Source organism: Helianthus annuus, chromosome 13 (genome assembly GCF_002127325.2).
Source record: "Helianthus annuus cultivar XRQ/B chromosome 13, HanXRQr2.0-SUNRISE, whole genome shotgun sequence".
NCBI classification, from domain to species: Eukaryota; Viridiplantae; Streptophyta; class Magnoliopsida; order Asterales; family Asteraceae; genus Helianthus; species Helianthus annuus.
In genome coordinates, this window is record NC_035445.2 from 154,132,294 (window position 1) to 154,276,472 (window position 144,179).

Below are 144,179 nucleotides of genomic sequence, written 5' to 3' on the forward strand. Positions count from 1 at the left end.
CGCGAAGCCAGAAGTCACATTTCGTAAACTTAGCATACAACTGCTCTTTTCGAAGAAGTTCCAGAATAAGCCTCAGGTGTTGCTCGTGTTCCTTCTGACTCTTAGAATAGATCAGGATGTCGTCGATGAAGACTATGACAAATTTATCCAGGTAAGGTTTGCACACTCGGTTCATGAGATCCATTAAGACCGCAGGTGCATTCGTTAATCCAAAAGGCATAACCAGAAACTCATAATGGCCGTAACGAGTTCTGAATGCTGTTTTGGGGATGTCCTCATCTCGGACTCTCAGCTGATGATAGCCCGATCTTAAGTCAATCTTAGAGTAGAAGCTCGACCCTTGCAACTGGTCGAATAAGTCATCTATGCGTGGAAGAGGATAACGATTCTTCACGGTCACCTTGTTGAGTTCGCGGTAGTCAATACACATCCTGAAGGTACCGTCATTCTTCTTTACGAATAACACTGGAGCTCCACGAGGCGAAGAGCTAGGACGTATGAAACCCTTTTCCAAGAGTTCTTGTAGTTGCGTGGACAGTTCTTCAAGTTCTGATGGAGCTAGACGATAAGGTGCATGAGCTATTGGCGCTGCTCCAGGAGCTAGCTCGATTTGAAACTCGACTTGACAATGAGCCGGAAGACCATGTAATTCCTCAGGAAATACCTTAGGAATATCACGTACAATAGGTATGTCTTCTATCTTCCTCTCTTCCGAGGATGTATCAGAAACGAGGGCTAGGATAGTAGTGTGGCCCTTTCGTAAATACTTCTGGGCCTTAAGGAAAGAGATGATGCCCACAACAGCACCACTCTTGTCGCCACGAATTACGAGAGGTTCTTTACCAGAATGAGGGATGCGGACAATCTTCTCGTTGCAAAGAATTTCCGCTTGCTGATGAGATAACCAATCCATCCCAATAACAACGTCGAAACTACCCAGAACGATAGGAATAAGATCGATAGAGAAGGTCTGACCAGCTAGGACGAGGTTACAGCCCTTAACTACGTGTGTGGCTTCAAGACTTTTTACCGTTTGCTATTTCTACCGTGTGTTTGGTGTTCAGAAGTGTTGGAGTGCGCTTAAGCATTTGGCTAACTTTTAAGGACACGTAACTAGTATCGGCACCCGAATCAAATAAAACAGTAACAAAGAAGTCGTCCAGAAGAAACTTACCCATCACAACGTTGGGATCGTTCCTTGCATCTCCCTGACCAATCACGAAGGCACGACCTCGGGTGCCATTGCCGTTATTATTACCTCCGTTGTTGCCTCCATTGTTGTTTCCGTTTCCTGGGTTGTTGTTGTTCTGATTCTGGTTCAGCTGAGGGCAGTTCTTTTTAAAGTGGCCTTCAGCGCCACACTGAAAGCATCCTTTGTTGCCCTGCTGTTGCTGCTGCTGCTGGTGGTTCTGTGGAGCTTGTTGTTGTTGTTGGCGGTTCTGATTCGCAGGACGTGGGCTCCTGCAATCCTTGGCTTCATGACCCAACTTGTGACATCTCTAACAACGACCCTTGTTGCACTTCCTGCTGTGGTGTAAATTACATCGATTGCACTTAGGGTGATTTCCCTTGTATCCACGCTGACCTTGATTCCCAGAAGACTGCTGACTGGGGCTCCTGTACTCATCTGTCTTTAGCTGCTAGGACTGAGCTGACGTAGAACCCTTTCCCGAATTTCCATCCCACTGGCGCTTGTTATCATTGGGGGCATCAGAAGTAGTAGCGCTAATACGCTTGGGCAGCCTGTTCTGCTCAACTGCCTGATCAGTGAGACGATGAGCCAACCGAATGACTTGCTGAATGGTGCCAAGATTAGCTGAGGTCACGTGGCTTTGAATTTATGGCACCAAACCCTTAAGGTACAGCTCGATACGCTTGATAGGAGGATCCGGCGTAGTGGGACACAAGATAGCGAGTTCGTTCGACCTCTTTGTGTATGCCTCGATCTCAGATCCCGTCATCTTCAAATTGAAAAATTCCACCTCTAGCTTGTGGATGTCGTCATGATTGCAGTACTCCTCTTTGATCAATTCTTTGAAGTCGTTCCATGGGGTGGCATTAGCAACAGCCAGCCCTAGCAATTGAACCTGTGCTTTCCACCAGGTTAACGCAGCACCTTCAAGCGTTCCAGTAGCAAATTTCACCCTACGATCCTCAAGGCATTCACACATCTCAAAAACAGACTCAAGCTTCTCGAACCAGTGAAGAAGACCTACAGCTCCTTCTGTGCTGCTGAAAGTACTAGGTCGACAATCCATGAAGGTTTTGAACGTGCACACAAGAGGCTGTGCAGGTTGACCTCCTGCTGGAGCTGCTGCGAGTGCCTCAGCCACTCGTTCGTTGATCAGAGCCGTCAGCTGGGCTTGAGTTAGGTTGATACGTCCTCCGCGTCCGTTCATGATCTTCGCAACGAAGCAACGTATGTGAGAAAAGTATCGGGAAAATGCGTAAGGGTGGGACGACAGTAGAGAGTAAGCACACAAGGTTCAAATAGCAATTATCACGTTACTTAATGCACAGTGTGAACTATCTAACCGACAATATAACATAAATCATACCACCTATTGTGTCGAGTCTTGCACGTGGAGCGAAGCGTCGTTGTGGATCGTTGAGCACTGTATAGGTTATAGTCTAGTTTTGTCAAAAAGCTTTTCCCTTTTTAAAACCAAGTTCACTATACCAATGGCTCTGATACCAATCTGTCACACCCCCAAAATCCACCATGCGGAGTATCACCGCTTGGAGGCGTGACGTGACCAGGATCGAGCCACCAATCATATTGAACAACGTAATTAAGTAATTAAACCAACCACAATATAATTGGTGACCTAAAAGTAACCAACATAAGTTAACAGTGGAAGTATAATACGTGAAACATAAGTTCGTAGTTCATAAGTTTAAAGACCCAAAACATAAGTTCCCTAAGTTTATAGAGTTTAATTATTAAGTACGGGACATAACAGTCCGCATCCCACAACGACCTCCTCCTCGTGCAAGCTCCATAAGCATCTAGCGACCTGTAAGGCATGTAACAACGAGTCAACAACAAAGTTGAGTGAGTTCACGTTTAGTTGTTTAGTTTTAAGTTGTTTCTGAAAACGTGGTTTGACTTTCGTTGGCTTAATTTCCATGGGGGTTACCCCATAGTTGAAAGTATGTTTAACCAGTTCCTTCTATATTACCCAAACCATATCCGAGATCAGTGGGGGCTTCCCCATGTAAACCACTAGACCGTACCATATCGACTACTAACGCAAATAAGTTGTGCCCTACATCAGTGTCTATCATCACTGACAGTTTGCCATAGTCCATTAGTACACGCCCGTCCGACTGGCACGATGTGAGGTTTGTTAAACCTAATAGCGCTATTAACTAATGACCCGCTCGCTATTGGCCTCGGTGATTAAGTCGATATAAATTGAGGGACTTCATGATAGAGTTTTGTCTACTAAGTTTTAAGGTTGTTGTCCTACCCAAGGAGGACGAACGTACGTATTCTACCCAAGGAGAATACGCTGGATTAATATTGGCATCCTACCTATGGAGGATGGCCGTACATATCCTACCCAAGGAGGATATGTAGATTCCGTTTTAAATTGTTTAACCCATTCCCAACCACCGGGAATCCCATGCCTTAGAAAGTGTGTTAACTCACCTTGGTTTGCTCGGTTAGATTAGTTACTCTAATAATCATAAATCAAGCACGTCCTAATAAAGTACAGATAACAATCAATTTCTCATGCATAACACGTATCCCATGTACGGTTTATCTACTCATTATCTCTATCACATACCACACAATTCAAATGCCAAGTTATATCGTTAAGTTACATCATTTTGCCCTAAATAATATAACTAGTTCACAACGTAAGCAAATAATCACACAAGCGTTTTAGTACTAAAATATATTCTAAATATATTTTCCCATTTTTATTTAAGAAAATCAACCTCCGACACTCGTATCTTGTTACAAAAATTATGGTGAAGTTTATATTCAAAACACAAGTTATAAAGTATACTTGTAACACTTGTTTGGAAAAATATTTTCTAAGTGTTGGAATTTTTAGAAAATTTCGCCAGAGTTTCCTTTGTAAATGGAGGTGTCCATGCTTACTAGCATATCATTTTCTTTTTAAAAAATTCATTCAACAATCATCAACAATCAATCTTTACATTACCAAGAGCAAAATATATGTGTTACACACTAATCATGAACTTGATACATTTCGAAAACGCGTAGTAACTTGGTAATGCTTTTATTGGACTTAGTTACCTTCCGAAGCGTGTTTATTTTTTTGAAAATCATTTTCTTGAAAGTATTTAGTGTTTACGACTTGTAAATAATTTTTACAAAAAATAACCCTTTTGAACTCTTCTTGTAAATAAAACATTCTTATACTTGTCTTATTTCTAAAAATAGTGTAAGTGTTTGGAATAGTCATGATTTTCCAAAAACCGCTTCTCTAACTTGGTTTCTTTACAAAAACCTTTTGTAACTCTTGGATTTACAAAATCATCAACTCTCTAGTTTAGTTAGATTTCATGGAAGAATCATTTTTATCAAGTTCATCTTTAGCTAGAAGGTGGTTATTTTATGTAGCACATAACCACTTTCTAATCTTGTTAAATCATACTACTAAATACTATTTAACAAGATTCATATGGTGCTTAACATCACACAACCAAGGATCATCATAAAATTAACATGTTCACTACAACATCATACTAGTAGCATTTTATCCTCATGTAAACTTTCATGTAATGTTTCATGTAAAGGTTTATGTTCAAGCTTCTTGTCTAAACTCTTTTAGTGTTCTTATGAATCTCAACATAATATAACTTTTAACTACTCAAAGTAGGAATAAACAAGAGTAGATCAAGACTTACTACTAGCTTATAGCTAGGGAGGAATCTCTAGTGAAAAGGATGATGAAAAGGGTGTGAGAAAGCAAGAAATGAAGTTCCTTCAAGTTCCTCAAGCTTTCACCTTCACAAGGCACCTTTTACCACTTGAATGGAGCTTGGAATGGATGAATATGGTGGTGATAGAGTGGTGGTGGTGGCGGTTCTAGTGAGGGCCGAGAGAGGGAGAGAGAGATGAGGGAGTTGGAGTGAGGTGGTGAATGAAATGATATGGTGATCTTGGTGCCCATACTTATAATCTTTTCATATAATATTTTGTCTAACATATCAAGTAACAATCTAATATAAAAATGGAAACAAATCCAAGAAGTGTGTTGGTGAAATTTTGTGGGTCCCTTGTGGTGACCGAATTCGGGTATGGGGGGGGTTGGTTGTAAATTTTGTAACTAGGTTGGTAAATATAAGTTGAAATCCAAGTATGTACTTACATAAGTTAGTTACTTGATATTTAGTGGGTGTTAGGGTGTTCGGGGATCATGACTAGCCAAGAAATAATTAAACAATGTGTTTGGCAAAATTTGGTGTCCCGGGTAATGTCCGGTTGTCCGGTTGGATACCGTTCCGTTAAAGTGTTTAATTATTTCGTAAGGTGTCTTTTATATACATTTTTGTAACACAATTAATTCTCAACACTCAGGAAAGCATACCGTACTATTTAGTAACTTTTCTGCACACTACTAGCATGTTAACAAGCACATGTAAGTATAACACAGTAATCAGAAAGCAGTTAAGTAATTCAGCACAGTCATCAAGCACTTTAATTATCATTAATAAATTGTACGGATACATGGAATTATGAGGGTTGTCACAGCTGGTATGGGAAGTTCATTTCCTGGGTTAGGTTCTATCTCCATTGGTTGGGTTGAGAATAATGGCAATGGTTGTGGTGCAATGATTTGATCAAGGTTTGGATCTGCTGTAGTGGTGGCTAGTATATGGAAGTTTACCAAACGTCTATTAACTAAGTCTTGTGTCTGGGAATTGACTTCCCTGTTGGCTGCTGCTAACGCTCGTTATTGTTGCAATTTTCTCATTTGCTTTCTCCTCTCGTGTGCTCCCCGACTAAACCATCCTCTCTTTTTCGAAGGGAATGGTTCCTCGGATTGTGCCTTAAATGTGAAAATTCCCACTTCGGTATTAGCAGAACACCCCGAAGGAGTAGGCTATGAGGAAGTTCCTTCACTTTTGGGAGAACTAGCTAGGTACCGATAGGCGTCAGACGTACCTTGCTCACTCATACTGTAAACTAACAGATTGTCAAATAACACAAAACGATAATATACATTTATACACATAGTCACATAGATTATTTCCTAACATAAATAAAATTTTGGTGTCAGCAGAACACTTTTGTGGCTTAAATTAGGGGCTGTAGCTCTGATACCACCTTCTGTCGCAACCCCCGACCCCTGCCCCGAGAGGCGGGCGGCCGCGAGCTCGCAGAGCTGGAGGTATCGGTGTTTACATCAGGACCGTAGTTAGGAAATAGTTTATCAGAGTAAAACATCTCATTTTATAAATAATAAATATATGGGAAAAACCCAAGTTTTCATTATAACATGTTTATAGGGATAAACCCGATTTTATTGAAATAAAACTTCTTTCTTGTTTAGGTAACTTTTGAAGCCACTTTTCCAAGCCTTCAGTGCTCTCCAGCTGGCTTCTATTTGTCTTTCACATTTTGTTACCTGAAATGCGTTTAAAAAAGTTTTAATAGCAAGAAATAATAGCGAGTGCATCCCAGTTTAATCAAAACAACTTTTATCACATTACAATATTGAGGGCATCTGCAATTACATTTGTTTGTATCTATCCAATTACCACCCATGGTACTGTCAATCCTGACTTGTGGTCATGCTACTACTCACAATGTAGTAACAAGTAATGTATACAAAACCCCAACATACTGACAGTAATTGTAGAATCACAAATACTCAATCACTGTTATTATAATTTAAAACAATTGAGGTTTGTATAAAAAGGTTTACAAAAATAGATGTACTCACTTTGCTATTTTAGATAATACTACTGTTGTCTGATGACTTCCTGGTTATAATCTAGTAAAATTCAACAATGTACACATGTTAGTAAGATAACCCAATCTACATTAACTATACCCCCGAGACAGAACTCCAACGACTGAATCAGGCAGAGCCTTGACATGCGTTACAGAGCTCTAGATCAATCGGGCAGAGTAACTAACACGTAACCGGGGGTTATAATACTTACAGCGTGGCAGAGCTTCGCTATTTAGGGGTATAATACCTGAGCAATATTACACTATATGTGTCGAGAGAGAAAAGAAGTTGAGCGACTGTGAACTGTGCCACCCCTGCCCTATTTATATGAATTTTCAAAGTCTGTCGCGCCCGCGACGCCCTTGGGCTTAGCCCTTCGCGGGCCGCGAGGACCCTAGGCTAGGGCCTAGGCTTGGCGAATCAGCATGTAGTCTCGACACGGAGGGGGACACGTGGCAGCCTGAGAAGTCGCCTGGTGTCACTTCGTCGCACCCCGTAACAGACCTAGGCCTCCTCTGTCGCGGGCCGCGAGGCACTATAATTATTTGTTTTGTTTGATTTTTGTAAATATAAAGGTATATTGGGTCTGTTTTTTGTATACAGGTGTATTATAGGACATATATGACATGTTTAAGGGTTTTGTGAGAGTTATTATATATAACACACGAAACCACATAAACTCGAAGGACTGGTTTCGTGCATACACTTAAAGTTAATTTATTAACTTTCTACACAAGTTTCAAGGGTTTTGAAACATGAAGGACTAATTGTAAATTAACAAAATTAAAATTAAAACTTGTTTTATAATATCCTAAACCCTAACCCTCCCCCGTCTCCCATGATCGTAGACACTATCTCGGATCTATCTCTCTCCCGATCTCTCATCTCATTCTGCTCACCACTTGCCGGAGAAACATGGATCTAAAATAAAGGTGAGGATTTATGAACTTACCTGCTTCGGACTCAAGAATCACGGCTGCCTGAGACTAAGCTTCCTTCGTCATTGCTCAAATGGCTAAACGGGGGTCGGAAACATGTTCAGGAGACTCAATTTTGTGGGGGCACGTGTCGTCACGCACCAGAAAAAGTCGTCGGAGCACTGGCACCGTCGGTGGCGCCTCCGTTCCACCGCCACGGCTCCGCCATGCCTGCTGTGGTGAAATGAATGGTAGGGAGAGAGACAACAATTGTGTTTTGTGTGTTTGAGGATAAGGGAATGAAAGAAGTGATAAGGTATGGTCCCTTATATTGTTAGGGTTTCAAGTTGGATTGGACCCAAGGCCCATAAGCCCACTTCTTGTGTTTTAAGTGGCCCGATACGTCAACGGGGCCCGTTTTTCGTACCCGAACTTCGTGTAAGGTCATGGAACATTATTTTAGGGTCAAATACGTAAAATGATGTCGGTAAGACATGTTTAATGCGTTCGTTCGTCGGTTACGTTAAAATTGCGTAAAATGCTTCAGTGGTCGTTTCTAATCCGTTTTCCGATCCAATTTCGACTGTGGAAATTAAAATTCGATGACAAAGCTAAATATATCATAATATTTCAGTTTTGAAAGTAATACATGAGTCTGATGTCTACGTTTCGTTGTCGGTGCGTTCATGCTGTCCTGTTTTTCGTTCACGTATGCGTTTTGGGACGTTTGAAAGCAGAATAATTTCGCAAAATCAAATTCATATGTATAAAATATACGTATAAAACTCGTATTTGTCGACATTGTCTGTATTTTGTCCGGTGTCAGTTCGTTACCATTTAACATTCGGTAGATTTCTCGCAAATCACCATTTGCGCACTGTAAAGCCGGATAGACGTTCTTAGGCACTCCAAAGGAAATTTCGTCTTAACATTGGTTATTTACGTAATCAGGAGCTGTAAATTACCGGTTGTCATATTCTCCCCCTGTTAAAGAAATTTCGTCTTCGAAATTTAGACTATGTTATCTCCTTAGTGTTGTGTCGTGCGTAGGCAAGTATGAGTATTATCGAAGTGAATGATCAAGTAATTGAATCAAGATTTATTCGAATTATGTGAATACAAGGACTTACTAAAACAATGAGAACCCAATGGTTCAACGGAATGTGTTTCAGAGATTGATGCCAAGTGAACAAGGTCTAGTGATACAATCACCAATGTGATTAAGTCTACAAGGATCCAGCAAAAGAGGAATTTCAACCAATAAATGTCCAAATGAGCGTTCACAATCCGCAATTGAATTTTGAAATAATCGAATTTACTACCAACAAAAACTAGTGTTGGTTGTTGTATAAATGAAACTTAGAATCAACAGGCTCGACTGAGATACAAGCACGAAAATGATTTGCCAAATTGTCGAACCATGACATGAGGAAAAATCAGTGTGTTGACACTATTGAATTGCGAAGATACACTGAAATACAACTGACCCTGGTGTATCATTGTCTTAATACATAGTTGCATTTAGATCATTTAAATGACGAATCAAAAGAAAAACATACGTGGTCTGCGTGAAACGTATGATCATGATTAGCCCAGGCTACAAGTTTATACCGACGCAACAAGGTGTCGTAGTGATCGAAATAATTCAATAATAGCGGTGATTGAACGAATTCACCGTGTTTGAAATCAGATGAAGTCTCAACGAAGGAAATCTGAATATTTGTTCCAAACAAATCTCATAGGATTTTCAATTGATAATGAAACAACAAACAAATAATGTTTTTCATCGAAGATGAAAGATCAATGAATATCGCAGAATGTTCGATCAATGGTGAAAAAACCCTTAGGAGGTACACCGGAATGTATCATGAATTTTGTGTACCATTATCTTAACATACGATTGTATTAAGACTGCTTTAGTATGATAAACCAATAAAATGGATTTAATATAAATAAACAATAAATAAATAATTAAAACTATACATAATGTGTGCAAACGAGATTAACGTAAGCTTCAAATTTGTGAATACGCCACCACAAGGTTTCGTAACCAACAAACGATATAATGGAGTTGAAGACAAAACAAGTCTACTATGGTTTGAAACAAATGAAGTGCTTGTTGAGATTTTTTTCGAATATGATGCCCTCAACCCATAATGTGGGACCTTGAATTTGAATATATATTGGGAGCAAGTTCAAACAATTGAACTTGGTTCAGACACATTCCAACAAGGAATACATGTATCGACAAAATAAATTTTGACATGGTTACAACGAAAAACCATGTATGTAACTCAAAAAAGAAAAAGAGTTTTTCACGAAATCTATTGACTCGATATCAAGGAGTCAACACTTTGAAATAATGCTGGACATCTAGATCACAATGCAAAGACTGAGTATAGAGAAATAATATTTGAACTATCGATAAAATAACCACTCAAAGTGAAACCACATGCCTATCTGTAACATCTCGTAAAATCGTGTCCAATAATGTACTAACATGTGTCCCTAATCCTAATGATGCTTAAAGTTGGCTAGGAGGGACTATTTTGCCAAAATCAAAACCTGTGAATGTAGAGGGACTAAAAGTGTCAACATGCTGAAACTATGCCTCTGAGTGACCTTACACAGTGTCCATATTCTCAAATAAACCACTTATTGGACGAGAGGAGTCGTTTACGTATTTGTTTGAAAGTTTGTACATCGAAGGGTTGAAAGCATCAACATGTTAATTCTTACCTCTGAATGACCTTTTAACAAACCGGGAGCTTCATGATGTTCGATCATACTCTCGGGAATGCCTAACATTGGCCATTTAGGGCTTTACACCATTAAACGATAATACGCGCAAGTTTGCGAGTTAAAGGGGTTAAAAGTGTCAACATGTTAATTCTTACCTCTGAGTGACCTTTTAATGAACCAGGAACATTTAATGCTCGGTCATACCCCGGGTATACCTAATATCTTGTATTTTATTGATAAGAATGCAAAAATATCATTCGTTGCGCAATTTGGGCCGTTTTCGCATTCGTTAAAGCATTCGTCGCAATTAAGCGAAAACGCGACCGTACGACCGAACGAACCGACATCCACGACACTTTCAGGCATAAACCAAGTTACTTATGTCTTAACGCGTGTACTCAACCTAGAAAGTGGGTTAAAAGCGTCAAAACTCAACAAATCTTGTGAAGGGACTAAAGCTGCCAGCATTGTTTTTTTGGCTTGGTGGCCACTCCAAGCAACTTTAAACCATTGAAACAAATCTATGGGCTTGTAAGTTGTATTGTACATGTTTAGGGACACTTGTAATCATCTCCAAGAGCCCAATAACACCTGGAAATCATCCATAATTCATTCAAACACTATAAATAGGTGTGGGTTTCAGTGTTTACACTTGCACCTTTTCTCATAAATCCTCCTACACTCATATCTGGAAGTTCTTGAGCAATTGGGAGCATCCCTCTGAGTTTTAATCAGTCCCTAGGACCACTTGTAAGTGCTCCTTTCGTGGCTTATTCATTTATTAGACTTTTAAAGCCGAAACTCAAGCGTTTTCGATAAACGCTTTGACTTTCAGTTTAGACCTTAATGGTCCAGCTGTTGTTTGCAACTAACATGGCTATGTGATCGTAATTAGGTAGGTATTAATCCCTCAAAAGGGCACCTCCTAAGAATCACGTTTGCTTGGTCAATTGACGAGTCAACATATTAATGCTTTAAAAAGTCAACAGGTCAGATTTTGAAATAATTGCGATATGAGTTTAAAGGTGTTCTAAAATATGTTTTAACACATAAACAACTTGGTAATAATTATTAGAACATGTGTAAACATGTTCGGCTTGTCAATTCCAGTTTTAGGGTCAGTTCGCAACCGAAAGTCGCGAAGTTAGACTTCTGCTTCGACTTTCGATTATGACCCGAATTAGAACTAGTTCTCTACTGATTTAGGATTCCATTATGATCGTAATAGGATGTAGCATAACCCTCTTAGGTTATATTACACGATCATAATAGTAATCTGAGTTTTATGCAAGTTTCGATAATTGTGCCATACTTTGACCACTATGCCCTTTTTAGCAAAAATAAGGTTTTAGACACTAATGAGCTTGCAAATGATTTAGGTACTGATATGTTAACATGTTCAACATATTTTGATGTTACAAATCTAATCATAAACTGAGTTTGCGTATAATGTCGTAAATTATGCTTTAAAGTGACCAAAATGCCCTTTAGGCGCATAGATCGGTTTTAAGCATAATTCCTCATACCAAACTCATTAACTACTGATGTAATATCATAATTAGGATATTTTGTGATATCAAATTAGTTTATAAACTGAGTTTACATACAAGTTCTTGTATTACGTTCTTAAATGACGATAATGCCCTTTTGGCGCATAAAATGGTTTTAAAGCATGATTTTCATACAAAACCTTTTACCTAATGACATGTTATATCAAATAGCATATCTTGACCATATAAACCTGTTCAAACATTAGTTTTCATAAAACATCGCAAATATCGTCATTTAACGACTTTAACGCCATTTAGGCGCGTAGTATGGTTTTAAACCATATTTATCAACCAAGACTTGTTACCTACTGATTTTATAACTTATTTAAAATTTTTTAACAGTAGGTACATGTTATAAACTCATAATCCCAAATAAGCTTTTGAAACTATGTGTGAAATGACCAAAATGCCCCTACGGTGCATAGTTTGGTCTTAAACTATAAAACACACACATGTTTGATGTCCTACTGATATTATATCATAAATAAAGACAGAATGCTTGTGGTCGTAACATCAGATTATACGCAAGTTAAATTCTAAAATGTTAATAGTTTACCCATATTATACAAGTGTTAGTACTTGTTGGGTTTAAACTACATTCTATTCCGGTCATCGCTTAATCAAGCGTATCGTACCGTTTTTGATACTTTAAGCTAGCTGGTCTAAGTCTATGACTTTAATAAGACCCGTTAGCATTCTAATTCATTATTTATACCATCATTCCAGGCTAGAGCCTTCCGGTAAATTCTTACCTACGCTTACTAAATTGAATACGACTGAGTTATTATAAACCTTGCAATTATTCAAGTCTTAGCTCAGTTAAATATTCTTAACCTATTTTCCCTAAACGGGCTTGGGATACGGTAAAATATTACCGCATGGTCGGGTATGGGATTCAAAGACCAATGTGTTGGGAAATTCAAATAACCCGTTTTAATTCGTATTGCTTGACTTAAACATTGGGGGTTAACGCGACCGTGTCCTGGATATCCTCGGCTCATTTAAATTTACTAATGGCCACGACCTAAGCGCGGGGCGTAGGCATACACCTGACAGATGCTAATGCTTATTAAAATGTTTTTATAACCCTATACGAGTTTTCCCAATATGGGTATTCCCAATAAGGGAATAAGTGGTGTGTCGGTTAATCATGAACCGGCATAGTTTTCGGGCCCTATATGTATTGTCAAGTTATCTAAAACTGATAACATGAGATATAGTTTATCCCAAGTAATAAAAGATTTTTCATGCCATGTGCTCCTAAATCAATTTCAAAAATGATTTCAAAATGTGTCGGTTGATTGTATTTACCAGTGAAAACGGACGTATTTTCCAAAGACTAATTGATAGGTGCAAATATGTAAATAGGCTGGAAGCTGCTCAGTAATGCTAAATGAGGAGTTTGCAACTCCTTTGCATAAGCCTATTAGTCCGATGTTCTCCCTTTTGTACCTTTTGATCCGCATGTGGATTTAATATTACAAGCTCGTCTGTAGTTATTGCTTTGGTATTTTCAGACAATTGAGTTTGTAATAATATTTTATATTCCAATACTTCTACTGTGCTATTCTGTGTATGTTTGAATATGAGGATACCAATCTTAGGTCACGATACTCCCCACCCGGCTGAGCTGTAAATATCGGGGTGTGACAATATCGAACAATGCATGTATAAAATATGAATTTATAAAGAAACGGAGTAAATGAGTGTTCGCTATCATGAAAGAAATCCTCGTGATTCAATAACCATTAGGAAGAGTAGAGATGTGAAAATCTACTCACAATATGCAAAACTAAGAATTTCAATAAAGGAAATTTGAGGACATTACCTGGAATTTCGTGTGATGACCAATTCTTAGGTGACATTACCATGGAATGTCGAACATAGCGTAGTCACCATTAATGAAGTAGGGGGGATGCGAAGACATGTGACTTCTTTTGCAGCGCCATTAATGATGAGTCTCATCAGACTAAGTATCGATCATTGTGAAATCCTGTTTAATCGTACCTCAGCGTGATTCATGTCGTTTGTAGGATCATGTGGCGAAGTGTTGCATTTCAATCAGTAGTTCTCCTGCTACCGGGATTAGCCTTGTTGTTATCGTGCTCATTTGTGTTTTCCTGCCTCGTAAGTCGTATGTGATGTGCTTCGACACCCATTGATGTATAGATTGAGTCTCGTGCATGTTTGCACGCTAGTACTTTGTTTTGCGTAGGTTACCTGCTTGGGTAAATAAAATAGCGTGGACGATATACATAATGGCGTTTACTCGAGTTAATAGTCGCATCTTCTACTTAATGACCTTTAATGGATTTTGACATAAGTTTTCCAAAGGTCTAAAATGCATGTTACCAAAACTCTCACAGTTTTGCTTACTGTATGTATGTAACTGTTTCGTGTACCATGTATAAAACACAACACTAGCGTATGTTTAAAACCAAAATGTTGACTCATTGTTTTGGCAACGGTTGGAACCCCATATTCGAGTCCTAGGTATTTTGTATGTATTTAAAGTCTTAATAATCTATGTCCCCAGCGAAAGTGAGGTTAGAGCCTATGTATCTCCACAGAAACCTAGTTCCCTAAAACCTATAGCTCTGATACCAATATGTCACACCCGCTAAAATCCGAGTAGGTGTGATCTGACTGGTATCTTCATTGCACATCGGAAGTATTCAATGCTAAGACTTCTAGAAAGTAAACGCCCGCTATGTACTCGAATCCCCATGGGTTCTCCTATTCCAATCGTGCCACAATTTGAAAGGGTAACCTGAGAAAGAACATATGAAAAATAACATAAAGTTGGCAGGTTCATAGTTTGTTCAAAAAGATTTAAAATAAATATTTTTGGTAACCGATTTAAATGATGTTGAGATAACGTAATAAAACCATTTTTCCTTGGCATGTTTAACTAAAAATTGTGTACTCGTAATCTTGTATAACTGTCAATGTTCATGTCACGTTCATAGTTTGTTATGTAATTATGGTATGTAAAGCGTCAATGAGATCGTTGATCATTATTGTTTTTCAAGGACATTAATATGTGTGACGACATAGGAAGCAATCTAAACCTAGATGATTTTGCGTCGATACCCTTGACTGTGACACAAATGCACTCTTTCGTGTGGATCCTTGACCAAGAGTGGGGCTCGCCAAAACCCGATAGATCTATCCCTTTGTTCCTTGGTCTAAACAAGATTAATAGTGCTTAAGTACAACCATATTTGCACATGATCTAAGTTGTTTCATTCCCTAGCTTATCATACCATTGTACATGTATTTCCCCCGATAGTTGTAAAACTGAAAAGGGTTTAAAATGAAAAGGGGACAAGGACTCACGGTGTCTTTGTACCTTGCACAATTAAGAATGGCCTAACCCATTTGAGTTTGTAAGCAGGACCAACCCGTCTCCTTATTTGTATACAGGACATAACAGTCTCGTTGTAACTAGCACAATCCTGTCACTAGTCATGAAACTTATGCATGTTTCAAAAATACGAGTGTGTTTTGTAAACCAGTATGTTGAGCATAAACCTTTTGTAAACCATTCGAGTTTGTTGAAATTCATTTGCAACATGGTTTAGAAATAAGAATTTTCGTTCATCAAAATATTGTGTACTTTTGTAAAACTTGCATGTCTTTCCAATCCCTAAAACATTTATAAAAATGTAAAACTGTAAAAAGTAGGGGGGGTTATGAACTCACCTCGATATCCAGTGCAAAGCTAGCATAAAATGTCTAGCTCAAATTCCAGTTTATCAATATCATTCTCAAAAACTTTTGGTTCAGATTTTAGCTCACTTTCCATCTTCTTTACTTCAACTGACTGTTTTGGTTTTACCACCCATGATTGGTTTTCAAAAATTTTCATCTTTGGATAAATCTTTGAAGTCTTTTGTGTCTTCGAAGATTCACCAATCTCAAAGATTGATTTCGGCTTTTCTTCGGACTTCAAAGATTCACCTCTTTTCAAAATTCGAACGGGGAAACCATTGGTTTTTTACCCTTAACATCAGTTTGAGTTTTACGTTTGGATTTTTGCAAAACCGGTTTCTCAAGCTTTTTCACACACTGCTTTGCCATATGACCAATTTCATTGCAGTGGTAACAATTTCTTTTGTCATACTTGACAAAAGTTGATTTGTATGTCTCTTCTCTCAACTTCTTTGTTGCATTGAAATCGTTAACGACTTTTTGACTGAAAATATAATCCTTTTCATCAACCGTGTTCTTACCGGCAACAAAAACCTCACACAACTTTTCTTTTGGCTTGACATTCTTCTTAGCCATTTTCTTTTCAAAACCAACCCCTTTGTTTTTGAAATTGTTACCATTTCTTTTGTTATTACCACCATTGCCCACCCACTCTTTCTTTCCTGAGTTGTTTGATTGTGGTTTCACAAAAGACTTTTTAGGTTTTGAAAGAAACTCGTTGTTGTTAACTTCAGAAATGTCAATCTCCACAAGCTTAAACACTTTTTCCACATTTTGCATGTTCGCATTTTGGATTGGATACTCAAAATCAGAATAAAGCTTGTCAGTTCCAGTCATTGTGTAAACCATAATGATCGAATATCATTCGTAACTTTATCTGATTTTGGTATAAATTTGTCCAAAAAGTTACCATCTTCTTCAGAATCACAAATGGAGTTTTCATCACAGTATCAAACTCCGAGTTATCACTTTCTTCGTCTAACACTTGGTCAACAACGGTTTTGATCACCTGTGACTCATTATCAGTGTCGGACGGAGAAAATGTAACATCAATATTCTTAGGCAACTCATTCTCAACGGTTCTCAATTTGAGATTTAAAGCAGATTCCACCCCATCTGGATACTTTTGAGTGTAATGATTCCACATTGGGGATGGAACACTTTTGAAGACAGGTTTTGCATCAGATTGTTTTGGAACAATTTGATCAATAACATATGATGAAGCAGTATAACTCATCAGTTTCTTATCAATTTTTTCAGTTTCAATTTTCATTAACTCAAGTTCTTTTTTCAACGAAGCAATTGTGTCTAGATGGATGTTAATCTCCATCTGTTTATCCATGACAGTCGATTTTAGCAACTTTGTGGCTTTATCATTTTCAAAACTTTCTTTTTTAATCATTTTGATTGATCTTGCCAAAGTGTCATATGCTTATTTTATCTCACTGAGATCATATTTTACTTCATCAGTAAATTTCTTCAATTCTTGAAATTTGTTGTCTTTTTCAAGACAGTCCATGAAGGGTTTTGAACAATTTTTGCATGGAATTTCATGAATTGAATCAACCTTCTCAGAAACCTTCTCTTCTTGGTCAATTTTAATATCAGTTTTACCACACCCATCAGACTCTGACTGACTCCTCTCCTGATTTGATCTCCTCATTTTCTGTTTTCTCGTCAGACTCCCTTTGAACTGACTCTGTTTTGACAGACACATTTTCAACTGACTCGGTGTCGACAGACTCCGCTTTGACATATTCTGTTTCTACCTCTTTCAGCTTTCCCATCAATACTTTGTCAGCAATCTCCTTTAGAGTCTCTTCATTCATTTCTTTGGAGACATCTATTATCTCTTCAACAGGAGCTTTCTCAACGTCGTACTGTGGGCAGAATCCGGTAGTTGGCTTGCCAAAGAAACCTGCAAAAGATTCAAACATATTAGGAGGCATTATTTGTGACAAACGGCAAAATTCCGGTAATTCCGTACAACTTGAACAACTATTTCGACTATTATTTTCGCGTATTTGACTTAATTTTAATTAATTAAAGTCTTGAGAGTCTAGGAATTACTAAAATCATAGTGAAGTATGATACCGAATCCGTTGCGATTAGAAACAATATCCTAGACTAACAATAGGAACGCGAATAAACGATACTTGTTAGTACTAGTCGCGGTACAGTCTGACACAATGAAAACAAGACATACAGTTATGTCTACACAAATATTCTATAAAAAGCTTTGTCCAAAAAAAAAAATAATATGTGCTTTATCATTTACAAAATTCCAATTAAAAACCAATTTGTCCAAGTCCGCAGAAAAAAAAAAATACAGCAATCGTGCGGAATATACAGCAGTCCGTAGAACGAAACAGTAACTTTCCGAAAAACCCAAAAATAAATATTATTTGACATAAATAATATAATGGGTATTAAAAACGACACAAAATCCGCAATCAAATCTTATTGCGTTAAACTACACGGCTAGTTCAGTAACTGCCAGTCAGCAAAGCCGGTACCGGAACCGTGTCAAAAATAATAAAATTTTTAGTCCAAAAAGTTGGATTAATTATTTGAATAATAAATCAAGTGCAAAAATAATTTTTGTTATGTATTTATCCAAACGAAACACAGTGTCAGTATTTAACCCGGTACAGGACCCGAACCGACTTTTTCACCCGAGTTACAAAATAAAAATTTTGGTGAACTAGTTTTACCTAGTGTCACATTACTTTAAAATATTAGAGCTTAAAACCTTGTAGATATTTTTATATAAAATATCAAAGTTCTAAAAATACTTAAAGTTTACTACTTGAACAATACTTTTATAAAAAAAAATCAGCAATTAACCCCATATTTAGCTGATTTTCGTTCATTGTGGGACCCCCATCTAAGCTCAATCATCAAATTGCTTTGTTGGAACAAGGACATGCTTGATTAGTGGCATTTTCCAAGATATAGTTAATTCTTACACTCCACCTTCTACCATAATCTCAAAACCATCAAAAAAAATTTACTACTCTTCCACTCTCTCTCCTAAAATTCGTTCAAGACCAAACCACCCTCACACCAACTTCATTTCAAATCACAAACTCAAGATTTCTTGCAAATATGAAAGTTTATGGATGAAACAAGATACTAGGGAGTTAGTAAAGCTATTTGGAGCATTTTTGGTGGAACTAGAAGCCCTAGATCATCAAGATTTTTCTTATCTTCATCCCTATTTTCTAGCAAAAATTGTAAGAACATTACACTAGTCTTACTTTTATTCTTGATTTCTTTTTACAAGTTCATCTAAACCCACTTGAAAAATAACAAGAAACAACTAAAAATCATTATTTTTAAACATGATTTTTCTATGATTATGAGATGAACTTGGAGAAATCTAGGCTAATAAACTTGAATCTTGGTTATTCTTATTCAAAAAGATGATCTACATACATGCATGTAGGATCAACCAAGATTCATCAACAAAGTGATGAACATGAGTTTTTGATGAACATGCATGCTAGTAAAATGTGGAAAACCATTTAAAAACAAGAAAATAAATTTTTGAAAAATTTGTTGAATAAAGTTTCCATTTCTGGAAAGAATCAAAAGCAAGAAATATGTTAGTAGTAAATATTTTGAATACATGTTTATGCTTCAAATGACTTTGTAAGACATCTAAAACAAGAGTTTTTCATAAAATCCCGTTTTACAAATTTTTGGCAAAAATAAGGAATAAAGTATCCTTTTTAGGAAAGTTAAGAACAATATCATGTTCATGCTACTTTTGTTGACAAATTTTGATAGATATTGATACTTGATGATGTTTTGTATTGAAATAATTTGAAAAGAAGTTTTGTATAAACTTGGGGAAAAATCCATATTTCAAACAAAACTATGGCAAAATTTTTATAAATTTTGTGATGTGTTAAAAGTTGTTAAACAAAGAAGTTTGTTACTAAAACAATTACTTGGAGTCTTTAAACATGGTTAAACAAATTTTGGACAAAGTCATAAATCCATGTTTTATAAAAAGATTTCTAAATAAAAATGAAAGTATATATTTTTGGATAAAATGTGTACTTACAAAAATATTCATCAAGTATCATAAGTTTATATATTTTGATGTGTACATCATATGTTAGTTCTAGTAGGAACAAATGCAAAATTGTTACACATCCATAAAAATTACAAAATATGTATATAAACTTGAAAACGAAATAAAATGTCCATCCTTGGACATGAAAACACAAATGGACAAATTCGGACACTATTGGACTATATGGACTTTTGGACAAACAAAAATGGCACAAACAAAGCAAATGGTAAAACGTGACGGACAACACAAACGGAATAAATGATACGGATAAATAAAACCGACAAGTAGTAAATGACTAGAATAAAATACGAACCGTCACACAAGTTTATGCACTAAAATGTTCAACAATGGCATAAGTAACAATTTTTATAAAAATTAGATTTTTATAAAAATACAAGTATTACTATTATTATTATTATTTTTTTTATTTTATTTACTAGCCCAAAAATTATGTAGTTTAAAAAGTGGTCCGTAAATTAAAATTGGGCTAATGCCCATTTCTCATAAACAAAATTTGGGCTAGGTCCACTTTTACAAAACAATGGACTAAAATGTATTTTTAGTCAAAATTGGGCTAAAGCCCACTTTACAAAATACTTGGGCTAAAAACCCAATATTTATAAATTATTATGGACTAGATATATTTTAGAAAACAATTTGGGCTAGGCCCATTCTTACACAAGTTATTTGGGCTAAGTCCACAACTATAAACTAAATTGGGCTAGGCCTACCTTTATTAAATGTTTTGGGCTAAGGCCCACTCCTATAAATTAATTTTGGTTTGACCCATATTTTTAAACAAAGTTATTTAGGCTAGGCCCATAAGCACCAAATACCCAAAATGGACTTAAATTCTAAAACATAAACTAAGCCCATTCAAACACAAATAAAATAAAATAAATGTATATATACAAGGAAGTTATATATATATGAAAACACAAAAACAAAATACAAGATAGAATATTTGTATGATACACAAAAACAAACCTAAGTGTCTAACTAGATTAGAACACTTGTAGGTCGAGAAACGAACCGCGAACAAGGAATCGAATAGAGATTTGCACGGAACGCAAATCTGTGAGTTCATGTTTTCCCCTTTTACTTTGAATGTTTATAGTTTTAAACTTTCGGGGATGTATACATGTTAAAAATAGTATGATAATACAATGAAACTATTTTGATCACATGCGGATAGGTGTTAAAATAAAGGGGCGATTAATGAATAAACAAGTACCGAGGAACAAACGGATAGATCTATTTGGGTTTTGGCAAGCCCCACTCTTAACGACAACGATAACCACGATCGTCAAGAGTGCCTTTGTGTCCAAACTAGTGTCGTTGACACACACGATAAATTGTCAAGGTTTGGTTGCCTCCTATTCGACATACATATTAGTGTCTTTGCAACACACTAATGATCATACAATTTTTTTTTATCATACTATACAAAAACGAATTTTATTACTTCAAATGTTTTGGAGACTCATTTGATGCAAAAACAAAATAACATGAATTCACTCATCTTTTGTTGACGTTTTCAAAATTAACATGTATTACAGGAGATTAGTGGACGGCTTTGGGAAAATATGTTCAAGTGGTTATCAAGAACGCAAGCTTTTGTGATGCCATCCGTTTTTAGTGTTATGTTTTGAACTTTGAATAATGTAGTTAAAGTTGTTGTTATTTCAAGTTTCAAACAAGACATATGTAATGTAAATTATGGTTTTGAATCAAATGTATGGATGAACATCTTTTATGTTTCAAATATGTTGTTTACTCGATTGATTGTAACGATTGCCGCTCTCGTCACACCTCGCCATACGCTTCCGCACAAACCAAAAATCGGGGTGTGACAGACCTGGTATCAGAGCATCAATTGTAGTGAACTAAGATTCTTTTGAGTCTAGTCTACAATTTCAAAACGATGTTCTTTACAACAAGCGTTCTACATTATATTTTTACAAAGCGTCCACTAATACAAAACAAAAATGCAAGGATACTATGTAGTAGTATTGAATGATAGTTCGAAACGATAATACCAAAGACTAGTTTATTTGGTATAAGTCTATGGGGTTTAGACACCATAACAATAAGTCGAACTTGAAATAATAAACGATATAAACAATGAACACAAAAGTACAATTGCCCAAAAATCTATTATTTATAAGTTGTTCACATGTATACGTTGTACGGATTATTTTGCCAGGACCATGTCATCCAGTTCAGACACAGATTCAGCGGGTCATGCCTCTTATGCCGACTACATACCATTAGACGATCCTGCCCCACCCGTTATACTCGTTTCCGATGATGAGATTTCTGATGACGAGTGGATGGACATTGATTTCCAGCCATTCGCCCTTCCTGATCCCGATCCAGCCGACATCCCACCGGTGGATGACGTGCTTGCTATCCCCCACTTTCATGACATGATTATATATGGTCACCCCGAGGGTGAGCATGTTGTTGCGTTTCTTCCGATTCCACTCGATGTTGTAGGCCCCGAGGGCGGCGATGACATCCCTCCTGTTGTTGATCCTATACCAGATGACGATGTCGAGGACATGGTTATCCCTGTTGTTCCTGTCCAGCACCTTCATGATGATCTAGGCATCGGTGTTGATTTTGATATTGTTATTCTTGAGGTTGCTCATCCCGATGCTACCACCATTGATATTTCATCTTCATCCCCTGCTACACCTTTGACTCCATCTCCACTTCACTCCCCTGACACAGTGTTACCCCCGCCTACGGAGGCGTTACCATTACATGTTGATCCTGTTTTGCCCACTACATTCCTAGATATCCATCCGATCATCCCTCCTGTTACTGGACCAGCTCACTACTCGTTGAGTGGTGCGACTATGCCAGATGAGCATTTACCTCCTTATCCGCCGTTCGGACCTTTTGCTACTCCTGTCACATCCACGGTCAGTTCTCATTTCAACCCGTACGCTGCCGGGCCGTCCTACACTACTCCTAGCTACCCTATGACGGGGTATCCTTTGCATACTTCAGTTCCTTTGTTTGGAGATCCATATCATTTTCCTACTTCCATGCACAGTACTGTCACTTACCCGTCTCCATACTTTGCAGATCTTCCTGCATATCCTCCACTGAGCATGAGTCCCCATGACCCATACTATCCGAGTCACATGCCTTCGTCCACTGATCAGTTCAGGCTCACATCTGTCGAGATTCAGCTCGGCATCGTTTTCCGTCGCCTTGATGACCTTAGTACTCCACAGTCTGCACCTCGAGCACCTGCGAGTGCCGCACCATCATCATCCCCATTGCCCCCACTACCGACATCATCCCCTCCTCCTCCACCACCGTTACCGACATCACCTCCACCACCATCTCCATCAGCACCGTTGTTTCCTTCACACCATGCCCCACCTCCGTCTATTGAGGGGCGCGTTAGCGCTTTAGAGGAGGATATGGCTTATGTTCGAGGGGTCATTGATGCATCTACACCCCCACCCCCACCCCCACTCTAGTCTTGGTATGTGGTCGCATTAGGAGGTAGATCCCCTTAGCAGGTTAGAAGACTAATAGAAGAGACTTTTGAAGATATATATAAAATCAACTTGAAGACGATGAAGAACCATGTGAAGAAAAATCTATTTTGTAGTTGTATTTTGTTTATGACATGAATTTTGGAGTAATGTAACTCCTAACTATATTTTGTTTCTTCACAAACATTTTGTAACAAGTTGACGTCTATATATATGTATGTGGTATCTCTTCTTTTATACTTTGTTATTGTTGGAATTGTTTTTATGTTGGTTATGATTTTTGTACGGATGTTTTTGCACGAGATATGATCGATCTATCCCATTTTAATGTATGTATGTGTTGTGGTGATGTGTTACATTCTATTTTTGAGCCCATGGATGACAATATTTATTTTAAATATTGGTCTAAAATTCTTTATATGATTTTCATATGAAGATTCATGGCGCCAAGAAGGAGGAATTTACGTGATGTTCAAAATCCTTTACCCACGACTCAAGCTGAGCTTGATGCCTTACTAAACCAGCGCATCGCGGATGCGATTGCACAGCATGAGGCAAACCGTGGTAATCGAAATGATGGGCCGAGAGTTCAACCTCCACCAGTACCCCAAAATCCTGCTAACGGTTGGTTACTCTTAACCTTTCAAAGGACTTCTCATTAATATTTATTGCAAAATATATATTTTTGACAATTTGAGAACCAAACATTTCAGGATGCATGTATAAACAATTCGTTGATTGCAAACCCTTGAATTTTGATGGCACGGGTGGTGCCGTAGCTTTCGTCCGTTGGACTGAGAAAATGGATTCCGTCATTCGCATGAGCAACTGTACCCCTAATCAGACTGTGTTATATGTCTCGGGTATGTTCATGGCTGAAGCTTTATCTTGGTGGAATCTACAAGTACAAATTTTGGGAGATGCAGCCGCGTATGCCATCACGTGGGACAGACTGCAGGAGATGATGAGGGAGAAATATTGTTCGAGGGCGGAGTTACAAATGTTAGAAACGGAGTTTTGGCATCTAACAATGGACGGACCAGATATTTACGGGTATACACAACGATTCCATGATCTTTCACGAGTAGTTCCGTACATGGTAACTCCAGAGTTTAAACGAGTTGAAAGATATATTTGGGGATTGGCACCCCAGATCCGGAGTTTGGTCACGTCTTCACATCCTACCACGGTCACTGAGGCCATCACGATTTCTGTAAGTTTAACCGAAGAAGCGAAGAGGATGAATAAGTTTGACAAGGAGAGTACTGAGAAAGCGAAGGAAAAACAAGGAGAATCCGCTTCACATGACAATAAGCGGAAGTTCTCACGATTTAAGAAAGGATCTCATTCGGGTAATAAGAAAAAGGAGAACCCTCCAAAGAAATCAGGGAAGGCATTCGTCGCAGCAGCAGAAACAGAATCAAAAGGATATGCGGGGAATGCACCTAAGTGCAACAGATGTGGGTTTCATCACACGGGTAGTTGCCGAAATATCAAGTGTGACAAATGTGGAAAGATGGGGCACCGCACAGAAAAATGTTGGGGTAACAACAAGGTAGTTAAGAAAGAAGGAGGCAACAGAAACGATAATGAACGAGGACAAAACCAAGGCTGTTTCAATTGCGGTGATATGGGACACTTCAAGAAAGACTGTCCGAAAGAAATCAAAGGCCGTGGACGAGCCTTTGTGGTTGGAGCCAAAGAAGCGCGACAGGATCCCAACGTAATCACCGGTACGTTTCCTGTCAACGATCATTTCGCTTCTATTTTATTTGATACCGGTGCAGATTTTAGTTTTATATCTTTAGAATTTAAAGATATGCTTGGACTAAAGTCAACTAAACTAGATGTTCCATTCACTATCGAATTAGCGAATGGAAAGGTGATTGAATCCAATAACATTATTAAAGGATGCTCCTTAGAGTTAGGAGGACGAAAATTCTAAATTGACCTAATGCCCGTTCAACTAGGTAGTTTTGATATCGTAGTTGGAACGGATTGGCTATCCACCAACCAAGCCGAAGTCGTGTGTTACGACAAGATCATTCGAATCCCTCTTCCTAATAACGAAACACTTCTTGTTCACGGTGAGAAAAACGAAATGCCGTTACGAATCATTTCCTGTATGAAAACCCGAAAGTGCCTACGAAAAGGATGTACAGCATTTTTAGCGCACATTATTGACAAGAAGGCCAAGGAGCTAAAAATTGAGGAAATCCCGGTTGTGAAGGAATTCCCTGAAGTCTTTCCAGAAGACTTGCCGGGAATACCTCCACAACGACAAGTCGAATTTCGAATAGACTTAATTCCAGGTGCCGCACCTGTGGCAAAGTCTCCATACCGATTAGCTCCTTCGGAAATGCAAGAATTATCCACACAACTTCAAGAGTTGTTGGATAAGGGTTTCATCAGACCAAGCCACTCGCCTTGGGGAGCTCCAGTGCTGTTCGTGAAGAAGAAGGATGGAAGTTTTAGGATGTGCATAGACTATCGGGAGTTGAATAAACTCACAATCAAGAATCGGTATCCACTACCGAGGATTGATGATCTATTCGACCAACTTCAAGGATCGAGCTATTATTCGAAGATCGATTTGAGATCAGGATACCATCAACTCAGAGTTCAAGAAGAAAGTGTTCCAAAAACGGCATTCCGAACTCGCTACGGACATTACGAGTTCCTTGTTATGCCTTTTGGCTTAACAAATGCACCAGCGGTGTTCATGGACTTAATGAACCGAGTGTGCAAGCCTTACCTTGACAAATTCGTGATAGTGTTTATCGATGATATATTGATATATTCACGAAACAAGAATGAACACGAGCACCATCTTAGAATTATTCTTGAGTTGTTGAAAAAGGAGAAACTGTATGCGAAATTTTCCAAATGCGAATTTTGGCTTCGCGAAGTTCAATTTCTCGGACACGTAGTCAACGAGAAAGGCATACACGTTGATCCATCGAAAATTGAGGCCATAAAGAATTGGAGTGCACCTAAGACACCGACTGAAATACATCAATTCCTAGGATTGGCCGGTTATTATCGAAGGTTCATTGAGAACTTTTCTAAGATTGCACAATCCCTCACTTCTCTCACTCAAAAAGATAAGAAATTTGAATGGGGAGAGAAACAAGAAGCAGCTTTTCAACTGCTTAAAGAAAAACTCTGTAATGCACCAATTCTGTCACTCCCAGACGGTATGGATGATTTCGTAGTCTATTGTGACGCCTCACGGCAAGGGTTAGGATGCGTGTTGATGCAAAGGGAGAAAGTTATTGCATACGCATCACGCCAGCTAAAGATTCACGAAAGGAACTATACCACACACGACTTAGAGTTAGGTGCAGTGGTATTTGCACTAAAAAATTGGCGTCATTACCTTTATGGTACCAAATGCACGATATTCACGGATCACAAGAGTCTACAACATATATTTAACCAGAAAGAGTTAAATATGCGCCAAAGACGATGGGTCGAATTGTTGAATGACTACGATTGTGAGATCAAATATCATCCGGGCAAAGCGAACGTTGTCGCGGATGCTCTAAGTCGAAAAGAACGAGTTAAACCTTTGCGTGTGCGATCTTTAAGGCTTACAATTCATAACGACCTTACCTCTCGAATTCTTGATGCTCAGCAAGAAGCATTAAAGCCAGAAAATATCAAAGCAGAAATGCTTAGAGGTATGGAAGAACAATTTGAGTCGAAAGAGAACAGAGCCTTATATTTCATGAATAGAATTTGGATTCCTCATTTTGGTGGTCTTCGAGGACTAATACTTGACGAGGCTCATAAATCCAAGTATTCGATACATCCTGGAACAGATAAGATGTATCACGATCTCAAGGAATTTTATTGGTGGCCTAATATCAAAGGTGATATTGCGACATATGTTGGAAAATGTCTAACATGTGCTAAAGTTAAGGCAGAGTACCGAAAACCTTCTGGATTGCTACAACAACCCGAAATCCCTAATTGGAAATGGGAACATATTTCTATGGATTTCGTAACTAAATTACCCAGGACTTCTCGTGGTCACGACATGATTTGGGTAATCGTCGACCGATTAACCAAGTCAGCTCACTTCTTGCCTATCCGGGAAAAAGATAGTACTGAAAAGTTAGCTAAAATCTATCTCAGAGAAATTGTAGCAAGACATGGTGTACCTTTGTCGATAATCTCTGACCGAGACGGTCGTTTTATATCAAGGATTTGGCAGTCTTTTCAAAAGGCCTTTGGATCCCAATTAAATTTGAGCACGGCCTTTCATCCCCAAACAGACGGCCAAAGTGAACGCACAATTCAAACTCTAGAAGATATGTTGCGTGCTTGTGTGATGGACTTAGGTGGAAATTGGGATACTCACTTGCCTCTAGTGGAGTTCTCATACAATAACAGTTATCACACGAGTATTAAAGCCGCACCATTTGAAGCATTATATGGCCGAAAGTGTCGATCTCCTGTATGCTGGGCAGAACTAGGCGACAAACAACGGTTAGGTCCTGAGTTAGTTCAAGAAACTACTGATAAAATATTTAAAATTCGAGACCGTATCAAGGCGGCTCGAGACAGACAGAAAAGCTACGCGGACAGACGCCGCAAACCGTTGTCCTTTGAGGTTGGAGACAAGGTGTTGCTAAAAGTCTCGCCGTGGAAAGGCGTAGCTAGATTCGGTAAGCATGGGAAGCTTAGCCCGAGATACATAGGACCTTATGAGATTTTGGAAAAGATTGGAAACGTCGCCTACAAGTTAAAACTGCCAGAAACACTCAGTAACGTTCACGACACTTTTCATGTGTCAAATTTGAAAAAGTGTCTTTCGGATGAATCACTTATTATTCCCCCGGACGAAATCCGTGTAGACAACAAACTCCATTTCATCGAAGAACCTGTTGAGGTTCTAGATTCAAAGATTCACAAAACAAGGAGAAGTCGAATCAAACTAATCAAAGTCCGATGGAACTCGAAACGAGGACCCGAGTTCACATGGGAACGAAAAGATGAAATCAAAAAGAAGTACCCTCATTTGTTTAAGAAAGTCTCAACTAAGAAGGGACGCAGATTAAAAATTTCGGGACGAAATTTCCGTTAACAGGGGGAGAATGTGACAAACGGCAAAATTCCGGTAATTCCGTACAACTTGAACAACTATTTCGACTATTATTTTCGCGTATTTGACTTAATTTTAATTAATTAAAGTCTTGAGAGTCTAGGAATTACTGAAATCATAGTGAAGTATGATACCGAATCCGTTGCGATTAGAAACAACATCCTAGACTAACAATAGGAACGCGAAGAAACGATACTTGTTAGTACTAGTCGCGGTACAGTCTGACACAATGAAAACAAGACATACAGTTATGTCTACACAAATATTCTATAAAAAGCTTTGTCCAAAAAAAAAAATAATATGTGTTTTATCATTTACAAAATTCCAATTAAAAACCAATTTGTCCAAGTCCGCAGAAAAAAAAAATACAGCAATCGTGCGGAATATACAGCAGTCCGTAGAACGAAACAGTAACTGTCCGAAAAACCCAAAAATAAATATTATTTGACATAAATAATATAATGGGTATTAAAAACGACACAAAATCCGCAATCAAATCTTATTGCGTTAAGCTACACGGCTAGTTCAGTAACTGGCAGTCAGCAAAGCCGGTACCGGAACCGTGTCAAAAATAATAAAATTTTTAGTCCAAAAAGTTGGATTAATTATTTGAATAATAAATCAAGTGCAAAAATAATTTTTTTTATGTATTTATCCAAACGAAACACGGTGTCAGTATTTAACCCGGTACAGGACCCGAACCGACTTTTTCACCCGAATTACAAAATAAAAATTTTGGTGAATTAGTTTTACCTAGTGTCACATTACTTTAAAATATTAGAGCTTAAAACCTTGTAGATATTTTTATATAAAATATCAAAATTCTAAAAATACTTAAAGTTTACTACTTGAACAATACTTTAATAAAAAAAATCAGCAATTAACCCCATATTTAGCTGATTTTCGTTCATTGTGGGACCCCCATCTAAGCTCAATCATCAAATTGCTTTGTTGGAACAAGGACATGCTTGATTAGTGGCATTTTCCAAGATATAGTTAATTCTTACACTCCACCTTCTACCATAATCTCAAAACCATCAAAAAAAATTTACTACTCTTCCACTCTCTCTCCTAAAATTCGTTCAAGACCAAACTACCCTCACACCAACTTCATTTCAAATCACAAACTCAAGATTTCTTGCAAATATGGAAGTTTATGGATGAAACAAGATACTAGGGAGTTAGTAAAGCTATTTGGAGCATTTTTGGTGGAACTAGAAGCCCTAGATCATCAAGATTTTTCTTATCTTCATCCCTATTTTCTAGCAAAAATTGTAAGAACATTACACTAGTCTTACTTTTATTCTTGATTTCTTTTTACAAGTTCATCTAAACCCACTTGAAAAATAACAAGAAACAACTAAAAATCATTATTTTTAAACATGATTTTTCTATGATTATGAGATGAACTTGGAGAAATCTAGGCTAATAAACTTGAATCTTGGTTATTCTTATTCAAAAAGATGATCTACATACATGCATGTAGGATCAACCAAGATTCATCAACAAAGTGATGAACATGAGTTTTTGATGAACATGCATGCTAGTAAAATGTGGAAAACCATTTAAAAACAAGAAAATAAATTTTTGAAAAATTTGTTGAATAAAGTTTCCATTTCTGGAAAGAATCAAAAGCAAGAAATATGTTAGTAGTAAATATTTTGAATACATGTTTATGCTTCAAATGACTTTGTAAGACATCTAAAACAAGAGTTTTTCATAAAATCCCATTTTACAAATTTTTGGCAAAAATAAGGAATAAAGTTTCCTTTTTAGGAAAGTTAAGAACAATATCATGTTCATGCTACTTTTGTTGACAAATTTTGATAGATATTGATACTTGATGATGATTTGTATTGAAATAATTTGAAAAGAAGTTTTGTATAAACTTGGGGAAAAATCCATATTTCAAACAAAACTATGGCAAAATTTTTATAAATTTTGTGATGTGTTAAAAGTTGTTAAACAAAGAAGTTTGTTACTAAAACAATTACTTGGAGTCTTTAAACATGGTTAAACAAATTTTGGACAAAGTCATAAATCCATGTTTTATAAAAAGATTTCTAAATAAAAATGAAAGTATATATTTTTGGATAAAATGTGTACTTACAAAAATATTCATCAAGTATCATAAGTTTATATATTTTGATGTGTACATCATATGTTAGTTCTAGTAGGAACAAATGCAAAATTGTTACACATCCATAAAAATTACAAAATATGTATATAAACTTGAAAACGAAATAAAATGTCCATCCTTGGACACGAAAACACAAATGGACAAATTCGGACACTATTGGACTATATGGACTTTTGGACAAACAAAAATGGCACAAACAAAGCAAATGGTAAAACGTGACGGACAACACAAACGGAATAAATGATACGGATAAATAAAACCGACAAGTAGTAAATGACTAGAATAAAATACGAACCGTCACACAAGTTTATGCACTAAAATGTTCAACAATGGCATAAGTAACAATTTTTATAAAAATTAGATTTTTATAAAAATACAAGTATTACTATTATTATTATTTTTTTTATTTTATTTACTAGCCCAAAAATTATGTAGTTTAAAAAGTGGTCCATAAATTAAAATTGGGCTAATGCCCATTTCTCATAAACAAAATTTGGGCTAGGTCCACTTTTACAAAACAATGGACTAAAATGTATTTTTAGTCAAAATTGGGCTAAAGCCCACTTTACAAAATACTTGGGCTAAAAACCCAATATTTATAAATTATTATGGACTAGATATATTTTAGAAAACAATTTGGGCTAGGCCCATTCTTACACAAGTTATTTGGGCTAAGTCCACAACTATAAACTAAATTGGGCTAGGCCTACCTTTATTAAATGTTTTGGGCTAAGGCCCACTCCTATAAATTAATTTTGGTTTGACCCATATTTTAAACAAAGTTATTTAGGCTAGGCCCATAAGCACCAAATACCCAAAATGGACTTAAATTCTAAAACATAAACTAAGCCCATTCAAACACAAATAAAATAAAATAAATGTATATATACAAGGAAGTTATATATATATGAAAACACAAAAACAAAATACAAGATAGAATATTTGTATGATACACAAAAACAAACCTAAGTGTCTAACTAGATTAGAACACTTGTAGGTCGAGAAACGAACCGCGAACAAGGAATCGAATAGAGATTTGCACGGAACGCAAATCTGTGAGTTCATGTTTTCCCCTTTTACTTTGAATGTTTATAGTTTTAAACTTTCGGGGATGTATACATGTTAAAAATAGTATGATAATACAATGAAACTATTTTGATCACATGCGGATAGGTGTTAAAATAAAGGGGCCATTAATGAATAAACAAGTACCGAGGAACAAACGGATAGATCTATTTGGGTTTTGGCAAGCCCCACTCTTAACGACAACGATAACCACGATCGTCAAGAGTGCCTTTGTGTCCAAACTAGTGTCGTTGACACACACGATAAATTGTCAAGGTTTGGTTGCCTCCTATTCGGCATACATATTAGTGTCCTTGCAACACACTAATGATCATACAATTTTTTTTATCATACTATACAAAAACGAATATTATTACTTCAAATGTTTTGGAGACTCATTTGATGCAAAAACAAAATAACATGAATTCACTCATCTTTTGTTGACGTTTTCAAAATTAACATGTATTACAGGAGATTAGTGGACGACTTCGGGAAAATATGTTCAAGTGGTTATCAAGAACGCAAGCTTTTGTGATGTCATCCGTTTTTAGTGTTATGTTTTGAACTTTGAATAATGTAGTTAAAGTTGTTGTTGTTTCAAGTTTCAAACAAGACATATGTAATGTAAATTATGGTTTTGAATCAAATGTATGGATGAACATCTTTTATGTTTCAAATATGTTGTTTACTCGATTGATTGTAACGATTGCCGCTCTCGTCACACCTCGCCATACGCTTCCGCACAAACCAAAAATCGGGGTGTGACATTATTGATTTGAAAGAACTAGCAATAATCTCCTGTTCAGATTGATAGTAGTAAACTTCTGCAACCACTTCTTCAAGATCAGCCAAACTTTCTTCAGACACTACTTCACTGACAACTTCAGTTTCAACCACATTTTCTGGTTCTTCCACAATTTCTGCCATCATTGCCATACCCTCACTACTAGGGATGTACTTATCCCAGCTAAAACCTTCAGCAACCTTTTCATCATCTTGATTGACTAGAAGAGCTTTTTCAGGCTTGTTTTCGATCTGAGTTCTTTGTGTGAATGGTTGTTGACTTGTCTTGTGATAAATTGCCTGTCTGTAGTAGTCGTCGTTCGTGAACGGGTTTTGATGATTGTTGACCTCTCTGTTTGGACATTCCCGCTTGAAATGTCCTTTCTCTTTTCATTTGAAACATGTGACTTTTGATTTATCAAACCCAAGCTTTTGATCTGGTCCTGAAAGACTGTTCTGACCAGTTATCTCCATAAATCGTTGAGCTCTCCTCACCAAGCTTGCCATTCCCCATTTGATATCGATCAACTCCAGCTCTTCTGGATCGATCTGATCATAATCTTCCTTTGTCATATCATGGTTCCCAATTCTACCTGCAACCAAACTCTCATAAGATTCAAGCACCGAAGCAAGTAGTCCTATGTGTTGTTTCGCGGATGATTCAGTAAAGTCTTGAGCATTTTTTATGTTCACCATTATGTTGCACAGAATTCCTGGACCTTGACTTTGACTGTTTGATCCTGATGAACTTTGGATATAAGATTGATCTTGTGAGTTTTGAACCTTTGGATTTGGTTCAAAACTTGCAAATGGTGAATTATTGTTGCTTGATGTGCCAGGTGAAACTCCGGATGTGGAATCAGCACTGAAGGCTGTCTGGATCTTTGGGCTTAGATTCGTTGTTACCGAAGAACTTCCTGTCACACCCCCAAAATCTACACGCGGAGTATCACCGCCTGGAGGCGTGACATGACCAGGATCAAGCCACCAGTCATATTGAACAATGTAAGTAGTAAATGTAATTCGACCAAACAATATGAAAGGTGTTCAAAACCAAAACATAATTAAGTGTTTAGCGGAAGCATAATTGTAAAACCCAATATAAGTATTAAGTACGAAATAAAGTAAGGTATTTGGCATGGCACACACTGCCATGTCCCACAACGACCGCACCTCCCTGTGTAAGCTCCATGAGGACCTAACGACCTGCAAGGCATGTAGCAACGAATCAACAACAAAGTTGAGCGAGTTCACAGTGGGTTGTTTAGTTATAGCATTCGTTTCGTAAATCGTATGTTCGTTTGTAACCCATGTATCGTGTTAATTAGTATCGCGGTCTCCCAGACATGTTGCGAAGATTAGTGGGGGTTTCCCATGTATTACTAGACCACGCGTATCGACTGCTACGAAAATGTAAGAGGTGCCCTAAGTCAATGTCTATCAGCATTGACCCTTTGCCCATAGTCCATTAGTACACGTCCGTTCGGACGACACGGTGTGAGGTTTGTTAAACCTAATAGCGCTATCTACTAATGACCCGCTCGCCATAGGTCTCGGCGATTAAGTCGATAATTGAGGGACTTCAATTGATAGAGATGATGGTCTTATAGTCGTGTACGTAGGTTTTACGTACGTGCCCTTCAATCCGAGGACAGTAGTAAGTAGTTTAATAGTAATGATAGATCGAGTAGTTATTCAAACCCATTCCCAACCCCTGGGAATCCCATGCCTTAGAAAGAGTGTGAACTCACCTTGGTTTGCTCGGCAGATACACAGAAAGGTTACTTGAGCTATAAGGGGTCAACCACGTCCTAACATGGTTACCATACAAGTCAGGTCTAGGTTCAAGTAATGCACGTATGTTTACACATAAACTAACAGGTTTCGAACACGTCTTGATCATGGCAAACACGTTAACAATTAAGTGCATAACATATACGAACTTGTGCGATCAGGATGTATTGGGCTGAGATAACAATGTAGGCCCAATAGCATCTTGTGCGAGTGGGTAGTTGAAACCCAAACACTACCCGACCCAACATGTTGTGCGATCAGCACAACCTTGTGCGATCCACAGCATGTTGTGCGATCTAATATAAGCCAGGCCCAAATAACATAAACAGTCCAACATGTACACGGCCCAACAATTAATCGTGAGTCTTGTGCGATCCGGTTGGTCTTGTGCGACTGACCAATCCTTGTGCGATTAGGATTGGGCTTTGAGGCCCAACAGCCCAAGTACTCGTGTGTGGCCCAAGCCTTGTGCGATCAGCACTGTCTTGTGCGATCCACAAGGTCTTGTGCGATCATGCATGTCCTGGTTGTACACCGTGCTCTATGTGAGGTACCCGTCTTGTGCGACTGCACTTGTGCGTCTGGCACTTGTGCGATTGAGCTCTTGTGTGATTCAAGAGCTTGTGCGATCAGTTTTAGTTATCCTAAATCATGGAAATCAGTTACACGTTTCCTAAAATTATGCAAATCAATTATCTTGTTTCCAATCATGCATGAATTCAATCAAAGCGGACAAACAATTTCCAAATCATAGAATTATCGATCAAATCGTGGTCTCATCCGTTAATCCCTATGAACATCAAGTAATATACATAATCATCACAATTAACAATCAGTCGGATTTTTAGGCTAACATACCCACATGCTAACATACAATCTATCACGCCAAATCAACAAATCATTCGTGTGAGATCCCATAACAGCCGATTAATACATGTTTGATTCTGGATTCAAGCCTTACTCTCATCGATTTCCTATGTTGATCTAAACACATAATACATATGAGCCGATTATATAGAACACCAAATCTTAGCAGTTTATATCACAATCAATCAATCTCATCCCTAAATCATCAAGTAGAATCTATTGATCATAACCTCACGTAACACACAATCGATAGATATAACACTAACCGGTTAGAGAAGAAAACAGAGATTGATTCGAACACCAAAGCTCTGGTGGAGAGGGAATGTGCTGCTGTCGGCTTCGAGAGGAGAGAAGGAGAGAATAGGGTTTGTGTGATCTGCAACAATGAGGAACAAAACCCTATCTTGGGTGATTGTATACGCATAAAAGGAGTGGGCCGAACCCTTACATGGGCTGCCCTTTTGGGTTTCGAGTACAATAAGTGTAAACCGAATGGACTTGTGCGATCGGGTTGTTGTTGTGCGATCGTTTCGTGTAGTATTGACATATTTCATACATACCTTCGTTACACAAAGTCACATAACACATAACATTCAATCAATCAACAAGTTCACATAATCAAAGTACAATAAGAGGTTTGAGATACGAGTTGTCACACTTCCTTTGTAGTAAAATGAAACGTCTTGTTGAACATTGGAAGAATTCATCTTTCTAATCTTTGTCAACTCAAGTTCATGTGCTTCGACCCATTCTTCATTTGTTTTATTTATGCCCAACCTCTTCATCTCAACAACCAGATGGCAATATCTATCAATCAATTATTTTGTTGTTTCACCCTTTATACCCGTAAAGATATCAAACTCTTTCTTCATCAAAGCAGTTTTTCTTTTTATCAAAGACACGCTTCCAAGAAACTTTACTTTCAATGAATTCCAAACGGACTGTGAATTATCCTCATGTTGCAGTAACACTAAGATATCCTCTTTAATAGCTTGTTGTAGAATACTCATCATCTTCTTTTATGCCTTGAAATCATCTTGTTCAATTGGAGTCAAGCTGCAAATTGATTTCTCAATTCCAGAACCATTCTTTGGAGGAACATATTTTGATTCTATTTCATCCAGCACTCGAAAAGGTTTGCTTGCACCCATGTCTTAAACCTTCCCGACCAACCAGCATACTCGTCAATATTCATCAACTTCGGAGGTTTCTGCATCGTACCGAGTTCATTTTCCATGTTCACATTTTGCACGATACTAGCTGGGTTTTGTACTGCCGTCATTCCCCCACCGGCAAACAAGTTGTAAAACTCTTGGTTACCCATTTTATGAAAACAGTTTTGATAAAATTTTCAAGTTTTTGAAAAATGTCACTTCCAAGCGAAATCAGTTCTACACACGAAATAGACTTCAAACGAAATAACAGACAAAATGGATTTTCACACGAAATCAGGTTTCGTGCGAAATTAGATTTTCAAACGAAAACAACTTTTATGCGAAATCAACTTTCACACAAAAACACTTTTCAAATGAAATCAAGTGTTATTTCGTACAAAATCAACACAAGACTTGTTTTCGTGCGAAATAGCCAAACGGAATGATTTTTCGAACGAAATTAGTTATTTCGTACGAAATAACCTCAAATTTTCATGCGAAATAGGTGCTCGTTCAAACGAAATCAACTGTTTGGCCCATTTTTGTCACTTTTAGTCTGACTTTTGATCTGATTCTCTCAAGGGTTTGTTAAAACTGTATTTTACACGTTATATCAAAAGATCAGTCCATTTTGTCCATGAATTTGTCCAGAAGTCCAAAAATGAGTAGAAAAAGGCACTGATTCAAGTGTATTGACTCATCCTGAGCTCTGATACCACTTGTAGGATCGTTTTGCGACCTAATGAGTCGTTCAGAGTCAACACAGAACTGTTTGAGAGGCGGAAAGAAACAAACAACCTAGAATCAGTGTAAGAAATGAGTAGAAACAGAGTATGATACTTAAAACAAGCTTCTCATTAATAATTGACTTGAATACACGGAGAAAATTGGGCAGCACTTCGTTACACCACGCCTAATTTCGTACCAAATGAGAAGCATACAACCCATATATATAGGCATCTAATTTCGTATGAAATAGCAACATGCTATTTCGTGCGAAATACCAAACTTTGATTTCGTGCGAAATAGCAACTTGCTATTTTGTGCGAAATCACTACAAAACATATAAATTTACATTTTTGACCCTGTAAACCCTACTACAAGCTACCAACATAACCTAGATTGTTGACGTAGGCTATAGACATTATGCACCAACAACCTTGCTGGACGCCTTTCTCCCTGATCATTTCCACCACCAAAACTTGATGATCACCCAACTCGATACCTACCTCTTTTCCCAACTTAATCGTGTTATCCACCTCCTGAAAAACCCAATCCTCCTTAGACGGCGCTCCATCTTCGTAAACACCTGACGAACCCACTATGCCCCCTTCCTGAGTCATCCTCACGGTCTGATCCTCCTGGTTCGACTGAAGATACGTAAAATCAGGCACACTGCAATTTAGATCCAAATGTAATCCCCTGTCCTCGAACATTGACCTCACATTTACTTCTCCTCTTGGCTCAACGTCTATATTCTCCTTATCAACAACTGGTTCCAAGGGATCCTCTACCCTTCTTCTCTTCTTCGAACTAGGTTTCCTGATGTTGCTAACAAACAAAGGTGAATGGGCTTTGCTCATTTTACTATTTTTCATCCTTTGGGCCTTAACAGGCCTGTTGGGCCCATCCGAAAGTTCTTTCTCGACGTAATCCATAATCTTATCAAAAGCATTTGAAATTTCACCCTCCTCCAAAATTACCGAACGGCCCCCAACATTCTTAGGGATCTGGAACGACTCCTCCAAATTATCTGACCTACCCCCAACAACTTTGGGACTCTGGAGCGGCTCTTTAATAAAATTAACGTCCACCCCCATGCACGTCCCAACCACTTTGGCTTCCACAGAACCCGAGACGTCATTGCCCGTCGGACTTCCTTTACCACCGGCACTGGGATGAACCAGCGAAACCACCAGACTCTGACCTTCACTATCCGGTGCCGAGCTCAATTTGTTCCGCTGCTCCGGATCATCCTCTTCAAACTTATCCATGCAATCCCCCTAATCTTCCTCACTAAAAATGCAATCAGGAACTCAATCCCCCATTTCTTCTGAAACCCAAATTTTGAATTTCCGAGTTTTCCATTTCAACGTAACAGAGCTATTGATCCTTACCCCGTCCCCTACCAGGACTCCTACTAAATCATAAGTAAGGCCATTAACTTCCATAGACATCATAGAAGCATAGAAGCATGAACAACCTTACCGAAAATTCTACCAACTGAGTCAAAGATTTCGACATCTGCCAAATGCAATGGGACACCCATAATTTTCAACCAAGAAATCCTCTCAAAAGGAAGAGGCTACCCAGTCCGGATCTCACACCACGAGAACTAGACCTTCACTTTTGGGTCGAGATCTTTAAAACTAATCATCTTGTCTGTGTCCTCAAAAATAAGCAACATGAATAAACCTCCCACGTACTTGAGAGACACCTGAGGCCAATTGTTGGTACACAATAATCTGTCTAGCATAACCAGAGTCTTAAGATCATGAGTTCTCACTATCAAACTTCTATATACCACTCCTCAAAAGGTTTAACAAACCCAGAAACTTCAACCACCTTATCTTCCTGAAGATTGCCTTTGGAGCTTCCCACCAAGGAATCACAATATGAAGTCTCCAATGGATTTGGAACGAAACCTCTGGTATTCTGCCTCAAACCGCCGCTTGAACTCCCTCCTGAACCACCACCGGAAGCTACATACGGATGAAACTGTTGCTTCTCTGACAAAGGAGGATCATGTCTGTTTTCAACGGCGAATCTGGCCACATTATCCTTTAGTTTGAAGTTACCCATCTTCACATCCTTCATTGAGCCCTCCAACTCCTTCTTGTCCCTAACCCCTGAGAAACTGATAAAGCCAAACCTGTTGCCCCCACTTGTCGATCTTCCTGGCCACGTAAACACCCACGACCTCCCCAAATCTACTAAAAAAATCTCCCACGTCCTTAGAACTACACCTGTCCGGGAGATTACTAACGCAGAATTTTGTAACCCCGGCCGATCTTTCTCCCATCCTCCTCACCCAAAAACGAACCACAAAACTTTAAAAGGTTAATAGGATTCGTATCGATCTAGCTAAACTATACGAGACAGCCGCGATCGATCACAGACCTACTAAGCAATCAAGATGATGTGATACTTTGGAGAGGACAAACACGCTTAATTGATTTTTAAGTAAAAAAAAGATATTATTTAGTGTTATTAAGTAAAACAAGATATTATTTAGTGTTATTAATACTGAGCTCCTGCTTGAAACATTTAAACAATAACAGAAACAACAAGATATTATTTAGTGTAAAATAATAACAGAAACAAACAACCCATGAACCAACATAACTTGACACGACTGATATATAATTAAAAGATAGTTGAGCAACAAATTAACGCAGTTACATATAAACTTGGCAAAATGAAAGCAACTCCTTGTCATTCTGAAATATCTCCATATCCTCGTTTTTCAACATAACATGTGCTTCGATGCCATCATCATCTGGGGTATCCATCAGCAGAAACCCATTTCTATGTACTGATCTAAATGCAAGAGCTTTAGCCATGGGTTTTCCCCACCCGAAATCGACTTTGTTAAATGGGAACCCACATAAGCTGGTACTGGCATATGATCCCTTAACCAAATGTTCAAAATCTTCAATTCCCAAATTTCGCATTAGCAACTTCGAGTTTTCAACCGACTGTTGCACACTTTGGATTTCTCGCATTAGCAACTTCTGCTTCTTTATCTCCGCAACTAACATACTTAACGATGTTTCGCTTTCACGCCTCGTTGGTACTATCATCAATGACAGAAGATTTCCCACGGTAGTTTGTGGCAGCTTGTCCACAAAATTCTTACGTATATCGGCCATCATAAACAAACTAGACGGCTTAAAGCAACCAGAGTTCGCGGTAGCAGCTGCTACCGCGGTTCTGTAAAGTAGAGAGGTTAACACTTCGACCCGAGTAGGATTGATTGTATCATCGGCAACAACCTTCTTAAGATCACCTAACTTTGAGTTAGGGAACACGAATTTTCTCATGACATGAGTACTGAGAAGCTGTTGGTTCATAACTGGAGCTTCTGGCAGAGGAGAGTTCGTTCTTGGGACATGAATGAAATGAGGATTCAGAGGCAGTACTTCTTTGTGCTCGGGCGATCCATAGCGTGCTACAGAAGCCCACTGATTCATGAACGATCCTAAAGTGCAACCGTCACCAACGAGGTGAGACATAGAAACTGCAAGCCCGACTCCACCACACGCGAAGTGATTGAGTTGAACACCAACAAGATTCGGGTTGTGAGGAGAGTTGAAGCACACCATATTATCCGCAAATAGATTCTCGAGATTTCCATCTTGTGCGCTACTAAGCTGGAATTCATCAAGTCTGCTATCGCTTCGAGCTTCAAGAAACACGACTCCCTCGTCGTTACAATAGATGTAAGGTGTTGTGGGTGTGGGTAACCTGCCTGCAAAATGATGGTATTTTGTTAGGCTTTGAGATAAAGATTTCTTCAGCACGCTGGCTTTGTCTTGGGCAGTTAAATTGCCGCCGGCATTGTTTGGGTAAAAGAGAATTAGCGGCACATATGCTCTGTCCGCGTGTAGATCGCTCTCAGAAAGATTATAAGTGTTGAGATGAGAAGGGGTTGGGTTCACGGGTTTGATTATTTCTCGAGAAATGATGGTGTGAAGTTGCCTTCTTCCAAATCGTAGTAGCTTCCCTATCATCACCATGTTAATTGGTTAAAAAAGTTAGCAGCAATGTGTATTAATTGTTTATTGATTCACCTGTATGTAAGTAAGTATGTATATAAGGACCAGTTGAAGAGTGCTTCCAATGACCTCCATTGTTTATTTCCTAATTAACAGCTGTCAAATTGTATAGATGACAGATCATAGGTTCGTTCTAATGTCAACGTCCTGGGATCTGCTCACTTTCTTAATTGATCATTGACTCCGATCGAGTGAACGTGGTTTTTTTTTTTTTTTTTTTTTTTTTTTTTTTTTTTTTTTTTTTTAACGCCCAACAAAAGGGTTAATTTTATTGATCAAACTGCTAGATTAACAACTGTTAATCTCAGCCACCATGCTTTACAAACTGAAAACAGAAAACAAACTGTTTTATCACCCCATAGCTACAACATGGCGGAGGTAATGTGTTAGTAGGGGTAGCACAAGTTACGGCTCAACTCCGTATTGTATTCGTAGTAAAAAAATACCACTCATCAAAATAATCAAAGTTCAAGTTGGTCGGGTTCGAGTTATTCTGGATGAATTGTTCTGTCTTCGGGTTTAGATGTAAAATAAAAATAAATGCTTTTATACAAAATATCATCATAATTCATATTACTACTAAAAAATATTATCAAAACACAAACATCATTTGAAAGTATCTATATATATATATATAAACATGATAAATAAGGGCTTATGTGTCATGTTATGAGGGCTTGGAAAATGAGGTGGCATCACCTCATGCATTCTTGAAATTGGTTTTGGCTCCAAAAATTCGGGTCTTTTTTTTTCCTTTAAACGGGCAGACACGGGATCCATATTATGACCCGTATATTTAATAGTTCTAAAACCCTAAATCTGCCACCGTCGCTTTTCTTCGTCTTCGTGCCCTGAAACCTTCCTTCATTTTGTTGAAACTTGAATCAGTTACCCTAGGTTTAGATCATTCATTTTGTTGATTTTTCTTGAAACCCTTATTCCAAAATTACAGGTTCATTATTTCATCATCGGTATAGTGTAGGAGATAATGCATTTTTATTCGCCAATATTTTTGGTCCCTTGAACAATCCCAGGTTAGTAATGTGTGTGTTTCTCATTTCTTTCACTTTAATCTGTGAAAATGCCATGTGAGAAATCATTTATTTTTGTCTATTAATCAGATGAATTATGTGCAAAAATGATATGGGTTTTTGTCCTTTAGGTCAACAGGTCTAGAAAATAGAAATACCCATATTAAAATCTGGTTGATTTTGATAAAGGGGTTCCATGTTTTACTTTTGAAGTTCAAATCCGGTGCTTTAAAATAATAAATAAATGGGATGGATTTTGATATTACAAGACACTAGCTTTGAACTTTTACAATAAACAGTGCACCCAATGGCATGTTGGGGATTAAAGAGTATTTTATTGAAGGTGATCAATTTTAACAAATTGAACAAATATGGACATCGAATTGAAGTTTATATTTCTGTTCTCAAGAATTTTGAAGATTTTTTTTCAAGAATTTGACTATTTTATTTTGGTGATGTTATCCAAGCAGGAGCTCTGAACGATTCTCCTTTATCTTTCAATTTTTTTAAAGATTTTTCATGATTCTCTTAAATAATATTTGAAAATTCGTATGATTTTGGTACCTTTTAGATGTTTTAGTGTCTTCATTATCATGTTAATGGTATTGTTGTAGGTTACATCAGAGGAAAATATTGCTCATTTTGTTTGTTAGCTTACCAAAGGACTTACGTACTGAAATTTTATGGGATATTTTCTAAGTTTTTATGCATCAACTATAGATGCCGAAAAAAACAATTTGCTTCACAATTTGGATGGATATTTGTCTGCGATTGGCAAAACATTATTTGATTCTTGTAGTTACAAATGGTAGTTGTATGAACTATGAAGTATGAACCGACAAGTGATGGATTCCATATGAAAATTCTTGTGAATTTTGTTTGATTTTACAGGTTTATCTATGTATACTGGTTAATAAAAATGAGGTACGTTACGCTTTCTTTGTAAACAACGCACTTATTCAAACAAACATAGAGAGAAAAAAACACCTTAAAACTTTTGTTTTCTCCAACTTTCACATGTCAAGTTCCTAAAATTATAGGTTTGCGTTTAGGGGTTTTATAATAAAAAAATAGTTGAGGTGAAGATAATTAATATTGGTAATTAAGTTTTTTTTTTTATATTTTGTTTTTTAGTCTCACTGATTCAAAACGATGTAGGAAGGTGGCGTAGTAGTTACACGAGTCAAAGGGCCAATGATAGTTGCTAAAATATTTCCACCAATAAATAAATGTCATGATAGAATGGGACATCATGAGGTATGTAATCCTTTTGTTCCTTTAAAAAGGTGCACATTGTTATTTTTATAGTAATAATTAGCATAACTAATTTAAAGTTGAATCATTGTCTACATAGACCATCATGATGGTGGATCAAACACCCTTTTATGGTCGAGCACGGCGGGACGAACTTCCTTTCGAATTTTTTTTTCTGTATTTTAGGCTTGCTGATGTGCCCCTACTACGCAAGCCTAAAATTAGTTATTTCCACCAATAAATAAATGTAAGTTTTCTTCATGATTCGTGCTTTATAGCTGCAAAATCTTTATTTTAAATTTGTTTGTTCATCAATTAGGGCTTTTCAAAACCTGGATATGATCATTTTTTTCCATAGATGTTCCAATACTGTTTGCAAGGTTAGTATATGTTCATCTCCCTTCTATAAATGCTTTTGAGTATTTATTAATCAATTAAATGGGTTTTGGGTATTGTTTCCTTGAAAGCTTTGAAATTGATGTGGAGTTTACATCGAAATGTATAAAAGATAAACAAAACTGTACATTTAGACTTTCATTAAACTGTATAATAGGCTATACTGCTCTCTAAATAAGCTTCCATTATACAAGAACAAGATATATCTATGCATCTTTATACTCCACTGGTTGATTTCAGTCTGTTGATGTCCATTTGCAAGAGATTATACTGTCTCTGCATTAACTTTTGACTCTTTATTGCACAGGCTTGCTGGCAAGATGTTTTGTAGAGATTGTAGGAAAAATGTATTTCGTGAATTTAAGGATCTAAAAGAACTTGAGTGCATGAGAAGAGAATCGCATTGTACAAGCTGGTTTTGTGTAGCTGATACAAGCTTCCAATATGAGGTATCAACTTGACCCGTTTCATTCGGTATCCAACCCACCCATTTTCTACCTTTAATCGGCATATGGGACTTTTGAACACTTTATAACTTAAGTTTTCATAATAGTGTAGGATTCCAGGCTTCTTTGCAGGTGACTCTTGACACAATCTAGACGGGTTGGCAACAAAACTATGTTGACTTAGCAGGAACACACAGGCATTATGAATGGGCTGTTCATGGCAGACTTGTGGTTTATCATGATGATGATTCCTTGGAAAAGGATGGGCTTGAATTAGATGGAGAATGTTTCCGTCCCCAAAAACATGCAAAGAGTCCTAGAACTTGCCTGGTAATCTCTTTTAGATACTGCAACAGTTATTTTTAAGGAGCAGGTTTTTAAAATATGATGAAATCAATTATATTATATTTTTTTCACTTTTATTATTTGGGGATTTTTTCCTTCAACCATTCTACTTGACTTATTCTTGCAATAAAACCTTCAGTCATGCAGGGGGGGGGGGGGGGTACACGCTTAGACATTACGATATTGATTTAATACTAAGTATACATCCACTGCTTCTATGCCAGTTACTATAATAATATAAGCTCTATATTTTTAATATTGATATTTTTATATGGAAGGTTGAAAAGGTTTCAGAGAAGGGACTGCACGTCAAATCTTCTTTGACTAAAATTTGAAATGTTGTTTCGTCACTTGGCTAGTGAAGTAGGCAATCTTGAGCGGCCGTTTCTAAGAGAATTTTTTTTCTCGCTGTGTGGGTTTTAACGGTTGCCATGTTTTAAGGTATGCTTTATCAAACGTTTACATATTTCTGTGCTTTAAAATATCTGCCACCTTTAATGCTAACTTTTTTTCTTTCTTTTTTTTTTTTTGTATTTTGCCATATTAAGGATGGGATTTTCAAATAACAAACGAAAAAACCTGGTTGAATTAGCAGCTTTGCGTGGGTGTACAACCACACCAGATTCAAATCCCACTTTTCCTGGTTCAAAACCTGATTTTTGTGAAACGAGAAGCTGATGTTGGGTGGCCCGGAATGATGAGTATACGGGTTCATGAAATTGTACTTTGATGGAATGGAATGTATGATCATCATGTTCTACCTATGGCAGGAGAAACATGGCAGCTTTTAGAAATACAGTGCCATTAAGCATTTCTATCTTTTGAAAGAAGTTTTGACAAGCTGTATTACTAAATTTTTTGAGAGAAATTTGATAATGGTCAAATACATAGTTTAAAAGATGCTCTTTTGGGACTTCATTAAGCATTTCTATGTTTTGAGAGAAGTTTTGCCAAGCTGTACTACTAAATGTTAGCTGTATATTTATTTTTTTATTCGTGTGATATTGTAATAGATTAGTAAATTAAAAACGGTAACACGAACATGAGAAAAAATAGAAATGAGCAGTTGAAAAAATAACATATGTCGCATATGGAAAGAAATAAAGCATGTTTGAACTTTGAACTTCATTCTTCAGTCAAAAATATGAATTTCAAAATGTAAAACTAGGTTGGATTTGTATCCACTGTATCACTAATTTAATAATGTAACATGAGACTTTGTATTTTATTTTATTTGTATACTTGATATTTATCTTAATAGTTTTCTCTAACCCGGGTAGCACCCGGGTGATAACCTAGTGATATTATAATGTTCAAAAATTGCAAAACCTATCGTTCAAAATACTAGAGACTCCAAAGCAAAACAGATTTTATAAAAAAGACAATAAATGTTTGGGTTTTTTGAGCGTATTTCGGGTCGTGTTGTTCGGGTTCTTGGATGAAAAAAATGAGCCGATAACCGACCCATAGATGGTTCGGCTGGTTGGGTTTAGACTCTTCGGGTATTCTCAAATTCGGGTTTGGGCGTCTATTAATTCTGGTTGGGTTTCAAGTTTCGGATACAGCCTAGATATGACCCTAATGGAAGTGTCATACATGATGAAAAGGGACAACCCAATACTACAATGGCTTGGGTTCCTAAGAATAGCTAATCAGCTATGGTGTGTGGGGACAACCTGGAGAAACTATTAACAACATCTAGCACATTGATAGTGGTTGCTTTCGACACATTACAGGAAACAATATATGACATTGTTGCATGGTGATAAACCTTTCAAAGGTGGCTATGTTAAATTTGCTTGTAACAAGGTAGTTACTCTTCAAGGTATAGTCACAAATGGTACATTTAGTATTGAAGAGCTAGACTTCGTAAATGAATGTGTTTCAATTTACCGAGTGTTTCCCAGATTCGTGACACGAAGTTTTTAGTTCACGTTACTGAGGATGAATGTTTCTTTCTGAAACCTGGTTTTAAAGTACTTAAAAAGTAGATTCTTATGAAAGCACCCGTCACAAACACCACATATCAAGTAGAAAACATTAATTTGGCAGATTAGAATCTAATCGAAATGGTGATTTAAGAACACACGGGTAGGGATGACAATGTGCCTAGTATGAGTCGGGTATCCTAATCTCATACCCATACCTGTAGGACACCCGTTCACAAAAATAAATAAAATAACAATTTTATTAATCAATTTTATGATTACAATACATGAAGAAGAACTGAACCAAACTCAAAGGAAATACAGTACAAGAAATTTAAGCTAAGCTAAGAACATATTATAACAGAAAAATTAAGAAACGTAAAAACAATGTTAACTGAGGCACGTGAAGATCAAGCTTCCCTTAAAACAGATTTCGGGCCACGCATGTGAACCCGTCTGTTTCCCAGGGTACAACAGCCTGAGCAGATTGTATTGCCGGGGATAGCCAAGCACCAGAAAAATACCTGAAGCAAGAGTTCTTAGGGATGCGAAGTTAGGAAATTCTATGTGTGTGCTATGAACCATACGAATTTCTGTGTATCCTAAACAAAGCACACAGCTTCGTATATATTGTTGTTTAGAATTTCAAATCAAAGGTCATAACTGAATATAGAATTCAATAAAAATTAAGTCTCAAATTCAATGAGAACTTTAATTCAACTTGACCAGTAGGAATCTAAACAGTCATCAAGACGCATTTAAAAAATAGTAAAGGTGGTTCCAAGCGGCTCGCGGCGATGCAAGCGTGCAAAGTGCGCCATCAAAGCGCCACATTGCGCCCTCGTCCCGGTCCCGGTCCCCTACCCGGTTGCGTGCGCGTGTTGGGTGCTTCGCACCCCCTGGCAACCACTGGGTGTGAGTTGTCACACACGAATACATTCATGTAGAGAATTCTAATTATAAATTAATCCACAAAAAAGTGATCTATCCACCTATGTGGGACAAGCTCAATTTCCCACATGTTTATGGTTCCAACACACAAACTTAATGCACAAGATCTCTCATTCATCTTGGCTTAAAAATTAAATAATTATTATATTAACTCATAATATAATATTATTTATAAATTTCCAACAATCCCCCATATGAATAGAGATCGTCCCATACACTCAAGTGTCATGATAAGATTTCAGCTGTTAAATAATGCAGGATAGGTAGGTTTCCCTTTGAACCCTCCTTTGTGACATATACTTAGTCTCCTAGCGGTTAGTAGACATGATGTCCTTGAACCAACCCTTTTTACGTAGACGTTATTACACATCACACATTACTCTTCCTGGTCTGGCTAACCCCTCATAGTTGTGTCCGTTATGGTCATGGAACACCATCCTGGTTCTACGAGATCTCTAGGAATTGTGCCTCCAATTCCATTCGAAGCGACGACCCCACTTCTCTCTAACATAGGTGATTCACAAATCATTAAAAGCCATATTCTTAACCTCTTTTGATATCACTGATTTTAAGTAGGAATGGACTAGGAAGTTTGTAACTCCCTTTGTATGTTGAGGTACTCCCCCACAGTACCTCTGTTTGTACAGTTAGGTGGTCCTATTGAACCTAGATCATGGGATCTCCAATCTTCTAGGATAGGTTTTCCATTGTACACATTTACTCCAAGGGCTTTAGTCCCATTCCCATCGACGACTTATGTACTACCTCTCTGCTTAAGCCTTTTGTAAGCAGATCCACAATGTTATCCTTTGACCTCACATAGTCAATCGTGATAACTCCAGTTGAGAGTAGTTGTCATATCGTGTTATGCCGATGTCGTATGTGCCTTGATCTGCCATTATACATTGCATTTTGAGCTCTACCAATAGCTGATTGGCAATCACAATATATGCTAATAGCAGTCACAGGCTTAGGCCATCTTGGAACATATTCCAAGAATTGACGCAACCATTCTGTCTCTTCTCCAGCTTTCTCTAACGCGATAAACTCAGATTCCATAGTGGATCTAGCTATAAGAGTTTGTTTGGACGACTTCTAAGATATAGCTGCTCATCCAAGGGTAAACACATAACCACTTGTAGATCTAGAAACTTTCATATCGGATATCCAGTTGGCATCACTGAATCCTTCCACAACAGCTGGATTTTGGCCATAATGCAGTCCATAATTTCTCATGTATCTCAAATACCTTAATAATCTCGTCATACCCTTCCAGTGCTCTAAACTAGGATTACTAGTATATCTACTTAGCCTACTAACAGCATATGCTAAGTCTGGTCGAGTACATGACATGAGACACACAAGACTACCAATGATCCTTGAGTATTCCAATTGAGCAACACTTTCACCTCTATTTTTTGACAAATGTTCAGAGGTATCAATTGGAGTTTGAGTTACACTCGTGTCCCCAGGATTGAACATCTTAAGGATCTTATCCACATAATGAGATTAACTTAGCACCAAACCAGTTTGGGTTCTAATGATCTTTACCCCAAGAATCACATCAGCTAGACCTATATCTTTCATGTTAAATCTCGCTTTCAACATGTCCTTAGTAGACCTGACCCAATGATAAGTATACCATCTACATAAAGGCATAAGATCACATAACATTTAGAAACGTCTTTCACATAGACACATTTTTCGCATTCATTTATTTTGAAACCTTTGTTAAGCATAACTTGGTCTAACTTTTGATGCCACTGTTTTAGAGTTTGCTTCAAGCCATATAATGACTTGACGAGTTTACACACTTTTCCTCTTTGCCAGGAGCAGAGAAACCCTCTGCTTTCTCCATGTAAATCTCTTCCTCTAATTCCCCATTGAGAAATGCGGTTTTTACATCCATTTGATGTATTTCCAAATTTCTCAATGCTACAATTGCAATCATCAATCTAATAGAGGTTATTCTAGTCACAGGCGAGTATGTATCAAAATAGTCAAAACCTTCCTTTTGCCTAAACCCTTTGATCACAAGCCTTACCTTATACTTGTCGACAGAGCCATCAGCTTTCAATTTTTCTTGAATATCCATCGATATCCAAGTGGCTTGCACCCTGGTGGAAGATCTACTAGCTCCCAAGTATGATTCTGCATGATAGAATCAATTTAACTCTTGATGGTTTCTTTCCATTATGTTCCATCTGAAGAGGTGACAGCTTCTCGATAGGTTTGAGGCTCACTCTCAACCATGAATGTAAGAAAGTAAGGCCCATTGGATTTCTCAGTCCTTTGCCTTTTACTTCTTCTTGGCACACCCTCTTCAGCATCTGATTGTTCTTTAGTATCCTCTCGAACAATCTTATCAACCACTGTTGATGAACTTGCATGATTAGTTGTTGAAGAACTCGCCTGAGTTTGTACTAACATTAGAAACTCTTCTTCAAAGTAAGTCACATTTCTTGGCCTTGTCTCTATGATAGAGTCCTTGTACACATCAGGATTCTTGGATTCATATACAAGAAAACGATGTGAGCTACCATTTTTGGCATATCCAATGAAAATGCAATCAACAGTTTTTGGCCCTATTCTAAGTGCCTTAGGGGTGTAACAATCACCTTGGCCAGTCACCCCCACACTTTCAAGTATTTATAGGATGATTTATGTCCCCACCATAACTCATGAGGTGTTAGGTCCTTATTCTTGAAAGGTATTTTATTTAACAAAAAATTGGCCGACAAAATGGCCTCCCCCCACATGTCTTGGCACATCCCAGAACTTATCAACATGGCATTCATCATTTCTTTTAGTGTACGATTCTTTCACTCCGCGATGCCATTTTATTAGGGTGTATAAGGAGGGGTACACTCGTGTATTATGCCACTTTTTGCACATACTTCCCCAAATGGTGAAACATATTAACCTCCTCTATCGCTTCTCAGACGTTTTACTTTCTTGTTGAGTTGATTCTCAACTTCAGCTTTATACATGATAAACTTGTCAATTGCTTCATCCTTACTCTTAAGTAAGTAAACATAACAATATCTTATATTATCATCGATAAAGGTAAAAAAATATTTATTTCCACCTCTGGTGGGAATTGATTTTAAGTCACACACATTAGTGTGAATCAGATCAAGGGGTTCAGTTATTCTTTCAACTGATTTGAAGGATGATCATGTTTGTTTGGCTTCAAGACAAGTTTTACATTTTGTTTTAGAGTCAATGGTAAAAGTTGGTATGTAATCTAATTTAATTAAACGACACATTAAATTAAAATTTACATGACCAAGACGTCCATGCAAAACATTAGGAAACTCAACCACGTAAGCATAAGTACTAGCACTTTTATTCATGTTTTTTTCTTAACAGCGATACATTAAGTTTAAACATTCCATTTTGCGCATAGCCCTTTCCAACAAACATACCACGCTTAGTTAAAACAAAATTATCACTTTCAAAAACCAAACAAAAGCCATGCTTGTTAAGCATCCAACCCGACACAAGACTCTTGCGCAGGTCTGGAACATAAAGCACATTCTTCAAAGTGAGCTCTTTCCCAGAAGTCCACTTCAAGATCACATCACCTTCCGCTTGATATCAGCTATAGCAGCATTATCCATGTATAGCTTTTCTTCTCCCACCACCTCTTTAAACCTACTAAAGAGGGTCCTGTCAGGGCACACATGGCGGGTTGCCCCAGTATCAACCCACCACCCTTTTGGCTCATTAGCCACCATATTTACCTCCTCCATCATGGCAGTGAGGTCTGAAATCATGGCCACTAATGGCATACCATCATCATCAACCATAAGAGCCGTGTCACATTTAGGCTCTTTGCATTGGTAAGCTCGGTGACCAATATCCACAGTTGTACCACTTCCCTTTAAAGGGATCAGCCTTCTTCTTCACACCACCTTTCTTTGGCCCAAGGTGAACACCTTTGTTTTTCCCTTTTCCATTGAACTTGTGGCCTTTATTACCCTTGTAACCCCTTGAGGATTGACCATGTTCCAAAAGGTTCGCTTTTGAAGAAGCTTTAACTTGACTTCCTTTGTGTGATATTCTGTTGTCCTCCTCCATACGAAGACAAACCACAAGGTCTTCGATGGTCATTTTCTTTCGCTTATGCTTAAGGTAATTCTTGAAGTCCACCCAACTAGGAGGCAAATTTTCAACAATTGCTGCCACTTGGAATGTTTCACTCAGATTCATTCCTTCCGACAGAATGTCACCAAAAATAATCTGCAGTTCTTGGACTTGACTCATCATAGTTTTTGAGTCAATCATTTTATAGTCCAAAAACATAGCCACAACATACTTTTTAATACCCGCGTCCTCAGCCTTGTATTCCCGTTCCAATGACTCGGATAATTCTTTGGCAGTTAGAACCTTGAGATACATGTTATACAGGGCATCTTAGAGGCCATTCAACAAATAGTTGCAGCATAGGTACTCAGAATGTTTCCAAGCATCAACGACACTCACAGATTGGACATCAGATGTCCCTTCTGTGAGATTATTGTTCAGTTGCTTTAGATTATTCAGAAGGGGAGCGACATATTGTTTAAGCATGGCGGTTACTTATGAATGGATACGATGAATCGCCGGAAACTATAAAAGTGAAATGGTGGCCTAAATGAACGGATATGATGGATCGTCAGAAACTGTAAATGTGAAACGGTGGCTTAAAGGCAAGTTTCAATTTAAATGTAAAACGCAACACTTTGTATTATTTTATTTATCCTTTGCGTATTGCACAATTAAATAAGGGTGACTTTTACAGAAGCACATCTAAACCGGTGTGTATTTTAAATGATTAGGTTCCTCTTGAATGAAGCGATGCGAGTGTGTTGAGACACCTCAAGTTACTATTTGTTTAAGGGTATAATATTCCAACATCCCTACAACTTTAACTCGTTATACACATCACGAGCTTTTGGATTTATGTTGTATGTCGCTCAAGTACGGAGGGTCTAGCCAATGACCTCTAGAACAAGTGGTGGAAGGTTCGCACTTCTCCTGAGAGATGCAAGTTCAACTCTCACTTGGTGCACAGTGAGGCATTGGTGGGCAATGATAGGAGACACAGGGAAACCTGGGTTAGATCCTTGAGCCAAACCGGTTTTACCGGTAATTTCACCGTCGTGCCTAAGGACGGGCAGGTTACTGGGTTTTCTCCGGAATTGGTGGCGGACTCGGGTTACTCTCGGGGTACTCCGTTTGGTCCAGTGGATGTCCCAAAAGTGCTCGCGATTGATTCTGTTGATGGTTAAAAAAAAAAAGTAAAGAAGATCTAATAATTAATAGCTATAGCTTTTTTTAGTGGTCTCCCATTTCTCACCACAAAATTGGGATTGAGAAAGTTGTTTCTCGATATTAAATATTGTTTGATCGTTCTCAAAGAAAAGCTGTAAGTTGACTTGCAAGATCTTTTAATTGATTTTTAAGTAAAATAAGATATTATTTAGTGTTATTAATATTGAGATCCTCCTTGAAACATTTAAATAATAACAGTAACAACATAACTTGACACGACTGATATATAATTAAAAGATAGTTGAGCAACAAATTAACGCAGTTGCATATAAACTTGGCAAAATGAAAGCAACTCCTTGTCATTGTGAAATATCTCCATATCTTCCTTTTCCAACATAACATGTGCTTCGATGCCATCACCATTGGGGTATCCATCAGCAGAAACCCATTCCTATCTGCTGATCTAAGTGCAAGAGCTTTAGCCTTGGGTTTTCCACACCCGAAATCGACTTTGTTAAATGGGAACCCACATAAGCTGGTACTGCCATAAGTTCTCTTAGCCAAATGCTCTAAATCTTCACTTCCCAATTTGGACTGCATCAATTCAAACTCTTCAGCTACCTGTTGCACACTTTCAACTCCTTCCAGTTGCAGCTTCTGTTTCTTTATCTCCGCAACCAACATACTTAACGCAGTTTCGCTTTCATGCCTTGTCGGTACCATCATCATCGACACAAAGTTTCCCACTGTAGTTTGGGGCAGCTTCTTGACAAACTTTTTACGTACGTGTATCAGCCATAATAAACAAATACGATGGCTTAAAGCAACCAGCATTTGTGGTAGCAACTGCCACCGCGGCTTTGTAAAGTAGAGAGGTTAATACTTCAACCCGAGTAGGGATATCGTTTGTAATGGACACGACAGCCTTCTTAAGATAACTTAACTTTGAGTTGGGAAACACGAATTTTCTCATTACATGAGTACTGAGTACCGCATGCTGTTGGCTCATATCCGGAGCTTCCGCAAGAGGAGAGCTGGTCCTTGGGAAATGAATGAAATGTGGGTTCAGTGGCAGTACTTCTTCGTGGTCGGGTGATCCGTAGCGTGCTACGGAAGCCCAATAATTCATAAATGACGTGAGAGTGCAACCGTCACCAACGAGGTGAGACATAGATATTGCAAGCCCGCTTCCACCACATGCGAAGTGATTGAGTTGAACCCCAACAAGATTCGTATTACGAGGGGAGTTGTAGCACACCATATCACCCGGAAATAGATTGTCGAGATTTCCATCTAGTACGCTACTAAGCTGGAACTCATCAAGTTTGCTATTATTTCGAGCTTCAAAAAACACCACTCCCTCGTCGTTACAATCGATGTAAGGTGTCGTGTGCGTGGGTAATCTGCCCGCAAAGTGATAGTATTTTGTTAAGCACTGTGACAACAATTTCTTCAGCACCATGGCTTTGTCTTCTGCAATTACACGGGTTGAATAAATATGATTTTTTATACCAAATAATAAAAAATTATATTCCCAAAACTAATGGATATACTAGGTACACGATAAGTATGGTGATTGCGAAGATAATTATTGAAAAGAAGATACAATGGTCAAACACGTTATTCAAGTAGCAAACAAGCAGCAATTTGAGTGATAAAACATATATTATATTTAAAAAAACTCGTAGAAAATCTAATTTTATATATAAAACAATATTGAAAGTTATATACAATTTGTTTAAAAGTTATGTAATAAAATCGATATAATAATTTTTTTAATAAATGAAAATAAAAATATATAATATTTCAATACAAAGTCTGATTTTGGTGATAAATAATTTGGTTATTCTAAAATATCTTAAATTTTCAATTTAAATTTAAGGATAATATTTTATAAGAAAAAGTAGAAGTATTCCATTCGACAAAAGCACCATGGCTTTGTCTTCTACAGTTAAACTGCAACTGTTATTTTTTGGGTATAACAGAAGCAGTGGTAAGTATGCTTTATTGGCACGTATGTCGATCTCGGAAAGATTATGGGTGTGGGGATGAGAAGAGGATGGGTTTGCGTTTGCCGTTTTGATAATATCTCGAGAAATAATGGTGTGAGATTGTATGGGCTTCCCTGTTATCTCCATATTCTTTATTCACCTATGTGTAGAGATTGTTTTTAGATTCATGTGTATTTATAAGGATGAGTTCGAGAGTGCTTCCCTCAGCTCATTATTGATCTCCAACTAAATCCATTATTTATCGTATAATTAACAATTATGACAGTATGCCAATAAGATTACAGATCATAGCTTCAATTCGTCTGGTGTGAAAATCCTTTGAGATCTGAGATCACTTTTTTTTAGTTGATCCGTGTGAGAACGTGGTATACATATATGAAAGATTATTTTATTAAGAAACGTGGGATCTGATTAAGCACTGCAACAATTCTTTAAGGTTTTTTTAGTAAATTACAAGAATAGTTCTTCTGATTTAGCCAAATCTTAGATTCTGTTCTATCCAGTCCTAACCCATCTATGCTACGCCGATGACGTCATCTTTTTAGGGTTATAGAATGAAAAAAATGTGGTTAATTTAAAAAGAGTCCATCACGTTTTTTTTTCCTTGTGACGGGTTTAAAAGTCAACTTGAACAAAAGCAGTCTCATAGGGTTGGCATGAGGAGACGGTTGTATCTATGACAAAGGATTTCGGATGCAAGGCCGGCACTCTTCCTTTTAACTTCCTTGGGCTTCCGATTGGAGAAAATAAGAAACGTATAAAACCTTGGCGCCCGATAATAGACAAAGTGGCAAACAAATTGTCGAGATGGAAAGCAAAGACTCTTTCGATGGGTGGAAGGCTTACTCTCGCAAAAGCGGTTCTTGGTAATATGCCTTCATATTTTCTCTCGCTTTTCAAAGCCCCGGTGAAAGTCATAAAAACATTGGAAGGCATTAGGCGAGACTTCGTGTGGGTAAGGACTGGTTCAAGAAGCAAGATGAGATGCGTTGCATAGGAAAAAAAAATTCCCTAAGCACTTGGGGGGGGGGGGGGGGCTTGGGCTGGGAGAAATTAAAATTCTCAACTGGGCTTTCCTAATGAAATGGAGATGGAGGTTCAAAAACGACCCCTCTTAATTATGGGCTGAAGTAATCTCAGCTTTACATGGCACTCAGAATTGCGAGCTCGATCTTCCTTTAAAGCAGGCTTGTTTGGGAACTTGGAAGGATATTTTATTTGTGGAGAAAGACATTAAAAGGGAAGGTACTTACGGGGTTGAAAAAATGGGGATCGTTGATGGCGAAGGAGGCAAAATAGACTACTCGGTCGCGAGATTTAGATCTGAAGTGGCAGAAAAGTTAAATATGAAAGTAGACGTGGGTCGATTTAAGTGGAATGGTTGGACTGCCCAGAAGGTTTCATTCTTTGTTTGGAGGCTTATAAACGGTGCTGGAGCATAGAGAGGCGTAAATGTGGGCGACCTGCGTTGCAGTTTAAGTGGAATCAAGACAGAAATGGTCGATCACCTGGCTGCCAATTGCACGATTGTAAAGGCCATCTTGTGGCAGGTTTGGGTATGGCTTAAGGTGCCAATCAACTTTCAAGTTGGAACCTTTCTTGACATCATCGAGGTGGCTCAAGAGCTGAACGGTTCAAATAAGTGGAAACAAGTGGTGTCATTGGTCATTTTCGCGACGGTTTAGATCATCTGGAAAATCAGAAACAAAATCATCTTTGAAGTGGCTAAATGTAAAAAGGACGATAAAGGTGTCGTCAGGAATAAATCTCGTTTGGTGGTGTAAGGGTTCAATCAGGAAGAAGGGATCGATTACACAAAAGTTTATGCACCACTGGGATGACTTGATGCAATTCGTTTGTTCCTAGCCTTTGCTGCTCATATGCGTATTAAAGTCTATCAGTTAGACGTCAAAAGTGCATTTCTTTATGGGAAGTTGCAAGAAACTGTGTATGTTTCCCAGCCACCAGGTTTTGAAGCTCCAGAGTCGTCAAACAAAGTGTACTTGCTGGACAAAGCTTTATACGGTCTTCATCAGGCTCCTCATGCTTGGTACGAGACGTTGTCAAAGCATTTGTTGGCAAACGGATTCATTCGTGGTGCAATAGATTCCACTCTCTTCATCTTAAAGAAAGGGGGAGACTTCCTGATTGTGCAAATATACGTCTGATTGTGCAAATATACGTCGATGACATTATTTTTGATTCTTCAAATGAAGAGCTTTGTCGGGAATTCGAACAAGTGATGAAATCGAAGTTTGAGATGAGTGCAATGGGTGAGCTGAAGTTTTTCCTCGGGTTGCAAGTGGATAAGGAAGTGAATGGCACGTATATTCATCAGACGAAGTACATCCACGAGATCCTCAAGCGATTCAACATGGAAGATAGTCTCCCTTACGAAACTCCATTGCCTACCAATCACAAGCTATCAGATGAAAAGGACAAAGATCCTAAAGTGGATCCTTCGGTTTATCGTGCAATGATTGGTTGTTTAATGTGTCTTACTACATCTCGACCCGACATAATGTTTTCGGTGTGTTTATGTGCTAGGTACCAAGCCAATCCAAGAGAATCGCATTTGAAAGCCGTCAAACGGATTTTTCGCTATCTTAAAGGCAAACCAAGACTTGGATTGTGGTATCCAGTCGAGGGAGGCTTGGACTTGATAGCATATGCAGATGCGGATTTTAGCGGGTGCCCGATCAACAGGAAGTCAACCTCTGGTAGTGCTCAACTGCTTGGAAGCCGTCTGATATCCTGGCAGTGCAAAAAGCAATAATCAGTGTCGCTGTCCACATGTGAAGAAGAATACATCTCCGCTTCGAGCTGTTGTGCTCAAGTTTTGTGGATCCAACAGCAATTGCGGGATTACGGTTTGAATTATACATAAACTCCTATTATGGTAGATAATAGCTCAGTAATTTCAATAACTAATAACCCAGTACACCATTCACGAACTAAACATATAGATGTTAAGCATCATTTTATTCGTGATTATGCTGAAAAAGTTCTAATTGATGTAGTTAGAGTTGACACCTTAGACAACTATGCAGACCTGTTTACAAAGACATTCGAACGGACGAGGTTCGAGAACTTAGTCCGAATGATCGGGATGATAAACCGTGAGTAGGATGGTTGCATAAGCCCTCATGGAAACTTTATGTTTCCGTTCCTTTGTACAAGTTACAGCTTTTCGTAAAACACAAAAATCCAAAAAGATTTTACCGAATTGTAGGATCTTTTTAGAAAAAGGAAAAAACATTAGAAAATGAAAAATTTGAAGACGCGTTGATTGTGAGAAGAAATGATAGTACATCGGCAGTCTTATCTTTTACAAGGTATCTTATAAAATTAAACCTTAACTATTAACAGCTTCATCATATGTTGTAACGATAGGTTTTACGCGTTAATAAGAACCTGTTTTTGGTATATAAAGATAACGAACTGCGTAACTTGTGTTTAACATCTCTCAGATATATGGTCTTGGTAACGTAATTTCGTTTGAGAGATTACCAAAATTCTGAGATACTAGGTCTTTATATCTGATTATTATCTGGGGTATTATACTTGGTCTTCTGATTTTGCGTCGGCAATGACCTAGACCTCATATAATATTTTGTTAAGCGCTTCGTTTGTGCGCAAACCCTCCAGGTGGATTTCTTTTCTGCCTAACAGTCATCACCGTATGATCTGTTCAAAGCTTGTCACCACCGGGTGAACAACTGAAAATATATGTTACCAATAGGTATATAAAAAAAAAGAAAAATGCCAAAGGGCAGCAAAAGATACCAAAACGTTGGTACACCAGCTAAAGTCGAGCCTTCATCTCTCTGTCGGTGCGGTGGCACTAACCTGAGCTCTCAAGGTTACACAATTTTAGCCGGATACAGATAATAGTTGGATATACTCACCTGTAAGATGTAATTTTTGGTAGTCTGGATACGGGAGTATATTCTGTGGTAGGGAACACAGTTATATCAGTTAATAATGTTAATAAGACACTTAATTCATATCTCGAAAACAGTGTTTGAACACGTGCTAAAGTTTAAGTGGACAAGTATATCGTTAAACATCTTGAACTTCCATTATCATTCTATGTGCTTAAATTCATTAAATAGATACCAACTGTGATTGATTTTGACAGATAAGCCGATATGATCTTCTTGTCTGCATTTTCACAAAAAGATAATGTTTGTAAATATTACGTTTCATTTCCGTTTCAAAAATTAAAAAAACATTACAAAAAGATTTTCGGTGTGTTTTAATATAAACATTGAAAAATACAAAAAGATTTTATTTCTCGTTTCCATGAGTGGGCTTTATATTTTTAACGATACTCAAAAAGGGGTTTTAAAATTTTGAAAACGGATTAAAATCAATCCGGTGAGGTAATTTAAAATAAGTCTTTTTAATAAACACATTTGGTCTTGCTAAGTTGTTCTAAGTGTGTTGTCCATGTGGGATTCCGTATTCCAAGTCGGTAGAAGGTTTTTAAGTATTTGCTACTTAAGATTTTTGAGCGTCTACTTTGTTCGTTTTGAAACTCATTTGGGCTTTACAGATTTCTAATGTGTTCTAATGAAGTTTTGACAAGCTATTTTAGATTATCTGAAAGAAGACAGTAAACTCGCTTTTCGGTGTGCTCGAGTTGTTCGATGCTATGTGAAGAACAAGACGGGAGCAGGAAGTGAGTACTCCAATGTTTAATAAAGATCTGCAGATCCCGCATATATCAATGGGGAGTCTGTAAGTGCAACAAAGTTTTATAAATGCTGGATACTGCTTAAGTTTCAACATTGAAGGATTGATATTGTAATAATGTGAAAGTGTCACAAGTTTGCACAATGATTCATATTCATGAGAACTTGTGATTTTTATGGTGAGTACTTGTGGTTTTATATGGTGAGTACTAGTGGTTGTAGTGTGTAAACTTGTAACTTCTATTTAGTGGTGAGTACTTATTTGTTAAGTACTAAGGGTTTCATGGTATAGTCCATGTGCAAACATATGATTGTATAAAAGCTTTGTGATGTATGCTATCATTAGACATTCAATGAAACAGTGTAATTTTGAGAAAACTTCATGTGCAAACAAACCCTAGCTTTGTGTTCATTATTCAATCTGTATGATTGTTGATTGTGCATACTCTGTGTATTCGCGATTCTCTCATCTTCTACACCTTCTGTACAAGCTCTACGTTGCGGTATAAGGCACGCGGTGGTTTCCGCACATCACGTGTGTGTTCGATCGGTCCTGTTCGTGTGTTCGTTGAAGGAAGACGACCTTTCAATATAAATGAAGAAAATGAAGATGGGTCGATGCTGATGGGTTTGTTTGTTTGGTTTTTTTTTTTTTTTTTTTTTTTTTTTTTTTTTTTTTTTTTGTAAAGGGGTTTACTAGTGGGTAGATGAATTGACATAAAAACCCCTTATTGAGGGGCACTTGACTAGATATTAACCAAGTATATGGATGAGGTTAGTGTTGAGGGCCAAAAGAGTTAGAAAACATGATGTTACGGTCTCAGATGTCAAAAGATTTTTTTTGTAGATTGGGTGGGTTAAAGTGAAATAACCACAATGGCCAAAATCGTAATTTACTCTTGGTTAAAAAAAGTAAAATCTAAGTATGTTAATTAAGGGGTTTAATATTCGTAATTTACTATTGGTTAAAAAGGTAAAATCTAAGCATGTTAATTAAGGGGTCAAATATTAAACGTATTAAAGGTGCAAAAATATCAATAAAAATTATCCAATAAAAGACAAAAAGGATACTATTGTTAAGTACCGATAAATTCTGTTATAATAGTGCTTTTTTATAATTTTCTGAATAGAGGGATATTTTAAGGGTCTAAATATTCACACACCTAACTCCCTATTTCCACATCCTTCAAGACGCCTCTTATAGGCATATACGAGGCGTCTAGGGTTACTTTATCCTTCCAACCACTGAACCTCGTACAACGTCACATCAATCACATCAGACGGGGCATCTAGGACGGTATGAGGGAGCAATACGAAGGGACTAAGACGCCTCGTATAGCCCTATACGAGGCGTCTTAAAGTCTAATGTGACTATGTGTCTGGCATGTGACATAAAGCAATATGGGGTGTCTAAGGCTATACGAGGCGTCTATATTTCATATAAAGAGCAACTTACAATGCCTTGTTGGTCCACCCGAGCATTCCTTCTGTTTCTTCTACTATCTCTTCGAAACAAACTTTTGTTGTTTGCATTCGTGTTCTTATCACTGCGAAGTGTTGAAATGTCATCATACTGGGACGGCGACTATGTTTTTGGGCAGTATTCTAGTGACAACAGGGTACCCAAAAGCGTTCCGGTAACAGATATTAGCCTAATTGTTTTAATTACTTGTTGTTTTAGTTAATTATTTGCTAATGATAATATTGTTTTTTGGAGGAGTCTGGCGTTCCTGATTCTAACGACCAAGAGGAGGTTATGTCTAGTATACAAGGAAAACAAAACAGACCGTTTCTAGATTTGAACACGCATCCCCCTGTTGATGAAACATCCCCTGTAGATGACTCATACCATGCTGGTCAACCAGGTTATCCAGCGCAACAAGGATATCCGGATTATGGATACGGGTGTGAAAATTCTTACGTACAACAACATTATCCTGATGGATATGGATAAGGAGGAGACAGTGGTCATCAGCAATTCATTTCCCCGAGCGGTCCTTACGTTCAACAAAACTTTTCGGACGTTGGAGGATAAGATGGATATGGTGGATATGGTAGATATGGTGGTGAGGCACCCCCCATCTCAGACAATCCGTAATTAAAAAAGCAGGTATCAATTTTATTTTGTTACGTTAGATAGATTAATTGTTATTATTATTATTATTATCATTATTGAAATTTGTATAATTATTATTATTTTTATTATTATTGTTGTTGCTGTTGTTGTTGCTGTCGCTGTTGCTGTTGCTGTTGTTGTTGCTGTTGTTGTTGCTGTTGTTGTCACTCGTCAATCAAAGAAAATCGGGAAGGACCGGGAGAGTATGGCTTAAATATGATCGTGGTGGTGAGCACCATACTACAGCAACACTTAGAAAAGCCGGAAGCAAAAAAACCGGTTGCCCGTTTTACCTACTGACTGTGCGAGACCACCCGTATGAAATCTGAGAGATAGAAGAGCGAAAAATTGAACATAACCTTGAACTTTGAGAGGACCTATCGGCCCACGCGTTTGTGTGACGGTTTACTCCAAGTGAAAAGAAACTGATCGAGCAGCTGACAACTCAAAACATGGAGCCGCGCAAAATTTTTGAAACGATAAGGAAGCAGGACCCCAACAGGTTTCATGTTCAGAAAGACGTTCAAAACATGGTGGCGAAGATTCGAGCCGAACAAAGAGAAGGATTGACTCCCATGCAGTCACTAGAAAACATGCTGATAAACAACGAATTTATTTACGAGACACGGGAGGAACCCAGAACAGAGGTCGTAAAAGAGATCTTCTTTCTTCATCGGTACTCGAGAGAAATGTGGTGTGCATTCCCCCATGTCTTGCTGATCGATGCGACGTACAAGACAAACATATACAATATGCCATTTGTCAAGATTGTTGGTATGACGCCTACCAACCATTCGTTTTGTATCGCGCATGTCGTTATTTGTAAAGAACGGAGTGATAACTTTGTGTGGGTGCTTGAGGGGATCAAGTCAATGTTGGATGAATGTATGGAGCCACGTGTGATTGTAACGGATAGAGACCTGGCCCTTATGGGCGCGTGTGCTAAAGTATTTCCAGACGCCTCCAAGTTTCTTTGCAGGTTTCACATACAACAGAATATTATGAAGCACTGCAAAGCTGCCTTCATAGAAGAAGACTGGGAGAAATTTTTGGCATTCTGGGGGTCATTGTGTGAGGTTTCATCCATACCCATCAACAAGTACCACTTGCGCAACCTACAAAAGCGACTTGTGGAGTGCAAACGTTCAAGTAACTTTTTTAATAATATATGACTCACCTACGTACATTTTAATTAATTATTTTTACTTTTTATGGGTCTTCAATTACGTGTATGATAACTGGCTAAAGGAGTATAAGGAGATGTTCGTCTTTGCGTGGACTGAAAAGAGGTGCAACTTTGGTAATCGTACCACAAACAGAGTTGAGAGCCAACACGACAACTTAAAGAGATACGTCCTATATAGGAGCTCGCTGGACCGTATAGTTGGTTGTGTCCGAGATATAGTTGAGACACAGTACGGTGAAATAAGGAAGAGTTTTCGAGACAGCATCAAAAAAAGAATGAGCCACCACAGACACCCGCTGTTTCAACACCTACTTGGAAAAGTATCCCACACAGCCCTTGACTTGTTGAGTGGAGAGGCACCTAGGAAGCTAGATGTCTTGGAGCGTTATCATTCATCATGTGGTTGCCAGATGTGGTACAGTTGTGGGTTGCCGTGTGCTTGTAGGCTAGAAAAGTACCTACGTGCAGGTAATAATTGTTAAACGTACAACACTTGTGTGATACATTTCCGTTAACCATGTGACTTAAACAATGTTGTTTTTAACCGTGCAGAGCATCCGATTCAACTCGAAGACAGAGACGTCTTCTGGTGGAAACTTAAATTGCAAAGTTGTAAATTAATAGACGATGACGTTGACGTGGTCGAAGAGCTAAATATTGTTAGACAACAATTAGAGTCGCACCCCCAGCTCAACAAAAAAGCTTGATGTCAAAGATCAAAGCGGTGTTAACTCCACAGAAATCTACCAAGAAACCACCAGTTGTCCAACAAAATACTCGTGGCCGACCAACAACAAAGCAGGTACAACAAAGGTTGGACGACGCCTCTCGTATAGACGAAGAATTGAGGAGAAGCTCATTCGGTGATGCAAACACGTGCTTTGAACGTTCCCGACAAAGTAAATACGATAACCCTCGCCACAACTCGTACTTTCCGTCACAGGCCTCTCAGCAGTCGGTTATAAGGTCTCAAAAACCCAAAGCGAGCCTAAGCCGTTTCAAAAAAGAAAGAGACACGAGATGATAACGGTTTTGCTTTATTAATTGGGGACGAGAACTTGGGGATCATCAAACAGTTTAAGTCTGCCATTCCGCCACTGTTTCACCCGCACATCTCGTGTATACGAGAGGTGAGGCCGGACGGTCATTGTGGGTTTCGGTCTGTGGCTGTGGGTTTAGGTATGGATCAGAGTTCATTGGGGCTCATTCGAAAGGACCATGTCCAAGAAATGGATCAGAACGAATCGATCTGGTTCCAATATTTGAAGCATGGGATAAAGGGTATTTTTAAACGCATCGTCAGGGCCTAATTTGGGATTCAGTTTCCAAATATCCCCTGGATCACTGGATGGACTTCCCCTTAGCAGGGCTTCTTATTGCACAAACGTACGGTATCGGGGTGCACCTGTTAAGCTTGGGTGCGAGTTCCACTTTCTTTCTGATATTAAGTCCTCGGGCTAATCAACAACCACTATTCATAACGCTTGCACATGTTAACCAGAACCACTTCATACATGTTAAGCTGGAAGCGGATTATCTGTAACACCCCAAAACCCGAATGTTTATATTTGTTAAATGTTCTAATATGGTACATCAAGAAATAAATAACTAGGTTATTTATCCTAGTTAAAAGTATGGTAGAAACAAATAAGGGATGAAAGTTGTGTCAACTTTATTTAAGTGACAAACTTGAGGGGCTAAAGTGGGGCAAAATGAAAGTTGAAATTATTAAAAAAATATTATATACCCACATACACACACACAATCGTGTGTTCTGGAAGGAGATCGAGCTCCATGGGAGCCAAAACCCTAACAAGACTAAATCACCAAATTGAAGGGTTAATTATGGCTCAAATTCAAGAAAGAACATGGATAAATGATCACCTTCACAAGGGGATCATAAGGTATGTCTTAAAAGTTAGATTGGTGATTATGAACGATGTAGGTTATGTTGTAAATCATGAATTTGTATGAAATTGAGTATGAGGATATGTTAGAATCATCATATAGAGCATGGGTTATGCATGATTTAGGTTAATTTGATGCTTAGAGGTGAAACCCATTAGTTATGGTGAAAATGATGACTTGAGTCATCATCCATGTCTAATTCTTGTTGAATTATGATGTATTATGTGAGTAATATGGATTCTTGTTAGAGGAAATTGAAAGAAATATGATGATAGTGTGTTTAATGTTTATGCATGAATGATTCATATTGATTAGAAGAAGGAATTTGATGAATTATGAATGAGATTAGAAGGATATGCATGAACTAGTTGTAAACTATGCATAGTAGGTTGTACGCACACCAAGTGCTTGATGAAATGCTTAGGTGAGCTTAATAGATGAGATTGTATGCAATTAATGGATGAATACGCATAGAAGGTGTTAATGATGTAATTGATAGTAAACCGACATGAATAATGTGCTTTAGATGAAATTCATATGAGAATTAGGGTTGAATGCATGTTTTGATCAAAATCATGCATTTGGGGAATTTACCTTATGCTTGTATGGTGTGACGGTCACCATGGATTTGATTAATTGTTTAATGATGATTAAGAAGTGAATGTGTACTAAATGAATAATATATGACCATACTAGTAAAGGATGATGTTATGAATCACGTTAAGTTGTCTTACTTAGCAATGTGTTGTCAAATGTGGAATCATGAAAGCATAAATATGTGTGAATTGATTATGTGAATATTGTGTATGTGACTAGGTGATCATGTAATTGTATGTGTCATACAACTTCATGTATGAAATGATTATGATGGCATTAATATGGTCTACCATATCATCATGAATGTGTGTTCAAAAGTTGGAAGTTATATGCTAGAAGGTTGAGTTTCTGAAAGTCAACCGAGAATTTATAGCATGGTTAGGCATTTTGAGACAAATATAAGAATCGAGAGATCATGGAATAGGTGTTACACAAATTATGTGTTATGTGTGATAACGAATTTGGATTTCGAATATATTGAACAATATGGTTGACAATTCATGTCGTAAGCGTGTTAGTGAAAGTCAATGTAGACAAGAGTTGGAAAATGTGTGTTAATATGAATGAGTATGAATACTAACATTATTATGGCATGACGACATGGAAGAATAGGAACCACACTAGCATGGACCAAGCATGGAAGGCTAACAGGTCAAAACGAGGCAAGGAAGCGGTTACGAACACGGATGCACAAGGTAAGTGACTCCCGACTCACTTCTTAGTATACATAAGAACTTTCTTGTTTATGAATGAGGGGAAATTATGTATGATATAAAATGAATGAAGGTATTAAGAGAAGTAATGATTTAGATAGTCAAAGATAGTTTGTGGAACCAAGCGGGTCGAATAAATAAGAATAAGTGAGGAAACGGTAATAAAATGTGTGATGATTAAGGACCCGGGTAAGGGTTCATAGGCTAATATGTAAGGAATTGTTTTATAGATGTTTAGGAACAAGTTTCAAGTGAAACGGATGCAAAACGAACAAGTTATGTGAGTTTTAGTATTAAATTGGGGAGCTGAACTAGGCATCACCGTAGCTTACGGTGCCCACCGTAAGCTACGGTGGGAGCTGGGTTTCCTTTTCTGCCGTAAGGCAGTTTAGAACTACCGTAAAGCTTTTGGGGCCACCGTAAGCTACGATAGCCACCGTAGCTTACAGTGGAGGTCAGATGCAAATGTAAAGTTTGTGGATTTCTTTGTTTTCCTTCGAATTCGGACCCCGTGGGCCCATACCAAGCCTTGTTAAGTCTTTATAATGTTCCTCAACCCTACAGAAAGGCTTGGTAAGTTACGGGTGAGTTCGGAACTCATTCTTAAGATCCGAAACATACCCAAAGGGCATTTAAAAAGCGTTTATGATGTGTGGGTAAGATCGGGATGTGGGAGCGAGTATGCGGGGTAATGAACTAAGTAGGTGGGTATGTACGTATAGATTTAACTTCTCCCCAATACACTTAAGCTAATAAGTAATCATGAATATGAGTGAGTATGTATACAAGTTTGTTCGTACCTGTTTTATTATACGAATGTTTGTAATCAAGATATGACAGAAATTCGTGGAGAATTAGGTAAGTGGTATGTACGAGTTAGTATGTATGTATGAATGTATTTATGTAATTATGTAAATACATGTACGTGTGAGCGAAGGTATGCATGTGTGTAGTTATGATCCGTTTTAAGTGTGTTTTAAACACATAACCATATACCTGAAGTCGTGAAGGGATATCATTTTATAAATAACAGGTTTAAAGATTTATTCAACGATCCATACAACAAGCAACATAATGATAAAAAAAAAAAAAAAACAAAATAATACATGCAGTAAACCATTAATTAAGTTGGCAAAATGAAAGCAACTCTTTGTCATTTTGAAATATTTCCATGTCTTGGTTTTCCAAAATCACATGCGATTGGATGCCATCACCGTTTGGAGTATCCATAAGCACAAACGCATTCGTATATGATGATCTAAATGCAATTACTGTAGCCATGGGCTTTCCCCACCCGAAATCGACTTTGTTAAAGGGGTACCCGCATAAGCTGCTGCATACATATGATCTCTTAGACAACGTTTCTAAATCTTGATCATTTCCCAGTATTGACTGTGCCAGTTTATAGTTTTCAGTTGCCTGTTGCACGCTTTGAACTCCTTCAAATTGCAATTTCTGTTTCTTTATCTCACCAACCAACTTACTTAACGATGCTTCACTTGTTTGTGTAGTTGGTACCAAAATAAGTGACCCAACATTTCCCACGGTTGTTTGGGGCAGCTTCTCAGCTAATTTGCTACGTGTATTCACCGGAAGAAACAAATAAGATGACATAAAGCAACCAGAATTTGTTGTAGCCGCTGCTAGTGCGGTTTTGTAAAGTAGAGAAGTTAGTACTTCAACCCAAGTAGGGTTGTCGTTTATAGAGGAGGCGACAACCTTCTTAAGATCACTTAACTTTGAGTTAGGAAACACGAACTTTCTCATGACACGAGTACTGCCTACCGCATTCATAACAGGAGCTTTTGACAGAAGAGAGTTGGTTCTTGGGACATGAATGAAATGCGGGTTCAGAGGCAGTACCTCTTTATGGTCAGTCGACCCATAGCATGCTACGGAAGCCCAATGATTAACGAAGGAACCAAGAGTGCAACCGTCACCAACGAGGTGTGACATAGAGACTGCAAGCCCGACTCCACCACACGCGAAGTGATTGAGTTGAACCCCTACAAGATTTGTATTACGAGGGGACTTGTAGCACACCATATCATCCGGAAATAGATTGTCGATATTTCCATCTTGGGCGCTACTAAGCTGTAAATCGTCAAGTTTGCTATTGTTTTGGGCTTCAAGAAACACGACTCCCTCATCGTTACAGTCCACATAAGGTGTCGTGTGTGTGGGTAACCTGCCAGCAAAGTGATAGTATTTTGTCAGGCTCTGTGACAAAGAGTTCTTAAGCACCGTGGCTTTCTCTTGGGAAGTTAAACTGCAACTGTCATTGTTTGGGTATAACAGAAGCATTGGTAAGTATATTTTCTCGACGGATACATCGATATCAGAAAGATTATAAGTGTTGAGATGAGAAGGGGTTGGATTTGCGGGTTTAATTATATCTCGAGAAATAATGGGTTGAGATTGTATGGGCTTCCCTATCATCTCCATATTGTTTATTCACCGATGTGTAGAAAGTGTTCCTAGATCATATGTATATATAAGGATGAGTTCCACAGCACGTGCCTACCTCAGCTCAATTTCGCTCTCCAACAAAATCCATTGTTTGTTGTATAATTAACGTATACCACAGATTGCGAATCATATTACAGATCGTAGATAACTTTTTTAACTGATCATTGACTTGGTTCGTCTGAGAAACGTAGTATACATATAAGAACAATTCAAAGCCAACTGATTAAGCACCACATCTAATCATTAAGAATTTTTGAGTAAATTACACGGATGGTCCTTGTAATTTAGCCAAATTTTGGATATTGTCTCCGGTTTTTTTTTTTTTCGGCTCTCACTATTTGCACACCAAGTCAGCCTATCTGCACAATTAGGGTTTGAATACGTTGCGTATTGACCAATACGCAGCGTATAGGGTTACCTGAATACGCTGCGTATTGGTCAATACGCAGCGTATATATGTGGTAGGTACACGACCAGACAGTCAAACCTAGTACCATGTCAAATCAGTCTAACATAGGGTGCGTATTGATCAATACGCAGCGTATTGACAGACTGATTTGACAGTGATACGATGTTGTCCAGGGCATGTGAATAAAGTAATACGGTGAGTAGAGACCAATACGCTGCGTATTGACATGTCAGATGAAAGTCTATTTATCCCTCCATTCATATCTATTGCCCATCAAATTCAATTCAATATACCGTGCTTTCCTTTTCATCTTCTTCTTCAGTAAACAATTGTCTGTTTTTTGTTCAATCTTGTTAAAATGTCATCATTTTGGAACGATAATTATTTTGGTAATCGCTATTCTAACGACACATGGGGAGCAAATGCTGCCAATGAAGAGGAAGAGGTTGTGTCTGGAGTCCCTGTTGATAAAAAACACAGTTGCCAGACTTGAACAAGACTCCCACTCCACCTGTTGATGAACCAAATTACCCGGCGCATCAAGTGTGTCCAGATTACGGATACGGGTATGAATCTCCGTACGTGCAACAAAGTGGATACGGTGCTGAGAATGCACCTGTTGATGAACCATATTACCCGACGCAGCAATCGTATCCGGGTTATGGGGTATACGGGGATGAAGGTGGATACGGAAGTTACAGTGGATACGGTGGTGAAGGTGGATACGGGGGTGAAGGTGGTTACAGTGGATATGGGGTCTACGGTGGATACAGTGGATACGATAGATATGGGGGTGACGGTGGTTACAGTGGATACGGGGGCTACGGTGGATACAGTGGATACGATAGATCTGGGGGTGAAGCTGGATACGGTGGATACGGAGGCTACGGTGGATACGAAGAACATGGTGGATATGGTTATGAGCCCCGTAACACATCACTTTATGAACCATCTACCCCGGGCAATCCATTTAAAGTAAATGAGGTATCACATTAAAATAATTATTATTATTATTGTTAAAAATATTGTAATTATAATTATAATTATTATTATTATTGTTAAAAATAATACAATTATAATAATTATTATTATTGTTATTATTGTTAAAATACTAGTTAGTCTAGTTAAAATAAATAATTATAAGATTTAGTAAATAAACAAGTTAAGAAAGTTAAGTTAATAAACTATTTATTTTTCTTTTCTAAATAATTAAATTAATAAAAAAAATTTAAATAAATTAGTATTGTAAATAAATAAAAGAATCATGAAATTGATTTTTAGTTAAAATGGTTAGTTTAAACCTAACTTAGTTACACAACTGCCAGAAGAGTTCCCTCTGTTTTATCCCCCGCACGATCCGGAGCCGCCGGAGCCGCATGAGCCGGCCGCCGTTCTTCCGCAGCCACCACAGCCGCGTGGACCACCCGGGGCGCCCCAGTTCCCACGCCATGTTTGGCCCGGTCCTGACCCGTCACATCAGCGGCTGCTTCGAAACGTTGAAAGAAACAATTATTTGTTAGAGTGGGTGGCTGCGGCGCTGCAGCAGCAGCGACAGCATGACGGGTTACCTCCACTACCCTTCATTGCGGGTGCGGACTGGGATCAGCATCAGCAGCAGCAGCAGCATCAGCAGCAGCAGCAGCATCAGGAGCAGCAGCAGTAGTATTTTATCATTTTGTTATGTATGTACAAACTTTGTTATGTATTTTGTTATGTATATATATCAAACTTCGGTGTAAACAGTTTCACATATTTTGAAATGTTATATTTTGAAATTCAGGCAGGTTATATAAACAGTTTCACGTATTTTGTTATATTTTAACGACGAACTTAGTTTCGACGCTCGTTAGGACCGTACGCGCCTTACGAGCATCGAAACTAAGTTCGTCGTTAAAATATATATTTTTTTTTATTATTTAGTCGAAGTCGAACCGTAAGGCGCGTAGGTCCCTAACGAGCGTCGAAACTAAGTTCGTCGTTTTATATTTTAACGACGAACTTAGTTTCGACGCTCGTTAGGGACCTACGCGCCTTACGGTTCGACTTCGACTAAATAATAAAAAAATACAATTTAACGACGATCTTAGTTTTGACCCTCGTAAGGCGCGTAGGTCCGTTACGTGCGTCGAAACCAAGTTCGTCGTTAAAATATATATTTTTTTATTATTTAGTCGAAGTCGAACCGTAAGGCGCGTAGGTCCCTAACGAGCGTCGAAACTAAGTTCGTCGTTAAAATATAAAACGACGAACTTAGTTTCGACGCTCGTTAGGGACCTACGCGCCTTACGGTTCGACTTCGACTAAATAAAAAAAATATATATTTTAACGAAGAACTTAGTTTCGACGCTCGTAAGGCATGTACGGTCCTAACGAGCGTCGAAACTAAGTTCGTCGTTAAAATATATATTTTTTTGATTATTTAGTCGAAGTCGAACCGTAAGGCGCGTAGGTCCCTAACGAGCGTCGAAACTAAGTTCGTCGTTAAAATATATATATTTTTTTATTATTTAGTCGAAGTCGAACCGTAAGGCGCGTAGGTCCCTAACGAGCGTCGAAACTAAGTTCGTCGTTTTATATTTTAACGACGAACTTAGTTTCGACGCGTTAGGGACCTACGCGCCTTACGGTTCGACTTCGACTAAATAATAAAAAAATATAATTTAACGACGAACTTAGTTTCGACGCACGTAAGGCGCGTACGGTCCTAACAAGCGTCGAAACTAAGTTCGTCGTTAAAATATATATTTTTTTGATTATTTAGTCGAAGTCGAACCGTAAGGCGCGTAGGTCCCTAACGAGCGTCGAAACTAAGTTCGTCGTTAAAATATATATTTTTTTTTGTTATTTAGTCGAAGTCGAACCGTAAGGCGCGTAGGTCCCTAACGAGCGTCGAAGCTAAGTTCGTCGTTTTATATTTTAACGACGAACTTAGTTTCGACGCGTTAGGGAGCTACGCGCCTTACGGTTCGACTTCGACTAAATAATAAAAAAAATATAATTTAACGACGAACTTAGTTTCGACGCACGTAAGGCGCGTACGGTCCTAACGAGCGTCGAAACTAAGTTCGTCGTTAAAATATATATTTTTTTATTATTTAGTCGAAGTCGAACAGTAAGGCGCGTATGTCCCTAACGAGCGTCGAAAATATATATAGGTCCCTGATGTTTCATAGATTGACACAAATGGTCCCTGTCAGGGACTATTTTTGTAAAAACTGAAACTGAGGGACTAATTTTGTACACCAGTTAACAAATCTACGTATTGGTCAATACTCAGCGTATAAGGAAGGTCATATACGCTGCGTATTGGTCAATACGCAGCGTATATAAAACTGGTAAACTTTTGATACTTCAAACCCACCCAAATGACCCCATTTTTCCAGATGTTTTATATACGTTGCGTATTGACCAATACGCAGCGTATTGTTAACTGGTGTACAAAATTAGTCCCTCAGTTTCAGTTTTTACAGAAATAGTCCCTGACAGGGATCATTTGTGCCAATCTATGAAACATCAGGGACCTATACTGTAAAAATGGAAAGATCAGGGACCAAATTGTAAATATATCAAAAAAGAGGGACCATTTGTGTAAAAGACAATAGGATGCGTATTGATCAATACGCATCATAGACAAACCTTGTTTTCTGTGCAATGATTGGTTATCAGGCACTGAGATCTAGGGTTTATCTACGCTGCGTAGTGGTCAATACACAGCGTATAGGGTTAACCCAATACGCTGCGTATTGACCAATACGCAGCGTAGATAAACCCTAAATTTTGCTAGGGTTTGGTGTGCCAATAGGCACTTTAGTGTGCCAATAGGCACACTCTTTTTTTCTTTATTTTTTTTTGTTTAATTAGTCTCCATGCTTGTTATTTTCTTTAAATGTTGGCCCAAATGCCTACAGGGTTACTATTTGAGGTTTAGAATCACTTGACACACCAGGGTAGATTTATCAATTAATTTCTCTCTAGGATGGGAAGATTAGTCACGTTATTTTGGTTGATCCCGATGTCTTTCCTCCTCAAGAGTTATATGCTATGGTCGGGAAAATAGGCTAAGTCCCTCCGTAATGGGACCTGATATGGCGCTAGAGACAGGCATAGCGCCCGGTAACACCATTACAGACGGCGCTATGGGATTAAATTTTGATTCTCCGTGACTATCACGCCATGCCCCTTCCTCCCCCACTCACACACACATGTTTACATACATATGTATGTATAATTAAAGGGGCTATATAACCACCGTCTTGTGATATTACCACCATAAAGCCCACTCTTGCATTTTTTTTGTCACTTGTCGCATAACCCTATCAAAAGCCTTTATGGGGCTTTATAACTATACATGACCTATGAGCATCTAGATCAACAAACATCTAACCCAACTGGCAAATCTGATTTCATACTTCATAAACACCGACTTTTCTACAATAACAAACCCTTAACTCAAAATCCACATTATCACATAGTTTTACAAATCTAAGTTATAATAAAAGACTACAAATAATATCACATGGCAACACCTCCTTCTCCTAAATTTTGGAATTAAAGAAAATATATATTTCTAAATAATTTGAAACTCTCAATTGAAATAACCTGATGTAACATATATAAAATATTGGTTTATCACATTATCCATCCTTATTATTATTATTACTATTATTATTATTATTATTATTATTATTATTATTATTATTATTATTATTAATTCGTAAACAAAAAATTCGGTTTATCTACCAATACTAATAAATAAAAATCATTTTTGAACAGGTGTCACTTACTTACTGGTGCTTTCTCACATTATTTTCCTATTTATCTCTTATATTAAATAATAATAAAATAATAAGGGATAATAATTTTAAACCAGAATTAGGTAAGAATAAAGATTTGTTTTTCTATAAATAATTTTAAACAAAATTTTAGATAAGGATAAACGTTTCTTTATTTATTTAATTATAAAGTTACATTCCGAGTATTATGACTAGATATATATAATGTATTAGATATTAAATATTAAAGTAATAAATTGATATATTAGATATTATTAAACTAATATATTATTATTATTATTATTATTATTATTATTATTATTATTATTATTTGTCCATAATATTAACATTGTCATTCATAAATTAATAGAAAGTATGACACGTGGTATTAATAGGAATCCTTTATTAATAACTAAATTAGATTAGTTAAATTTGAATCAATTATAATTCTTTTGAGTTTAGTAATTAGAATTCAATCACGTCTTTGAAAATCATTAATCTACATATAACTAGAGAAATTACTTTGAAGTTACACGCAACTGATCAAGTCTTAACTATTGTCGGTTAATTTTGGTCACTGAATGTTTTAATATTCAATTAAATAATTAGGATATTTATTTATTGTTTCTTAAATTATAAAATGTTTTATTACTTTAATTACCAAATAACACATTAAATCATTTATATAATAACTATACCCCCATTATTTATAATTAGTATTCATTCATTATTTATTTATATATTATATAGATATAAATTAAAAGGTTAGTGTATAATGGAAGTCTATTTTAAATCATTATGACACTATCCCCCCACCTACTTCAAATTCCATATTCAATTGCATTTAAAAGAGATATAGGTATGTTAAATTGTGTATTTTGCGTAAGTATTATAACATATATTCAGGGGCGCAATATAGTGGGGTCGGGAGGGGGCGGCCAACTCCTCAAACTTTTCACTCATTAGTTAAGAGTATATTGTTTTCTGTATAGAAATTTTGGGGTATATACGTTTCAACCCCCGGTCGGAAGTCTCAAACTTCGCCACTGCTTATATTCATGGTATATACCTTCACATTTTGTGACATTTGCTTCACATGCATTTTTATTGATATTTTCTTCTTTACTTAATCCGTGTAACACACGAGGTGAATAACCTAGTAATTTAATATAAACCAGTTAATTTTATTTTATTTTAACTTGTGCGTATTTCGCATGATTAATAATTGATTTAAAAATACGAAATTAAAAATCAATTAAATTATAATATATACATACATGATATAAAAATAAAAAAACATGTATACATATAAAAATAGAATAAAGTCATTAGTGCCAGATACAGAGTATTTTTATTTTGTCATGAGGTGCAAAAATTTTGAGTCGAGTTAGAACAAGTTGAGTCAAAATGGGTTTAACAAAAGTCAGGTTAAAATCATGGTTATAAAAGTTCTGTCTAGGCTCGAGTACTCGCTATAAGGTAGGTTGTCGAGGCATGAGCACTATTCTCCCAGGCCAATTATTCCCCGAGTAATCTCCGCCTAAGCCGAGTACTTCCCGAGTACTCCCGAATCTGACTAGGGAGCGCCTAGCGACTTTTACAACCATGGTTAAAATGGGCAAGATAAAATAATTCACACCAATGATATGATAATATAAATATTCCATATTCATTACTTACTCAATGATATGACAAATTTGACATATTTTGATTAAAATCAAACATGTATAATTAATTAGGATTAGGTTCAAAAGTGAACAACTTCTTGAGGGTGAATTGACTGAACTAATCTTGGCTCTTGATCATTTTTTAGATTAAAAGGGTAAGATTGACATTCGACAAGCATTTTTAATTAAATGAGTAAATTATAAAATTTGTCCTTTATGTTGACACCAGATTGTAAAATGTGTCATTTGTCTTCAAAAACTACAAAAAACTTACTCAATGTTTGCAAACTCATGCACATTACGTCCTTTAACCCTAACTCTGTTAGGTGGTTAAATCTGACCAAGTAGACCACACATAAGGGTATTTTAGTCATTTTACCCTAAATACTAAAATAAATAACTATAAAAATAAAACATTTATAAGTTTATAATTACAATAATAAAAATATATTATAACTATATATATACAACACACATAATCTCCCTCAATCTTAACTCTCTCTCTCTCTCTCTCTCTCTCTCTCTCTCTCTCTCTCTCTCTCTCTCTCTCTCTCTCTCTCTCTCTCTCTCTCTCTCTCTCCAGGGGCAGCACCACCTACCCCTCACGTCATCACCACCACCACCTGATGACCACCACTTCTACAATTCATCCTCAATAAAAAATACAAAACGATGACAAAATTCTACCCTACTTCTGCAATTCATCCTCAAAACCCTCAAGCTTCCACTTTATCAATGGCGTTTCTAACCTACCACCACTAATCTGCCATGAAAGCTTTAAATTCCAACACTCAATGAATCAAAAGTCAAAACTCCACCATCAACTCACCACCACCACCGCCGCCGCTACAACTAACCGTCACCGATTGATCCCCGTCGGCCATCGCACGTGATCGATTTGAAAGTCCGAAAGGTTGGCTTCTTCACTCCCGGTCAACCGCCAGAACATACTTAATCTGGTCTGGCCGCTAAAACTCTGGCACAAACTCCTATCTCCAATTCACATTTTCCGGTACTGATTCCGCCGCCACGTTATGCTTCCGATAACCTTTCACGTGCCGTCGGCGTGCCTGTTCCAACGCTTGCTCATCCGTCGGTGGATAGCTTGCAGGTTGGGAATTATACTCTATCTGATTCTGTTTTTACGACGACTTTTAGGGTTTCAATGACGACAGTGGTGGTACGATGGCGGAGGAGCTATGGGCTGTGCTGAGGTGACGGTGGTCGTACGATCGCGGAGGAGCTTTGGGTGGCGATGATGTAATGGCAGTGGTGTTGTAATGGCGGTGGTACCCCAGATTCTACAGAGAGATAGAGAGGGTTGAGGAAGGAAATCTAGATTTGGAACTGATAGGGAGAAATGGTTTTTTTATTATTTATTTAAGTGTCTAGGGTAAAATGAATAAAATACCCTTATGTGGGGTCTACTTGGTCAGATTTAACCATCAAAACTATCTGAGTTAGGGCTAAAGGACGTAACGTGCAAGGTTTTGCAAACATCAAGAACATATTTTGTAGTTTTTAAAGACAAATGACACAGTTTGCAATCTGGTGTCAACGTAAAGGACGAGTTTTGGATTTTACGCTAATTAAAATCCCTTAATTTTCTCATCTCTTAACCATCTCTCTCTCTCTCTCTTTCTCTCTCTCTCTCTCTCTCTCTCTCATTTTAACTATTTATTCATTATTTTTATTATAAGAGATTGAAGGGCTTTAAAATTTGGTAGTCTATCATGGAAACATTATCATTCTACGTCTTCAGCTCATATGTTGAAGTTGATTAATGAATACTGCAGGTATTCTGATTGCACAAGAAGATGATAAAAACAAAACTATTATTTGTTTTCAAAATATCTTTTTTTAATATTCTATTTACAAATTATTTAATTTCCAAATATTTGGAGCACTCATTTCTTTATCCATAGATTTTGTTTTAATTTTAAGTTGAATATTGTTTTTCTTTTATGATACATACATACATATATATATATATATATATATATATATATATATATATATATATATATATATATATTGTTTTTAATTTTTTATAATTTTCAATAATTATTGAAAAATTTCTCTGAGAAGGAAATTGTAATTATCTTTGGGCATTAACTTTTTTTTTGAAAATGTGATGAAGTTATTTATTTTTGCTATTACCCCAACATAATCAAACACCGAATAAAAAAACTAACTGATCATGAGTGCAAGGATTATACGTATATAGTATACATAATCGATACGTGAAATAATCAATTAAGAAAACTAGGTATCACTTTGATACATAAATGTATCTCACTCTACACACATATGTATCACGAGTATCAGGCAAAGATACAAATATATTTCATTCAATACAGATATGTACATTGTTGTTTTAATTATATGATAATGTATATGCATATGTGTATATTACGCTTATACATACATGTAACTTGTTTGGTTCTAGTTACTTTTATAATTTCATACAAATCTACGTATATGTGCATAAGTATTATGTTCCTTGTTTCGTTTTCATTAATTTCATAATTTTTATATGAATCTAACCGTGTGCATGCATATTATACTATATGTTGTTAATATACACATATGTAACCATTTCTGAATATAATACACAGATGTATAAAAGTCTGTACACATGTGTATAAGCTAACTGTGTATCTTGTATAAACTGATAGTTAGCGAGACTGTACACATGTATAACCATTTCTGAATATAATACACAGATGTATAAAAGTCTGTACACATGTGTATAAACTAACAGCTGTGTATCTTGTATAAACTGATAGTTAACGAGACTATACATATGTGTATAAAATAACATCTCTTTATCTTGTATAAACTAATACTAGCGAGACTGTACACATGTCTATACACTAACATTTGTGTATCTTGTATATACGTATCCGGAAACTATCGAGATTTTAGGGATTTTGATTATATTATTTAATGAATGCAATTTATTAAAGATGAAAATACCCTTCTGTCAATTATTTTAAAGGAAAGTTATAACATTATAATTACAATCTTGGCACTGTTTAAAAATATCTAGATGAAGTAATACAATGGCTCAGATTAGTTCACACAGTTTACTCTCAACCTAATGTTCACTCTAGAACCTTACCATACATACATACATACATATATATATATATATATATATATATATATATATATATATATATATATATATATATATATATATATATATATATATATATATATATATATAAATATATAGGCCAGTTAACGTATAATACCTCTTATCCTACATTATGTGCGCGATAAGCCCAGTCTTCCGATCTTCTATCTATTGAACGCTAGGAATTTAATATATATAATTAAATTAATCAAATTAATATACATAAAACCAACCGCGAAGGATAAAATTGAAAATTCCTCTATCAAAATCCCGGTAATTTCGTTCGGTACCTTCTTCTTCTCCACAAAATCCCGGTAATTTCGTTCGGTACCTTCTTCTTCTCCAACCGACTCTTCTGCAATCGACGTCTGCCGGTGCGGTTTCATCCAATCAATTGTTCATCTGACGATTATGATAACTACATCAACTTTGGGAGGAATTATATCCCCAATCGGCAGCAATGTTTACTATAATAATGTGACAACTGTCAATAATCCAGGTATCCGTACAATTATTAAACATTGATTACTGCTTAATGACTGTGCTGAATTACAATTAATGACTTGAATTGCTTTCTGATTATTGTTATCATACATACATATGCATCATATATTGCAAATGACATACCATTCTTGCATGCAAACTTTGTTCATTCAAATGATGCACGAAACACAGTTAGCACAGTTATCAGACAAACCAGAAAATGCTGACGGAGTTCAGTACATACACGGAAATGGTATTGAGGCACAAAATGAGCCAGAAACCAAGTATTACACCTGTATAGTATGTAGGAAAGTAAGGATCACAAAACTGTCTTCCTAGAGATAATTTAAGTGCCGGAAAAGTGCCTAAAACTCACATAAACTATAGAATTCTGTAGAAATCAGCAAACTTCAGCATTTAAACACTTTAATATCATGCACAAATATGGCTAAATGGTCCAGAATACTTTCCTAAGTGCCGGGAATCAAAACTGTCACAAAAGGTAACATAAAGCACACTAAACTGCATAGTTTAACACCTTAACGAACAGGTAACCAACCGAACAACCGGACACTGCCAGAAACACCAAATTTTCACTAGAAGCACTGTTTTAACATTACCAAGCTAGTTATGGTCCCCGAACATCATAACACATCATATAACAACAAGTAACTAAATCACCTAACTAAACACTTGATTTTTAACCTTATGATCTAACTGATGGTTACAACCTAAGCCTAGACCCTCCCCCACCTAGTTCACAGCCAACAAGGGCCCCACATGAGGATTTTGTTTAGTTATTTTAATAGATCTTGCCCCATACTTTAGTGAACATAAAATCCATGAGATCTTGTGATGTTGGAAGATTATTACTTATAACCACAAGACATCCATCCTCTTTCATTCATCATTATCTTCACAAAATAAACCTCCTCCATCTCCTCCATAACCTACGACCAAGCACACCCACACACAACCACACATTTTCACTTCAATCTCTTCCATTCTAAGGTGTTCACAAGGTGTCTCTAGCATAATTAGGAAGCTTGGAGCTTGTGGAAGTTGAAGGACCTTTCTCTTGTGCTTATATCCACTCCATTTCATCTTGAGATCATCCCTAGCCTTGAGCTAGTAGTAAGAACACTCTACACTTCATTTTACATCTTATTTTGGTGGTTAAAAGAAGATACAAGTAGTTAATCTTAAAGAACACTAAGAATCTTGAACTTGAAACTTGAACATAAGGCGTAAAATCATAAGAATACACATTGTTTATGTGTTGTTATGCTTGTTGATTGTTGATTGTCCATGTTATTGATGTAGATCATCATGTGATCTTGCTAGATAGTGATTAAAGACATAATCTAGTAAGATGAGAGGATGATTATGTTAAATATCAATAGATCATCCTCATGTAAATCATGAACTTGAAAGAATAAGTTGTTTTTTTTTTGTTAAGTGATGATCAAAGTGTGTGTAAAGTTTTGTAAATCTATGATTGCAAGAATGGTTTTTCAAGAAATCAAGTTAAAAATACAAAGTTTACTTAACCTTGGTTCTTAAAGAAATAAACCACATTTTTAGTAGTTAATCAAGTGTAGGATTATGTATTTGACAAGAAAAATCCAAGAAGAAACATTTTTAGAAAAATTAATTACAAGTTGTAAAGAACTAATTCTTTAAAAAATGAAGTTTCTAAATAAACAAAGACACTTTAAAGGCTAACTAGGCTTACTAAATACACAAGTAAGTTACGACACATTTTTGTAAATTTTCAAGTTCATGAGGTAGTAGTTTATGCTTGATCTTGGCAAATTGGTAAGTGTAGATTGATTTGTTGTTGATCGTGTTGATTTATAAATGAAAATGATATGCCTTGAAGGCATGGAAACCTCCATTTTTAGGGGAAACTATGGCCAAAATTTTCTAGAAATTAAACACTTAGAAAAAAAATATTTTTAAACAAATACTTACAAGTATATTTTAAACCATGAATTTTCATTTCAAGTTTGCCATAATTTTTGTTAAAGAAATTATAAATATTGGAGGTTGGTTTTTACAAATAAAAGTGACTAAATATGTATATTATGTGTATTAGTTATATTATTTTAGGACTTGAAATAATATAACTCACCAAAATACCAAGAAATTACTATCCAAAATATTACCAAAATTCCAAGAGAATGAATATATAAAGAATATCCAAAATATTGAAAAAACCGGACAAAGGAATATAACTCACAAATGTATTCCGGAACTTTTATTCATAAGTATATTTTGGTAATTGGTATTTTGGACACCAAGAGAACAAAAATATGATTTTTATAATTATTGCAAAATATATCATATTTTTAACAAGGAGAAAATATATTATTTTCAGTAAGTAAAAATATATATTTTCTTGAAATTATTAGAAGATATATTATCTTTGGGGGAAATATATATTTTCTTGAATAAACATGGGATACATTATTTTTGAGTGAAAGATAAGTTTATATATATTTTCCAAGTTAAACTTGAAAATATATTATTTTTGAGACTTATGTGAAATTATAAATATTTTTCCAAGGGAAAAATTATAAGTAATTTTCTATGTAATATTTCTTAAAATATATATTATGGGAATATATTGATGTATTTTTATTAGAAATATTATTCCGGAAAAGTTAATACAAAAATTAAGTATGAGATACTTAATAAACACAATAAAAATACGTATTCTCAAACATATAAATACACACCGGAATACGCCGTCGATACTTGGAAAAAATATACAAGTCTAAGAATACAAGTATGAAAACACCCATCCTTGGGAAGTTATATATGTACAAATACACAAGAAGTATCAAGTTGAAATATACTATTTTAACTATTATTCCAAAATTTAATAAATATAATTTAAGTGAAAATATTTATTATTTTAACAGATAATTATATAACTTGGAATAATATTACAGACACAATGAAACGTAACTCAATGGCACTAAATAAGACTAAGTTAAGGCACGACCCGCTCGTCTAATAGACTGTAGTACGTTTGCAGGAAGTCTTGTGAACAAGTAACAGTTGTGAGTTACGTTGGATTGATTTGAAGAACGCAAAACTGTGAGTTCATGTCCCCCTTTTCTTTAACTGTTTTTGGTTTTTATAACTTCGGGGGTGAAGTACATGTTACAAACTGTTTACAAACGTTTGTACATGGTATGGTTAGCTAAGGAAAGGTACTGCTAGATCATGTGAGTGGTGGGTACAACGCTTAAGACCATTAATCCTCGTAGTAGGACCGAGGGACATGAGTGATAGATCTATTTGGGTGTAGCGAGCCCACACCCATGTGGACCGGGGTTTGGCCCATGAGGTGACTATGTCTTCAAACTGAAGCCCGGTGCAAAATCTGCTAGGTTTGAGCCTTCCTGCATCATGTCACACATATTAATGGCTTTGCAAACCATTAATGATCTGTTTTCCTTGTTTGCTTTCATACCAGGGTTTGACAAATACATACTTACTTATGATGATTACAAAGTTTATTCGAGCTCACACACTAAACACATGAAGTCGCTCAACTTTTGTTGATGTTTTCAAACTACATGTATTTCAAGAAACTAGGTATGGATCTGGCGGGCGTTGAAGTTTTCAAGGGTTGTTTGGTATAAAAGATGTCATCCGGTGTCCAAGGGTTTGGGGTTGTGTATCTTATCCTGGATAAGATACATAGCCCAAAACCTAGTTTTTAGTAGTATCTTTTGTCGAGTCCTTATGGAACTCTAAAACAAATTGCATGGTTTGTAATACAGATTCGAAGTCTGTGTTTGAATTCTAAAACAATGTTATTGTAATGTTCTTAAACTTAATCCATGGATGAACATCTTTGGTTTTATCATATAGTTGTTTGTTATGGTTGAATGCAATGATATTAAGCAAGTCACACATAATCACGCTTCCGCAAAAGTCAGGGTGTGACAGTTTGGTTTCAGAGCTTCGATTGTAGCGAACTAGGATTCCTTCTCGAGTCTAGACTACAATCATTAGGGCTCCCATGAAAATATTTTTACAACATGTTTTCATTGCATACATGAAACACCCAGATCTAGGGAAACAAACAATTTTACAAAAGGAAAGACACGAAACACAGTGCAAGGTCACATTTATGGTTTAGTCTGGGATCGACTAGGGAGGATAGAAACGTTTCATGAAGGATAATGTGGATACATGATTGAGTGATAACTACCTTGATTGCATACTAAGTGTTAGTGGATAATATATGTGCATATGTCATGATTGTTATGTTACAGGCATTATGTCTTCATCCGAGAGCGGATTGCCCGATACCGATGACCCTATGACTATTGTCTCCGATGACGAGATCGCACCAGAGCCGGAGATCTTTACATCAGATACTAGGAGCGACCCAGACGAGCTATCAAGCGACGAGGACGACTTTCAGCCGTTCGCGTTGCCTGACTTTGGAGATGACATACCCCTTGCTGATGGCATTCCAGACGAGGATCCTTTTGTTGTTCTCGTTCCAGTCCATGATCACCTCATCATTGGGCATCCCGATGGTGAGCATATTGTGCCTCCGATCCTCGCTCCTGTTCCTCTCGTGGTCATCCCTCCCGAGGATTGGCCTTTTGACGATTTGTTTGATGATGAAGTTGATATGTTTGTGGATGGTCCTCCTGTTGACACCCAGGGTGATGGAGAGATAGCTGAGGACGTCATTGCTGCCCCACCTCCTGAGATTCCTGTCATTGAGATATCCTCTTATTCTAGTTTGCACTCTGTCTCAGATTCCTTTGAGTCTATGAAGTTGTCAGCTTTACGAGCGGTCGGATTACAGTGTTACGCTACTGATTCTGATGATGACACGACCATGTCTGCTGCACCATCCCCTCCACACGATCCCGAGCTTGATCCTGAGCTAGATTTTGTTCCTGTTGATCAGCCTGATGTTGCACCTGCTGATCCTGAGACCATACCTTATCATGACCCTATTCCTTTTGGCATACCAGACATTGCACCCCTCATACCTGACCCAGTTCCTGCACCCCTTGACCTTCCTGTTGTTGAGCCACTTATTCCTCTACCTGCACTCGCACCCGCTGATGTTGCTCCCTTTCCTCCTGTGGAGTCCGACGTCCATCGCATCGAATTACCTATTGTTTTCCTTCAGGACATACCCGCACCCCGTCTAGGGGATGGTACTTCTGGTCAGCTCCTGCGTGACGACCCTTTTGTTTCGGCAGCTTCACCACAGATCCCTCAGTCTGCACCGTTTGCTCCATTTACTTCTTCACCACTTGATGAGCCATTCCAATGGTCCCCACCGTATTCCATTCCGACCTCAGACCCCTACCATCCCTCGCATTTTGTTGGCTATACACAGGATGAGTTACTTTATTCGCTTCAGCTTCGATTTGAAGTTATGAGTCACAGAGTCTTGGAGCTTGAGTCGACACCGCGTCCCCTACCGTGTCCTCGTCAACCTACTTTTGTTCCCCCTCATTCGTCACCGTCTCCTTTTGCACGTCCACCTGCTCCTCTTACTCCTTTCCCAGAATTTGATGCTTGATTCCTCACCGTCGAGCAGCAGGTCCGTTACTTGCTTCGTCATGTGTGCAAACTCGAGGAGGAGCTCGCACATGTTCTCAGTTTGATTTTCCTCCCTCCTCTTCCCCCGCCATCAGTACAATAGGTTTTTGGTTTTATGCAGATTGCATTACTTTTGATGAGAGCAGCACTATTGAGCCGAGCTTGTGAAGCCGTTTTGGAGATCAACTTTTGATTGTATGACTTTTGTAGATTGGTAGACTTGTTGGACAAGGGTAGTGTGACCCTGTGTCCCCTTTTGATGAGATACACTTTGTAAACAATGTAACCGTGGTCGGTAATTTATGAAAGCCCAATCGTCATGTTCTCACTGAACACATTGTTGGATTACTTGTTTATGTTATGATTGTGTCGTTGCATGATTGTTTGATATGATGATTTATTATGTGTATGTACATACGACCTCTAGACCACTATATACGACCTCTAGACCACTATATACATTTCCTGAACAAATAAGACTTGACCAATCTAATCTTCTTATTAGAAGAAGAATGCCTCCTCGAAGGAACATTCAGTTGCCCATGACCGAGGCAGAATTACAAGCGCGCATCACACAGGCCATCGCACAGCACGAGGTTCTTCGCTACAGACACAACAGAGGTACCTCAGGGAATAACCCACCTAACGGTAATGTTTAAGTCACCTAAGACACATTACAATATGTTTGGACATTTCCGAGTGTGCTTTGCTAATGCTATATGTGAATGATGCTGATGGGTTGCAGGCTGTACCTACAAGCAGTTTTTGGATTGCAAGCCTCTGAACTTCGACGGTACTGGAGGTGCCGGAGCTTTTGTGAGATGGGTCGAGAATACAGATTCTATTTTGCGAATGAGCAAATGTACTCCAGAGCAACAAGTCACGTACATTTCTGGACTGTTTCAAGATGGGGCTCTGTCATGGTAGAACCTTCAGGTTCAGATGTTGGGTGAGGCTGCTGCGTATGTTTTGACATGGAATGAGCTGAAAGAATTGATGCGTAGGAAGTATTGTTCTCAGGCGGAAATCCAGAAGCTGGAAATTGAATTCTAGAACCTGAAGATGGAAGGTCCAAAGGTGGCGGAATATGTGCAGAGACTTCACGACTTGTCACGAGTTGTTCCATATGTGGTGGAACCAGAGTTTAAGAGGATAGAACGATTCATCTGGGGTTTGGCACCTCAGATTCTGAGCTTGATGACGACATCAAAGCCTCCAACAATTTCCGATGTGATTGACTTAAGTGTGGCACTCACTAAAGAAGCGATTAGATTGGGAAAATTTTCTGAAGAGACAAAGGAGACTCATGCGGAGTCATCTGGGAAGAACAAGAGGAAGCTCACCAATTTCCAGAAGGGTGCTGGGGCGAATGACAACAACAATGCCAAAGAGGGAACAGAGTACATGGGTATCCTACCTATGTGCGACAACTGCCTACTTCATCATGCTGGGCGATGCAGGTATGGGAAGTGTGAAACTTGTGGAAAAGTTGGTCACCCTAAGGAGACATGTTGGTACAGTGCTGGACATGGAAATGAAGGTCAAGATGGTAGCGGAAATCGCAAAGAAAACAACAACATCGACTATCAAGGCGGAAACAGTAATGATCAAGAACAAGGTCAAGTCTGTGGTGGCATAGGGCATTTCAGGAAGGTTTACTTGGGGACTAAGCCTAGATGTGATGAGTGCGAGTTTTATCATGAAGGTCGATGTCTGAGGCCTTGGTGCGATAGGTGCGGAAAGGAATAACACAACAAGGATGCCTGTTGGGCAAAGTATCCCAGACATGGAGGAAAGGATGCCGGCAACCAAGACAGAAACGATAATTGTAGAATTCCAGGTTGCTTCAAATGTGGGGATGTGGGGCACTTTAGGAAAGATTGCCCGAAGAAGAACCAAGACCGTGGAAGAGCGTACAACATCGGAGCGAGGGAAGCACGCCAGGATCCAAGCATGGTTATTGGTATGTTCCCTATTAATCAACACATTGCATCTGTGCTATTTGATACCGGTACCGACTACATCTTCGTATCATTAGAATTTACGAATATACTTGGTTTAATAGCTAGTAAGTTAGATATCCCGTACTTGAGGTTCTCGATAGATCTTCTGCCAGTTGAGTTTGGAAGCTTCGACATCGAAGTTGGGATGGATTGGTTGTCGAGTAATCGTGCGGAGATTGTCTGCCATGAGAAGATTATCCGCATCCCGATGGTGAGTGAAGAGACGATCGTGATTTATGGAGAGAAGCAGGATACACCTCTACGGATTATCAGTTCTTTTAAGGCACGAAAATTTTTGCGTAAAGGATGTGTTGCCTTCTTGGCTAATGTCCTGGACAGGGAAGCCGAATAACCAAAGCTCGAAGATATCCCTATGGTGAGGGAATATCCGGAAGTCTTCCCCGAAGACTTGCCAGGATTACCTCCTCAACGACAAGTCGAATCCTACATTAACTTGGTTCCAGGCGCCGCACCTGTAGCCAAGGCACCTTATCGACTTGCGCCTTCGGAGATGTAAGAGTTGTCAGTGCAACTCCAGGATTTGCTAGATAAGGGATTTATTAGACCAAGCTTCTCGCCTTGGGGAACTCCAGTGTTGTTTGACAAGAAGAAGGACGGTAGCTTGCGTATGTGCATTAACTACCGGGAGCTAAACAAGTTAACCATCAAGAATCGGTATCCCTTGCCGAGGATTAATGATTTATTTGACCAACTTCAGGGTTCAAGTTACTATTCCAAGATCGATCTTCGATCAGGTTATCGCCAGCTACGGATTTAGGAAGAAAGTATACCAAAGTATAGTGAGTCAACAATTTATTCTAAACATACGCTAATATTGTGTTTTCTACATGATGCACAAAATAGTTTTACATAGAATACAAAACTTGGAGAATCTAGGAGACACGTACTTAGGACCTTCGAGAACTTAGATCAAAACTCATTAAAGGCTATCACTTAGGAACCGCATCTTTAATTCGAGCGAACACCATTATTCTGTCATGCATGCTATTTTAGTTAACCAAACAGGTGAAGTACTCGAAAATGCTTTTATTGAAATTCTCACATTTGCATCCAGCAAGTAGATTCTTTTTACATCTCTACTCCTCATAATGGTAGTTGCGTCATGACAATTTTCTTCATTAGAGCGAACACTCATTTGTTTCGGTACTTGATCATTTCATATGTTACACATGCATCGATTGTTACGCATGTGGCTTCCCTTCTAATGATCGTTTTCATCAAAGTTACAAATATCATTTCGCTATATCCAGCTATTGCCTTGTGACTCGGATATTTTGCATTATTGTAAGTACCAACTTCTTGATATCGAGTCAACAAAACCTTCTTGAAATTTCTTTTCCTTCAAGTTACATACTTGGTTCATCTTTGTAACATTGCCGAAATTTCCTGATCGATACGTGTAATTATTGACGGATTGCGCCGAAACCAATTTCGATTGCTTGAACTTGTCCATTTCGCATATTCAATTCAAGACACCATATGATGTATTGAGAGCATCATATTCAAATTTATTTTTGCAAATGTTTCTCTTGTTCCGAGTCGTAGTAGACTTGTTTGGTCTACGACTCCATTAAATCGTTCGATTGATTTCGATACCTTGTGGTGATGCTTTCACTAAATTGAAGCTTGCGCTACTCTCGTTTACGCATCTCATGCACGGATTTAATTTTTTATTCATTGGCTAGCTTTAAATTCGTTCTGATTTATCATTGTTAAAGCAGTTTTAACACAATCGTGTGTTAAGACAATGGTACATAACAGTTCTTTCATTATCAATCGAATGCCTTGCAGTATTTATTGCTTTTTCATCTTCGATCGGAAACAGTAGTTCTTTGGTGTTCTGTATTCAATTGAAAAATGCTACGGTGCCATTTAAATAAATTTTCAGGTTTGCTTCATTACACTATCATTTGATTTCAAACACGGTGAACTTGTTCGGTCACCGCTACTATTGAATTATGTCATTACGACACCTTGTGATGTCGGTATAAACTTGTAGCTTGTGCTAATCATGGTCAACCGTTTCATATGAAACTACATATACCTTTCGTTTGACTCATCATTTATGTAACAACTCTCATTAAAATTATTATTTATTAAATTATTTTGTCCAATAGGAAACCCTAATTGAGACCCCGAAGTGATTCTGCGCAAACTCTAAAATTTCGGAACAATCAGAATCAGGATCAGGGCCCCTAAAACTCGGGGGGGGGGGGGGGGGGTTATTCCCTATTGACGATTATCCTTATAACTTGCTGTCTAAATTTCTTCGATCCGTCGACTCAGATGAGCTACAAACACACGTGGCAACCCTATGATGAGACGTGGACCTTCGCGTCATGCGACGCCCCTAGGGTGACCCCTCGCGTCACGCGAGGGGGTCAAATTCTCAGTATAAATAGAGGGCATTGGGACTTGAATTTCTGCGTTGGAACGACGAACAAATTCGTTATATACACTGAGTTATAGTCATTTTTCTACCAAACACACACATAAGCTCGAATTCTACTACGATACAAGGTATTAACTCGATCGCTGCTACGATTCGATGTCCGATCGATTGAAACTATCCGATGAGTGTTTAAGTGCTACTCAAATTGGGTTTATACTTTGTCATTCGTCGTGATTCCGAAAGGATGTTTGAGTGTCGCCGGAACTCTGGCTATACTCTGTCATTCGTTGCGAATCCGATAGATGTTTAAGTATTGCAATTTGTTATTCGTCGTGAGGGTTTAAATCTCGTGAGCTTATCGTAAAAGTTGTATTCAGTTAATTACCTAGTTTCGTGTGCATTATCGCTTAAATTAGGTTATCAGACTTATCAGTAGACTAAACATTACCCCATACACTTAGAATCAAAGTAGATGCTAATTCTCAGAAGAATCTAAATCATGAAGCTTGTTAATTCAATACTGCATGCTTATAATGTGAGTCCATTCTATTTTCTCACAGTTTGTGAGTCATTCTCTTTTTACCAAAACTTGCTTTCAAAATCGTGTTTATTTTCAATGTTATAATTACAGGGATTAAGTCTTTGTAGTCTTCATTACACCCGGTATGTGGGGTTTTGTATACATTACTTGATAACCGTCACCATTGGACAACGGGTTAGCCAATGGGTGATATGACCATAGTCACAGACACCATTGGACAACGAGATAGCCAATAGGTGGTCGAGTGACAAATACCGTGGGTATATGGTTGACATATATAAACATTGTAATCGCGCTTAGTACTGTAACTTATCACACTGTTTTTGATGCGTGTGTAGTGTATATATAATTTAGATGTATATTTAAGCCCCTTTTTTTACACTTTTAGCCAAGTTTTAAATTTATAAAACACGATATTTACTAACACTAAACACACATATGGGCAAGTGCACCCATCGTGGACGTAGTATAGTGTTGGTAAGATACCGAGGTCGTCCAAGGACACAAGAGCTTTTAATACCGGTTTATCCTCAACGTCTAATCAAATCAAAAAGTGAGAAAAATGTTTTAAACTAAGAAAAATAAAAACTAACTAAACGCTGAAAAATAAAATAAAATAAAAACAGATAGACAAGATGAATCACTTGGATCCGACACGTGTGTTAGTATAACCTTTGATTATTTTCGCACTTTTGCACTTGTTTAAGAGATTATCTTAGTTATTGTAGTAGGCCCCTCTTTTGAAGGCGACGTTACCCTCAACCCAGTAGTTTGAGTCAGCAAGGATACAATCCTAAAGGGTCAGATTATTGAAAGATAATGAATTAAGTTATTAATGCAAATTGTGGTAGGCCCCGCTTTCGGCGGTGACGTTACCCTCGGCTAAGTAGTCTGAGTCAGCAGGGATACAGTCCTAAATAGCCGGGTTATAGTATTAATAGTAGTTAACTTATGAGGGGGTCAAAGAGTTTGGATCCCCGCCATCCAATACCTATGGGCATTGAAGGAGATCCTACTAAATTTGACCCAGGTCCCAAGCAGGACCTCTAAACGCTGAACAAGGGCAAGACCCTTACCAAACCGTTCCCTTAACCCCCGACCAGGTAGCCAACATACCTCCATGTAGACCGTGGAGATCTGAATGGTGAAAATCTTTTATTTTATATAGACAGTAAAATAATGCCAAGACACCACGGACAAACGATAAGGAAAGATCACCTTCAACATAAGTAACTAGTTATTAAAGTCATTAATACAAAACCAAATAAAAAGTGCAAAAGATTAAAAATAAAAAGTATTATACTAAACACTTGTCTTCACCAAGTGATGTAAGAGACTTAGGCAAACATGGCCTTGATTGTCAAGCACTCTTAAGATCAATCTTGGATCCCGAGACGACTCACACACTCTACGATGGACAATGGATGATGGTGGTGGATGATGGTCTTATGGTGGTGGTGGGTGGTGGATGGAGTGTGAGAGAGGTGGTGTGCCAAGGGATGAGATGGAATGAAACCAAGCACCCCTATTTATAGGCTGAACAGAAGGCTGGGCACGGCCCCGTGTCCGCTGGACACGCCCCCGTGCCCGTCTGACATTCTCTCTCTTCATTAATTGTAATTCGCAATTACAATTAATGCGCCTGCTGTACTTTCACCACGCCCCCATGCCCGCTGGACACGGCCCCGTGGTGGGCAATGGAAGCTTCTACTGGTTTGTCTTTTCTGCTGCTTCTTGGGCACGGCCCCGTGTTCGCTGGACACGGGGCGTGTTCAGTCTTCTGTTTTCTCTTCTTTGCCTTGGGAGGTGCCGTTGAGGATCCGGGCAGTCTACTTTTATTCCTTTTCTTGTATTTATGCTACAATTAGTTGTCTTTTTGCTTCTTTTGTGATTTTGAGCTCATTTCATCCTGAAAATACAAAAGGAAGACAAAAACACTCTTTTTCCAACATTAGTACTTAAAAAGGGTTAGTTTTATGCCTTAATTGATGTGATTTATATGTTGAATTTTACACACATCAAATACCCCCACACTTGAACTTTTGCTTGTCCTCAAGCAAAACTCTTTTAAATGTGGCTTACACTCCCAAATGGAATAGGTAGAAGAGAAAGTTTTTAGCTTGTCCTAGAGTGTCTGGAATCCAAGGTCTTTGTAAGTTTTATTTTTATTTATTTACAATCCTATTCGTTATGATTTATTTTGAATGTTTCATAAGATAATTTACTTATTTGGGCATAGCATGCCTTATTAAAATTCCATTTATATACAAGTTCACATACCTCACGGGGGATCACTCAACACTCGGCCGAAGGTGTAATTTTTAGTGAATCACTCGAGAGCGGCATGGAACTTACGCCTTCCATAGGCTTGCCAAGCAATCAATCCTCCTCCTTTTTAACTTTTTACCTTTGTAAATATCAAGAGGACTTTTGGGGTGAAGGGTTAGGCTTGGGTTAAAGGTGGTTGGTTGGGTTAGTTAGAAAAAAGGGCGAAAATCGTAAAAAGCGTCGGTTTCCATGACATACCTTATTTTTAGTGACTTTTTATTTTGAAGTATTTCTCCAAACAAGCTTTTATATAGCTTTTGTTTGTTTTTGACTTCATCATTGTTTTTTTTTTTTCATCACATAAAAAGGCGAGTTTACGAAAAACCGAGCTTGTTACTAAAATAAAGGGTGAAAAAAAAAAGGGTTTTTTGGTGGGTAAAAAGGGTTTTGGGGTAATGAAATGAAAGGTTTAGGCTCAAAGGGACTATCTAGGGGGATTTTGGGTAGGTGGTAAAAAATGAAAAATAATGGTTTAGAAAGAAAAATATGGTTAGTCCTAATGCCTCCATCACTTACTTACTTGGGTTTAAGTTGGTAAGGACCGGGAATGTATCGTCGTGGCAAGTTCTAGAGTTGTAAGAACCAAGCGGCTATTCACACAAGAAACGAAAAATGAGCATTTAGTCTAAATATGTATATTTTTATGCTCAATAAAGGCTCAAAACTCACTTTTGTGGGAATGGGTTTTTAATGTGATCAAGTATATATAATCGAATTTTTAACTAGACTTGTTATGCCGTTTCGTAACTTTCTTATGTTGGTTCTTTGTTATCACGACGCTATCGGTTGTAAATTTGTAAAAATATAACCTTTTTAGAACTTGTTATTCCCAACTTAAAGTAAGACAAGTAAATGATAAAAAAAAAGAAAAAGTTTTTTGAAAAAAATTGGGGTGTTTAGCGGTTCCAATAGAGTTTTGTGTAAGGCTTGTATTTAGGATTTGCAAAATTCAAGGTTTTAGCATTCCCCCCACACTTAAATTACACATTGTCCTCAATGTGTCCAAAAATAAGGTTTTTGGTTGATTAGAATGTGTAAAAGTAGGTTAAAAAGCAAAGATTATGTTACTGGCATCCTGGACACGGCCCCGTGGTGACCGGGCACGGCCCCGTGGCCAGGTGCCAGTAACAAAAATTAAAGAATTAAAACAGAAGCCTGGACACGGGGGCGTGCCCGCTGAACACGGCCCGTGTCCAGTTACCTGAACTGGGTGTTCTTCTGCAGGTGGCTCAGCACGGGGTCGTGTTGGTTGGGCACGGCCCGTGTTGAGCCTTCTGTGATGGAGATTTGTGTCGGGTTGCTCTGTTCTTCGTGCATGGGTCCATTTTTCTCATTCCCCTTTTCATCCATTACCACCATGAGTGTGTTTTATTTGTTAAACACCCATCAATCTTAAAAACCATCATATCATTGCAAACATAGAGAGACATTACATAAAGTTAAAGATGAAAGTACATAAATATTAAACTATGGAGTTCTAGCCCTATGTTTTATTCTAAATTAGCAAAATTTCCAAGAAGCTACTAATCTTGGTTAGATAAGGCTTTTTAGAACTCCTTCTTCCGGGCGTGGTCCTCCTCATATGTCGGCGAGCCACTCCTCTACCTCCCTTGGAAGGAGAAAAGAGGGCTCATTTGCATTAGTTTGAGGAGTTTCGACTTCCGTTGGAATTTCTTGTGGGTGTTCCATGGGAGGTTCTGCGGGAAAGTCTTCCCACCCGGTAGGGTTGTTAACCCCGAGTGCCAAGTTCCAGTCCTGTTGTGGAAGGACTGGCTCCATAGGAGGTGCTACAAGAATGTTTAACCTTTGGTGCAAAAGGTTAATTTCTTGGAAGCTACTTTCAAGTCCCATCGTAAGATCGTTAATATGGTCAATTAGGACCTCCTCTACTGACGTCATTTCGTCAAGAGCTTCCCTCAATGCTATCACATAGTGCACAAGTGTAGCTTCAACGGAGGGCCTTCTTCCCCTTCGGCTGTTTGAGGAATGAACGGATGATGTTTCGCTGTTTTCACTCGCCATTCTACGAAAAATAAACCAAAAGCAGTTTATATGACGAAACAGTTTTTGGACACGGCCCCGTGCTCATTGAGCACGGCCCCGTGTTCATCTTTCTGCAGAATTTCGAAGCAAGGAATCTTGGGTTTTTAAGTTATTTTCTGAATTTATGTAGACTTTTTGGCAATAAATAACTTTAAACAATGTTACACAACATGTTTTCACCAAGATTCCATGATCAAAACTCATTGTTTCCTACCACAAATGTAACACCTCGAATTTTTGTGTCCAATAATGTGTTAACACGTGTCATTTGATCACACGTGGCATTGATATTAAATAAAGGACTAATATTGACAAACCTTGAAAGTATATAAATTCGAGGGTTATAAATGTCAAAAAGGGTAAATATACTGTATAGTAACCCTAAATGGTGCTTGTACCTTCAAACGAATAAATCATGGATCGTACGGAAGCGAAACGCGGAAGAAAGTGAGAAATTACAAGCTACAGGGGTTAACTGTGTCAACATGTTTAATAATACCTCTGAGTGACCCTTTAACGCTCCCGAGGCTTTGTAACAGTATTATACGCTCACTAGAACATATTGTATAAATTCCGCGAAGTTCCGTTTTAAAACGAGAAAGTTATAATCGAATTCGTATGAGAAGGGTTAAAAGCATCAACAATGAAAGTTGAGGCTTTCTAAATAATTAATAAACTAAATGGGGACTTAACAACACGGGTAAATAACACGAGGTCCTTAGTTGTAATTAACCGAGGGCCAAACCGCAAAGTTACCCCTTCAAACCCGAAAGGTCAGGTAAATCATTACGAAAGATTTCGTTATTAATGGCCAGATTCTGATAATCATTACAAAAGATTTAAAAATCCTGGAATTTTAACCTCTCGCGACCCGCGTAAGGGATTGGGTTAAGTTGAGGCGGGCCGCGAGCCACCTCTTAACCGCGTCTGATCTTTACACATCAGGCGGCCCGCGTAAAAGCAGCATGGATTCTCCATGCGGGTCGCGTGGGACTCCCAGATGCAGAAACCTTGTATTCTTATGCCTTTTGAGCTTGTGAACGATCAAAACACCAATTAATGAAGCATGGGCACCCCCTACTCGACTCATAGCTCTATGGGACACCTGCCCATCATCCATGACCTGTTGTAGGTGTTGTGTGATGATCTTAGGAGCTTTGCTTCACTATAAATAGCCACATTTGGTTCATAACATTCACACAACTCAAAAACACTCAACTGATCATTCTAAGAAGCTCTCAAGCTTTCTTCTCTGCTCTCTAAGCAAGACACAACTTCTGTAAGTCGTTCAAATCCATTTTGGTCTTATATTTCCATAGATTTAGCTTATAAACTCAATCGCCGTAACTAACGGTTGTCATAACGATAATTCACAAATGGTCTAGTGAATTGTCGGATCAAAAGTAGTTTTGAGTTGGTATTTATGTGGGTAATAAACCCCTAAAAGGGTTCCCTCTGATCACCACTCTAACTAAGTCAAATGTCGAGTCAAACGTGCACTTAAAAAGTCAACAGAAAGTCATTTTGTCGTTTTGTACATAATCTGTAATGTATACGTTATGAAACCTGTTTTGGCACTCATAAAACATGATATTAAGTATATAAACTTGTTTACGCTCGTTTGAATCGACCATTTGCTATATTGGCCCGGTTCGGAGCCGAATGTCGCAAAAGTTTGACTTTTGCTTTGACTTCAGTTCTGACCCGTTTTAGTGAGGTATAGATATGCCTTAGGACTCTCTTAGGACCAGGTTACATGTTGGTATAACCCTCTGTGACCGGTTCATGAATTGTCCGAGTCTTTTACGCATTTCCGTTAATCGCCTAAAAGTTGACCGTAACGGCCTTTATAAAATAAAACGAGTATTTCAGACACGTGAACGGACCATAACCTTGCTTACTAAATTATAAGCATGTCCTTAAAGTTTCACGTCAATCCGAGGTCTAGAATGAGAGTTATGCTAAATAGCGCAATTAAAGTAAACTTTTGTAATAAACGGCGCAATTAGCATAACGCCCATCTAAACCAAGATTTCGTCACCAAAACTTTTACCCACTGTTATAAAATAATATTTTTGGAATTTTAAAGATTTTTAATAATTTTTACCTTGCTCATAACCTGCGGTTATGGCTACGGTTCGGTAAATACCGAATATGCCCTTTTCGGCCAAAACTTGAGTTCTACAAGGTCTTTTGACCCGATTCCAGTTGCTACTGATTTTAAATAATAAATAAAGTATTTTAGACTTTATAAACTGTTCGGGAAACTCAGATTTCCTGTAGAACTCGAAAAGCCCTTTTAAAGTCTTTAAAATGACCGAAAAGCCCCTACGGGGCGTAATATTAACTTAAACTCGTTACGGGCATCACGGAAGGTATCCTACTGATACCACAACCTCTTTAAGGCATATTGACCTAGGAAATAAGCGTAGGACTCTCATGGTTAACCGTTTCGCCTATTGCGCGCACGGTTCGGCTTATGAAATTAGTTCTCATAAATTAGCCGATACGGGTCAAATTATATTATTTGGACCCCAAAATCCAGAGTGTGAACCTTAGACCTATATAAAACAAGTCTCTGAACTTGTTGGGTCAGAATCACACTCCATTCTCGGTTTTCGCCTTTTCGCGCGATTAAACCGTATTCACATATCGGAACCAACCGGTCTAGGCTACGGCCATTATAAAGACTCGTTAGGATTCTAAGAGGTTAATTAAAACCTTCGTTCCAGATTAGGAGCCCAGTAAAAGCTATCGGTGATTTAATCAAATTAAGGAAATATACTTGCAAAGGTAAATACTTTTAACTTATTTCCCCTATACGGGCTTGGGATACGGTATAATAATACCGCTTGATTGAGCATCATAACTTTCCACCGCTTAGGTGGGTAATTGAATAATATGATCGGCTCATTTAAACAGTCTTGTTTCTTAAAGGCCTTTGGGGGGTTAATGACCGTTGTCCCGGATATCCTTGGCATCATTTTACGAAATGGCCACGACCATCGACATCCCGGTGTAGGCGTACACCCGGTATATATTGTCGACATTTAATTAAAAGACGTAGCCGTTGGTTTCTATACTACGGTTTTACGCAATGTGGTGTGTCTATTAATCTTTAACCCGGCACGATCCGGGCTAGTGAACGCATAAAAGAACATGTAATACGTTCACAAGATTTTAATAATTTTCCCAAGTTATAAAAGAGTTTGTGCCTTGTGCTTTCAAATCAATTTTAATAAACATTTTCAAATGTGTCAGTTGAATGTATTTACCAGTGTAAACTGACGTATTTTTCCCCAAAAAGATTAAGTGCAGGTACTATACGAAATTGGCTGGTATTAGCTTCATAAGCATCACGAATAGTCTCGCAAACTCGATGCCGTATCTGAATGAACAATATTTTATTATTTTGATCCGCTGTGGATACATTCGACTTCTGTAATACATTTGGTATTACAACCAGAGGTTGAAGTATATACTTATCTTTAAGCTTCCGCTGTGCATATATATAATTGTGTGGTTTGACTATATTGTTGCCAACTACGTCACGGTAATCCCCCACCGGGCCCACCGGTGATACACGTGGAAATCGGGGTGTGACAGGTTGGTATCAGAGCCAACATTGAGTGAATTAAACACTATCCTAATGTGTTTAATCTCAATGACACGATTGCACATACTTGAGTCTAGACAAGAACTTAGGACAAATTCGAATTGTTATTCCAATTTTGTCTTTTTCTTTTATTATTGGTATTTAAAGTTTTATAAAGCAGGAAACATGCCGCCAGTAATATTCCGAGGAAGAGGAAGGGGAAGAAGAGGCAGAGGAGATATCGTGACGCATCACGATCACGAAGCTGGACCGTCAGGTACAAGACCTCCTTCAATGACAAGGAGCGAAAAACCACAACGACGAAGAGATCTTTACGAACCTGCGAGGCATTCCACCTCGCACAGCTCGACGCCGTCATACCGGCACTCATTCGGGCCAAACTCAGAGAATGATCCCAACAACCCGCAACCTTCCTTCATACCTCTACAACGTTCGGTATCACACCGAAATTACGACGACCCTACTCCATACTTCATAGGTCAGTTTAATCCAGCTGACTACATTCAGGAACCTTCAGGCTTTGTTCCATTAGTCCACAAGATCACTTCTCCGAAGACCATATGGATGAAGATACTGATCCATCAGAACCTGCTCGTGGTACGCCCACGCATCCGATAGAAGTCTCTGATGGGTCATCCTTCCATGGCACACCCTACCAGGGACCAGATAGTTTCCAAGCGTTGTTCGACCGACATGAGTGGTACTACACACCACCTCACCAGACATCACAACAACCGCGACATCCATAGGATCCCTCTGAGGATTCACGCTTTGAGGCAGTTACGCCACCACCTCCGCCACCAGCGCAACCTGTGATGCCTGATCCGCCAAGGCGTAGGAGGACGAATGCTCGTATGTCCACACGAGGAGGAGGGGGTATCCACTTCAGCACCCCTCGACACTCTAGTAGTAGCCACTATCCGCCACTACAAGAAGAAGGACCTTCAAGTCCTATTCAGGAGGCGAACTCCGCACCAGCTGCGCCAAATTCGCCACCATTTGGCTACGACCAACCCATACCTGCTTACACGGGTCCAACGGCTTACAACCCGTTCGAACCGTCACAAGCACATTACAACTACAATTATGAGCGCGACCCATATGTGGTGTCGGCTAGATATAATGCACGATATCCTGACGGAGCTCATGGGAACATGGGAGCACCGGACTACTCAGCTCATGGGTATCCAATACCTCCCAGACCTCCAGTTCCGCAACAAGCGCCACAACCACGTTTCTCTCCTCCTGAACAGGAAGAGATACTCCATCGACTAGATCGTGTGGAGAGAGAGTTCAAGGAAGAGAAAAAGAGCCACCGAGGATTTCTCAAGGGCTTAGCGAACCTATTAAAGGGAAAAAAGAAGAAACGTGACCACTAGCCCTTAATAGTTGTACTAATGTAACTTCTACTTTGAAATAAGTCTCTGCGTGGACATTTATCGTATTTCAGTCCCTACGTGGACTTATCTTTTAGTCCTTGCATGGACACCTATCTTATATCAGTCCCTGCATGGACTTGTCACTTATTTTAAACCTCTATGGAGGTATGTACTATTTGAAAGACCCGTTTAGGGCAATATGTGATTGTATTTGAGATTATGAAATGTATGTTATGAGTTTTGTTTTAATATGTATGAAATAAATCAAAACCATTCCTTTTAAAGTGATCTGCCTAAATAAAGAATCTTACGAGTGAAACCTAGCCTGGTGTCTCTTAAGATCCGGCCAAGATGGTAGGACTTAATTAAAAGATTCAGATTCCCTGTTAACCGCTGCAAGCATGTTAACAATCATGGCAGATGTGATTCGTTAAAGTCACACACGTCATTCTTATACAATAATCCCTTAAGGATTTCAAAACCCAACTAAATGATTTATAAATCATGGGTTAAATCACCAATGAAGGTGATCAACCTTATTTAAAGCATCCATTAGTGATCTAGTGCCTACGGGCCAACCTTATTTAAACATCCATTAGTGATGTAATGCCTACGGGCCAATCATATTAAACATCCATTAGTGATGTAGTGCCTACGGGCCAACCATATTAAAACACCCATTAGTGGTGTAGTGCCTATGGGCCGTAATAATTGTCTTATAAAGACAAAAGGCAGTGGTGGTCTATGACTCCCTGTCAGAAAGAGATAAAAGAACTACGGTTCAAATCTCTATGCCTTTGATTCTCTGAAATCTCGGCCAATAGTATAAAACATCCTCGTGATTAGGCTTTATGCCGCCAATATTATTGATATAGCTAAAATAGGATATATTCAAATCCTAAGATTAAATGAGTAATAAGTTAACCAAATATGGTCTCTGTTACCATGGTTAACGAATTGTCATAAAAGACAATTCCATAATAAGCTTCTAAATAAAATTTTGTTATCTTCTGTAACAGATTCAAGTTACAATGGCGGATCCCAATGGAGAGAATAGCCATACAAATGAAGATGACTACGACAATACGCCAGTGCATCTGACAGGCGCACAGTTAAAGGCTCTGATTGACAACGCTGTTCAGGCAGCTTTGGATCGTCAATATACTGAGTCCCAAGGCAGAACCGTATCAAAACCACTCTCCAAACCAAAGTCACAATCCAAACCACCCTCTCAACCCAAGAAAGATGACGACAATCACTCGTCAGCTGAGAATAGTATTCGTCGTGAACGAGAATACACTAATGCATCCGGTGCCAAGGGTTGCACCTACAAGTATTTTGTATCTTGTAAGCCCCGGGAATTTACAGGGGAGAAGGGTGCTGTTGACTGCATCACCTGGCTGGATGAGATGGACACTATTGTGGACATCAGTGGGTGCGCAGAGAAGGATGTGGTGAAGTTTGTGTCCCAGTCATTTAAGGGCGAGGCCCTGGCATGGTGGAGAGCGTTGGTGCAGGCATCAGGTAAGTCTGCTTTATACAAGATGACATGGGAGGAATTTATTGCTCTCATTAAGGAAAACTACTGCCCTCAGCATGAGGTTGAGAAGATCGAGGCTGACTTTGTGTCACTGGTGATGACGAACCTGGACTGCCAGGCTTATTTGACGAGCTTCAATACGATGTCTCGCCTGGTTCCGTACCTTGTGACACCAGAGTCTAGAAGAATCGCCCGTTTCATTGGGGGCTTGGAGCCTGCGATAAAGGCGAGTGTGAAGGCCTCTCGGCCGACGACCTTCAGGTCAGTTACTGACCTCTCCTTGTCTCTCACATTAGATGCTGTCCGTCTGAGGGCACTAAGGAGCAAGGAGGCTGAGAAGAGGAAACGTGAGGATGATACCTCGCGAAGATCAGGGAAGAAGCACCATGGAAACGGTGATGGCAAAAGAGGGTCGGAGACGAAGAAAGATGGGCAAGCTGGTGAAAGACCCAATTGCAAAATCTGCAAGAAACCTCACTCTAGGAAGTGTAGGTTTGCATCGAATTCACAGTCTCAACCAAAGACTTTTTCCTGTGGACTATGCAAGTCCAAGGATCATAAGACTGTGGATTGCAAGAAAATCAAAGACGCAACCTGCTATGGTTGTAATGAAAAGGGGCATATCAAGAGCAACTGCCCTAAGAACGCCAAAAAGGCGGAGGAGACCAAGAAGTCAAATGCGAGAGTCTTTCGCATGGATGCAAAGGAGGCGGTTCAGGACGACAATGTGCTTACAGGTACTTTTCTCGTAAATAATATATTTGCAAGAGTACTATTCGATTCTGGCGCCGATAAATCCTTTGTAGACCAGAAATTTTGCCAACTATTAAATGTGCCTATCAAGACCCTAGACGTGAAATACGAGGTAGAGTTAGCAGACGACACGATAGAAACCGTCTCCACTGTTCTAGAGGGATGTGAAATATCCATTAAGAACCATTCTTTTCCTCTATCTCTACTTCCTTTCAAACTAGCGGGTTTCGACATAGTTCTAGGCATGGACTGGTTATCCCGTAATCAGGCCCAAATCATTTGCGGCAAGAGGCATATAGTGCTAAAGACCCCGAGTGGTGAATCGCTTACCATTCGAGGAGATACGCAGTACGGATTGCCCGAAGATGTATCTATGCTCAAAGCTTCTAGGTGTTTGAACAGAGGCTGTGTAATTTATGTGGCTCAGGTGATAATTGAAGAACCCAAGCCGAAGATCGAGGATCTTCCTGTCATTTCTGAATATCCCGAGGTTTTTCCTGAAGAACTACCTGGTTTACCACCAGATAGACAAGTGGAATTCAGAATAGATATCATACCAGGAGCAGCTCCAATAGCAAGAGCACCTTACAGGCTAGCTCCTACTGAAATGAAGGAACTAAGAACCCAGTTGGATGAACTGTTGGCAAAAGGTTTTATCCGACCTAGTTCGTCTCCCTGGGGAGCACCTGTCCTATTTGTAAAGAAGAAGGACGGATCAATGCGGTTGTGCATCGATTACCGTGAGCTGAACAAAGTTACCATAAAGAATAGATATCCTTTGCCAAGGATCGACGATCTGTTCGATCAGCTGCAAGGAGCGAGCTACTTCTCAAAGATCGACTTAAGGTCGGGCTATCATCAGCTAAGGGTCAGAGATGAAGATGTACATAAGACAGCATTTAGGACTCGCTATGGTCATTACGAGTTCCTAGTGATGCCTTTTGGGCTCACAAATGCACCGGCTGCGTTCATGGATCTCATGAATCGCGTCTGCAAGCCATATTTGGACAAATTTGTCATAGTCTTCATCGACGATATCCTTATATATTCCAAGAACCAAGCTGACCACGAGAAGCACCGCCGTTGTATTCTCGAATTACTACAGCGTGAGAAACTCTACGCCAAATTCTCGAAATGCGAATTCTGGCTACGAGAGGTTCAGTTTTTAGGTCACGTTGTGAGTGAGCGTGGTATCCAAGTGGATCCCGCTAAGGTAGAGGCGGTCATGAACTGGCAAGAGCCAAAGACGCCTACCAAAATTCGTAGTTTCCTGGGATTGGCAGGATACTACAGGAGGTTTATTGAAAATTTTTCGAGGATTGCTGCACCCTTAACCTCCCTAACCAAGAAGAAGGAAAAGTTTATTTGGGGCCCAAAGCAGCAAGAGTCCTTCGAAGTTCTGAAGCAGAAGCTAAGCAACGCACCTGTGTTGACACTACCTGAAGGTACAGAAGAATTCGTAGTTTACTGCGATGCATCACACACAGGCACGGGGTGTGTGCTTATGCAGAAGGGCAAGGTGATTGCCTATGCTTCAAGGCAATTAAAGGTGCACGAAAAGAATTACACCACCCATGATTTGGAGTTGGGTGCCGTTGTATTTGCACTGAAATTGTGGAGGCATTACCTTTATGGTATTAAATTTGTGATCTATTCTGATCACAAAAGCCTCCAGCACCTGTTCAATCAAAAGGAGTTGAACATGAGGCAGCGCCGTTGGATGGAGACCTTGAATGACTATGATTGTGAGATCAGGTACCATCTCGGCAAGGCGAATGTAGTCGCTGATGCCTTGAGCAGGAAAGAAAGGGTAAAACCTATTCGAATCAATGCCAAGAGCATTGAAGTCAAGAACAATTTAATTGAAAGGATATTAGCTGCACAGCGAGAGGCTGTGTTGGAAGCTAATTACCCTAATGAAAAGTTAGGAGTAACTGAGGAGCAGTTGACTCTTAGCAAGGATGGAATCCTTAGACTGAATGGACGTATATGGGTTCCGATTTATGGAGGGCTACGAGATGTTATCCTCCAGGAAGCCCACAGTTCCAAATATTCTGTCCATCCTGGTGCAGACAAGATGTATCAAGATTTAAAGGCAAACTATTGGTGGATAGGCTTGAAAAAGTCTGTGGCCGCCCATGTAGCAAAGTGCTTGACTTGTGCTCAAGTCAAAGCCGAACACCAAAAGCCGTCTGGCTTGCTACAACAGCCTGAACTTCCCGAGTGGAAGTGGGAATGTGTAACGATGGATTTTATTACCAAGTTACCAAAAACCAGGAAAGGAAACGACACGATTTGGGTCATAGTCGATAGGCTGACTAAATCAACTCATTTCTTACCCATCAAGGAGACGTATAGCTCTGACATGTTAGCCCAACTTTATGTTGATAAGATTGTCGCCTTACACGGCATACCTGTGACTATTATCTCCGACAGGGATACCAGGTACACGTCACATTTCTGGAAGAGTTTCCAGCAATCTTTGGGCATGCGTCTAAACTTCAGTACGGCTTACCATCCCCAGACAGACGGTCAAAGTGAGCGTACTTTCCAGACGTTAGAAGACATGCTTCGTGCATGTGCGATCGATTTAGGTGGTAACTGGGATAAGAACCTACCCCTAATCGAATTCTCCTACAATAACAGCTACCATACCAGCATAAAGGCTGCGCCTTTCGAGGCATTATACGGTAGGAAATGTAGATCGCCTGTATGTTGGGCGGAAGTCGGAGAGGTCCAATTATCGGGACCAGAGATAGTTTTCCAGACGACGGACAAGATTGTCCAGATTCAGGAACGTCTCAAGGCTGCCCGTGACAGGCAGAAAAGCTACGCCGATCCAAAACGTAAGGATCTTCACTTCGAAGTAGGTGAGAAGGTGTTGCTTAAAGTATCGCCCTGGAAGGGGGTGATGCGTTTCGGCAAGAAGGGCAAACTGAGTCCGAGATACATAGGACCTTTTGAGGTCATTGAACGTGTCAGATCAGTTGCCTATAAATTGAACTTGCCTGAAGAGCTCAATGGAATTCACAACGTGTTCCACATCTGCAATCTCAAAAAGTGCTTCGCCGATGAATTATTGGTGATTCCACACACAGATGTGCATATAGATGAGAGCTTAAAATTTGTAGAAAAGCCCTTGTCGATTGAAGATCGACAGGTGAAAAAGCTTCGAAGAAAGCACGTACCGATTGTGAAAGTCAAATGGGATGCTCGTAGAGGTCCCGAATATACGTGGGAAGTCGAAGCTACAATGAAAGAAAAGTACCCCTATTTATTTGAGTAAATCTCGGGCCGAGATTTATTTTAAGGGGGTGAGGATGTAACACCTCGAATTTTTGTGTCCAATAATGTGTTAACACGTGTCATTTGATCACACGTGGCATTGATATTAAATAAAGGACTAATATTGACAAACCTTGAAAGTATATAAATTCGAGGGTTATAAATGTCAAACAAGGGTAAATATACTGTATAGTAACCCTAAATGGTGCTTGTACCTTCAAACGAATAAATCATGGATCGTACGGAAGCGAAACGCGGAAGAAAGTGAGAAATTACAAGCTACAGGGGTTAACTGTGTCAACATGTTTAATAATACCTCTGAGTGACCCTTTAACGCTCCTGAGGCTTTGTAACAGTATTATACGCTCACTAGAACATATTGTATAAATTCCGCGAAGTTCCGTTTTAAAACGAGAAAGTTATAATCGAATTCGTATGAGAAGGTTTAAAAGCATCAACAATGAAAGTTGAGGCTTTCTAAATAATTAATAAACTAAATGGGGACTTAACAACACGGGTAAATAACACGAGGTCCTTAGTTGTAATTAACCGAGGGCCAAACCGCAAAGTTACCCCTTCAAACCCGAAAGGTCAGGTAAATCATTACGAAAGATTTCGTTATTAATGGCCAGATTCTGATAATCATTACAAAAGATTTAAAAATCCTGGAATTTTAACCTCTCGCGACCCGCGTAAGGGATTGGGTTAAGTTGAGGCGGGCCGCGAGCCACCTCTTAACCGCGTCTGATCTTTACACATCAGGCGGCCCGCGTAAAAGCAGCATGGATTCTCCATGCGGGTCGCGTGGGACTCCCAGATGCAGAAACCTTGTATTCTTATGCCTTTTGAGCTTGTGAACGATCAAAACACCAATTAATGAAGCATGGGCACCCCCTACTCGACCCATAGCTCTATGGGACACCTGTCCATCATCCATGACCTGTTGTAGGTGTTGTGTGATGATCTTAGGAGCTTTGCTTCACTATAAATAGCCACATTTGGTTCATAACATTCACACAACTCAAAAACACTCAACTGGTCATTCTAAGAAGCTCTCAAGCTTTCTTCTCTGCTCTCTAAGCAAGACACAACTTCTGTAAGTCGTTCAAATCCATTTTGGTCTTATATTTCCATAGATTTAGCTTATAAACTCAACCGTCGTAACTAACGGTTGTCATAACGATAATTCACAAATGGTCCAGTGAATTGTCGGATCAAAAGTAGTTTTGAGTTGGTATTTATGTGGGTAATAAACCCCTAAAAGGGTTCCCTCTGATCACCACTCTAACTATGTCAAATGTCGAGTCAAACGTGCACTTAAAAAGTCAACAGAAAGTCATTTTGCCGTTTTGTACATAATCTGTAATATATACGTTATGAAACCTGTTTTGGCACTCATAAAACATGATATTAAGTATATAAACTTGTTTACGCTCGTTTGAATCGACCATTTGCTATATTGGCCCGGTTCGGAGCCGAATGTCGCAAAAGTTTGACTTTTGCTTTGACTTCAGTTCTGACCCGTTTTAGTGAGGTATAGATATGCCTTAGGACTCTCTTAGGACCAGGTTACATGTTGGTATAACCCTCTGTGACCGGTTCATGAATTGTCCGAGTCTTTTACGCATTTCCGTTAATCGCCTAAAAGTTGACCGTAACGGCCTTTATAAAATAAAACGAGTATTTCGGACACGTGAACGAACCATAACCTTGCTTACTAAATGATAAGCATGTCCTTAAAGTTTCACGTCAATCCGAGGTCTAGAATGAGAGTTATGCTAAATAGCGCAATTAAAGTAAACTTTTGTAATAAACGGCGCAATTAGCATAACGCCCATCTAAACCAAGATTTCGTCACCAAAACTTTTACCCACTGTTATAAAATAATATTTTTGGAATTTTAAAGATTTTTAATAATTTTTACCTTGCTCATAACCTGCGGTTATGGCTACGGTTCGGTAAATACCGAATATGCCCTTTTCGGCCAAAACTTGAGTTCTACAAGGTCTTTTGACCCGATTCCAGTTGCTACTGATTTTAAATAATAAATAAAGTATTTTAGACTTTATAAACTGTTCGGGAAACTCAGATTTCCTGTAGAACTCGAAAAGCCCTTTTAAAGTCTTTAAAATGACCGAAAAGCCCCTACGGGGCGTAATATTAACTTAAACTCGTTACGGGCATCACAGAAGGTATCCTACTGATACCACAACCTCTTTAAGGCATATTGACCTAGGAAATAAGCGTAGGACTCTCATGGTTAACCGTTTCGCCTATTGCGCGCACGGTTCGGCTTATGAAATTAGTTTTCATAAATTAGCCGATACGGGTCAAATTATATTATTTGAACCCCAAAATCCAGAGTGTGAACCTTAGACCTATATAAAACAAGTCTCTGAACTTGTTGGGTCAGAATCACACTCCATTCTCGGTTTTCGCCTTTTCGTGCGATTAAACCGTATTCACATATCGGAACCAACCGGTCTAGGCTACGGCCATTATAAAGACTCGTTAGGATTCTAAGAGGTTAATTAAAACCTTCGTTCCAGATTAGGAGCCCAGTAAAAGCTATCGGTGATTTAATCAAATTAAGGAAATATACTTGCAAAGGTAAATACTTTTAACTTATTTCCCCTATACGGGCTTGGGATACGGTATAATAATACCGCTTGATTGAGCATCATACCTTTCCACCGCTTAGGTGGGTAATTGAATAATATGATCGGCTCATTTAAACAGTCTTGTTTCTTAAAGGCCTTTGGGGGGTTAATGACCGTTGTCCCGGATATCCTTGGCATCATTTTACGAAATGGCCACGACCATCGACATCCCGGTGTAGGCGTACACCCGGTATATATTGTCGACATTTAATTAAAAGACGTAGCCGTTGGTTTCTATACTATGGTTTTACGCAATGTGGTGTGTCTATTAATCTTTAACCCGGCACGATCCGGGCTACTGAACGCATAAAAGAACATGTAATACGTTCACAAGATTTTAATAATTTTCCCAAGTTATAAAAGAGTTTGTGCCTTGTGCATTCAAATCAATTTTAATAAACATTTTCAAATGTGTCAGTTGAATGTATTTACCAGTGTAAACTGACATATTTTTCCCAAAAAGATTAAGTGCAGGTACTATACGAAATTGGCTGGTATTAGCTTCATAAGCATCACGAATAGTCTCGCAAACTCGATGCCGTATCTGAATGAACAATATTTTATTATTTTGATCCGTTGTGGATACATTCGAATTCTGTAATACATTTGATATTACAACCAGAGGTTGAAGTATATATTTATCTTTAAGCTTCCGCTGTGCATATATATAATTGTGTGGTTTGACTATATTGTTGCCAACTACGTCACGGTAATCCCCCACCGGGCCCACCGGTGATACCCGTGGAAATCGGGGTGTGACAACAAAGGTTGAAGAATTCAAACTTTTCATGGTAGTTCTTGAAGAAAGATGAAAAGAAGGAAATGTCTAGAAGAGGAAAGGACAAGATGGGTTGTTGGAACCTTCTTTTAGACTTACCTAGGATTGTTTGAGAGAAGATTCCTTCAAATCTCTGTCCCAAGTTGGTCCAAATGTGCAGGATTTTTGGCTGCATTTATAGAAAACGACAGCCTTCTGGACACGGCCCCGTGTCCGCTGGACACGGCCCCGTGTGCAGATGAAATTCTGACACAGTTTGTCCGTATTCTGACATTCTGATCAGAAGGGAATCTTTTGGTGGACACGGGGGCGTGTTGGCCGGGCACGGCCCCGTGTCGGAAAGCTGTTTTATGAAGTTTGTTGCTACTAAGGAGTTTATTTATATCGGGCGGTTCTTGATTTGTTGGAACAACCCCAAAGTGCCTAAGATACATTAATTGTCCTATACTAAGGCGAGAACGCAAGAGGTTATCGGTGAGGGTAATTCCTATTTTCATTCTAGGTGGACAAGTCCAACCCTTTCCCGGGCTCTCGTTAAAGAAGGTGTATGCCGAATCGCTTAGGTCTATGTATGCATCGAACGAAGTCGATGGGGAGTCCTTCACGGCACAATCGACACAGGGACGACTATCGTCCAAGTCCTTTCTAGGTATGAAGGTATTTTCGGGAGCAACGAGGTTGTCGGAATGCGGTTCCAACATTTCCTCATGGTCATCATCTTGGGATGGATCTATAAAATCCTTCCTAAGTTCTTTTGACCAATTGAGAATTAGCTCTTCTAGTTGAAATAACTCGTCAAGGAGAATTTCTCCTAGAATATCTGGCTGGGCGCATTCGAGGGAGAGATAGTGCTTATTTTTACTTTCGTCCCTCTTAAGGTTACAAGGAATCGGTGGGTCTATATAGTGGGGCCTATAATTAAGAAAATAACATTTTAATTCCTCATGTTCGCCTCCACATAATCGACACCACATACCATAAGAGTGCCGAAAGTAAAAAGAATTACTATCACTCATGTTTGTGTCAGAAATTACCAACCGCCGGGATCTAACGGTTCTGTTTTCAGTAAGAGAATCTTGGGCACGGGGGCGTGTTGAGTGGACACGGCCCCGTGTTCAGCTTACTGTCTGACTTAAAACAGGATTGCCAGTTCCAATGATTGAGCACGGGGGCGTGTTCAGCAGGCACGACCCCGTGGTGAGCTCTGCAGAAGCTGAAAATCTACGAAAAATCCTAAAAATTAAAGAAAAAAATAAAAATATGATTAGGCCGTTGATTCCTAACTTTCTTAAAATCCTTGTGTCCCCGGCAACGGCGCCAAAAACTTGATGCGTGTGTAGTGTATATATAATTTAGATGTATATTTAAGCCCCTTTTTTTACACTTTTAGCCAAGTTTTAAATTTATAAAACACGATATTTACTAACACTAAACACACATATGGGCAAGTGCACCCATCGTGGACGTAGTATAGTGTTGGTAAGATACCGAGGTCGTCCAAGGACACAAGAGCTTTTAATACCGGTTTATCCTCAACGTCTAATCAAATCAAAAAGTGAGAAAAATGTTTTAAACTAAGAAAAATAAAAACTAACTAAATGCTGAAAAATAAAATAAAATAAAAACAGATAGACAAGATGAATCACTTGGATCCGACACGTGTGTTAGTATAACCTTTGATTATTTTCGCACTTTTGCACTTGTTTAAGAGATTATCTTAGTTATTGTAGTAGGCCCCTCTTTTGAAGGCGACGTTACCCTCAACCCAGTAGTTTGAGTCAGCAAGGATACAATCCTAAAGGGTCGGATTATTGAAAGATAATGAATCAAGTTATTAATGCAAATTGTGGTAGGCCCCGCTTTCGGCGGTGACGTTACCCTCGGCTAAGTAGTCTGAGTCAGCAGGGATACAGTCCTAAATAGCCGGGTTATAGTATTAATAGTAGTTAACTTATGAGGGGGTCAAAGAGTTTGGATCCCCGCCATCCAATACCTATGGGCATTGAAGGAGATCCTACTAAATTTGACCCAGGTCCCAAGCAGGACCTCTAAACGCTGAACAAGGGCAAGACCCTTACCAAACCGTTCCCTTAACCCCCGACCAGGTAGCCAACATACCTCCATATAGACCGTGGAGATCTGAATGGTGAAAATCTTTTATTTTATATAGACAGTAAAATAACGCCAAGACACCACGGACAAACGATAAGGAAAGATCACCTTCAACATAAGTAACTAGTTATTAAAGTCATTAATACAAAACCAAATAAAAAGTGCAAAAGATTAAAAATAAAAAGTATTATACTAAACACTTGTCTTCACCAAGTGATGTAAGAGACTTAGGCAAACATGGCCTTGATTGTCAAGAACTCTTACGATCAATCTTGGATCCCGAGACGACTCACACACTCTACGATGGACAATGGATGATGGTGGTGGATGATGGTGTTATGGTGGTGGTGGGTGGTGGATGGAGTGTGAGAGAGGTGGTGTGCCAAGGGATGAGATGGAATGAAACCAAGCACCCCTATTTATAGGCTGAACAGAAGGCTGGGCACGGCCCCGTGTCCGCTGGACACGCCCCCGTGCCCGTCTGACATTCTCTCTCTTCATTAATTGTAATTCGCAATTACAATTAATGCGCCTGCTGTACTTTCACCACGCCCCCATGCCCGCTGGACACGGCCCCGTGGTGGGCAATGGAAGCTTCTACTGGTTTGTCTTTTCTGCTGCTTCTTGGGCACGGCCCCGTGTTCGCTGGACACGGGGCGTGTTCAGTCTTCTGTTTTCTCTTCTTTGCCTTGGGAGGTGCCGTTGAGGATCCGGGCAGTCTACTTTTATTCCTTTTCTTGTATTTATGCTAGAATTAGTTGTCTTTTTGCTTCTTTTGTGATTTTGAGCTCATTTCATCCTGAAAATACAAAAGGAAGACAAAACACTCTTTTTCCAACATTAGTACTTAAAAAGGGTTAGTTTTATGCCTTAATTGATGTGATTTATATGTTGCATTTTACACACATCAGTTTTCTAGTTATACTTTGTAGTGATTAAGTCTTTGCCAATCTTAAAGAAGCAAATGTAAAAACTCTTAATGCTGTGAATTATAACAAATATATTTTTATAAAACCTTAATGAACTCACTCAGTATTTCCTACTGACAAAACTTTTTTAAAACACGTTTCAGGTAATTACAGTAGATTGGAATAAGAATTGGATACGGCACCAAAAAGACTTACAGAAGTGGCTTGATTTATTAATTAAATTAAATTAAGAAAAGTTGTTTTATGTAATCGGGTTTATCCCATATGAAAAGTTACCTTTGTAAAACATGGGTTTATCCCCATCTATTTAATAAATAAAAAATCCGGTGTTTCTAAACTCTGATATTTTTCCTAACTCACGGTCCTGATGAAATTTCCACTGCAATATTTTCTAAATAACCACCGGTACCACTTGGCTGTTCGCGGCTCCCGATTCCGTCCAGGGTGGGGTCGGGGGCCGTGACAGAATGTGGTATCAGAGCCACTGATTTAAGCCAATAGGTGTTTTAATAAAATACCTAAGTTTAAACGAAGAGTTAGGAACTTGATAATGGTAGCACTCAGGATAGCATTTAGACTTAAACTTAAGAAAAGATGCCTTAGTGTAAGCTAAGCTAAATACTTGTATAAATAAAGTGTGATGAGTTTTTGGTATGCCATGAAAATAATAACTAGAATGTTGCAAGTATAATAAATAAGCAATAACACTTGACCACTGTTATTTCTTATTTATTAGTACTACTTTGTCCTAGAACATGATCCGTCATGTGAAGAGTAAATTGCATAGTCCTTGTCGAAAGTCATAATGTACTTTCCAAATCATGATTTAAGAAAATACTATTTATGGGAAATACAAATTTTTCTCCGGCAAGACTGGGTATGGTGTAGCAGACTCTCCAGCTTGTCCGGATATAATAAGGTTACCTCTGCGGCGAGAACCGGATAAGACGGGTTATATAATATGTCAAACAAGTAACAAGATTTCCCTAAATAGTATCATGACCTGATATCTTACTTGTTTTTGGAAATATGAATCTGTTAAATACATTGACCTTACTATGTATATTACAGCATGTGAAATATATGATTATATAGATATATATATCTATAAGGAAATCCAAAAACCATAAGGATTGACAATTTGAAATAAAGCACAAGCATATGTGTCAATAATAAATCTAGATTTCTTTATCAGAAATCTCTTGCATATATCTTTAATTCTGATATCAAACATTATTACGTTTGATCATTTGTCTCGTAACTCATGCGACAAAATAAACGACAGAAACCCTTTAAGTCGGGTCACCATCAAAAGTATAAGAATTACCAATGCATTACCATATACTATTAACGCAAGTAAGAAGCATGTAAAGTTGCGCTAATGCACAAGAAAACACATGAAACTTAAATTATACGTCGACAAACGTTGAAGTATATTACACACGACTTTCAAGGCAAGACCGTTGGAAAATATAATTGGGCATGAAAACACCAATGCGAATCTCGTCGGTGGAAGAACTACTAATCAAAAAGCAGCACTTGGCCACGTGATCCTACAAACGACATGAATCTTGCTAAGGTACGTTGGAACAAGATTTTACACTCATCGGGGCACAGTCTAATCAGAGTCATAATTATTGACGCCGCAAAAGAAGTCATATACCTTTACAATCCCCCTATTTCATTTTATTAGACATTCCCTGGTAATGTCATTTAACAACGATTATTGCACAAAATTCCAGATAAAGTTCTTATATTTCTTTCGTTGAAATCCTGACTTCTGCATATAATGAATTGACTTTCGCGTTTCTACTTTCCCTAATGGTCATCATACCATGAGGATTTCTTTCATAACAGCAAATATTGATCTATTTCGTTTCTTGATAAATCCACACGTTACACATGCACTGTTTGTTGTGCATGTGGTTCATTTGAGTTATGAAGACCATAGGAGGGATTCATTCCAATTTGTTGTTTTATCAAAAGTTTAAATCTCGTTTTGCTATACTTGATCCTTGCATTGTAAACCGCATTTTTGCAAAACGATAATTCTTTGATATTGAATCGATGAATTTCCTGGAAAACTCGAGTTTTCTTTTGAATAATATACATGGTTTTGTTGTGACCATGTCAGAACTTTCTTATCAATATATGAACTCGTTGTGTTTAAACCAAGTTCAACTGCTTGACCTTGCTCGCATTACATATTCCATTTAAGATCCTATATGATGGATTGAGGCTATCATATTCAAAATAGTACCAACAAGCACTTCATTTCTTTGAACCATAACAGGCTTGTTTGGTCTTCGGATTCATCAAATCATTTCTTTGATCACGATCACCTTGTGGTAACGTTTTCACAAGTTTGAAGCTTGCACTAATCTCGTTGCTCACACCATGCTCGGATTTAATTATTTAATTATTTATTGTGTATTGATATTAAATCCGCTTGTTCAATCTATGTATTAGCAATCTTAATGCAAATGTGTGTTAAGATAATGGTACCCCAGTTCATGTTAAATATTCCGGTGCCTCTTAACGGTTCTTTCACCATCAAGCGAACATTTCGTGATATTCATTGCCTTTCCTCTTCGCTCAAAAATACTATTTATTCATTCTATTTTTCAGTTTTAGATCCTATGAAAATTATTTGAAACAAATATTCAGATTTACTTTGTGAACCCTTCGTTTAATTTCAAAACACGGTGATACTTGTTTGATCACTTCTATTATTGCTTTGTTTCAATCACTACGACACCTTGTGGTATTGGTATGAACTTGCAACTTGTGCTAAATTACTAACAGTCGTTTCATGCGGAACTATTTATGCTTTTCGTTTGCACACATTATATACGGATTTAATTCTTTATTTGTACTGAATCCGCTTTGTTGGTTTATCCTGTAAAAGCAATCTTAACACAATCGTGTGCTAAGATAATGATACACAAATTCATATCATATTTCAGTGTATCTCTAATAATTCTTACATCATCAATTGAGCATTTCGTAATCTTTATTGCTTTATCATCTTTGATTGAAAAACATTATTCAATTGTTTCATTTTCAATCAAAAATCCTACTAGATTTGTTTGAAACAAATATTCGGACTTACTTCATGTTCGATTACTACGACACCTTGTGGCGTTGCAATAAATTTTTAGCTTGATCTAATGTCATTTTCACACCTGATGTACGAATTTATTTATTTAATTTCTGTTGATTCATTATCTTAAACAATCTTGTGTTAAGATAAGAGTACACAAATTCATATCATATTCCAGTGTACTTCTAAAGTTTCTTTCATCATTTGATCGAAAATTCTATGATATTCATTTGGTTTTATCATCATCAATTGAAAATCCTATTTGAAAGGAATATCCAAAATTTTATTTCAAAAAGCTTTCAGTTGATTATAAAAAGGTGAAATTGTTCAGTCACCACAGTTATTGAATCATTTCAATCATTTCGATACCTTGCGGTATCGGTATAAACTTGTAGCTTGCGCTAATCATTATCATACGAATTATTCAAAACCACGTATGTCTTTCGTTTGACTCATCATTTAAAAATAGTCTTAATGCAATTATGTATTAATACAATGATACACTAACTCTATGGTATATCGGTGTATCTTTGCTATTCAATAAATGTCCACACATTGATTTTCTTATACCATAACTCGATAGTTGACAAATTATTTTCATACTTTTATTTCATTCAAGCTTGTTGATTCTGAGTCTTTCTCAGTTGAGAATCAAAGTAAATTCCCTTTCTACAATGATTTCTATTGTTTCTAAAAAGTCATTTACAACTTGTAAATATTCACATTCATTGATCATATATATCTTTTGGCTTGAACCTAATCACCTTGGAAACTATGTCATTTCATCTCATTCATCTGAACATCTCATCTTTTAAAATTTCCAGATTTGCTTCCTTGAAATTCTCAGTTAATTTCGAAAATGGTGAATTTATTTGGTCACCATAATTATTGAATTCTTACAGCACTTTGCAGTATCCGTATAAATTTGTAGCCCATGCTAATAATAAACCCTATTCATACTTCATTCATTTGATCCATCATTTTAATAGTCTTGATACAGTTATGTACTCAGACCATGATACACTAAATTCTATTATCTAGTGTATCCTTACCATTTAAGTAAACGATATTGATTTTCGGGTTGATCATTGACAAATCATTTTTCATACTTCCATTCACAAATAGAGATTTATCAATTCAAAATCTCCCTCAATTGATCAAAGTAAGTTCTTTTCTGACATTGAATTCTATTGTTTCTACAAAGTCATTATATTTCAAAAAAAAAAAAAATTCGTGCCTATCAAATATCTTTTGATTCATGAAACTTAGTCAAACTTGTTAAATATCCCATTTGGTTAAACATCAATTCCTGAAATTTAAAAAAATTTTAAAACCATTGAATTCTAACTATCCTATGATGTTGATCTTTTGATTCCATCCCAGAAACCATGATATATTAAAAGAAATAACGTAACCCCAAGAAGATATCATAGTCCAAATCTCGAGGACGATATTTAAAACAAGGTGGGGAGGATGTAACAACTCTCATTAAAACTATTATTTATTAAATTATTTTGTCCAATAGGAAACCCTAATTGAGACCCCCAAGTGATTCTGCGCAAACCCTAAAATTTTCAGAACAATCAGAATCAGGATCAGGGCCCCTAAAACTCGGGGAGGGGGGGGGTATTACCTATTGACGATTATCCTTATAACATGCTGTCTAAATTGAAATTCTTCGATCCGTCGACTCATCTGAGCTACAAACACACTTGGCAACCCTATGATGAGACGTGGCCCTTCGCGTCACGCGACGCCCCCAGGGTGACCCCTCGCGTCACGCGTGTGACAACCCTCAAAATTCCATGTATTCCGTACAATTTATTATTGATAATTAAAGTGCTTGACCACTGTGTGGAATTACTTAGCTGCTCTCTGATTAGCGTGTTATACTTACATGTACTTGTTAGCATACTAGTAGTATACAGAAAAGCTATTAAATTGTCAGTTATGATTTCCTAAGTGTTGAGAATTAAAAACATTACAAAAACATCTATGTAGGACACTTTGCGGATTAATTAGGCACTTTAACGGAACAACACCGAAGCAAACAATCGGACTTTACCCGGAACACAAAAATATTGTCAAACACATTATTTTTATTTTTCTGAGCTAGTAAGGGTCCCCAAACACCCTAACACACCTTATATTATATAACACACCTTCATGCACTAACTTAACAATTTAATCCTAACTAGTTCCCTAACCATTTAGTTGAAACCCAACCCTATACCCCCCCCCCCCCGACGATACGGTTATGGAAGTAGGGGACACACCCACACTTCTTTTGAATATTTAATTTGCTATTGTTGGTTATCAAGAGAACATAATACATGATGGATATTAGGGAAACATGGTTTATATATTAACCCACAAGAACTTGAACTTTCATTCCACAAAACACACAACAACCAACTTCTTCCTCTCCCTTCTTCTTAGTTCACGGCTGCCACCACCCACCACCCTACAACCACCATCACTTTACATACACTCAAAGGTGCTACGGGTCATACAACGAAGCTCGGTGCTCTCAGAAGTGGAAGGACCTTCTCCGTTCGCTATTAACCATCACTTTTCTTCACTCGAACTCCCCTAGTCTTGAACTAGTGGTAAGAACTTAGATCCGTTCATTCTTCATGTGATTTAAGTGGTTAATAGTTGTTTGATGATGAAAATCCATGAACATTAAAGAACCATGAACAAAGTCTTGCATATAAACTAACTTGTGATGAAATATTGATGAAACATAATGAAGTGATGATAAACTGAAGTTGTCTTGATTTTGTTACTGATTTACTTATTGATCTACTTGTAATATTGATGTTTGATGTTGTTGTGATCACTAAACATATTAACGGAATCAATCGAACACAAGTTAGAAAATCAGAAGCTGAAACAGTAGGCTGTTTGGTAATTACAGCCAACTTCAGTTGGCTGTAACAGAACTGTAACTTAACGAAAAATGTACTTTCTGAAGTCTAGATCTATGTATTATGAAATACGGTTCTAATAGCACCGGAATCGTAATTTTTGGACTTCGTTTACTATTTTTAAAGTGTCATTTTGTAACAGCAGCTAGAGCTGCATTTTTACTGCTGAAAATATGCATTCTGTTTTCTGTCATAACTTGAGTTCTGTGTAGAGTTGGATCATGAAATTGGTACTGTAGTTGGACACTGATGTCATAGTAATTGTCCCACTGGAATTTCGTCAATCCAACTTGCAATGAATTTTTAAGGAATTATTCCGTGGACTGCAGTCAGAGAAAGATAAATCTGAATGCAGTCCGAAAAATGATTTTTATTAAAATATTGGTGATGAATTAGATCCCGAAATTGTTACATAATAATATCTGGAACGTTTAGTACCTTCTGTAAAAAGTTGGCAAGTTTTGAAATAAGATAACTATTTTATTAAAAAGCTCGAAAACAGCCCAGTTTCGGATATTTAAATTGAAATGACATAAGTAGTAATTTGCGTGTCTAAATATCGAGTATGTTATCTGTGAATGATCTAACATGTTATATGTCAATAAAAGTGTTATGTGCAATGTCGTGTGCTTGCTTATGAACGGGAATAGATGGGAAGTTTATATGGGCATAAACCGTTAAAGTGATGCATGTTTTGTTTTAGATGCGTGTAGGAATTTTTGTGCTTATTTGAAGTCACTAATAAACTAAGTGGTAATCCTACTAGGACGTGATTGACCGACTCTGACTATTAGCTATATTTGAGAATCTAACCAAGCAAACCGAGGTGAGTTCACACACTTTCTAAGGCATGGGATTCCCGGTGGTTTGGGAATGGGTTAAAGAATTAAAACGAAATCTACATATCTTACTTAGGTAGGATATGTACGGCCATCCTCCTTGGGTAGGATGCCAACATTAATCCTGCGTATTCTCTTTGGGAGAACTACGTACGTTCGTCCTCCTTGGGTAGGACAACAACCTTAAAACTTACTAGACAAAACTCTATCATAAGTCCCTCATTTTATATCGACTTAATCGCCGAGGCCGATGGCGAGTGGGTCATTAGTTAATAGCGCTATTAGGTTTAACAAACCTCACACCGTGTCGTCCGAACGGGAGTGTACTAATGGACTAAGGTAAAGGGTCAATACTGATAGACGTTGACTTAGAGCATAACTTACTTTCGTTAGTAGTCGATATCATACCGTCTAGTAGTTCACATGGGGAAGCCCCCACTAATCATGGATATAGTTTGGGTAATAAAGAATGAACTGGTTAATTTTACTTTCAACTACGGGGTAACCCCCACGACAATTACGCCAATGAAAGACAAACCACGTTTTCGGAAATAACTTAAAACTAAATAACCTAACGTGAACTCACTCAACTTTGTTGTTGACTCGTTGTTACATGCCTTATAGGTCGTTAAATGCTTGGAGCTTGCACGAGGAAGGAGTCGTTGTGGGGTACGGACTGTTATGTCCCGTACTTAATATTTAATTCCTTTTGAACTTATTAAACTTGCGTTTTGAACTTCAACTTATAAACTATGGACTTATGTTTTGGACTTTACGTTTATGCTTCCGCTGTTTAAATTAAAACTTGGTTAACTAGCTTTTGGTCACCAATGTTGGCTTTATTTACTTAAATACATTGTTCAGTATGATTGGTGGCTCGATCCTGGTCACGTCTCGCCTCCAAGCGGTGGTACTCCGCATGGTGGATTTTGGGGGTGTAACAGATTGGTATCAGAGCCATTGGTTATAGTGAACTTGGTTTTAAAAAGGGGAAAAGCTTTTTGATAAAATCAAACTATAACCTGTACAGTGCTCAACGATCCACAACGACGCTTCGCTCCATGTGCAAGACTCAACATCCTTGGTGATATGGTTTATTTTTATATTACCTACTTGTTAGTTACATGGTACATTGTTCATGGTATGCATTAGTTAATGTGATAACTGCTATTTGAACCTTGTGTGCTTACTTGTAACACCTCGAAAAATTTCGTCCAATAATGTCTTGACACGTGTCATAAGGTTCCTGTATGTGAAAATATACTTTAGAGGGACTAAAAGTGACAAACAGTGAAAACTATGGAACGTAAGGGTCCAAAGTGTCAACAATGGATAAATAGACTCTATGATAACCCTACATAATGTTCATAACCTTAAACGGGTGGTTCATGGATCATACGACGCGGAAATTGCACAAAAGTGAGGAATTGCAAACTATAGGGGCCAAAAGTGTCAACATGTTTAATTTATACCTCTGAGTGAACTTTTGGCAGACCCGAAGCTTTGAGAGAAGCTAAAATATACTCACTAGAATATGTGGTAAAAATTTCATGAAGTTTCGTCCACGTATGAGAAAGTTATGGCCAAAACCGTACTTGAAGGACTAAAAGCGTCAACGTCGAATTTCATGGCTTTTCGGTTGAGCGCAAAGTTATCCGAGGACATTACCATGTTGGTAAATGTCCTAAGGTTCTTAAAAACCAAGTTTGGGGGTTTACGAGTCAAAATAAGCAGCCGAAACATCGCGTACAAGTTCAGGGACCAAAGCTGTCAAAATGGAAAATAGTTTGGCTGATCAGGGGTCAGGCGACCCGCCTGGACTGACCCAAGCGGGCCGCGTGGGGTTGCCAGTAACATAAATTCGCGAAAATTGCAATTCTGGTCCGAATTTTAAGTTGTAACCAGCTCATTCCACCTCCAATTGCTCCAATAAGCATCCTTGCATGCCTAGTGCAACAGTAACCTCCTCCCAACACCTGAATTCAGCTTTAAATTGATCAAAACTTCATTTCTTTGAGCTCATACATTGTGATCAAGAACACCCAACTTGCAAAACTCTCAAGACAACTTTCTGGAGCATTTCTGGACACCAAGGCCGATTCCTAGTGTTTGCTAGACTTCATTAGGACCTTTGTAAGCTTCTAATTCAGTCCTTAATTCGTTCTTGCATCGATTATTAGTAAAAGTCAAACTGATTGTTCTTATACTTTGACTTTCTGATTAAACGAGTTTCACTCAGTCATTTCTCAAATTGAAACCACATATATGTTGGTAATTATGTGGGAAACAAAACCCTCAAAAGGGTATTCTCTGATTCCCACTTATTGCATGCTAATTGTCGAGTCAAAGGCTTTCTTAAAAAGTCAACAGAAATGGTTTTTGTGAAAAATAGCTTAAATGGTAATGTAAAGGACATGCAATCTGTTTGATCATCATAAATAGCTTTATAATGAATATAAGAATGTGTTTTACAATGATCAACTCGACAATCTTTAGTATAGATACGAATCGGAACCGAAAGTCTTGTAAAACGACTATTTCGTAGACCATCGATTCGGATTCGTACATGCATGTTTGAGATCTGTATTGGAGAGTATTTTTGACCATTTTTATTTTGGTAAAACTCTCTGGAATTTTGTTGCTTGAGTCTATGCTTAGCCGCTTCATTTGCATATTTCCGATTATGCTTAAAAGTTGACTATTTTGCCCTTTTTGATATAAAACGTGATTTTTGGAAAAGTGAAAGAGTAGAAATCTTTATTTCTAATATATAAACTTGCACCGAAAATTTCGGATCAGTTGGTGGTCCAGATTTTGAGTTATGGCCATTAGCGTAAAACTATGTTCTTAAGTTACATAAACGGCCCTTTTCGCGTATAACCCATTTCAGGCCACGTTTTGATATAAAACTTTTTACCCACTGATGTTATATAATATTTTGGGATTTTAGATGATTTTTATTTAATTTTTGGCTGGTCGTATCTTAGATCGCTTAGTTATTTCGGTTTATGTCGGTTTTGACCGTTTAAGCCATAAAATGAGTTTTATGCACTCTTTTGACCCGAAACCTTTTTCTACTGATTTCGTATGTTAAATAAATTATTTTAAGTATTCTAGAAATATAAAAATCTCAGCTTTCCTTTGAAAACCCGGAAACGCCTTTAAATCGCATTTTTAGCGTTTTTAACGCATAGTAAGCGTTATATCCATTTTAAACCTATAAGACTTATACCTACTGATGTAATTAGCATATTTTCATATAATAACAGTAAGTATAAGTATATGAACTCAGGTTTCCAGTTTTGGCATTCTTAGCCCTTGTGAAATTACTAAAATACCCCTACGGTGCATAGTTTGATTTTAAATGTTAAGTTTGGTATATGGGTCATACCCTACTGTTATAATATGTTAAATGAAGCATATTTACTGTATAAACCAGACCCGAAACTCAGATTTCTAATTTGACTCTTTTATAACCTTTTAAATGACCAAAATGCCCTTATAAGGCATAAATTGAGTTTAAAATTATTCCGGGCAATATAGAACATAACTTACTGATGTTATATCATATTTAAAGCATATTATCTCAGGAAACTTGCATTTGACTCTTTTGGCTACCCGTAACGCCCTTTTTGCGTTCGGTTCGGTTTACGTAACTAGTTTGCGTAAATTGACCGAAACGGGTCAAACTTTATCATTTTTATCTCAAAATCCAGAATGTATTCAGTATACCCATATTATACAAGTATTCAAACTTGTCGGGTCTAAATCATATTCTATCCGGTCTTTCGCTTAATCATGCGCTTGTACCGTATCGTCCTTAAAACTAACCGGTCAAGCTTAGGCTTAAATAAAAGACCCGTTAGAAATCTAATAGGTTAATATAAGCCTTTGTTCCAGATTAGGAGGCCCAGTAAAAGCTACTACACTTACCGTTTGTGTTACATACTTGCTCAGGTAAATACATTTTGACTTATTTTCCCTATATAGGCTTGGGGTACGGTATATAGTATACCGCTTGATCGGGCGCACAAGTCCTGCACCTTATGGGTGTACAGTCTTGAATAGCTTGTGCGACTCGTTTAAACAGTCTTGTCTTACTTTAGGCTTTGGGGGGTTATTGACCGTGTCCCGGATATACTTGGCATTATCTTACGAGATGGCCACGACCAGAGCACGGGGTGTAGGCGTACACTCGGCGTGTATAACTCTTTAATGTGGTGTGTCATTTAATCTTTAGCCCGGACAGTAGATCCCGGGCCACCAAAGATACGAGTGCATGTAATTCGTTCACAAGTTTATATTGCATAAATATCCCAAGTTAATAAAAATATTTATGCCTTGTGCATTTAAATCAATTTTCAATCATTTTCAAAATGAGTCAGTTGATTTGTATTTACCAGTGTAAACTGACGTATTTTTCCCAAAAGGTTAAGTGCAGGTACTATACGAAATAGGCTGGTTGTTTCCTAAGAGCGTCCACTATAGTCTCGCAAGCTCGGACGACAAATAACTGTTGAACAATTTATTCTTATTTTATTTGATCCGCCTGTGGATCCGTTTCAACTACTTATGATGTTTATTATGTCATTTTAATTAAAGTTGAAATGTATCTATTCTGCTTCCGCTGTGCATTATTATATTGTGTTGTTTGTCTATGACGATGCCAACTACGTCACTGTACCCCACACCGGGCCCACCGGTGACACGTGGAAATCGGGGTGTGACAGGTTGGTATCAGAGCCAACGCTGAGTGAATTAAACATTAGTCCTTTGTGTTTAATCTCAGTTACACAATTGCACAATCCTCGATTTTCGAGTCTAGACAATGAACTTAGGAAATGTTCGACATTTCGTTTATTTTACCTTTATTTTTATTATTAGCTTTGTCTTATATATTTTGTTGTGCAACTTGTTTAATTTTTGACAGGTTCATCATGCCGCCACGTATGCGAGGACGAGGAGGATTCGCCACATCGCACGATCATGAGGCAGGGCCCTCACACAGGCGAGCTCCATCAGCTTCGCACAACACCGCAGCCAACGATCTTTGGAGATCATTTGCCGAGCCAGCCAGGCACTCGGTATCTGCGAGCACTTCGCCATCACTACCCCAATCATTTGGGCCCCACTCGGAAAATGGGCCCCATGGTTCCCATGGATCTTATATACCTCTTCATCAGTCACCTCACCACTACCCAGCACCAGCTTATCAGGGCCTATACAACCCTGACGCTTTCTTGGATGAGCCGGTGGGTCATAACCCACTAGGACCGGAAGACCACTTCTCTGGTGGTCACGAGATGGAGGTTGACGAGGACACGGACCCTTCACTGCCACCGTCAGGTACGCCCAACCATCCTATCGAGATATCGGATGGGTCACCATTTAGGGGATCACCCTACAATGGTGTGGATAGCTATGAGGAGAGATTTCGGCAGCACGATTGGCTTTACACCCCCAGCCACCACAACTCTCCGATGCTCCAGTCTCGCCATGGTTCGCCGGTGCACTCGCAGCACCACTCTCAGCAGCAGCAGCTTCAGCAGCCGCCCTTGCAGCAGGACCTATCTGAGGCCCTCTGGCGCGACGTGATCACTCCGTCGCCACCGCCACCACCAGTTTTGCCTCTTCCGCCTTAGAGGCCACGGAGGAATGCGCGTATGTCTACGCGAGGAGGGATTCGCATTGGTACCCCTCCACACATTGGTAGCAGCCGCTACTCACCTCTTCATGAGGAGTCCGAGATGGGAGAGTCTCCGCATCCCGTTTCGGAGGTCACTTCTGCGCCGATTCCGCCTCTACCGCCGCAGAACTTCGGAGAGCCGATTCCGGCTTACGCCAGCGCAGCGCAGTTCAACCCGTTTGAGCCGACTTTCCCTCCCGGTTACGATTATACGGGAGATCCCTATTGGTTAGCCTCAGGCTACAATCCTCTCAATCAGGAGAGTACTTTTGGAGGTCCCTGGACTACGGGACCATCAGCTTTTGGTTACCCTCCGGGTTACCAGCAGCCATCGCAGCCACAGCAGTACCAGCCACCACCGCCGGCACCTATGATGTCGCCGCCGCAGGTTCAGGAAATCCTGCAAGGAATAAACAGTGTACGACGTGATTTGCAACATGAGATGCGAGCTGATCGCCGACGCAACGATGGCATGTTCAAGAAGATGTTTGATTTGCTCAAGGGTAAGAGTAAGAAGGATCGTTAAATCCTTTGTTGTTAGCTCTTTTACTCATGTCCCTGCGTGGACATCTATTCCGGTATTCTACCCCTGCGTGGGTATATATCCTTTATTCTACCCCTGCGTGGGTACGTTGTTCTGTTAACCCCTGCGTGGGTTTGTTTTATTTTATTTGTTGTTGTTGTTATTTGTTTAGCCCCTGCGCGGGCATGTTATTCATGTTATTTGAGTTAAAGTCCCGTTTAGGGCAAAGATGTACTAGTACTTTATTTAAAATTTGAAATGGTTAGTTTGAATTTCTCATTTTATTTATGTGCATGAATATAATATTAAAATAAATGGAAAAATATCAATTTTATTTGGTTTGCCATTTTAATAAGAATCTTAGTAAGGTATAACCTAGCTTGAATGCCTTATTAACAGGCCTGGCCATGATGGTAAAACCTGGTTGAAAAGATTCAACTCTCTGTTAACATCTGAAAACATGTTAACATTCCTGGCTAAACGTGATCTGTAAAATCACACATGCCACTTTTTTTTAATAAATTATCTACAGATTATATCTGTACACAAGTCTGTTTATGACTTGATACCTACGGGTTATGACTATGTCATATAGTGGCAGTTGTGGTTTATAACTCCCTGCCTAATAAAGGATTATTTGTTTAATTATACAATTTATAATCCTATAAAATCTAAATTTATAATTTAGTAAGTTGTCCGAAGTGACTAGGCCTATTGTGCCAATATATATATTTCATTCTATGATATAGTTGCTAATAAAAGCCTTGAATGAAAGTAATTTAATTAACTATTATGGTTATTAATACCATGGTTAATGATTCGTCTAGGACGATAATACTGTTAGGTTTCTAAATAGACCTTGTCCTTTATTGTAGCTTAAAGCTACAATGGCCAAATCGGAGGAGACCAACAGTCATTCTGGAGAACACCCAGATAATACCAGGATTCACGTCACTGGTGAAGAATTGCAAGCACTGATAGATAACGCTGTTGCCAAAGCTATGGATAGGCAATTCAGGGAATCTAGCGGTACTCGGATTAGGACCCGAACAGTAACGCACGTAAAGCCCAAGACTCATTCTGAGGCTCATAGTAAGCCACCTTCTAAAAAGAGTGAGCCGAAGAAAGATGAGGATGATAACCACTCCTCCAACCACAGCAGTATTCCTAAGCAAGAAGTCAAGCTGAAACATGATACGCACAGCAAGTCCTGTACGTACAAATATTTCGTATCTTGCAAACCCAGAGATTTTACTGGGGAAAAAGGAGCAGTAGATTGCATGACGTGGATCGATGAGATGGATACTGTGGTTGATATCAGCGGGTGTGCTGATAGGGACGTCGTGAAGTATGTGTCCCAGTCGTTCAAGGGAGATGCGTTAGCATGGTGGAAGTCACTCCTACAAGCGGCCGGTAAGGCCACACTGTACGGTTTGTCATGGGAACAGTTTGTGGCCCTGATCAAGGAGAACTTCTGCCCGCAGCATGAGGTTGAAAGAATTGAATCGGATTTTGTATCTCTGGTTATGAAGAACCTCGATTGTCAAGCGTATCTTACTACGTTCAACACTTTATCTCGGTTAGTGCCTTATCTGGTGACCCCAGAGCCGTGAAGGATTGCTCGATTTATTGGGGGTCTGGCACCGGAGATAAAGGCAAGCGTCAAGGCTTCAAGGCCTACTACATTTAGATCCGTAGCTGATCTATCCCTCTCCCTCACTCAAGATGTCGTCAGACTTAGAGCTATGAAGAGCTCAGAGGAAAACAAGAGGAAACGTGAGGATGACACCTCACGAAGATCTGAGAAACGACACAAGGGAAACAACGACCATAGGAAAGGGTCGGGGTTCAAGAAAGGAGATCAGTCGGGTGAAAAACCCAGATGCAAGGTTTGTAGGAGGCATCATTTTGGGAAATGCAGGCAGGAGTCTAAATCCCAGTCTTCCGAGAAACGTTGTGGAATCTGCAAGTCCACAGATCATAAAGCTGTGGATTGCAAGAAAATGAAGGATGCAACTTGTTTTGGTTGCAACGAGAAAGGGCACATTCGGCCAAACTGCCCAAAGAATGCGAAGAAAGCTGATGATGGGAAGAAGACTAATGCGAGAGTCTTCAGAATGGACGCCAAGGAAGCCGTTCTTGACGACAACGTCATTACAGGTACGTTTCTTGTAAATGATGTTTTTGCTAGAGTCTTGTTTGATTCAGGAGCCGATAAGTCGTTTGTAGATGATAAGTTTTGTAAATTGTTGAACCTTCCTGTTAAAACCTTAAGCGTGAAATATGAGGTGGAATTAGCCGATGGAACCATAGAAACCGCCTCGACTGTTCTAGATGGATGTGTTATATCCATTAGGAATCATTCTTTCCCGTTATCCTTGCTTCCCTTTAAGCTAGCTGGATTCGACATAGTGATAGGCATGGATTGGTTGTCGAGTAACCAAGCCCAGCTTCTCTGCAATAGAAAGCAAGTAATAGTTAAGACTCCGTCTGGTGAGTCACTTACTCTTCAAGGAGACACCCAGCATGGATTGCCGGAGCAAGTGTCCATGCTCAAGGCATCCAGGTGCATGCAGAAAGGATGTGTCATTTATATGGCACAAGTTACCATTGATGAGCCGAAGCCGAAGATTGAAGATATCCCTGTTATCTCGGAATATCCTGAGGTATTCCCTGAAGAACTACCCGGTTTGCCACCGGATAGGCAAGTGGAGTTTCGGATAGACATCATTCCAGGCACTGCGCCTGTAGCAAGAGCACCATACAGATTGGCACCAACGGAGATGAAGGAGTTGAGGACACAGTTGGATGATTTGTTAGCTAAGGGTTTTATTAGACCTAGCTCGTCTCCTTCGGGAGCGCCAATCTTGTTCGTTAAAAAGAAGGATGGATCGATGCGTCTGTGCATCGATTACCGTGAGCTTAACAAGGTCACTATCAAGAATAGATATCCGTTACCCAGGATCGACGACCTGTTCGATCAGTTGCAAGGAGCAAGCTATTTCTCCAAGATCGACCTGAGGTCAGGTTATCATCAGTTAAAGGTCAAGGATGAAGACGTACACAAGACAGCGTTTAGGACTCGTTATGGACATTACGAGTTCCTAGTGATGCCGTTTGGGCTCACTAACGCACCAGCCGCATTCATGGATCTCATGAATCGCGTCTGCAAGCCTTATCTAGATAAATTCGTCATCGTCTTTATTGACGACATCCTTATCTACTCGAAGAGCCAAGCTGACCATGAGAAACACCTTCGTTGTATTCTCAAACTTCTGCATCAAGAGAAGCTTTATGCCAAATTTTCGAAGTGTGAATTTTGGCTTCGAGAAGTCCAATTCCTTGGACATGTAGTAAGCGAGTGTGGTATCCAAGTTGATCCCGCTAAAGTAGAAGCAGTCATGAACTGGCAGGAGCCGAAGACTCCTACCGAGATTCGCAGTTTCCTCGGATTGGCAGGATACTATAGGCGATTTATTGAGAACTTTTCAAGAATTGCTGCGCCCCTAACTTCGCTGACTCGTAAGAAGATTAAGTTCGATTGGGGCCCTAAGCAGCAGGAATCCTTCGACATCCTGAAGAAGAAGTTGAGCAACGCGCCAGTGTTGACACTGCCCGATGGCATAGAAGATTTCATAGTGTATTGCGATGCATCGCACACTGGTATGGGCTGTGTGCTCATGCAGAGAGGCAAAGTCATTGCCTACGCTTCTCGACAATTAAAGGTGCATGAGAAGAACTACACCACCCACGATTTGGAATTGGGTGCGGTTGTATTTGCTTTGAAGCTATGGAGACATTACTTGTACGGAACCAAGTGTATAATATATTCAGATCACAAGAGTCTTCAGCATCTGTTCAATCAGAAGGAATTGAACATGCGTCAAAGGCGATGGATGGAAACTTTAAACGATTATGACTGCGAGATAAGATACCATCCAGGCAAGGCAAATGTAGTTGCCGACGCCTTAAGCAGAAAGGAAAGGGTAAAACCAATCAGAATCAATGCCAAGCGCATTGAAATAAGAAATAATTTGAATGAAAGGGTGTTAGCTGCACAGAAGGAAGCTGTGTTGGAAGCTAACTATCCTGCAGAAAAGTTAGGAGTAACTGAGGAGCAGTTATCCTACGACAAAGATGGAATGCTACGACTAAACGGACGAATATGGGTTCCAGTTTATGGAGGACTTCGGGATGTTATCCTCCAGGAAGCCCACAGCTCTAAATATTCCGTTCATCCTGGAGCTGATAAGATGTACCAGGATTTGAAGTCAAACTACTGGTGGATTGGTTTGAAAAAGTCCGTAGCAGAGTACGTAGCTAAATGTTTGACTTGTGCGCAAGTCAAGGCTGAGCATCAGAAGCCGTCAGGTTTGCTTCAACAACCTGAAATTCCCAAGTGGAAATGGGAAATGGTGACAATGGATTTCATCACCAAGTTGCCGAAGACGAAAAAGGGAAATGACACCATATGGGTCATAGTAGATAGACTGACTAAGTCAGCTCATTTCCTACCCATCAAGGAGACGTATAGCTCTGATATGTTAGCCCAATTATACGTCGATAAGATTGTAGCGTTACATGGTATACCTATATCTATTATCTCCGATAGAGATACTAGATATACGTCGCATTTTTGGAAGAGTTTCCAACAATCGTTGGGCACTCGTTTGAATTTTAGTACGGCTTATCATCCTCAGACTGATGGTCAGAGTGAGCGTACTATTCAAACTTTGGAAGACATGCTTCGTGCATGTGCGATCGATTTGGGTGGTAGTTGGGATAAGAACCTACCACTAATTGAATTTTCCTACAACAATAGCTACCATTCCAGCATAAAGGCTGCGCCTTTTGAGGCCCTATACGGTAGAAAGTGTAGATCGCCCATTTGTTGGGCAGAAGTTGAAGAAGTCCAACTATCAGGACCAGATATCGTCTTTGAGACGACAGACAAGATCGTTCAGATACGCGATCGTTTGAAAGCTGCCAGGGATAGGCAGAAAAGTTATGCGGATCCTAAGCGCAAAGACTTTCACTTCGATGTAGGTGATAAAGTATTGCTTAAAGTATCGCCCTGGAAGGGTGTGATGCGATTTGGAAAGAAAGGCAAGCTGAGCCCGAGATATATAGGACCGTTCGAGATTATCGAACGTGTCGGGTCAGTCGCTTATAAGTTAAACTTGCCTGAAGAACTTAGCGCTATTCATAATGTGTTCCACATCTGTAATTTGAAGAAGTGTTTCGCTGACGATTCACTGGTTATACCGCATACAGATATACACATAGACGAAAGTTTGAAGTTCGTAGAAAAACCTTTGTCGATTGAGGATCGACAGGTGAAAAAGCTTCGAAGGAAGCACGTACCTATTGTAAAGGTCAAATGGGATGCCCGTAGAGGACCCGAATATACGTGGGAAGTGGAATCCACGATGCAAGAAAAATATCCCCATTTGTTTCAGTAAATCTCGAGGTCGAGATTTCTTTTAAGGGGGTGAGGATGTAACACCTCGAAAAATTTCGTCCAATAATGTCTTGACACGTGTCATAAGGTTCCGGTATGTGAAAATATACTTTAGAGGGACTAAAAGTGACAAACAGTGAAAACTATGGAACGTAAGGGTCCAAAGTGTCAACAATGGATAAATAGACTCTACGATAACCCTACATAATGTTCATAACCTTAAACGGGTGGTTCATGGATCATACGACGCGGAAATTGCACAAAAGTGAGGAATTGCAAACTATAGGGGCCAAAAGTGTCAACATGTTTAATTTATACCTCTGAGTGAACTTTTGGCAGACCCGAAGCTTTGAGAAGCTAAAATATACTCACTAGAATATGTGCTAAAAATTTCATGAAGTTTCGTCCACGTATGAGAAAGTTATGGCCAAAACCGTACTTGAAGGACTAAAAGCGTCAACGTCGAATTTCATGGCTTTTCGGTTGAGCGCAAAGTTATCCGAGGACATTACCATGTTGGTAAATGTCCTAAGGTTCTTAAAAACCAAGTTTGGGGGTTTACGAGTCAAAATAAGCAGCCGAAACATCGCGTACAAGTTCAGGGACCAAAGCTGTCAAAATGGAAAATAGTTTGGCTGATCAGGGGTCAGGCGACCCGCCTGGACTGACCCAAGCGGGCCGCGTGGGGTTGCCAGTAACATAAATTCGCGAAAATTGCAATTCTGGTCCGAATTTTAAGTTGTAACCAGCTCATTCCACCTCCAATTGCTCCAATAAGCATCCTTGCATGCCTAGTGCAACAGTAACCTCCTCCCAACACCTGAATTCAGCTTTAAATTGATCAAAACTTCATTTCTTTGAGCTCATACATTGTGATCAAGAACACCCAACTTGCAAAACTCTCAAGACAACTTTCTGGAGCATTTCTGGACACCAAGGCCGATTCCTAGTGTTTGCTAGACTTCATTAGGACCTTTGTAAGCTTCTAATTCAGTCCTTAATTCGTTCTTGCATCGATTATTAGTAAAAGTCAAACTGATTGTTCTTATACTTTGACTTTCTGATTAAACGAGTTTCACTCAGTCATTTCTCAAATTGAAACCACATATATGTTGGTAATTATGTGGGAAACAAACCCTCAAAAGGGTATTCTCTGATTCCCACTTATTGCATGCTAATTGTCGAGTCAAAGGCTTTCTTAAAAAGTCAACAGAAATGGTTTTTGTGAAAAATAGCTTAAATGGTAATGTAAAGGACATGCAATCTGTTTGATCATCATAAATAGCTTTATAATGAATATAAGAATGTGTTTTACAATGATCAACTCGACAATCTTTAGTATAGATACGAATCGGAACCGAAAGTCTTGTAAAACGACTATTTCGTAGACCATCGATTCGGATTCGTACATGCATGTTTGAGATCTGTATTGGAGAGTATTTTTGACCATTTTTATTTTGGTAAAACTCTCTGGAATTTTGTTGCTTGAGTCTATGCTTAGCCGCTTCATTTGCATATTTCCGATTATGCTTAAAAGTTGACTATTTTGCCCTTTTTGATATAAAACGTGATTTTTGGAAAAGTGAAAGAGTAGAAATCTTTATTTCTAATATATAAACTTGCACCGAAAATTTCGGATCAGTTGGTGGTCCAGATTTTGAGTTATGGCCATTAGCGTAAAACTATGTTCTTAAGTTACATAAACGGCCCTTTTCGCGTATAACCCATTTCAGGCCACGTTTTGATATAAAACTTTTTACCCACTGATGTTATATAATATTTTGGGATTTTAGATGATTTTTATTTAATTTTTGGCTGGTCGTATCTTAGATCGCTTAGTTATTTCGGTTTATGTCGGTTTTGACCGTTTAAGCCATAAAATGAGTTTTATGCACTCTTTTGACCCGAAACCTTTTTCTACTGATTTCGTATGTTAAATAAATTATTTTAAGTATTCTAGAAATATAAAAATCTCAGTTTTCCTTTGAAAACCCGGAAACGCCTTTAAATCGCATTTTTAGCGTTTTTAACGCATAGTAAGCGTTATATCCATTTTAAACCTATAAGACTTATACCTACTGATGTAATTAGCATATTTTCATATAATAACAGTAAGTATAAGTATATGAACTCAGGTTTCCAGTTTTGGCATTCTTAGCCCTTGTGAAATTACTAAAATACCCCTACGGTGCATAGTTTGATTTTAAATGTTAAGTTTGGTATATGGGTCATACCCTATTGTTATAATATGTTAAATGAAGCATATTTACTGTATAAACCAGACCCGAAACTCAGATTTCTAATTTGACTCTTTTATAACCTTTTAAATGACCAAAATGCCCTTATAAGGCATAAATTGAGTTTAAAATTATTCCGGGCAATATAGAACATAACTTACTGATGTTATATCATATTTAAAGCATATTATCTCAGGAAACTTGCATTTGACTCTTTTGGCTACCCGTAACGCCCTTTTTGCGTTCGGTTCGGTTTACGTAACTAGTTTGCGTAAATTGACCGAAACGGGTCAAACGTTATCATTTTTATCTCAAAATCCAGAATGTATTCAGTATACCCATATTATACAAGTATTCAAACTTGTCGGGTCTAAATCACATTCTATCCGGTCTTTCGCTTAATCGTGCGCTTGTACCGTATCGTCCTTAAAACTAACCGGTCAAGCTTAGGCTTAAATAAAAGACCCGTTAGAAATCTAATAGGTTATTATAAACCTTTGTTCCAGATTAGGAGGCCTAGTAAAAGCTACTACACTTACCGTTTGTGTTACATACTTGCTCAGGTAAATACATTCTGACTTATTTTCCCTATACGGGCTTGGGGTACGGTATATAGTATACCGCTTGATCGGGCGCACAAGTCCTGCACCTTATGGGTGTACAGTCTTGAATAGCTTGTGCGACTCGTTTAAACAGTCTTGTCTTACTTTAGGCTTTGGGGGGTTATTGACCGTGTCCCGGATATACTTGGCATTATCTTACGAGATGGCCACGACCAGAGCACGGGGTGTAGGCGTACACTCGGCGTGTATAACTCTTTAATGTGGTGTGTCATTTAATCTTTAGCCCGGACAGTAGATCCCGGGCCACCAAAGATACGAGTGCATGTAATTCGTTCACAAGTTTATATTGCATAAATATCCCAAGTTAATAAAAATATTTATGCCTTGTGCATTTAAATCAATTTTCAATCATTTTCAAAATGAGTCAGTTGATTTGTATTTACCAGTGTAAACTGACGTATTTTTCCCAAAAGGTTAAGTGCAGGTACTATACGAAATAGGCTGGCTGTTTCCTAAGAGCGTCCACTATAGTCTCGCAAGCTCGGACGACAAATAACTGTTGAACAATTTATTCTTATTTTATTTGATCCGCCTGTGGATCCGTTTCAACTACTTATGATGTTTATTATGTCATTTTAATTAAAGTTGAAATGTATCTATTCTGCTTCCGCTGTGCATTATTATATTGTGTTGTTTGTCTATGACGATGCCAACTACGTCACTGTACCCCACACCGGGCCCATCGGTGACACGTGGAAATCGGGGTGTGACATTACTCTCTTCTGTCACTCCACACTTACGCACATTTCGACACCTTTCTTACGTATGTTCCTTCGATGTGAAGATCATGAGTGGGCGTCTCGACTTGACCCAGGGTCAGCTTACGGCCTTGATTAACGAACGGATTGCTGAAGCCTTAGCAATCCAATCAGGGAGTCAACCCGTGCACCCTCAAACACGCATGGGCACCTTCAAGGCGTTCCTAGAATGCAAACCCCCCACTTTCGATTGCACTGGAGGGGTAATCAGCCTTCTACACTGGATCCGAAGAATCGAATATACATTCGAAGAAAGTGAAAGCCCTGCCAGCAAACGAGTAGAGTACGCTACTGGCATGTTGCAAGGGAAAGCGTATTCTTGGTGGAACGCACAAGTTCAGATGCTCGAGTTGGCAGACGCGAATCCCAATGGAGCGACTTCAAGGATTGGATTAAGGAAGAATTCTGCCACCTGGACGACATTCTGGTACTGGAAATAGAGTATTATGCTTTGAAGATGGAAGGATCAGAGATTGAGGCGTACACAAAGAGGTCCAATGACTTGGCTGCCTTATGTCCTAACATGTCACAACCCATATCTAGGCGAATCAAGCTATACCTCAGAGGCTTAGTCCCGGAAATCCAAGGGTCTGTGAGTGCGGCCAACCATCCCACAATCAAGAAAGTCGTTCGTTTGGCGCACCAACTCACCGATCAGGCGGTGGCAGAGGGCAAGTTGCTCAAGCGTAGCTTTTCAATGCAAATGCTCTTTTTAGTAACAAGTATATTTGGGGTGATCACCAAGGTGAGGGTCCTAGCTCTAAACGACGGGAACCGCACAGGAAACTCGGGCTGAACTACCAAAATCAGAGGGGATACCTAGGGAATAAACCGACATGCCGCAAGTGCCAACGGCACCACAGCGGGTCATGTGCGGAATCGTGTTGTCATTGGTACAAGAAGTTGGGGCATATGGCTAGAGACTGTAGGAGCCCATATCCTGCAAACCGGAACCAATGTCAACACTAGCAAGGTAATGAGAAATGTTACCAGTGCAGTGCTGAGAGTCACTTCAAAAGGAACTGTCCGCGGATGAGACAGAATCGTGACAACAGCGGCAACCAGGGCAATAGGAACAATAACGGAGACAATAAGGATAACCGCATGACTGGTAAGCATGAGTTCCTGAATGGACAAGAGGAAGAAGGAAACAACCCCAACGTTGTGGCGGGTAAGTTCCTACCAGACAATTTCCTTGTTTCTATTTTAGTTAATTCGGGTACAGATGTTAGATATGTGTTCCTAAGAGTTAGTCAGGTGCTTAAGCGTACCCCATTATCTTTAAAACACCGAACATGTTGTAGAACTAGCTAATGGTGAAAGTCTTAAGGGCACACACGCAGTTAAGGGATGTAACCTCGTCTTAGATGGTCAGACCCTCTCTATCGACCTCTTTCCTATGGTTCTGGGTAGTTTGACGTTGTCCTTGGGATGGATTGGTTATCTCGACACCAAGCGGAGATTATTTGCAAGGAGAAAATCGTCCGTATTCCTCGTCCTGATAAAGAACCCCTCGTGATTCGTGGCGACAAGAGTGGTGCTGTTGTAGGCATCATCTCTTCCCTTAAGGCCCAGAAGTGTTTGCGAAAAGGCCACACCGCTATCCTAGCCCTCGTTTCTGATTCATCCTCAGAAGAAAAGAAGATAGAATACATTCCTATTGTGCGCGACTTTCATGGAGTATTTCCTAAGGAATTACCTGGTCTTCCGCCTCATCGACAAGTCGAGTTTCAAATCGAGCTAGCTCCTGGAGCAGCACCAGTAGCTCGAGCACCATATCATCTAGCTCCATCAAAACTCGAAGAACTGTCTACGCAACTACAAGAACTCCTGGAAAAGGGTTTTATACGTCCTAGCTCTTCTCCTTGGGGAGCTCCAGTGCTATTCGTAAAGAAGAAAGAAGGTACCTTCAGAATGTGCATTGAATACCGCAAGCTCAACAAGGTGACTGTGAAGAATCGTTATCCTCTTCCACGCATTGATGACTTATTCGACCAGTTTCAAGGATCGAGTTCCTATTCTAAGATTGACCTAAGGTCAGGCTACCATCAGCTGAGAGTCCGAGAGGAGGACGTCTCCAAAACAGCATTCAGAACTCGATACGGCCATTACGAGTTTCTGGTTATGCCTTTCAGATTAACAAATGCACCTGCAGTCTTCATGGATCCCATGAACCGAGTGTGCAAGCCTTACCTGGATAAGTTTGTCATAGTCTTCATCGACGACATCCTGGTCTATTCTAAGAGTCAGGAGGAACACGAGCAACACCTGAGGCTTATTCTGGAACTTCTTCGTAAGGAACAGTTGTATGCCAAGTTTTCGAAATGTGACTTTTGGCTTTGCGAAGTCCATTTTCTAGGCCATGTGGTAAACAAGGATGGAATTCATGATGATCCATCCAGGGTTGACTCGATCGAGAACTGGCCTGCACCCCGCACACCAACAGAAATCCGCCAATTCTTGGGTTTGGCAGGATATTACAGAAGGTTTATCAAGGATTTCTCAAAGATTGTGCAACCTCTCACTTCACTGACTCAGAAGGGTGTCACCTATCATTAGGGTGAGGAGTCCCATTTCAGCCCTTAAAAGATAGACTTTGTAGCGCGCCTATCCTCTCATTGCCTGAAGGCACAAATGATTTTGTGGTTTAATTCGACGCTTCCATCCAAGGACTTGGTTGCGTGTTGATGCAACGTGACAAGGTCATTGCCTACGCATCGCGTCAACTTAAAGTTCACGAAAGGAACTACACTACCCACGATCTGGAACTGGGAGCAGTTGTTTTCGCGCTTAAGATATGGAGACATTACCTGTACGGTACCAAGTGCACCATTTACACCGATCACAGAAGTCTCGAGCATATCTTCAAGCAAAAAGGAATTAAATATGCGGCAACGCCGATGGGTCGAACTCTAGAATGATTACGAATGTGCGATCAAGTATCATCCGGGCAAAGCCAATGTTGTGGCCGACGCCTTCAGTCGAAAGGATACTATACCTAAGCGTGTACGCACGTTACAGCTTACCATCCAATCTAACCTTCCCGCTCAGATTCGCGATGCTCAGGTTGAGGCATTGAAAGCAGAGAACATCAGGGCTGAGTCCTTACGAGGATCGAGGCAGCGGCTAGAACGAAAGGAAAATGGCGCCTACTATGTTAACGGACGCATCTGGGTTCCATTTTATGGTGGCTTACGCGGGCTTGTGATGGATGAAGCACATAAGTCTCGTTGTTCAGTACATCCTGGTTCGGATAAGATGTACCACGACCTAAAGACTGCATACTGGTGGCCTGGTATGAAAGCCAGCATAGCAAGCTACGTCAGTAAATGCTTGACTTGTGCTAGGGTCAAGGTCGAATACCAGAAATCACCAGGCCCACTTCAACAACCAGAGATTCGAAAATGGAAATGGGAGAAAATTTCCATGGATTTCGTTACTGGCCTGCCTAGATCTCAACGCGGAAATGATACCATTTGGGTGATCGTGGATCGACTAACCAAGTCTGCACATTTTCTGGCTATCAAGGAAACGGATAAGTTTTCTACTCTAGCAGACATCTACCTAAAGGAAGTAGTATCAAGGCACGGAGTGCCAACCTCCATCATTTCTGACCGTGACGCGCGTTTTACCTCTGAACTGTGGCAAGCTATGCACAAGTCTTTTGGCTCACGTTTAGATATGAGCACCGCTTATCACCCACAGACGGATGGGCAATCTGAACACACCATCCAGACTCTTGAAGACATGCTTAGGGCATGCGTAATCGACTTTGGTAACGGCTGGGAAAAGCATCTCCCGTTAGTGGAGTTTTCTTATAACAACAGCTACCACACCAGCATCCAGGACACTCCGTTCGAGGCATTGTATGGACGGAAGTGCCGACCACCTCTATGTTGGGCAGAAGATTGGTGACAGTCAAATCACTGGCCCAGAACTTGTAGTACATCCAACCGAGAAGATTGCTCAGATACGACAGCGAATGGCGGCAGCTCTTGACCGTCAGAAAAGCTATGCTGATAAGGGAAGAAAACCACTCGAGTTCCAGGTTGGGGATCGAGTGCTACTCAAAGTCTCACCTTGGAAAGGTGTAGTCCGTTTTGGCAAACGAGGCAAACTCAACCCGCGATACGTTGGACCCTTTAAAATCATTGAGAAGATTGGCAAGGTGGCCTACAGGTTGAATCTACCTGAAGAACTCAGCAGAGTTCACAATGTCTTCCATGTGTCGAATCTGAAGAAGTGTCTGTCAGACGAGACCCTCATAGTTCCCTTGAAGGAGCTCACGATCGACGACCAGCTGCGATTCGTCAAGGAACCAGTAGAGATTACTGATCGAGATGTTAAGATTCTCAAGCGCACCAAAATACCTCTTGTCCAAGTTCGTTGGGATTCCCGTCGTGGCCCAGAGTATACCTGGGAACGAGAAGACCAAATGAAACTCAAGTATCCCCAGCTGTTTAAGAAAAGTGCAACCACTACTAAGGCTGATGGTACTGCAGAATTTCGGGATGAAATTCCAAATCAACGGGGGGATGATGTGACACCCCAGGAAAACCAGGAAACCAACGCAGCTTAACTAGCTTCCTCAGTAACCACACGCTAAATTTCGGGATGAAATTTACTTAACAGGGGGAGAATGTGACAACCCTCAGAATTCCATGTATTCCGTACAATTTATTATTGATAATTAAAGTGCTTGACGACTGTGTGGAATTACTTAGCTGCTCTCTGATTAGTGTGTTATACTTACATGTATTTGTTAACATACTAGTAGTATACAGAAAAGCTATTAAATAGTCCGTTATGATTTCGTAAGTGTTGAGAATTAAAAACATTACAAAAACATATATGTAGGACACTGTACGGATTAATTAGGCACTTTAATGGCACAACACCGAACCGAACAACCGGACTTTACCTGGAACACAAAAATATTGTCAAACACATTATTTTTATTTTTCTGAGCTAGTAAGGGTCCCCGAACACCCTAACACACCTTATATTATATAACACAGCTTCATGCACTAACTTAACAATTTAATCCTAACTAGTTCCCTAACCATTTAGTTGAAACCCAACCCTATACCCCCCCCCCACCTTACGGTTATGGAAGTAGGGGACACACCCACACTTCTTTTGAATATTTAATTTGCTATTGTTAGTTATCAAGAGAACATAATACATGATGGAAATTAGGGAAACATGGTTTATATATTAACCCACAAGAACTTGAACTTTCATTCCACAAAACACACAACAACCAACTTCTTCCTCTCCCTTCTTCTTAGTTCATGGCTGCCACCACCCACCACCCTACAACCACCATCAACTTCCATTCAAGTCATTTTACATACACTCAAAGGTGCTACGGGTCATACAACGAAGCTCGGTGCTCTCGGAAGTGGAAGGACCTTCTCCATTCGCTATTAACCATCACTTTTCTTCACTCGAACTCCCCTAGTCTTGAACTAGTGGTAAGAACTTAGATCCGTTCATTCTTCATGTGATTTAAGTGGTTAATAGTTGTTTGATGATGAAAATCCATGAACATTAAAGAACCATGAACAAAGTCTTGCATATAAACTAACTTGTGATGAAATATTGATGAAACTTAATGAAGTGATGATAAACTGAAGTTGTCTTGATTATGTTACTAATTTACTTGCTGATCTACTTGTAATATTGATGTTTGATGTTGTTGTGATCACTAAACATATTAACGGAATCAATCGAACACAAGTTAGAAAATCAGAAGCTGAAACAGTAGGCTGTTTGGTAATTACAGCCAACTTCAGTTGGCTATAACAGAACTGTAACTTAATGAAAAATGTATTTTCTGAAGTCTAGATTTATGTATTATGAAATACGGTTCTAATGGCACCAGAATCGTAATTTTTGGACTTCGTTTACTCTTTTTAAAGTGTCATTTTGTAACAGCAGCTAGAGCTGCATTTTTACTGCTGAAAATATGCATTCTATTTTCTGTCATAACTTGAGTTCCGTGTAGTGTTGGATCATAAAATTGGTACTGTAGTTGGAAATTGATGTCATAGTAATTGTCCCACTGTAATCTCGTCAATCCGACTTACAATGAATTTTTAATGAATTTTTCCGTGGACTGCAGTCAGAGAAAGATAAATCTGAGTGTAGTCCGGAAAATGATTTTTAGTAAAATATTGGTGATGATTTAGATCCCGATATTTTTACACAATAATATTTGGATCGTTTAGCACCTTTTATAAAAAGTTGGCAATTTTTGAAATAAGATAACTATTTTATTAAAAAGCTCGAAAACAGCCCAGTTTCGGATATTTAAGTTGAAATGACATAATTAGTAATTTGCGTGTCTAAATGTCGAGTATGTTATCTGTGAATGATCTAACATGTTATATGTCAATAAAAGTGTTATGTACAATGTCGTGTGCTTGCTTATGAATGGGAATAGATGGGAAGTTTATATGGGCATAAACCGTTAAAGTGATGCATGTTATGTGTTAGATGCGTGTAGGAATTTTTGTGCTTATTTGAAGTCACTAATAAACTAAGTGGTAATCCTACTAGGACGTGATTGACCGACTTTGACTATTAGCTATATTTGAGAATCTAACCGAGCAAACCGAGGTGAGTTCACACACTTTCTAAGGCATGGGATTCCCGGTGGTTTGGGAATGGGTTAAAGAATTAAAACGGAATCTACATATCTTACTTAGGTAGGATATGTACGGCCATCCTCCTCGGGTAGGATGCCAATATTAATCCTGCATATTCTCTTTGGGAGAACTACGTACGTTCGTCCTCCTTGGGTAGGACAACAACCTTAAAACTTACTAGACAAAACTCTATCATAAGTCCCTCATTTTATATCGACTTAATCTCCGAGGCCGATGGCGAGTGGGTCATTAGTAAATAGCGCTATTAGGTTTAACAAACCTCACACCGTGTCGTCCGAACAGGAGTGTACTAATGGACTAAGGAAAAGGGTCAATGCTGATAGACATTGACTTAGGGCACAACTTACTTTCGTTAGTAGTCGATATCATACCGTCTAGTAGTTCACATGGGGAAGCCCCCACTAATCATGGATATAGTTTAGGTAATAAAGAATGAACTGGTTAATCTTACTTTCAACTACGGGGTAACCCCCACGACAATTACGCCAACGAAAGACAAACCACGTTTTCGGAAATAACTTAAAACTAAACAACCAAATGTGAACTCACTCAACTTTGTTGTTGACTCGTTGTTACATGCCTTACAGGTCGTTAAATGCTTGGAGCTTGCACGAGGAAGGAGTCGTTGTGGGGTACGGACTGTTATGTCCCGTACTTAATATTTAATTCCTTTTGAACTTATTAAACTTGCGTTTTGAACTTCAACTTATAAACTATGGACTTATGTTTTGGACTTTACGTTTATGCTTCCGCTGTTTAAATTAAAACTTGGTTAACTGGCTTTTGGTCACCAATCGTATTGTGGTTAGCTTTATTTACTTAAATACGTTGTTCAGTATGATTGGTGGCTCGATCCTGGTCACGTCACGCCTCCAAGCGGTGGTACTCCGCATGGTGGATTTTGGGGGTGTGACAACGCGAGGGGGTCAAATTATATGTATAAATAGAGGGCATTGGGACTGGAATTTCTGCGTTGGAATGACGAACAAATTCGTTATATACACTGAGTTATAGTCATTTTACTACCAAACACACACATAAGCTCGAATTTTGCTACGATACAGGGTATTAACTCGATCGCTGCTACGATTCGATGTCCGATCGATTGAAACTATCCGATGAATGTTTAAGTGCTACTCAAATTGGGTTTATACTTTATCATTCATCTTGATTCCGACAGGATGTTTGAGTGTCGCCGGAACTCTGGCTATACTCTGTCATTCGTTGCGAATCCGCTGGATGTTTAAGTATTGCACTTTGTTATTCGTCGTGAGGGTTTAAATCTCGTGAGCTTATCGTAAAAGTTGTATTCAGTTACTTACCTAGTTTCGTGTGCATTATCGCTTAAATTAGGTTATCAGACTTATCAGTAGACTAAACATTACCCCATACACTTACAATCAAATTAGATGCTAATTCTCAGAAGAATCAGAATCATGAAGCTTGTTAATTCAATACTGCATGCTTATAATGTGAGTCCATTCTCTTTTCTCACAGTTTGTGAGTCATTCTCTTTTTACCAAAACTTTCTTTCAAAATCATGTTTATTTTCAAATTTATAATTACAGGGATTAAGTCTTTGTAGTCTTCATTATAGCCGGTATGTGGGGTTTTGTATACATTACTTGATAACCGTCACCATTGGACAACGGGTTAGCCAAGGGGTGATATGACCATAGTCACAGACACCATTGGACCACGAGATAGCCAATAGGTGGTCGAGTGACAAATACCGTGGGTATATGGTTGACATATATAAACATTGTAATCGCTCTTAATACTGTAACTTATAACACTGTTTTCTAGTTATACTTTGCAGTGATTAAGTCTTTGCCAATCTTAAAGAAGCAAATGTAAAAACTCTTAATGCTGTGAATTATAACAAATGTATTTTTTATAAAACCTGAATGAACTCACTCAGTATTTCCTACTGACAAAACCTTTTTAAAACACGTTTCAGGTAATTACAGTAGATTGGAATAAGAGTTGGATACGACACCAAAAAGGCTTACAGAAGTGGCTTGATTTATTAATTAAATTAAATTAAGAAAAGTTGTTTTATGTAATCGGGTTTATCCTATATGAAAAGTTACCTTTGTAAAACATGGGTTTATCCCCATCTATTTAATAAATAAAAAATCCGGTGTTTCAAAACTCTGATATTATTCTTAACTCACGGTCCTGATGAAATTTTCGCTGCAATATTTTCTAAATAACCATGGGTACCACTTGGCTGTTCGCGGCTCCCGATTCCGTCCAGGGTGGGGTCGGGGGTTGTAACAATGTAAACACTCTTAATGCAACTATGTATTAAGACAATGATACACCAGATTCGGTTGTATATCATTTCGGTGTATTCTCACAATTCATTAATGTCAACAGACTAATTTTATCCATTTATTTGTTCGAAAGTTGACGGAACGTTTTCATTTGAGCTTGTTGATTCTGAGTTCATTTAGCGGATGTTATTGTTTCTAGAACTCATTTGCATATTGTGAACGATCATTTGGAATTCTGTTGGTCGAAACTCCTCTTTTATTGAACCCCTGTGAAATAAGTTACACAAGAATCTTGTATCCTTTGACATCAAATTCTGAAACACATACCTTTTAACCGTTGCGTTCCTAATGTTGTATTATGTCCCTGGATTCATCTGATTCGAATAAGTCTTGTTTCGGTTCGTGGATTAATCACTTTGGTATTATTCATATCCATACACGCATAACGTAACCCTAAGGAGTTAATGTAGTTTAAATTTCAAGGACGAAATTTTCTTAACAAGGGGAGAATGTGACAACTCTCAAAATTCCAGGTATCCGTACAATTATTAAACAATGATTAGTGCTTAATGACTATGCTGAATTACAATTAATGACTTGAATTGCTTTCTGATTATTGTTATTATACATACATGTGCATCATATATTGCAAATGACATACCATTCTTGCATGCAAACTTTGTTGATTTAAATGATGCATAAAACACAGTTAGCACAGTTATCAGACAAATCAGAAAAAGGCTAACGGAGTTCAGTACATAGACAGAAATGGTATTGAGGCACAGAATGAGCCAGAAACCAAGTATTACACCAGTATAGTGTGTAGGAAAGTAAGGATCACAAAACTGCCTTCCTAGAGATAATTGAAGTGCCGGAAAAGTGCCTAAAACTCACATAAACTGCAGAATTCTGCAGAAATCAGCAAAATTCAGCATTTAAACACTTTAATATCATGCAGAAATATGGCTAAATGGTCCAGAATACTTTCCTAAGTGTCAGGAATCAAAACTGTCACAAAAGGTAACATAAAGCACACTAAACTACATAGTTTAGCACCTTAACGAACCATAACCAACCGAACAACCAGACACTACCAGAAACACCAAATTTTCACTAGAAGCACTGTTGTAACATTATCAAGCTAGTTATGATCCCCGAACATCATAACACATCATATAACAACTAGTAACTAAATCACCTAACTAAACACTTGATTTTTAACCTTATGATCTAACTTATGGTTACAACCTAAGCCTAGACCCCCCCACCTAGTTCACGGCCAACAAGGGCCCCACATGAGGATTTTATTTAATTATTTTAATAGATCTTGCCCCATACTTTAGTGAACATTAAATCCATGAGATCTTGTGATGTTGGAAGATTATTACTTATAACCACAAGACATCCATCCTCTTTCATTCATCTTTATCTTCACATAATAAACCTCCTCCATCTCCTCCATAACCTACGACCAAGCACACCCACACACAACCACCCATTTTCACTTCAATCTCTTCCATTCTAAGGTGTTCACAAGGTGTCTCTAGCATAATTAGGAAGCTTGGAGCTTGTGGAAGTTGAAGGACCTTTCTCTTGTGCTTTTATCCACTCCATTTCATCTTGAGATCATCCCTAGCGTTGATTGTTGATTGTCCATGTTATTGATGTAGATCATCATGTGATCTTGCTATATAGTGATTAAAGACATAATCTAGCAAGATGAGAGGATGATTATGTTAATGATCAATAGATCATCCTCATGTAAATCATGAACTTGAAAGAATAATTTGTTTTTTTTTGTTAAGTGATGATCAAAGTGTGTGAAAAGTCTTGTAAATCTATGATTGCAAGAATGGTTTTTCAAGAAATCAAGTTAAAAATACAAAGTTTACTTAACCTTGGTTCTTAAAGAAATAAACCACATTTTTAGTAGTTAATCAAGTGTAGGATCATGTATTTGACAAGAAAAATCCATGAAGAAACATTTTTAGAAAAATTAGTTACAAGTTGTAAAGAACTAATTCTTTCAAAAATGAAGTTTTTAAATAAACAACCACACTTTAAAGGGTAACTAGGCTTACTAAATACACTAGTAAGTTACTACACATTTTTGTAAATTTTCAAGTTCATGATGTAGTAGTTTATGCTTGATC

The 144,179-nt window shown here is 38.6% G+C and overlaps 3 protein-coding genes and 4 long non-coding RNA genes across 10 annotated transcripts; 4 read left to right on the forward strand and 3 right to left on the reverse strand.

The window, feature by feature from the left end:
- Nucleotides 1–18,929: 18,929 nt before the first annotated feature.
- Nucleotides 18,930–21,577, forward strand: LOC110903390. The gene is made up of 3 exons (XR_002571895.2): nucleotides 18,930–19,100; nucleotides 20,968–21,025; nucleotides 21,508–21,577. It is a non-coding gene; the product is annotated as an uncharacterized LOC110903390 (long non-coding RNA).
- An 8,114-nt stretch (nucleotides 21,578–29,691) lies between these two features.
- LOC110903391 lies at nucleotides 29,692–32,268 on the forward strand. The gene is made up of 3 exons (XR_002571897.2): nucleotides 29,692–29,850; nucleotides 31,714–31,771; nucleotides 32,253–32,268. It is a non-coding gene; the product is annotated as an uncharacterized LOC110903391 (long non-coding RNA).
- Nucleotides 32,269–39,777: 7,509 nt separating this feature from the next.
- LOC110899767 (deacetylvindoline O-acetyltransferase) lies at nucleotides 39,778–41,118 on the reverse strand. The gene has a single exon (XM_022146654.2). It carries the CDS (start codon nucleotides 41,116–41,118, stop codon nucleotides 39,778–39,780), a length of 1,341 nt encoding a protein of 446 aa, XP_022002346.1.
- Nucleotides 41,119–41,993: 875 nt separating this feature from the next.
- On the forward strand, nucleotides 41,994–43,094 carry LOC110899766. The gene is made up of 3 exons (XR_002570522.2): nucleotides 41,994–42,054; nucleotides 42,110–42,191; nucleotides 43,080–43,094. It is a non-coding gene; the product is annotated as an uncharacterized LOC110899766 (long non-coding RNA).
- On the forward strand, nucleotides 43,093–45,631 carry LOC110899765. Of its 4 annotated transcripts, none has more exons than XR_002570521.2 (8): nucleotides 43,093–43,112; nucleotides 43,347–43,445; nucleotides 43,543–43,689; nucleotides 43,762–43,822; nucleotides 44,146–44,312; nucleotides 44,397–44,614; nucleotides 44,908–45,070; nucleotides 45,178–45,631. It is a non-coding gene; the product is annotated as an uncharacterized LOC110899765 (long non-coding RNA). The 4 variants fall into 4 exon arrangements; XR_002570519.2 differs by having other exon boundaries at nucleotides 44,146–44,287; nucleotides 44,392–44,614; XR_002570520.2 differs by having other exon boundaries at nucleotides 44,146–44,287.
- A 7,914-nt stretch (nucleotides 45,632–53,545) lies between these two features.
- On the reverse strand, nucleotides 53,546–54,229 carry LOC110901976 (deacetylvindoline O-acetyltransferase). The gene has a single exon (XM_022148725.1). The coding sequence runs from the start codon at nucleotides 54,227–54,229 to the stop codon at nucleotides 53,546–53,548; it is 684 nt and encodes a 227-aa protein (XP_022004417.1).
- A 12,859-nt stretch (nucleotides 54,230–67,088) lies between these two features.
- LOC110901975 (tabersonine-19-hydroxy-O-acetyltransferase) lies at nucleotides 67,089–68,572 on the reverse strand. The gene has a single exon (XM_022148723.2). The coding sequence runs from the start codon at nucleotides 68,439–68,441 to the stop codon at nucleotides 67,116–67,118; it is 1,326 nt and encodes a 441-aa protein (XP_022004415.1). The 5' UTR covers nucleotides 68,442–68,572; the 3' UTR covers nucleotides 67,089–67,115.
- Between the last annotated feature and the right edge of the window lie 75,607 nt (nucleotides 68,573–144,179).

What these genes read in the sequence shown, in the direction of transcription:
- LOC110899767 (XM_022146654.2), bottom strand. Translation starts at nt 41,118, where the DNA reads ATGGTGATGATAGGGAAGCTACTACGATTTGGAAGAAGGCAACTTCAC.
- LOC110901976 (XM_022148725.1), bottom strand. Translation starts at nt 54,229, where the DNA reads ATGGTGCTGAAGAAATTGTTGTCACAGTGCTTAACAAAATACTATCAC.
- LOC110901975 (XM_022148723.2), bottom strand. Translation starts at nt 68,441, where the DNA reads ATGGAGATGATAGGGAAGCCCATACAATCTCAACCCATTATTTCTCGA.